This window comes from Chlorocebus sabaeus, chromosome 20 (assembly GCF_047675955.1).
Source record: "Chlorocebus sabaeus isolate Y175 chromosome 20, mChlSab1.0.hap1, whole genome shotgun sequence".
NCBI classification, from domain to species: Eukaryota; Metazoa; Chordata; class Mammalia; order Primates; family Cercopithecidae; genus Chlorocebus; species Chlorocebus sabaeus.
The window spans coordinates 99452186-99574081 of NC_132923.1; the positions used below are offsets into that span (position 1 = coordinate 99452186).

General features: G+C 44.4%; 5 protein-coding genes across 9 annotated transcripts; 3 read left to right on the forward strand and 2 right to left on the reverse strand.

Moving 5' to 3' along the window:
- The first annotated feature begins 13653 nt into the window (after nucleotides 1-13653).
- Nucleotides 13654-43671, forward strand: GNL2 (G protein nucleolar 2). Its single transcript, XM_007979369.3, has 16 exons — nucleotides 13654-13848; nucleotides 15653-15737; nucleotides 16695-16789; nucleotides 18667-18806; nucleotides 21711-21895; nucleotides 25935-26001; nucleotides 26953-27111; nucleotides 27549-27662; nucleotides 33319-33447; nucleotides 34176-34280; nucleotides 35058-35216; nucleotides 35425-35538; nucleotides 41185-41636; nucleotides 42131-42213; nucleotides 42723-42814; nucleotides 43484-43671. The coding sequence occupies exons 1-16, from the start codon at nucleotides 13785-13787 to the stop codon at nucleotides 43634-43636; spliced, it is 2196 nt and encodes a 731-aa protein (XP_007977560.1). The 5' UTR covers nucleotides 13654-13784; the 3' UTR covers nucleotides 43637-43671.
- Nucleotides 43634-54429, reverse strand: DNALI1 (dynein axonemal light intermediate chain 1). The gene is made up of 6 exons (XM_007979368.3): nucleotides 54283-54429; nucleotides 53604-53749; nucleotides 51344-51513; nucleotides 49085-49263; nucleotides 48571-48735; nucleotides 43634-45461 (listed from the first exon to the last, which is right to left on the reverse strand). Exons 1-6 carry the CDS (start codon nucleotides 54427-54429, stop codon nucleotides 45426-45428), a joined length of 843 nt encoding a protein of 280 aa, XP_007977559.1. The 3' UTR covers nucleotides 43634-45425.
- Nucleotides 54430-54856: 427 nt separating this feature from the next.
- Nucleotides 54857-55175, reverse strand: LOC119626149 (small ribosomal subunit protein eS27-like). Its single transcript, XM_038004322.2, has one exon. The coding sequence runs from the start codon at nucleotides 55103-55105 to the stop codon at nucleotides 54857-54859; it is 249 nt and encodes an 82-aa protein (XP_037860250.1). The 5' UTR covers nucleotides 55106-55175.
- A 1864-nt stretch (nucleotides 55176-57039) lies between these two features.
- Nucleotides 57040-74375, forward strand: SNIP1 (Smad nuclear interacting protein 1). The gene is made up of 4 exons (XM_007979370.3): nucleotides 57040-57333; nucleotides 58591-58693; nucleotides 70472-71070; nucleotides 72911-74375. The coding sequence occupies exons 1-4, from the start codon at nucleotides 57110-57112 to the stop codon at nucleotides 73173-73175; spliced, it is 1191 nt and encodes a 396-aa protein (XP_007977561.2). The 5' UTR covers nucleotides 57040-57109; the 3' UTR covers nucleotides 73176-74375.
- A 22054-nt stretch (nucleotides 74376-96429) lies between these two features.
- MEAF6 (MYST/Esa1 associated factor 6) lies at nucleotides 96430-117872 on the forward strand. Of its 5 annotated transcripts, XR_494395.3 has the most exons (9): nucleotides 96430-96571; nucleotides 97696-97811; nucleotides 101688-101775; nucleotides 101907-101952; nucleotides 109048-109240; nucleotides 113746-113775; nucleotides 113881-113938; nucleotides 114562-114595; nucleotides 116336-117872. XR_494395.3 is itself a non-coding variant. In XM_007979371.3 (8 exons), exons 1-8 carry the CDS (start codon nucleotides 96482-96484, stop codon nucleotides 116342-116344), a joined length of 606 nt encoding a protein of 201 aa, XP_007977562.1. In that variant the 5' UTR covers nucleotides 96431-96481; the 3' UTR covers nucleotides 116345-117872. The 5 variants fall into 5 exon arrangements, 3 of the variants coding, with proteins under 3 accessions (XP_007977562.1, XP_037853222.1, XP_007977563.1); XR_494396.3 differs by lacking the exon at nucleotides 113746-113775 and having other exon boundaries at nucleotides 96431-96571; XM_007979371.3 differs by lacking the exon at nucleotides 113881-113938 and having other exon boundaries at nucleotides 96431-96571.
- Nucleotides 117873-121896: the final 4024 nt, after the last annotated feature.

Here is a 121896-nt window from a genome sequence, read left to right on the forward strand (position 1 = left end):
CTGACTCAAACACCCAGACAGATGACAGTGCTGTATTCTGAGATGGGAAACCTGCGAGGAAGACCAGTTTGGGAGAAGAAGGAAGAATATAAATCTGGTTTCGACCACGTTGAGTTTGTAGTACCTCTGAGACATCCTGGTAAAGATGGTGAGCAGACATTGCTTAGACATAAACACAGGTTTAGTTGTACAGGCAGAGTTCAGGCTGGAATGTAAACTGGTGTACAGAAAGCCATCGAGGCTGTGGGTTTGGAAGAGGTCAACTGAAAAGACAGCACTGGGTGAAGAGAGGAGTCTGGACCCATCTCTAATATAAAGACCCTCTAAATATAAAGATCAGATCACAAAGGGTGAGTTAAAGAAGAAGCAGGCAAGAGGAAACCCAGGGGAATATCAGGCCCCAGAAGCTAGCAAGAAGGAGGGAGAGATCAAGCAAAAGAGGACTGGAAAGTGACCATCGGACTCAGCAACATGTGTGCCAACAGAAGCTTAGCAACAGTGTTTGGGGAGGGTGATGGAAGCAGACAATTCCTTAGCTGTGAAAAAGAGGAAGAGAAATACGACAGGAGCTAGAAAGAAATATGAGTCAAGAGAGACCCTTTTTCTTTAGACGGGAAAGACTTGATGGTGTTTAAAACCTTCTAGGAGGGTTGCACTTAAAGAGAAAGCAGTTGAGTACACAGGCAAGAGAAGGGGAAATCAGTAGTGGAAGGTCCCATTGGGAGGGATTGCTCTGCAGGAGCAGGGAGAGAGTGATGCAGGCGTGGGAAGGCTGGGAGGTGAGGAAAGTGGGGGATTTCATGTCTGTGCACCTGCAGGTCTTGTCCCTTCTACACCTGTGATCTTCACTGCCAGTCACAGACTGCCCACAGCCAACCCCAGCCCCTCTTCCCTCACTCTTTACCTTGTCTCCTCTCCTTGACCCTGGCTGTGTCTTTGCAAGTCTCTCTGTGTCATCCATCTTCCATCTCTGTGTTCTCTCTGTCTTTGCCCCTCTTTGCGTCTCTAACTCTGTCTTCTCAGTCCCTCTTTTTGTCACCCTGACCTTCTTTGTTCCCACTTCAGCCTCTGACTTTATTTTTGTGCACCATTGATTCTCTTTGTCCTTCTCTTTCTCACTTCGGGGCATCAATCCTCAGTCCCAGTATGTCTTGGCTGTCTTTGGCTCTGATGTGTCCCTGACCCTTAGGCTCTTGCTACCCAAAGTGTGGCCATGGACCAGCGACCTTGGCCTAAATAATCTGAATCTGCCTTGTAGGAAGATCCCTTAGGAAATTTGTGCAGATATTTAACAATTTGAGAAGCATTGTCGTAAGCTTTCTCTTACACCAACATCAAAGCAGAAATTCAGAATCTTAGCAACATCAAAGAATGAGCTGAATCCTCCTGTATCTCCTGCCATCAACTCTGTGATGCTCTGAGCCATCCCGCTTCTCTACATCACATCTTTGAGCCACCTAAAGCTGCTCTTGAAGTCCTAGGCAGCTAAGACAAGGTACATAGTATGCGTTTCAGGAAGTCCTGAATCCACTGATGTACACCCCACACTTGAGCTTCTACATCTGCAGAATTACTGGCAAGATCATCTGATACTGATACACTGGGTGCTTTCAGATGCGATCCCAGTACTTTCCAAAAAAACAATTAGCCCCACCTAGACCTACTCATATCTGTCTCACCCTGTCCTGTTTTGAGCTGGAGAGGGGTGTGTGTTTCAAAACCTGCTCACAACCCGAGAAGCAGCCCACCTGAGGCAGAGACCATAAGGGCTGAGAGCACCCCAGAGTTGGTCCAGACATCACATCCTGTGCTTTTTAGGATGAGTGAGTGCTGGAGAGAGGGAATCTATGTCAAGATGTAGAGCTGCCTAACCCTATTTCCAGGTTTAGGCAACAACAGCACATGATTGTATGTGGTTGTTACGTGCCCACATTGTTATTTGGAAAATGTTAGCTTTTTCCTCTACAGGGCCACAGATTTGCCCAGACTAACACATTTCTGGCCACTGTATGCAGTTCCAGCTCTGGTATGTTTCAGATCAAATCTCCAGAGTGTAGATTTGTTTTCCATTTCAATATTTTGGGTGATGGGGTTGTGTTTTCTGGATTTGTTTACTTAAGTGGGGATTTTTTTTTCTTTCTGGTTTGTTTGGTTTGGTGTAGGAGGACTGAGAGGGAATTTAGGAAAAGGGTCAGCTTCTTGGGCTCTGTTACAAGTCCCTGATGCAGGGCCAGCAACCCAGGTGCTGGCTTTTTGCGTCTCACTCCTCCAGCTGTGGTCCAGACAACATTTAAATGGGCAACAGGTGGAAACTCAAGTGAACAGTGATAACGTAGGAGGAAAACAATCAGAGAACAGGTTTCATTTTTAAGGACTAAATGGATTCATTGCAAAAGGGCTGGAATACTGTCTAGTACTGCCAGTAAAAGTGAGCCAGAACAAAAGCCTAGTTATAGGGGAGTAGAGAAGATCTGAAGATTCGGTGCCTCAGGGGTTGCTGAGACATGAGCATACCAGGGTTGGGTGCACCTGCTTTGGTGTGGCACACCTCCTGGCTCTCCCAAGAGAAAGCCACCACACGGGGAACAATAAACAGGTTTTGGCTGGAGGCTTGGTTGAAGCTCCTTTAGCATCAAGAATGTGAGGCCGGGCGTGGTGGCTCATGCCTCTAATCCCAGCACTTTGGGAGGCTGAGGCAGGAGGACAGCTTGAGGCCAGGAGTTCAAGACCAGTCTGGGCAACATCCTGAGATCTTGTCCCTACAAAAAAGAGAGAGAGAGAGACCTGCACTAAATAGACCCTTGGGTGAGCTAGCATGGATGGGGACAGAGGGAGAGTTAGTAAATCTGGGCCCCTTCCTTTCTCCATCACCGCTAGCCTACCAGGTTCTTGGTGACAAGAGACCCAGGCCAGTGGCTAGAGAAGGTGGCTTGGGTTCTGCCCCAGAGCCTTCCAGAACTTAAGTAGGAAATTGCGAAACAGGGCTACATTTTGAAAGAGAAAGTATGTGAAAAATGGTTCCTCCCTCGCTCGTTCGCTCTCCCGGAGCTTGGTGCAGGGAGGTGGGTGAGATGGATTCCTGGCTGGACTCAGTCTGGCGTGGGAAAGAGGCAGAGCTGAGTCCTTAGGGGCCCCTCAGGCCAGGTCTCTGCAGCTGTCAGCCTTTGGTTATTGATCCTTGTTATTGGGATGCACTTTTTCCATCTGTCGAGCATCGGCCTGGTCCATGGAGAAGGCCAGCTCCTTCTTCTGGCTGAGTTTTGTCTCCTAAAAGGCCGGCTTCTGAGGGCTTCCTCTGCAACCCAATATGTACCATGGACTGCTGATTAAATACTTGGAATGTCTTCAGGGTGAGCCAGGCCTGTCCATAAAATGGGAGGCATTTTGGCAGTTCCAAGGCCCCTGGCACCCAGTCTTGGCCCCGGCCTGGCTGTCTTCTTCAAGGAGCTGCGGTGGGCCTCCCGCCAGAATGCTTCCCTGGGAAACATCGAAGTGAGTTAAAGTCAACAATGAGTTCATCTCCAAAAGGAATAAACTGGCAGCCTTCAGGGCAGGAGAACAGAAGCAGGGGGTGGGGGAGGGACAGGGACTGGGGGACAGAGGAGGGGGATAGGTGATGCTGTAACAGCCAGGTCAGATCCAAGCCTGTCAAATGAGCTGGCAGCGCAAGGAACAAAGAGAGGTGCTTTCCCGGGCCAGTCCTGGAAGGCTCGCTTGGCAAAGGTGTGACGATGAGGGTGTCACAATCCCAGGGACCATGGAAAGTATTCTCCTAAGGATTTGGAGCTGGAGCAGGACACTGAGATGGAAAGAGGCTGTGGCGATTGGGTGGGTGGGGCAGTGAGCTGTGGCCCTGCTGACCCAAGCCTGCCCAGGGGGGATGTGAGGATGGCCATTCAGGCAGTTGAACTCCACTGTCTCATCTTGGAGGACTTGAAGAGGGAGGACTCGATGCTGAGGCCAAGTGACTAGCAGGCTCACCAAGACAGAACCCAACATTTTAATCTAATCATTGTTCCCATCAGATTTATCTCTGAGGGCTTTACATGTGGATGATGGTTCCTGATTTGAGCCAGAGTCTCGCTGCTACACTCTTCGCTGCCTGGGGCACGAGGAAACCACACCCTAAAGGGTATTGGACTGCCCTTGCCACACTTGGGCCTCAGGATCCAATGGCGTGGCAAGCTCAAAGTGAGCACTGCCCTGGGATGGGCCTGAAGCTGGAGCCACCTCTTTGTGGGCCCCAGAGTAGAATCCCAGCCTACCCAGCTGCTTCCAGGCCTGGGCTCAGCGTGGAGGAGGGCAGCAGTACCTCCCTACTTTGGACAGAAAAGTCTGATAAAAAGCTGCCTGTTCCAGGTTGAGATACACATAACCCATCTGGCTCAGACTTCGGATATGCCCCAGGGGCTCACGGACTCTGGCAACAATTGCCTTGAGTATATACTTGGCCTTTCTCCCAAGGGCAGGACCATTGCCGATAGACTGTGCTTGATTTCTCTCATGCCCGCACATTCATTCTCACAAGGTATTTTATTGTACGAGGTATTTGCCTACCACGCATAGTTACAATTCTTTTCCCACCACCAAACCAACAAAACGTCCACAGACATTGCATCTCAATTTCTCACAAACACATTTTCATCGCATTCCCATGGTTTACCCTTCTGTTTCCCTCTTTTTTTTTTCTCCCACTTTTTTCAAACCTGTTTCACCCTTCTGATCCTCCTGATCCCTCTCCATGCTGGCTGACTGGCTTCTCTGCTCTCCCAGATGGCCTGTAGCACCCCATCCACTACTCTCCTTTGTCTTCCTTTTTTTGCTTTCCTTTGGCTGTGTGGCCACAGGTTCTTCACAGCCATGGCTTGCCCAGTCCATATTTCTCCTGTATATTTGACCAATTGCATTTGTCTTTTGGTATCACAGGCTAGATGTTTGTCGAGTGAAGGAATGGACCAATCCCTCTTGGATGGGAATGTTCTTATATTATCCCTGGAGATGATAGTTTTTGATGGTGCTTACTCCTTTTTCCTTCTAGAAGGAAAAATGAGGCCAGCATCAAAGCTCAGTGGGGCACCAGGGCAAAGCAAAGCAATTTTGATCTTTCTGTCATTTGGCCACAACTCTTGATGGCAACCCAGATTTCCAGGCCCATCTCCTGCCACTCCCATCCCCTGCCCCATCTACTCTTCAACTCAGAATTACTCACTGGTGCCCAATAAAAATACACTTTCAAGTTCCCATACCTTTGTCTATGCTGTTCCCTCCCCCCAAAATGTGCTTCTCCCTGCTTTCATCTGCAGACCTTCTACTCATATTTCTTACCTAGATGGAATCACCCTTCCTCTGTGAAGGAGGCCCCGCCCCAGTAGCTGCTCCTCCTATATGTTTTTACGGACTATTTCACCTTTATGACATCCTTGTCTGCATCCCACGGCCTAAGATCAGCTCCTGAAAGCAGAGACTGTGCGATGTATTATTGCATTCCTATTCTTTCCCAAGTCTCTTGAGGCTGTGGGTATAGTTGGAAATACTCTCATAGCGCTTACACTATGTGCATACATGTAGCGCTTACAGTACTACACATTGACACAGCGCTTACACTATTCTAAGCCTTTTACTCGCATTGCTTCATTTAATCCTCAACACAGCCCTGTGAGGTAGATACCATTATTAGGCCCATTTTACAGATGAGGAAACTGAGACACAAAGAGGTGAAAGGATGTGACCAAGGACACACAGCTAATAAATAGTGAGGTCAGAACTGGACCCCAGGTAGTCTGGCTCAGCTACCACTTAGCTATGTGAAAACTTGCATTTTCCATGTGCTTTTCCGTACCTTGATACCATGATATGCAGCCTGGTGAGTGTCTCATTTATTGGCAGGAGGGGATTCTGAGGGTTGGATCATATATGCTTATAAATAACACTATAGGGCCTGCAAGCACATCCATCCGCCCCTGCCTCTCGAGCCCCTCATCAGCATGCATTGCTTACAAAGCTATTCAGACTACCTGCCAGTATGTGCCCCTGTGCCATGCTGCAGGGGCTGCCTCCAACACGCCTGAAGCTGCTCGCACTTGGTGTAGCCCCTAAAGAGCATGGTGCACCAGAACCATGCTGGGCAAGTGGACCATCTCCTCTACTTTCTGTTGTGCTTTGCTTCAGCGTCACCAAAGTTGCTTTCCCAAAGACCGTGGACAAAGGAGCACTTTGGATTCCTGCCTGAAGTTCCCTTCAGGCAGAAAAAAAAAATCCTGGGGCTCACCTAGGAGACTGACAGATCAGTGCTGCTCCCCTGAGACTTGCTTTTGTCCTCTAACACCGACTCTCTCCCCATGAATTTTAAACCTCTGCAGAGAGCCCCCTGCTGGTCCATGAAAGTATGAGCTACATCAGGTGTGGAGTGGACCCCTCGTTTGAATGCCCAGGGCAGAAAAAATGAAATATACCTCTACAGTGGGATGGGCAATGTTCACTCTCAGAGAGCAATGGCAAATAGATAGTCAGTGAATGGCCAATTCCCTGTCTCTTCAATGATCAGAGCACACACCAGTGCCCTAGCACAGGGGGTTGTAGGCAAGTGTTTTCTGTAAAAGGCCAGGTAGTAAATAATTTAGGCTTCACAGGCCTTTTGTGGTCTGTCATGTCTACTCATCTCTGCCTTTGTAGTGCAAAAGCAGCCATAGACCATATGTAAACAAATGGTGTGGCTGTGAACCAATAAAACTTTATGAACCCAGAAGTTTGAATTTCATATAATTTTCACATGTTACAAAATATTATTCTTATTTTGAATTTGTTCAGCCATTTAAAAACATAAAGACCATTCTTAGCTTGTGGGCCACATAAAAACAGCAACTGGTGGGATTTGGCCTGTGGGCTGTAATTTGCCTACCCCTGCACTCAGAGATAAGCTACTTGGTTTGGTTCATGCCTTTTCTTGACGTAGGAGAGTGGGGAGTATACAGCAAAACCTGAGTCCCCAGGTCCTGGGCACAGTGACTGGGCATCTTGGGGATTTGCCCAGCTCTAGCTAGAAGCAAAACTGACAACTTTAAAGTCTCTCACATAGACTTTTAAAGCATCTAGAAGTGGCTGGCCGCAGTGATTCATGCCTGTAATCCCAGCACTTTGGGAAGCCGAGGTGGATGGATCATTTGAGGTCAGGAGTTTGAGACCAGCCTGGCCAACATGGCGAAACCCTGTCACTACTGAAAATATAAAACTCGTCTGGGCATGGTGAGCCAAGATTGTACCACTGTGCTCCAGCCTGGATGACAGAGTGAGACTCCATCTCAAAACAAACAAACAAATAAAACCATCTAGAAGATTCCTCCAACCTGGGTTGCACAGTGAGTAGGAAGGATTGCTTTTCCCAAAGATAAGGAAGTGGTAGACTTATCTTTTTCTAATTGGAGTTCTAAAAAAGGAAACACAGCTAAAGGTTTTGACCAGTTCTTCCTCTGCTGCTTGAGAAGATATTCACTCTGACTTTCTTCCATACCTTTGCCTGAATCTCTATTTTAGAAATAAGATTTTGTTCCTAGTCTAGACTAAACCAGACAGAAGAGCAAGAGGGATGGAGGAGGTCAATGAAAATCTCAGTGTCTTGCTGGGCAGAGGATGCCCTTAGGGCAAGACTGACCATCTGACAGACAGAGCTCCACTGATCTGTTGGTTTAGAAGGGAAGTTAACTTTTCAGATTCTTTAACGTGACATTATTCCACTGGAAACAAACCAAGGGACCTGGATAAAATTTTTAAAAAGTGTTTTCTTAAAGAAAAAGGAGGGAGGTGGGCAGGAGACAAGGGGGTAAAGAATTATACAAAGATTTGGTCTAATGGCTTCAAAATCAAAAGGATACCTGGACAGATAGATATCAAGTGTAATAGGAAACACACTGATCCTGGGGAGATGACTTAATATAGGCCCTCCAACCTCCTCAGAGCTTAAACAATTATAGACAATTTGGAATTATATTTTAAATTCCCACATCAGTGTGTGTTCTGGATCCACTTCTCAGGACAGAGCCAGCAGTCTTGAGTTATCTAAGCCAGGCTGAAAATCAGAGGCCATTAATAGTATCTCATAAAAGGGCTTCTCAGATTTTCTTGAGCAGAATATGCCGAAGACCACAAGGGATTTGGTGATAGGAAGGAGTGAAATGCTTCTAGTTATTTTTCCAAAGCTTAATCTGGGGATCTTTTTGAAGAACTCCTACCCAGCAGTGAGATGCATGCCAAGACTAATACAGACTGTTTTTCCCACTTAGAAGTGGTGACCATAAAGATAAGTTTCTCGGGGTTCCCAGAGGTGAGTCACCTAGCCATTTTTACAGCTAGCAAGCCCACCAGTTTGCTATATCCTTGTCCAAGAATTTCCCAGGTATCCTAGACTGAAAACTGAGGGTAACTTGGCCTATGAAGCTCCAAGTTAATACACTTTACTTTTCTTTTTTATTATTATTATTTATTTATTTGTGGCAGGGTCTCACTGTGTCGCCCAGGCTGGTGCGCACTGGTGTAAATCTTGGCTCACTGCAACCTCTGCCTCTCGGGCTCAAGCAATTCTTGTGCCTCAGCCTCCCTAGTAGCTGGGATTACAGGCGTGCGCCAACACGCCCAGTTAATTTTTGTATTTTTAGTAGAGACAGGGTTTCACCATGTTGGCTAGACCGATCTCGACCTCCTGACCTCAGATGATCTGCCTTCCTTGGCCTCCCAAAGAGCTGAGATTACAGGCATGAGCCACCACACCCGGCCGAACTTTACTTTTCTTATACTTGAATTTGCTTGTAAAACTGTTGAGGTTGTATAACCAAGGACTCACTTTTTTGTTTTCTATCAAGGAAACAAAACAACAAAACCCTGTAGATATATATTCTGAGGCTTTCTCTGTTCTTCCAGAGTCCCAGAACCTAGCACTCGGGGACTAGGACTGTTTCATATTGGGCAGCGGTCATTCCGGGGGCCCAACTCTTGGCCTCAGCAGGCAGGGGTCAATGCATCATGGACTTGCCAGAGGAGAGACACAAGAGGCCTGAAAAGAGCAGCTTCTGCTAGCAGTTCAATTAGGAAGTATAACCCAACAAGCTGACACTAATTAAGAGCTAATGGCCTTACAATGGAGCGTTGCCAAAGGGTAACCCTCCGGCTGCAGCATAAATATCGAGGCATTTGGGGCAGAGCCAAGACATATATTTTCAGAGTACATTAGACACTGCAGCAGCCTTCCTCACCCTGGCTCCGCTAAGAACAAGATGATTTAAGATAGGTAGGAAAGAAGCTGAATCTTCCAGGGCTGCCTTCTGGTCAACTGGCCAGAGAGCCTCCGAGTGACTCTTGGGAAAGACTTCACTTTTGTATATACAAGAATCACTTGAGGAGCTTGCCAAAATGCAGATTCTCTTGGCCCCACCCCCAAGATGGTCTGATTTTGGAAGCTCTGGGATAAAACCCAGGAATCTGCATTTTTATTTTATTTTATTTTATTTTATTTTTGAGACAGGATCTCACTCTGTCGCCCAGGCTAGAGTGCAGTGGCGCAATCTCACTGCAGCCGCCACTTCCCAGGCTCAAACGATTCTCCACCCTCAGCCTCCCAAGTACCTGGGACTACAGGTTGGAGCCACCACGCCTGGCTAATTTTTGCATGTTTTGTAGAAACAAGGTTTTGCCATGTCACCCAGGCTGGTCTCAAACTCCTGAGCTCAAGCGATCCACCTGCCTCTGCTTCCCAAAGTGCTGGGATTCCAGGCATGAGCCACCACGCCCAGCATTTTTAAACAAACCCCCCAAGTGATTCTGATGCTTGTGGTTCTCAGACCACACTTTGAAAAATGCTGCTTTAGAAGCTGCTGCTATTTGCCCATTAGACCCCAATGACAAACTTTTTACAGAATGAAGATTAAAGTGAGGTCAGGGCCGGGCGCAGTGGCTCATGCCTATAATCCCAGCACTTTGGGAGACTGAGGCAAGGGGATCACCTGAGGTCAGGAGTTCAAGACCAGCCTGGTCAACATGGTGAAACCCCACCTCTATTAAAAATACAAAAATCAGCCGGGCGCGGTGGCTAAAGCCTGTAATCCCAGCACTTTGGGAGGCCAAGACGGGCGGATCACGAGGTCAGGAGATCGAGACCATCCTGGCTAACATGGTGAAACCCCGTCTCTACTAAAAAATACAAAAAACTAGCCTGGCGAGGTGGCGGGCGTCTGTGGTCCCATCTACTCCGGCTGAGGCAGGAGAATGGCGTAAACCCAGGAGGCGGAGCTTGCAGTGAGCTGAGATCCGGCCACTGCAGTCCAGCCTGGGCGACAGAGCGAGACTCCGCCTCAAAAAAAAAAATTAATTAATTAAAAAAATAAATAAATAAATACAAAAATTAGCTGGGTGTCCTGGCAGGTGCCTGCAATCCCAGCTACTCAGGAGGATGAGGCAGGAGAATTGCTTGAACCAAGGAGGCAGAGGTTGCAGCGAGCTGAGATCGCGCCATTGCACTCCAGCCTGGGTGACAGAGCAAGATCCTGTCTGAAGGAAAAAAAAAAAAAAAAAAAAAAGTAAGGTCAGGATTGTCTGCTTCCTGTGAAGACACCAGTCCAGAACATGGCATTTCCAGCCAGTCTCCATTAAGGTCTTCTCATTCACAGAAACCTGTGGTTACCAGGAGCAAGATTTGAGGGGATGAGTAGCTAATCCTGGATTTTGAGAAAAATAGAAAGCATCCCTGGCCAGTGCAGTGGCTCATGCCTGTAATCCCAGCACTTTGGGAGGCCAAGGCAGGCAGATCTCGAGGTCAGGAAATCGAGACCAGCCTGGCCAATATGATGAAACCCCGTCTCTACTAAAAATACAAAAATTAGCCAGGCGTGGTGGCACGTGCCTATAATTCCAGCTACTCGGGAGGCTGAGGCATGAGAATTGCTTGAACCCGGGAGGCAGAGTTTGCAGTGAGCTGAGATCACGCCACTGCACTCCAGCCTGGTGACAGAGCAAGACTCCATCTCAAAAAAAAAAAAAGCATCCCATCTGCATGATGTGTACCATGTCCGTGATGCTTCCATATACCGTAACTCATATGCTCTTATTGCAGTCTTTCAGGGTAGTTAAGTTATTGCATCTGTTTTAAAGCTGAGGAACTGTAGACCTGGAGGTGTAGCTTGCCTTTGCTGGTCAGCATGACATCAGAAAAGAGAGTGAAAAATAGTCACTGCATTACAATGCGGCAAGCAGGGCAGGCAAATCAAACCAGTAACTTAAGCTTGACCTACCTTCATCAGGCTTTTTATCTGCTGGTAGAATTGACGTTGGTTGTCAAGATCAGCAAATATTGTTGTAAAAGGATTGATGGGTCAGATTATAAAAATAGATGGAAAGTTTGTACGATAAATGCAAGCAGAGTATGAGAACAGGAGAGAAACAACCCACCATATCATCTGGGAAAATGAAACTCCTTGGCAAGACTTCACAACAGCCTGATTCAAAATTTCATAATGAAATTATGTCTCTGATCAAAGCCTGAATGAGCTCATAGGCTGATTTTTGCCATCCGTGTTTATTCTGGTTTGCACCAACTTGAGGCATCAGAAACACATTAACTGAATCTTCTCTCTGGGAGGAGGCTATTGTACCCTTGTTTTGGGGATCAGAGGGACAGTGTGGGGTGGAAGGGGGCATCTTCACTGAGCATGAAGTTTTTATCCAAATAGCTCTCAGAGCTTCCCTAACACACAAGTCAGGGTCAGGGCCTTCCCAGCAGAATTGCATTTAATCTCATGATACTTGCCCTTGGGGCAAGGAAAGCGAAGCTCGAGGGACAGAAGGTATTTCCAGCTCTTGCCTATGACATGGCCTGCTTTTGCTCTAAAAAGAATGTTTTGGGGTTTGTTTCAAACTCGGAGAAATAAAGACTCAATCATCCCCTGCTCAATTAGAATACCTCACTTCATAACAAGTTGTTCGTTTTTATGAAATGAGCTACACTGCATGTATCCACCCTTCCTCTTGCCTAACCATCTCTTTTCTGGCCTATCCAGAGGGTGCAAAGATGGCCACTTCCTGACAACTTGAGGTACCAAAAAAGAGACAGGGGCCAGGCACAGTGGCTCACACATGTAATCCCAGCACTTTGGGAGGCCGAGGCGAGTGGATCACCTGAGGTCAGGAGTTTGAGACCAGCAAAGCTCGAGGGACAGAAGGTATTTCTGTCCTGGCCAATGTGGCGAAACCCTGTGTCTACTGAAAATACAAAAATTAGCTGGGCGTGGTACCGTGTGCCTGTAATCCCAGCTACTTGGGAGGCTGAGGCAGGAGAATTGCTTGAACCCAGGAGGCGGAGGTTGCAGTGAGCCGAGATCGTGTCACTGCACTCCAGCCTGGGCGACAAGAGCAAGACTCTGTCTCAAAAAACAAAAACAAAAACAAAAAAATAAAAAAATTTTAAAAAGAGGGCTTCTTGGTTGAAACACTGGCATCTAGAAACTTTATTTTGGCTGGTAGAAACAGAAATCACTGGGTCTTAATGCCTTCCTTCACCCTCAAGGCAAGAGACATTCCCATCTACTCATTCTTTCATTTAATGAATATTTTTTGAGTCCTTTGTTTCAGGTGCTATTCAAGTCTTAAAGACACAGCAGTGAACAAATTTACAAGGTCCCTGCTTTCAAGAAGCTTACATTCTAGTTTGAGGGAAGCAGCCAATAAACTGGTAAAAAAAAAAAAAATTCAACTAGTGATAAATGCCATGAAATAAATAAAACAGAATACTGTAACAGAGTAACTGTGAAAGGGTGAAAGGTGGCTGATTTAGACAAATTAGACAGGAAAGAGTTCTCACAGTACGAAGGGTCACCAGATAAAATACAGAACGTACAGTTACATTTGGATTTCAGGCAAACGATGAATACTTTTTTAGTGTATGTATTTTCCAGGCACTATTGGAGGTGTACTAAAGAAATGTATTCCTTTTTTTCCGCTGAAATTCTAATTTAATTTGGTGTCCTGTATTTCTATTTGCTAATTCTTGCAGGCCTACCAATAGGTGATATTTGAGCTGAGGATTGAATGACCACCTATGCAAAGATTCTGGGAAATAGTGATTCAGGCAGAGAGAATATCTAGTGTAAATGTCAGAATAACCAGAGGGAGGGAGGTACACATGAGATCAGATAAATAGGCAGGGGCCAGATCACAGAATCCTGCAGGGATGGCAAAAGTTTGAATCAATCTCTGTCTCTCTCTGTTTCTCCCTTTCCCCTTCCCCTACCTGTCATTCTAAGAGTGATGATAAGCCGCTGGAATTGTAAGGAAGAGGATGACACCGTCTAATGGATATTTGGCTGCTGTGTGGTCGGCAACTTTTGGAAGGACTTCGAAGACAAATTCAGAAGACAAACTTAAGCTTGTGTCATTGGCCTGGGAAGAGGCTTCTTTATTTGGAGGTGGACCCAACTGGGAGCTCTGGGCCACGCGTTCAGGGTAACTAGGCGGTTGCTATGGAGGGGCAGCTTGGCGGTTGCTAGGGCTGGAGCGGGCTGGGGCTCCACTCAGGGCGACGCCTAGGTGGCTAGGGCGGGGGAGGAGCCAGGCCGGTAGTGGCGCGCGCCGCGCGTTCACAGGAAGTCGCTCTGGGGCAGGGAGGGGCGCGAGCGGAAGTGACGTAGGTCGTGCACACGTGGTCCGGCGTGGTTCACGCGGGTTACTTCGGCCGGGCCTGGGTAGTTCTAAATTTGTTTCCCCACGTAAGCCGGACCTCGCACTCCGGTCCCGGTCTCGTCGCCAAGATGGTGAAGCCCAAGTACAAAGGACGGAGCACCATCAACCCGTCCAAGGCCAGCACAAACCCGGGTACTGGCGGCAGGGCTGATCGAGGGTGGAGCTTGGAGGAAGTATAGGGAAGGGCTCCGAGGAGGACTGGAGGAGAAGGAGGGTTACTTGGGTGGCATTGCTTAGAATGACTATGAGCGGGGTGGCTGTTGGGGATGAAAAGGGAAAAAGGAAAGCAATATTTGTGGTGGTTTCTTCTCAGGGGGGCACTGAGGAGGGCTGACATTGCACGCCTGGCAGGCCAAAGTGTAGTCAACTGGTCTAAAGTCAGGGAAAGTGAACACTCAGGCTGGCAGCCTCGGGTCCTCTCCAGTTGAGAGATGCAGAGAAAGTCAGCTTGAAAATGGGTAATCGGGCCTTTTACACGTGATCATATTTGCCGGCCACCTTAACTTTGACTTTTAAAATGAGAAAGGGATTGTAGTTTTTGCCCTTGGAATTATTCTATCTGGTAAAGTGCTTAGAGAACCCTACAAAGAAGTCAGTATGATCATTGCAGTAAGGCTGTTTTGGAGATGTGTGTAAGTTTTGGCGAAGTTCCACCTGTAGGATTAACAAGACATCCTGTGGGAGAGTTCTTTCTATTCAAGTTTAATTAATAAAACTTTGTTTTAAAATATGGTTTAGAATTTTTGACAATTTTAATGCATGTTGAATGTTTACTCCGGATTGATAATAAATTATTCACTTTGCACAAACTGGAATCTCAGAATGTTAGACCCCAAAAGTCCCTTAGAGATTATGATTTTACAGGTGAAGAGACTGAATCAAAATGCAGGAAGTGGCTTGTCATAATTGCAACAGTTAGTGAGTAGTAGTAGAGCCGCCAGTCTCTACTGTTAGAGAGTAGGAGAGCCAATGGGCTGTGATTTCAGCTTGTCTTCTACTGCATCACTTCAGAATCAGACAGTTGATTTAAAGGGCTCCCAGTCGGGTGTGGGCTCACGCCTGTAATCCCAGCACTTTGAGAGGCCGAGGCGGGCGGATCACCTGAGGTCAGGAGTTCAAGATCAGCCTGACCAACATGGTGAAACCACCTCTCTACAAAAATAGAAAAATTAGCCGGGCATGATGGCGGATGCCTGTAATCCCAGCTACTCGGGAGGCTGAGGCAGGAGAATCGCATGAACCGGGGAGGCGGAAGTTGTAGTGGGCTGAGATCGCAACACTGCACTCCAACCTGGGTGAAAGAGCAAGACTCCGTTTCGGGAAGAATAAATAAATAAATAAATAAATAAATAAATGGCTCCCAAAATGAGAAAATGAGAAGCTAGGCTAGTATTACCCTGCTCGTTTGTTCTTCTCTTTCTCTTTGAGATGTAAGGCAAGAATTGCTGTGTTGATTAAACAAAAATCAAACATTAAGAAACTGGAACACATATATATCAAAATTATAGTCTCCATGGTGCCTTGCATGGAAGAGACACTCCATAGCCATTTAGTAACGGTTTGACCTTGGGCAAGGTGTCTGACCACTGTGCCTCAGTTTCTCACTCTGCAGCATGGGGATAATATATCTATAGGATTTTTGTATGGATTAAATGAGATGATGCCTATAATGTGGATAGCCATCATAAGTGCTCAAAAATATTAGCTATTCTTCTCTCAAATACAATCCTATCGAGGATCAAAGGTTGGGTCAGCTTTGTCATACCATATAGCTTCAAGTAATAATTATTGGAACAACATGGAGAAAGTAGAGATTTTTGTGGTTGGTGGTTTCTTACCTAATTTGGGTGAACTACTTGTTGCATTTTAAGCAATGACTTGTTGGTTATCCTGGTTGGTTATCAAATAGTGCACTGTGTACTTCTGCCTTTTGTAGATCGAGTGCAGGGAGCAGGAGGCCAAAACATGAGGGACCGGGCCACCATCCGGCGCCTGAATATGTATAGGCAAAAGGAGCGCAGGTGAGCATTGGGTGCTGTCATCCTTTCTCTTTTCCTTCATGTCCTTGACCGCTAGCTGAGACTGATTAAGCCTTTGCTGTTCTCACCCCCACTTCCTCCAAATAAGAGTTATATATTCTCGAATATAATTGTATATGAATGTCGTTAGGATAAATGGTTAATTTTTGGTTAAGGGCATGAGTAGCTGGTAGTGAAATAGTGATGGTTTCACAGTACTTAAAAGTAGAGGTCTTGTTTCTCACAGCCCTGACCTTCACAAATGGCGCATTAAATCTCAGCGTTAAATACGGCCAGATATAACAAAACCTACAGGACTATAGTTAGGAAAGCCACCAGAAAATGTGTTTTTTAATGCCAAAATGTGGATCAAAACCATTGTGGCACTTGGACACTCATCACAACTCCGAGTTCTGCTGAGGTAGCCTCTACCACAGGGATTTGCTGAGTGTGGCATTCCGCCAGCTGGTCTTAGTTTGTTTGGTAATTAGATTCTCCGTCTCCGTCTGTTCTAGAAGATGTGACTAAAATACAGATGTCAATTAACTTATTATGCGTTAGTCATCTACTTTGCAGTTTGTTTTAGAATTTGGAATCCCAGCGTAAATCACCCTCTACTTGAACAATTCATCTAAACCAGCCTTCGAATAGTTACCCAAAAAACTCAAGTATGTGTTTTTTTTTTTTTTTAAGTAAACAGTAAACAGATTTTTTGAAACATCACCGTTAGTTGTTATTTATCTAGCAGAAATCATTACGTGCTCTGTTGCAAGAGGTTAAATGGCTTTTGGGCAATCTGTTTCAAATGTAGAAGTACTTTGTGTTTACTGGAATTGGTACTTCATGATCATTTAAAACCAAAGTAAGAAGTCCTTTTGGTGGAAAATATATTCTGTAAATCAAACTTTGCTGTTGCCATTCTTCTGTTGTCAACCAATATCTGTTCTTTCCTCAATTTAGGAACAGTCGTGGTAAAATAATTAAACCCCTGCAATATCAGTCAACGGTGGCTTCTGGCACAGTAGCAAGAGTAGAGCCAAATATTAAATGGTTTGGTGAGTACTGTCCCCTGCTACTTTGCTCTGCAAAATGTATGCTGAGTGGAAACGGCTAGGATGTTTAAATATCTAAACGACAGGAGTTTTTGGTGAGTGGAACTGTCAAGGATTATCTGAGAAAGGGATAAGAAAAAGTACTGGGAAAAGTAGTGGTGGTAGATTTAATAAATAACTTCTTTTTGAAGAGCGCTCACCATTAGTAACTGTAATTGAACCCTCTTAAGTAGATAAGACCATCCTTAATGACTAGCATTCACAGACCTTAGAATGCTCATCTTGATCTTTTATGCTTACCTGGAGAGATACTGTTTGAGAGGTGGCCTTGTAGGTGTTTGTGCATATATCCTGCAGGGTAAGTGTATTAGCCCAGAGTTCCTCTGAAACACTTCTTAATGGAGTTTTTATTTGAACTTGGGTGACAAAGGGTCTCACTGTTGAACCTTCCAACAGTGATAGAGTATCTTCAGTCACAGGGTGATCACAGCTTCTTCCTTGGGAAACTCCCTGTTCCATTTCAGTCTGGGCTTTTAACTTTGCCCTTAGCCACTGGTAATGTATGGGCACTTTAGATGATCAGACCCCAGTGTTTGCTTAGTGTTTGACCTCTGTCCTTGGGGGCAGATGGCAGCTACCTTTGAGTCTCTTATACTTTTGGTAGGATACTTCCTAGGAGCTGCAACACAGAAAGATGTCAAAGAAAACTCTGCAGAGAAGCATTTATCATGGCTGCCGCGTACTGTGACTCCAGATTAGACTGCCTGGTTTAAATTCTAGTTCTGTCATTTATGTGCAAGTTATTAAGTCCGTCTGTTCATCAGTTTTCTTATCCCTAACATGAGAATAAGATGAAACCTATCTCACAGGACTGTCGTGGTAATCAAATGAGTAAATACAAGCAAGGCACAGTGGCTCGCCTGTAATCCCAGCATTTTGGGAGGCCAAGGCTGGTGATTCACTTGAGGTCAGGAGTTTGAGACCAGCCTGGCCAACACGGTGAAACCCCCATCTCTACTGAATATACAAAAATTAGCCAGGCATTGTGGTGGGCACCTGTAATCCCAGCTACTTGGGAGGCTGAGGCAGGAGAATCCCTTGAGCCTGGGAGGCAGAGGTTGCAGTGAGCTGAAATTGTGCCGCTGCCCTCCAGCCTGGGTGACGGAGTAAGACTTCGTCTCAAAAAAAAAAAAAGTAAATACATATAAAGTGCTTAGAATAGTACCTAGCAAATAGTGAGTATAATATAAGCATTACTTGCTACCATCATTACCACCTTGCTGTTTTGCATTCAATCTGCAGCATGCTGTCTAATTGAATGCTTTTCAGGATCTCCCTCACAAGGTGTTTTCCAGGTGGTGGTGCAGGGCTCTGTCTTGTTCCCTTGCATGGATTCATTGGTTAATGAATCATTAACCAATTGATTAACCAATTGAGGTCCCTTTGGATCCTCATAACCCTAAAAGTGGTAACTATGACTCAGGTTTCAGTGTTTCAAGATTCTCTGTCTATACTGACTGATCAGCTGTGATTGGCTCCAAGTTTCTCTGCCAGATCTAGCAGGAAGTAGGACGTTTGTCAGATCTCAATTCCATTCCACGCTGTTTATTTCTCAGTTTCATTTAGTCAGGAAACGGCTTGGAAAACTATTGAAACCCTTTGTGGGTCTGGGTTGGTGGAATAGTTCATAGTGTGCATGTGCAGGAGAAGCAGTTTTTTGGTTTTTTTTCCTCTTTTAAGTTTGGAAACAGCTCCAAGGGATGGATGGATCAGGTACTTGGGTGAGTGAGGGTAATTTAAAATCTTGCCTTTCACCGTGTCAGTGGAAGATGGATGTGCAAATATGTATTAAGTGGCAACATTCTTTATTTGTAAAACAGGAAACACACGTGTGATTAAGCAGTCATCATTACAAAAATTTCAAGAGGAAATGGATACAGTTATGAAGGATCCATACAAAGTTGTCATGAAGCAAAGCAAGTTACCAATGTCTCTTCTCCATGATCGAATCCGGCCTCATGTAAGATGTAGGATATCCCTGGCGATGGAATTTCCTGGGCAGACTCCTTGCAGCTCCCTCTCTAACATATTTGTCTTCTGTTTTTCTTAGAAAATAGCAATTTCAATGTAGCAATGATGAACTTCCTAAGACCTCTGTTTTCATCTTTTCACGTTTAGTATGAAGTATGGTAGTGTAGTGGATCAAAGCACAGGTTTTAGAGTTGAGACCTGAATTTTAATCCTTGCTCTATCCGTTCCTGTACCCTTAGTTGGGTTTCTCTATGAACTTTAACTTCTTTGCTTTGAAAGTATAAATAAGCTGGGCGCAGTGGCTCACGCCTGTAATCCCAACACTTGGGAGCCCAAGGCAGGCGGATCACTTGAGGTGAGGAGTTTGAGACCAGCCTGACCAACAAGAGGAAACCCCATCTCTACTAAAAATACAAAATTAGCCGGGCGTGGTGGTGCATGCCTGTAATCTCAGCTACTCGGGAGGCTGAGGCAGGAGAATTGCTTGAACCCGGGAGGCGGAGATTGCAGTAAACCAAGATCGTGCCATTGCACTCCAGCCTGGGCAACAGGAGCAAAACTGTCTAAAAAGAAAAAGAAAGTATAGATAACCCACCTCCTTGGGTTATTGGCTACAGATGAAACGTCTGTAAAGCACTTGGTCCGTAGTAAGCACATAGCACACCACCTAATAAGATCTAAATTGATAACAGATATTAGTAATATTATTTATTATTATTTATTTTGGTAGGCAAACTTGTTTTAAGTGGTAATTCCATCAAACATTGGGACAGTGTAGAATTAGGATTGAGTTGGTAGAACTTTGGTGTTGGGTACGTTCGCTTTTGTAAGATCCTTGAGATTTCTTCTCAGCTGAAGGAAGGGGTGCTGGTCTCATTGGTTGTCAATTGCTGAAGTTTGAAGTACAGTAAGGATTCAATCTGGGTTGAATGGAATGAGTTTCACACAGAACAAAGAAAGAGTCTGATGTTTGTCTGCTCATTTTTACTTGCATTGAATAATAATTCCCAGAAATGTAACCATTACATAAGCTTCAGTTCCGATATGGGGAGGGGAGAAAAACATTGACATGCGTACGTGGGTTAAATAGTTCAAAGAAAAGTGTTTACTTGCAGAACAAAATAAAAACTAAGGCCTGGTTATTGCCTCAGGTTTTGTCAGTTATGTTTTGTTTTATGATGGACTAGAAGAATGGCACCTATTAGTGGAATGACTGTTTTCTTTCAGGGGAACACATGAGTGTAATTCATGAACCACAGACAAGTTGCTCATTTCCCTTGTTCTCTTTGTCTGTTTTCCCTAAAGCCATCTTTTAAGCAACTATTGAATCTTGTTTATGAGAAGAACAGAGAGGCTCTATCATGGATTTATTGCTTTGTTGCCTGTTCTTGTTGTCAGCGCTTCTAAAATTCAGTGTTTAAATATCTGGTATGTAGAATGAAGGGTCTACAGTTGCACCAGTCAGCTTCTTTGTTGATGCGGAAAGCTACTTAGAGTAATTGATGCATTTTCTGCTTTGGTCTTGAAAAACCTTACCTATTTTATTTTAGTATGATATCTATTATAAAATCTAATTCTGAGAATATTTTGCACAGTAGAGTTAGATCAGATATGCATATTCATCTATGTGTTTTAGAACTACTGTATTTCTGTAGCAATACAGTAAGAGTACTGTAACTTTGCATATGTACTTTATTATATACTGTATATTACTGTATTATACTTATTAATGTGTAGATTTATAGGCAAAGCCTTGTGTGCTGTAACTTACAGGTTAAGAGATTTTGAAGATAATTTTGGTCACACTTGATTTTACCCAGTGACATTAGAACCTGTTTCTCATGTAAAATTGAGCTGCTTCTGTTTGGGGATGCTCCCGAGTGGAACATAGTGACTAAAACTAAACTGAGTTGTGGGTTAGAGCATCTGAGAAAATGAAAATAGTTTAAGGATCTTTAGAAGTTGGAAGAGGGGATCTGTTAAAGTTCAGAAGCCATGGGGGCTGCTCCATCATCCTCACAGCTTTTGGTAGTGGTGCTTACAGAGGAGCTTGTGCTAGGGGGAAAAGGGTGATTTTCTTCTTTTTTCTTTTTTGTTACTGTCTGCCGGCTGTTAACATTCTGTTATGTGATAGATCCTAACTCAAACTTTGACTTTTATCTTGCTTCAGAAATTCTTATGCCTGTAACTCCTTTACAGGCACATCAAGTTCTAGTTAGTATCAGGTTCCTTTTATCACATCTAAACTATTATTTTGGACTTTTGCTAGATGTTTTTCATTTGAAGACTTGCCATGTGCATTTAATAAAAACGTTACCTAAATTAGGGAAAATGTTATCTGAAACTAAAATGCATCTTACAAAACAAACAATTCCTTTTAGCCATGAAAGAAATTAACTTCCAAGAAAAAGTTGGCATTTACAGTTGGTTTAAAAAAACCTCACAAATTTGAGTATGATTGTCCTTGATAAAATCTATGAATTTGGCGAATTTTATGCACTTGTTTGAAAGCTAAAAAAAATGGTGGAAAAGATTAGTTAATTTTCATCGCTGTAGCCTTAATTACATTTGACTAAAGTTTATGATAAATGAAATAAAGCAGAGTTTTTGGCAAGTTTTTGCACAACTATTCATATTTACTTTGATTATTTGTATTACTTTTGTATCTCTCCAAGGAAGCTTACAGAACTTCAGAATAAGGGAACCAGTGTTTGTGCCATTTCAACAAGTATTTCTGATTTGAAACCAGACTGAAACCATGTTTTTATAGATTTGGGTATGGGTTGAACCTTGGAAAAATAAAATCAGAAAGTCTTTCCTAGGTGGGTGTTTAGCTTTTCGCTTTTCCTCAGTGCTTTTCTTAGTTTTACCTGTTATTCTTGTTTCTCTTCAGAAATCGAAGGTCCACATTCTTGAAACTGAAAGTTTTGAAACTACATTTGGCCCTAAGTCACAGAGGAAGCGACCAAACTTATTTGCAAGTGATATGCAGTCTCTTATTGAAAATGCTGAGATGTCCACTGAGAGCTATGACCAGGGCAAGGATCGTGATTTGGTAACTGAAGACACGGGTGTGAGGTAGTTTTTTTGTTTTTTTGTTTGTTTGTTTTTTGAGACAGAGTCTCGCTCTATTGCCCAGGCTGGGGTGCAATGGCACAATCTCGGCTCACTGCAAGCTCCACCTCCCTGGTTCATGCCATTCCCCTGCCTCAGCCTCCCGAGTAGCTGGGACTGAAGGTGCCCACCACCACGCCTGGCCAATTTTTTATATTTTTAGTAGAGACAGGGTTTCACCGTGTTAGCCAGGATGGTCTCAATCTTCTGACCTTGTGATCCGCCCACCTCAGCCCCCAAAGTGCTGGGATTATAGCATAAGCCACTGCGCCTGGCCTTTTTTTTTTTTTTGGTGGACAGAGTCTCACTCTGTTGCCCAGGCTGGAATGCAGTGGCACGATCTCGGCCCACTGCAACCTCTGCCTCCCAGGTTCAAGCAATTCTCCTGCCTCAGCCTCCTGCCTCAGCCTGCCTCCATGCCCGGCTAATTTTTTGTATTTTAGTAGAGACAAGGTTTCACCGTGTTGCCCAGGCTGGTCTTGAACTTGTGAGCTCAGTCAGTCCACCCACCTCGGCCTCCTAAAGTGCTAGGATTACAGGTGTGAGCCACCGCGCCTGGCCGAGGTACAGTTTTGAAGTTCATGCAAGTCTCATCATTTGCTCTTCTGCAACAAAACATTTTCTTTCAAGTTATTTTGCCTGTGTGAAGCTCAGTGCTTTAATTCATATATGGAGCTGTCTTCTTCCCTCAGGCTAGAGACATTGGTGAAATTGGGGCTAGACTGAAGATGTCTAAGGCGGCTTGATAAAGGTCTCTCTTCATTCCCAAAATAAATAAGATTTTCTTCATTTATAATTGTAATACACCGGTCATAGACAAATTAGGAAATATAGTTAAGTTGGAAAATGCAACACAAAGAACATAACTGATAACCCCATTGCAGATATTAAGCATTGTTAATGCCTACGTGAATATCGGGGCTTCCTTAACTGGAAGACTCTGAGTTCATGGATGGCCTTTAAGGTTTCTTTGACTCTTTGAAGAAAATGTGGAAAATTTGTGAGCATACATAAAGGCGGTGGAGTTTTGTCTTTTTTGTTTGTTTGTTTTGGGGAGGAGAAGAGGAAGTGTCTATAACTTTCATCATATTCTTGTAGGGATCCATACTCAAAAGAAGAATCAATCACTAGCTGGCTGCAGTGGCTTACCTGTAATACTAGTTTTCTGGGAGGCCAAGGCAGGAAGATCACTTGAGCACAGGAGTTTGAGACCAGCCTAGGCAACATAGCGAGACCTTGTCTCTAGAAAAAATAAAAACTTGGCTGGGCATAGTGATGTACCTGTAGTCCCAGCTACCCAGAAGGCTGAGGTGGGAGGATCACTGGAGCCCAGGAGTTTGAGGCTGCAGTAAGCTGTGATTGTTAGAAATACGTTTCTATGTGAGTACATAATCAACAATAATATAATATTTATTGTCAGAGTGGTATTTTGTTTGTTATGGCCAGTATCATTGTTGGACATTTATACTGTGTATAGTTTTTCCTTATGGTGAACAACACAAGGATGAAGCATCAATGTGAACACATCTCTTTCATCGTTAATTATTCCCCAAAGATAAATTCTTACGGAACAAATCATAGTATCAAAAGGTATGCATGTTTTTTGATAGGCAGCTGCCACATTGCTCTTGAGAAAGGTTTAATTTCATTTCCCTTGGGTGGTGCCAGAAAGTTCTCATTCTCCGTCTATCTCATGTCTCTTAAATGAAGTGGAGGTTTTGCTGTCTTAGTGGAGAGGCATTGTCCTTTGACTGCATCAGTGTTATTACCTCATTGCTATTGTCAGCCCATCTTCAAGCATTGGGCCACCTAGAGATAAAATGTCAAGCCATTTGAGGCCAAGCAAAAAGAGGCAGTGAGTTCATCTATTTATTCTTATAATTATTTGAACTTTTGTTGGCTTTATATTCTGCCGATTTGAATTTTTCCTCCTGCAAAAGGTATAGTAGGTAATGGAGTAAAGATAAAACTATTTTTGTTTACCTTGGATAAATGTCCTTGAGACTAGTAAATGAACAGATTCTAAACCTTATCAGAAAAATACTGCTTTATATGGGAGCTATGGAGTATAGGTTGTGATTCAGCTCCTGCCAATTCCATTTTAAAATTCTTTTAATTCTTCTTCTTTTTTTTTTTTTTTTTTTTTTTTGAGGCAGAGTCTCGCTCTGTGCCCAGGCTGGAGTGCAGTGGTGCGATCTCGGCTCACTGCAAGGTCTGCCTCCCAGGTTCACGCCATTCTCCTGCCTCGGCCTCCCAAATAGCTGGGACTACGGGTGCCCACCACTACGCCCGGCTAATTTTTTGTATTTTTAGCAGAGACAGGTTTCACTGTGTTAGCCTGGATGGTCTCGATCTCCTGACCTCGTGATCTGCCCGCCTCAGCTTCCCAAAGTACTGGGATTACAGGTGTTAGCCACCACACTCGGCCTCCCATTTTATAATTCTCTGTGACGTACTGCTTAATTCAGTCATGCTTTTTTTTTAGTTTAATGTTTTATTGTGGTAAAATATATGTAACAAAAAATGTGGCCAGGCGCAGTGGCTCACACCTGTAATGCTAGCACTTTGGAGGCTGAGGCGGGCGGATCACCTGAGGTCAGGAGTTCGAGATCAGCCTGACCAACATGGTGAAACCCTGTCTCTACTAAAAATACAAAAAAATTAGCCGGATGTGGTGACAGGTGCCTGTAATCCCAGCTACTCGGGAGGCTGAGGCTGGAGAATCGCTTGAACCCGGGAGGCGGAGGTTGCAGTGAGCCAAGATCGCACCACTGCATTCCAGCCTGTGCGACAGAGCAAGACTCCGTTTCAAAAAAAAAAAAAAAAAAAAATTATTCTTCTAACCCCCTTTTTTTTTTTTTTTGAAACGGAGTCTTGCTCTGTCGCACAGGCTGGAATGCAGTGGTGCGATCTTGGCTCACTGCAACCTCCGCCTCCCGGGTTCAAGCGATTCTCCAGCCTCAGCCTCCCGAGTAGCTGGGATTACAGGCACCTGTCACCACATCCGGCTAATTTTTTTGTATTTTTAGTAGAGACAGGGTTTCACCATGTTGGTCAGGCTGGTGATCCTGCCCTTGTGATCCACCGCCTCAGCCTCCCAAAGTGCTGGGATTACAGGTGTGTGAGCCACCGTGCCCAGCTCTTCTAACCATCTTTAAGTGTACAGTTTAGAGGCATTAAGTTCATTTACATTGTTGTGCAATTATCGCAGCTATCCGTCTCCAGAACTTTTTCATCATCCCAAACTGAAACCCTGTACCCATTTAACACTAACGCTCCATTTCCCCTCTGCCCCCAGCCCTTGGTAACAACATTCTACTTTCTGTCTCTCGTGAATTTCACTGGTTTAGGTGCCTAATATAAGTGGAATCATTCAGTATTTGTCCTTTTGTGTCTGGCTTATTTCACTTAGTATAATGTCTTCAAGGTTCATTCATGTCGTTGCATGTGTCAGAATTTTCTTCTTCTTTTTTTTTTTGTAATTAATTAATTAATTTTTTGAGACAGGGTCTTGCTGTGTCACCCAGGCTGGAGCAGTAGCCTGCTCACGGCTCACTGCAGCCTCAATCTCCTGGGCTCAAGGAGTTCTCCCACCCTAGTCTCCCCAGTAGCTGGGACTACAAGCATGCAACACTATGCCCAGCTAATTTTTGTATTTTTTGTGGAGCTGGGGTTTTGCCCTGTTGCCCAGGCTGGTCTCGAACTCCTGGGCTCCCCTGCTTGGCCTGCCAAAGTGCTGGAATTACAGGTGTGAGCCACTGAACCAGCTAGAATTTCCTCCTTTTTAAAGTTGAATGCTATTTTGTTGTATATATGTGCCACATTGTGTTTATCCATTTATTTGTTGACAGACATTTGGGCACACTTTTAAAATTCAGTTTGTTTCTGGTCCATCTCCAACTGGGTTTGATACTGTTTCTTTTGGTACTTTGACTTTACCCTAAAGCATTCTTTTAGTCTTAATGGTGCTTCAGTTGCTCATTTGGGGTGCTTTCTTATTTAGAAATGAAGCTCAAGAAGAGATCTATAAAAAGGGACAGTCCAAAAGAATATGGGGTGAGCTCTACAAGGTAAGACTCCTAAATTCCCTCCCATTGAGTGGTTCCTTTGGCTTTCATGATTTTGTAGAAGAAAACTAATTTTGATATATTGAACCTCTGTTGCCCAGAGTACAGGCACCACTGCCTGTTCCATCCTCTTCCTTCTACAAAGAAACTTGGAAGACATACTAGCAGTGATCTAGGGAACTGCATTGTTTAAAGTACTTGTATAAGAGTAACAGCTATCTTTTATTATACACTCATATAGTTATTACCTGTCAGTATTTTTTAAGATTTCCACCAAAGTGATATTCCTGTTTAGATTTATCATGCCTACTTAAAGTCACATGCAACATTTTAAGTTATTTAGTCCACCCCTCTCCTTTTATAGATGAGGACTCTTGTCTAGAAAGGTTTAATGCTGTACCTAGCTCAACTAGCTTGTTAGTGAAGGAGGCTTTGTGTATCTTGATTTCTGATCCAGTGCTCTTTAACTGGCAGAGGTTTATGTCCATGCACTAATAATAACAACCTTCAGAAGAAAAATTTTCAAGCATAATCATGTAATTAAATAGTAACATAATAGAAAACTAGTACCGTGAAGGCAAGCTAAACTTTTCAGTTTTTTGTGAAATACACAAAACCTATAATATTACAAACTTAAAGATTATATTACAAACTTAAAGAAGTCTAAGAAGTAATCCATAGTAGTTCAGTAATCCATAGTAGTTAGGAAATAAGTTGAGTTTCATCTAAGCTAGTTTTCCTGTTTTAAATTCAACAGGTGTCAAAAACCACAGGATGAAAAACCTTTTGAATTCTGATCGCTGGGCCTTGAGATTAACTACAACCAACTCTGCCCATAGACTGTTTTGAAGTTGTCTCTAAATGTTATTATTTTATTTTCCCCAGACTCCCTTAAATGTCATCCCTCTTTTATTTGTACTGTAGCAAACCATTTTTGCCTCTCTGAATTTTCAGGTGATAGATTCATCAGATGTTGTAGTTCAAGTTCTTGATGCTAGAGATCCAATGGGCACTCGTTCCCCTCACATTGAAACTTACTTGAAGAAGGAAAAACCTTGGAAACACCTCATTTTTGTACTTAACAAATGTGACCTTGTTCCAACTTGGGCAACAGTAAGTACAACTACTCAACCAGAATAGACTATTAAGACATCTGTCAATAAGTCAGTTGTGGGTTTTTAGGCTAAAGTGTTGCACTGCTGAGATTGTAGTAATGGGAGTGCTCTCGTTGGAAATACAAAAGTGTGCTCATTGATGGTGGGCGGAGGCACCAGGAGACAGCTGCTGAGGCCGCTGCCTGCTTCACATTATGCTCCATTAATTGCATTTAGTAACAATGAAGACATCTTTTGGAATACTGTTTTGTATTTATAAGACAAGACAAAGCATTAACCATTATACTTGGAAAAACCATTTCAAAGAATTGTGGCTAACATTTTCCTTAGACAACATTATATTTGAAACAGTTCTGTAATTCAAGCTCTGATTCTTCCAGATAATGTAAATAAATGAACTGCAGTTTACCAACATGTTTTCATCTCTCCCTCTAGAAACGGTGGGTTGCTGTCCTCTCCCAGGATTATCCGACACTTGCTTTCCATGCAAGCCTTACTAACCCATTTGGCAAGGGAGCATTCATTCAGCTTCTGCGGCAGTTTGGAAAGGTATTGAGCCCTGATCTGTTTCTCCTGGAGTTGTGTAGCTGTGAGTTGGTGTAAGAATCTGTCTTGCCACGGCATAGCAGAAAGTTACCAATTTCTTAACTGGACATGGTTGCGCAGGTCTGTAGTCCTAGCTACTCAGGACACTGAGGCAGGAAGATCGCTGGAGCCCAGGAGATCAAGGCCACAGTGAGCTATGATGGCAACACTGCACTCTAGCCTGGGTGACAGCAAAACCCTGCCTCTACAAAAAAAAAGATGTGGCCAGGCGTGGTGGCTCACACCTGTAATCCCAGCACTTTGGGAGGCCGAGGCAGGCAGATCACAAGGTCAAGAGTTTGAGACCAGCCTGGCCAATATTGTGAAACCCTGTCTCTACTAAAAATATAAAAATTAGTCAGGCGTGATGGCACATGCCTGTAATCCCAGCTACTCGGGAGGCTGAGGCAGGAGAATCGCTTGAACCTGGGAGGTGGAGGTTGCAGTGAGCTGAGATGGCGCCACTGCACTCTAGCTTGGGTGACAGAGCGAGACTCCATCTCAAAGAAAAAAAAAAAAGAAGATGTAAAACTTCCAGAGTTATAAAAACCCACAGAGCGTCAGGATTATAGAGATTCTGAAGTGTTTTCTTGCTCAGCCTTTGCCACCATCCGTGACCGGTGTTGCTTCCATTTCTGCCACAGCCCTGGCAGCCGGCGTTTCACGCTCTGCTGGGTTTTCCAGGCCTGCTGTGCCTCCTCTGCCCATGGAGCCCATTCAGCTTCTATCTCCTCTGGTTGGAGAGGGCCCTGCCAAAATTCAAGCTTCAGATCCCTGGTCAGATGTCAGCTCCTGAGGGAAGCCCTGGAACCAGACTACCCTATCAAATGTTCTTAAAGCTTCATGCTCCGTACCTGTCATTTTGAATTTGTATATTTAAGTTAATTCTACCTGGCTTCTAACAAAAGACACATGTCTGCTGTCCCACCCTTCCCCACTGTATAGAACCAAATGCTTCCAATAGTTAGCTGTTCTGTTATTTTCCTCCATATTTTTAGTACATGCTTAGGATTTTTTGTTGATCTGTGCCCACTCCCCCACCCCCAGTTTAAGATGCTTATTAATTTCCTACTATGGAAAATGAGGATTTGCTTTCTTATAGCCATCCTCCCTCTGTATGTACTTCCCCCTGTATTGTTAGATGCCAGTGTTGGGTTACAGTATTATTCATTCAGTGTTGGTTGGTTGGTGGTGGTAGTGGTGGTTGTTTTAATTTGGAAAGGAGAGCTTTATTTCTCATAAAGGGTTGCAGCCTGCAGGGTGGCCACTCTAACAGGCTGGGAAGAGTAGCCTTGGCCATTCAACCTTTACACTGTCATGACTGTAACATGTTAGTCACAGCTGATCCACATGGTGTGCTATGAGTATAATTCCTTTCTGATCGAAGCTTTTATTTTCACTGGTGTTACTTTGCTGTGTTCTATTTGCATCTGTCACTATCATGTTACCAAATTCTCTGATACAGTAGGAACTCTCAGTGCTTCCAGGCAGCACAGGTAGTTCCCTTGGGTGGCCAGCACTCCGTCCTTTGCAGGGCTGGCCACTCTCCAGGCTGCTGCAGCGTCGTCTTTCTGGGATTTCCTTTCACTGTCATCCAGAGAATTCCCATGGCTGTTTTCCTGTATGGGAACTCTTGTTCATAGGACCTCTTTTCTTCTTTTCTGGTTTACTCCTTCCTTTCGATGGGACATATCTTCCAAAAGTTTCCTTAGAAGGAATACTTGGAAAGAACATTTTTTGAGATACGCCTTGCATTCTGAGAATATCTTTATTAACGTCTTTATTCTACGCTTTATGCTGTTTTTCCTCAGAATACGGAAGTTACCACTACACTGTCTTCTGACTTCTGAGGAATCTGAGGCCATTCTGACCCCTCATACTTTGTGTGGCTGTGATGTCTCTTTTTGAGACAGGGTCTTGCTTTGTCACCCAGGCTAGAGTGTGGCGCACCCTCAAACTCCTAGGCCCAAGCGATCCTCCTGCCTCGTTTTGGCCTTCTGAAGTGCTGGGATTACAGGTGTATGCCACCACGTCCAGCCGGTCTTTTCTTATTCTAAAATTTAAAATTTCTCTTGTTCTAAAATTTCACAGTGATGTGTCTTGAAGTGGGGCTTTTATTGCTTAGTGAGCTCGGCGTTTGATGAGACTTTAGTCTGATATTGTCTTACATTATTTCTTTGAAATTTTCTTTCCTCCCTCAGTTGTCTGTATTCTTGTTCAGAAATTTGCTTTTACCTCCTGGTTTAATGTTTGAATTATATTTTCTTTTTTTGTTGTTGAGATGGAGTCTCACTCTGTCACCAGGCTGGAGTGCAGTGGCATGATCTTGGCTCACTACAACCTCCGCCTCCCGGGTTCAAGCGATTCTCCTGCCTCAGGCTCCCGAGTAGCTGGGACTACAGGCACACGCCGCGACGCCCAGCTAATTTTCGTATTTTTAGTAGAGATGGGGTTTCACCATGTTGGCCAGGATGGTCTTGATCTCTTGACCTCGTGATCCGCCTGCCTAAACCTCCCAAAGTACTGGGATTACAGGCGTGAGCCACCACACCCTGCCTATATTTTCTTTCTTTTGGTACATATATGACATTTTCCTCTATTTTCTGGGTACTTTCCTTGTTTTCTTGAGACAGAGTTTTGCTCTTGTTGCCCAGGCTAGAGTGCAATGGCATGATCTCGGCTCACTGCAACCTCCACCTCCCAGGTTCAAGCAATTATCCTGCCTCAGCCTCCTGAGTAGCTGGGGTTACAGGCATGCGCCACCACACTTGGCTAATTTTGTATCTTTAGTAGAGATGGGGTTTCTCCATGTTGGTCAAGTTGGTCTCAAACTCCTGACCTCGGGTGATCTGCCAGCCTTGACCTCCCAAATTGCTGGAATTACAGGTGTGAGCCACTGCATCCAGCCACTTTCCTTGTTTTGATCATCCAGCTGCCCTATCACAAAATTTATTTTGCCAATCACTTTTGATTTGTAATTTCTGAGAGCTCGTGTTGAAATCTGATTTGCTCTACCTCCTTTTACATCTTACTTCACAGTCACAGTGTCTTCTTTCTCTCCAAGAACATTAACGATGTTTTGAAATTTTCCTGTCTACATTGATTCTGTTACTTCCAAATTTTTGTTTTTTGGCTTTTCTGCTAGAGTCACACTTAAAAATTTTTTCTTTTACTTTAAAAATTTTTTTGAGACAGGGTCTTATTCTATCTTAACCCAGGCTGAAGTGCAGTAGTGCAATCATGGCTCACTGCAGCCTTGACCCCCAAGTAAAGTCACACTTAAATGTTTATTCTTCTCTATTTATATTTAAGAGTAAGGCATTAGGCCAGGTAGAGTGGCTCATGCCTGTAATCCCAGCACTTTGGGAGGATGAGGCAGGCAGATCACTTGAGCTCAGGAGTTCTAGACTAGCATGGGCAATATGGCAAAACTCCATCTCTACAAAAAAAATAGAAAAAAATTAGCAAGGCATAGTGGTGCACACTTATGGTTCCAGCTACCCAGGAGGCTGAGGCAGGAGGATTGCATGAGCCCAGGAAGCTGAGGCCGCAGAGAGCTGTGATTGTGTCAGTGCACTTCAGCCTGGTGACAAGGAAAGACTGTTTCAAAAAAAAAAAAAAAATTAAGGCATTAAAAAACTGATAGGTTCTTTTTTTTCTCCATGGAGTAGCCTTGTTGACTGATAGACTTCATTGTAGGGTGATTTAACAGGGACTCAAATTTTATTTATTTATTTATTTTTATTTTTATTTTTATTTTTTTTTAGATGGAGTCTTGCTCTGTTGCCCTGGCTGGAGTGCAGTGGCCCGATTTTGGCTCACTGCAACCTCTGCCTCCTGGGTTCAAGCAGTTCTCCTGCTTCAGCCTCCCAAGTAGCTGGGACTACAGGCAAGCACCACCAGACCCGGCTAATTTTTGTATTTTGAGTAGGGTTGGGGTTTCACTATGTTGGCCAGGCTGGTCTAGAACTCCTGACCTCAAGTGATCTGCCCACCTCAGCCTCCCAAAGTTCTGGGATTACAGGCGTGAGCCACTGTGCCTGGCCGGGACCCAAATTTTTTGTTGGGAGGACATCCTATAGATACCAGTGTCTGTTGGTCTTTTTTTTCTTGGGCTTATGAGTTTCCCCAGAAGAGAATCTTTCAATCTCTAGCTCTGGGGGTATAGAATCCTGGCTGCTAGAGTTCTGGAAACTCAAAGGGAATAGTAGACTGGGCATCTCACTATTTAATACTTAACATTTTCAATTAATCATTCTGGGAATACTGTTGTTATCTTTAAATCCAGGATCCCTTTCAAGTCTGAAGATTACAGATACTTTCAAACATGTGACATTTCAAAAAATCCAAAAGCCTATTTCATAGGCCCTGGATTTCTTTGAGAGTAAAGAAGTTGTGTGCCCACGCTGAATGAGGGAAGGGATGGAGAAGTGTGGCTGCTTTGGCAGACTATCTGCTGGTCCTTGTTTTCAGCCCTATCTTAAGAGGGATACACCACCAATTCCCAGGGCTCTCTATGATTCATTGTCATTATTATTGCTGGATCTTTAGTTTTTCTGTCTTTACAACCACTTAGCTTTTTGTTTTGTAGTGGACCAAGTTTGATACTACTTTTAAGCATCTGGTATTTTGTTTAACATCATTTTAGTTTTCGTTGTCTCATCTCCATCCTATTCTCTGGTTCAGTATGTTTGGTTCTGTTGGTTTAAAAGTGTTAATGTCCACTGCTGTCTTTCTAGTGGAGTTGGTGAGGGAACGGGGTTAGCATGTATGTTCAATTCACCATCTTTAATCAGAAGCCTCCATTCGTTTGTAGGCCCTCTTCTTGATAGCAAGAAGACTTCTTGAGACTTTCGCCCAGTAGTCTAACTTTCAAGGTTGCTTTTTTTTCTTTTGTTATTTATTATTGGCAGTGGAAATGCAGATGTATTATGCAAGGAAAAGGAGGGGTGAGTTGTGGCATTGTCCATCAGATTCTTTTTCCCGAAGATATTTTATCAGTAAATGGCATTGTCCTAAATCAGTGACTAGCAAGCTATTTTTCTTCTTCTTTTTTTTTTTTTTTTTTTTTTTTTTCTGAGACTGGAGGCTTACTCTGTCACCCAGGCTATAGTGCAGTGCATGATCTTGGCTCCCTGCAACTTCGGCCTCCCAGGTTCAAACGATTCTCCTGTCTCAGCCTCCCAAGTAGCTGGGATTATAGGTATGCACCGCCATGCCTGGCTAATTTTTGTATTTTTAGTAGAAATGGGATTTCATCACATTGGCCAGGCTGGTCTTGAACCCCTGACCTCAGGTGATCCGCCCTCGGCCTCCCAAACTGCTGGGATTACAGGCGTGAGCCACTGCCTTCTTTTGTTTCTTGACCTACATACTTTTAACCTTAACACATATAAGGATAATTTCACATGCATGACTGAGGAAATGACTCACCTCTGATTTATTAATAAGCTGATGTATCCAGCTCACTCAGATTATGTAGGTGGTGTGTATCTAGGCTTCAGATCAAGTTGTATCAACAGCTTTGCACTGTATTGATATTAACAAAGTAATACATCCTGCTTGTCCAAAGGGATACATACGACTGCATGTGTGTGCTGTGTGTTCTCTCTTTGAACAGTTGCACACTGACAAGAAACAGATCAGCGTTGGGTTCATTGGCTATCCAAATGTTGGCAAGAGTTCTGTGATAAATACATTGCGTTCTAAGAAAGTTTGCAACGTGGCTCCCATTGCAGGTGAAACGAAGGTATGTTTGGCGCAGGGTGACCGTACCTCTGCATATTTTATTTTCATAGAGGGTGATTGGTTAGGACTTGTTGATTTCTCACTGCTTCTCTCGAGTGCAGACCACCATTAGGAGTTTAGCTCTCCATATAATAGTTTGGAACGTATCGGAGTTGTTTCTGCCCACTTTGGTAAGACTGAGGGTACTTTATATGCCACTGTGTGGCTTTGGCGTGTGTTGGTTAATGTGATTCATATTTAAATCTGTTTTAAATGGTCACTCCAGCTTTTTATTTTGATAAACAAAACTAACCCAAGAATATTTGATGCCTGGGTTAAGAAGCCTCAACCTTAAGGTAGGTTCTGAAAGTTGGGGGTCATATCCTACAACACAGAGTGGGGAACAGCATGGTTTTGCTTAAAGGCAATGAGATCAAGCAGTACTAAGCTCTCAAGAGTACTTTTAAAACTCAGGGAAAGGTTCACTGGGTATAATTGCACAATACTAGATGGAAATCCTGTCTCTGCGTTATTTTTAGACTCTTAGCTGCTGGAAACTATAGTTTACACTTAGTGGAAGTATCTTATGCACGGCACAGATGAGACAGTTAGTAGCTTAATTACTTAGCAGGTTGCTTTCCTTTGACTCACCCCTTCCTTCTTCCAGCATCATACATGAGCATCAGGGGTTTGTGAAATTAGACTCTTAGTGTTGGATACAGGACAACTCTGACTTTTTTCTGACTTCAGGTCTGGCAGTATATTACTTTGATGCGTCGGATATTCCTGATTGACTGTCCAGGTGTGGTTTACCCCTCTGAGGACTCCGAGACAGACATTGTGCTGAAAGGAGTTGTGAGTATTTGGCCCCGATAGGCTGTTTGTGTTTGCGGGGGAGTGTTCTGTAGGGAACCCTGGATACCTTTCCTTTTCACTCATTAAGAAGGCAGTTTGGGGTCAGCCTGTCTGATCAAACTTTAGGAACATGATGCTGAACAGGGCAGCCTCTCAGCATAAGCTGTTTGAGGAGTTAGTGGAACCATGGGCATATCTGGTCAATATCATGCCACAAAAGAGTTTGTAGTTTACACACAGGATCCAAAGGGAAGCAGGGCCTGTTTATGCTTAGCAATAATTCATCTTCGTGGGTTTATGGGTTGAGTCATTTTGGAACCCAGTCATTTCCTCACTTGTTTCTGAATACGACCGAAAACTGTAAATGGTTCCACTTAACCTTGACCATGCTTCTGGCTATACATACTGTGCACATTCCTCCTCTCCTTTCTTAAACTATTCCATCCTTTATTGTGTCCTGGAATGGGCAGGCTTTTAACCATGTCTGCAAGTGAGTAACATGAAGCATTCCAAGTTTAAACTGTTTGTGGCAGCCACACAGTTAGTTTGTGGTGAGTGGGGATTAAAGCTGAGTTCTGGGCTCTGTGGCTATGGTCAGCTTTCAGCAGTGCTCCTTGCAGCCGACCATGTCTAGCCACCTCAGAGACAGGCTCCTGCCAGTCTCCACTAGCTTTGTGATGTTGAAATCTATTTTCAAATAGTGCTGCAAAGGACAGTGGGAACTTCACTGCTTCCACAGCAAAGTTTGTAAGTGGGAGATTTCCTATTAACATTTAGGTTCAAGTGGAAAAAATTAAGAGTCCTGAAGACCACATTGGTGCTGTACTTGAACGAGCAAAGCCAGAATATATCAGCAAAACATACAAGATTGATTCTTGGGAGAATGCTGAGGACTTTCTTGAGAAGCTTGCTTTCCGGACTGGGAAGTTACTAAAGGTGAGCCAGCGTTTGTGAGAATTTAGACTGATACCTGTTGCAGGCATATATGTATATAATATGGGCCTTTTGTTGGTATGCATGTATGAGCAGTGTGAAACTTGTCACTTAAGTGATGATGAACCCCTGGGACAACTGAAATACCCTCAAAGTGGTAGGTGGTTTTGGTCCTTTGAATTTAATTGGGAATCTCTTCGTGACCTTTCAGGGTGGAGAGCCCGACTTGCAGACTGTGGGTAAGATGGTCCTCAATGACTGGCAGAGGGGCCGGATTCCTTTCTTTGTCAAGCCACCCAATGCAGAGCCACCTGTGGCCCCCCAGGTAAGAGCAGGGTGGGCCCACCTCTGGGGAGCATGGGTCCTGACCTGGATGTGGTATAGCTTGTGATTGCCTCTCTTCATAGAGCATGTTTTCATTCAGGGGCAGTGTCTCTCGTTTTATTATTTTTTTAAATATATAAAAATATTTTTGGGGTCAGGCATGGTGACTCACACCTGTAATCCCAGCACTTTGGGAGGCCGAGGTGGGTGGATCACAAGGTCAGGAGTTCCAACCTGACCAATATGGTGAAACCCTGTCCCTACTAAAAATACAAAAATTAACCCAGCATGGTGGCACGCGCTTATAGTCCCAGGTACTTGGGAGGCTGAAGCAGGAGAGTTGCTTGAACCTGGGAGGCAGAAGTTGCTGTGAGCCGAGATCGTGCCACTGGACTCTAGCCTGGGCCGCAGAGGGAGACTCCATCTCAAAAAAATAAAAAAAACTTTTTTTTGAGGGTGAAGCACTGTTTGGGAGCCACTGCTGGACCACGGCGATCACTCCATCCTCTCTCATTCTAGAGTGCCAGTGCCAGTGCCATGGCCTTGCTAGGGGGTGCATTTGGAGACTAATAAATAGACATGAGAGAAGACCAAGCTTAGATACTAGTCTTCGGGGCCTTGGAAAAAGAGGGCTCATTAAATAATAAGTGATCTTCTGGTACCTGTATCTTTTCTTATGCTTAAAAAACAGAATCATTGCTAAGATTCATTTGTTTAACAAACAGTTATTAGCATCGACTATGTGCCAGGCACAGGTAATATAGGAATGAAAAACAGCCCTGGCCCTCAAAAAGCCTGTGATCCAGTGAGAAAGGAGGGTGGTACTATTGATAGTTGGAGAAAGAAGTCTGATGGCTGGGGCCAGAAGCTCTCCTACTATCCCCATTTCCCTCACCCTGGCAGTGGACTGCCAGAAGCTTCAACATTAACATTTTGCCTTTCTAGTTCTAGGACCTTTTTCAGAACCCAGCCAAGTCTCTTGAAATGGTGGCTTCAAATTTTGCATCTATGCTTGCTAGGGTTGTTGGGTCCGTACAGTTCTGGTTTCCTCTTACCTGACTCCATTCCAAGTTGCAGTGCAGCTAGGTATTTTCAGTTGAATGTATTCTGCAGCATTTGAAAGTTAGCCTGAGCCGGGTGCAGTGGCTCATGCCTGTAATCCCAGCACTTTGGGAGGTTGAGGCGGGTAGATCACTAGGTCAGGAGTTCGAGACCATCCTAGCTTTACACGGTGAAACCCTGTCTCTACTAAAAATACAAACAATTAGCTGAGGGTGGTGGCGGGCGCCTGTAGTCCCAGCTACTCGGGAAGCTGAGGCAGGAGAATGGCGTGAACCCGGGAGGCGGAGCTTGCAGTGAGACGAGATCACACCACTGCATTCCAGCCTGGGTGACAGAGCGAGACTCTGTCTCAAAAAAAAAAAAAAAAAGTTAGCCTGAAACTGAGCTTAATTGACTTTCTTCCTTCTCCCTGCCCAAACCATCAGACAACCAAGCAAAAGTTTCTCTTCCTCTTCATGTGTATTGCATCATTCATTCATTCATTCATTCACAGATACATTCACTCAGCAATCCCATATTGACTGTCTCCTATTGGCCACGGACTCTTCTGGGTACTGGTGGTGCTGTGGTGAGAAACTGACAGGCTGCTGCTGTCCTGCACATACATTCCAGCAAGGGAGTGTGTGGTTTCTTCTGACACCAAATACATAGTTTTTTTCCATACCAGTTCTGCAGTTCCAGAAACCAGCTGAGTGTCCCAACAATTCAGTTCAGTCATGACACTAACTCCCAGAGTTAGCACAGACCCCACAAGTTAAGGACTAGGTCCCCTGCTTCAGATGGCAGCTGTGGGCTATCCACATTTATGCCCAGCTAACTACAAATTCCGGGGTTCTGGAGTTCGATAATTTGCCAGAAGGACTCCCAGAACCCAGGAAAGTGCTGTGTTTACAATTAACAGTGTATTATAAAGGGTGAAACTCAGTCACAGCCAATGGAAGAGGTGCACAGGGTAAGGCATGGGGAAGAGGCACAGAACTTCCATGCCCTCCCCGCACATTGATGTGTTCAGCAACCCAGACCTTTCCAAACCCCATCATGTAGGGGTTTTTATGGAGGTTTCATTACATAGACATGACTGATTAAATCTGTGGCAGTTGGTGATAGGCTTAATTTCCAGTCTCCCTTCTCACCTCTGAGCGGCTGAAAGCACCAATCATGTGGTCAACTGCTTGGTCTTTCTGGTGACCAGCGCATCCCCCATCCTGAAGCTATCTAGGGGTCCATCACATTAGCATCAACTCGGGTGTGGTGGAAAGGGGCTTGTAACCAATAACAAAAGATACCCATCACTTGGGAAATTCCAAGGGTCTTAGGAACTCTGTACCAGGAAGTATGGTATTTATATCACAGGGAGACAGTAAGCAGATAAATATATAATGTCAGGAAATATTGTGTGCTGTGAGGAAAACTAAACCAGGCTAAGGGGTTTGGGGGAGATGAGGAGTACTTTGTGTGGGGTGGCCAGGGAAGGCCTCTGAGGCAGTGGCACTTCAGCAGAGCCCTTAATATGAGACAGGAGCGATGCTAGTGTCTAGGGAGAATGTTCCAGGCAAGGGGAACAGCACATCCAGAGCAGCTGGGGCAGGAGTGTGCTCTGTGTGTCCTGATGCTGAAAGGAGGTCACTGTGGCTGGAATGTCATGGGCCAGGGGAGGGTGTCATGGTGGAAAGCCATTGGAGAGTTTTGAGTTGGCAGCTGGATTCTAGGGTCATTCTGGATGTCTGTATCACTACTCTCTTGGGACCCTGTGTGGAAACACTGGCATTGTCTTCAGCCCTTCCTCCATATCTAGTCAGTAAATGTAGATAAGTAGTTCAGATAATTCTTAAGAACTAGTGTAACCGTAATAGATTTGTTGCCCAGTGCACACAGCAAGTCAATACGCTGAGACACCACCAGGTTGCATCAGAGAAAGAAGTTTAATCGTAGGGTCACCAAAGGAGGAGATGGGAAGAATCCTGAAATCCATCTCCAAGAAGAGTTTGGGGTTCGGGTTTTTAAAGGGTTCTCCAGTAGGCTGGAGTGAGGATCATTGGTTGGATGAAGAGTGCAGGGTAAAGTCGCGGGACAGGGAGATGAAGAAGCTGTGTTCTCATGCAGATCCCGTTTCTCTGGGGATCTTCAAACTGGTTGCTGGAGGTAGGGATCTGAAAAAACATTGTAAGCAATCCTTAAACAAAAACTTGATGATTCTAATGTCAGAGATCTTGCCTGTAGGAACAATGGAGATGCACATCAGTTCTTACATAGTCTTATGACCCAAATGTCAGAAATCCTATCTGTAGGGACAGTGGGGATGCAAATGGTCAGTACCTAGTGTTCAGGGACTTTTAGCAACAAGGATATGGGCCAAATTGCCCCCTAATTAGTGCTTAATTATAATTTCTGTCCAGAACTTGGCAGGTACTTCTTGTCAGCCCGTCGGAGGCAGTTTCACTATCATGTGCCTTACTCTGTGATTCTGTTTTTCTCTTTTTGGTTGAGGGCAGAAACCCCTTCAGAAACTGAAAGCCAAAAATTGCCCTTCTTAAAAAATATATATGTAAATTTTGTGTGTGGTTTCCTGAATTTTATAGTTCTGTACTTATTTAGTGATTTGCCTGGCCACTTTTGACTTGAGAACATCACTTTAAGTTCTGAGTTTTTGTTGCAAGGATAAAGTGATATTATACATGTGAAATACCAGTAGAAAGCTTGGCACATTTTTGTCTTTGCAGTTACCTAAAGCAGGCCAGTCATTTCAGGGTCCCCAGACTTAGTGCTCTTATGAACTCTCTTCACTCACAGAACTCCCCCTCCTTACCTTATACTCTTGCTTCAAGATGCCTCCTCTTTTAGTCTGTTTTGTGATGCTGTAACAGAATACTGCAGACTGGGTAATTGAACAGAAATTGTTTCGGCTCATGGTTCTGGAGGCTGGGAAGTCCAGTATCAAGGCACCAGCGTCTGACAAGGGTCATCCCATTGTGGAAAGTGGGAGGACAAGAGCAAGCAAGAGAGAGTCAAACTTGCTTTTTTAACAAACTCACTCCTTTTTTTTTTTTTTTTTTTGAGACGGAGCCTTTCTCTGTTGCCCAGGCTGGAGTACAGTGGCACGATCTCGGCTCACTGCAGCCTCTGCCTCCTGGGTTCAAATGATTCTCCTGCCTCAGCCTCTTGAGTAGCTGAGATTACAGGCATATGCCACCATGCCCAGCTAATTTTTGTATTTTTAGTAGAGGTGGGGTTTCACCATGTTGGCCAAGCTGGTCTTGAACTCCTGACCTTGTGATCCACCCACCTTGGCCTCCCAAAGTGCTGGGATTGTAGGCGTGAGCCACCACATCCGGCCAACAGACTCACTCTTAAAATAACTAACCCACTCCCAAGATCACATTAGTCCATTCATGGAGATGGAGCCCTCATGATCTAATTACCTCTTATTAGGCCTCACCTCCCAACACTTGCTGCATTGGGGATTAAGTTTCTGTATCAGTCCATTTTCATACTGCTATGAAGAAATACCTGTGACAGGTTCATTTATAAAGAAAAAGAGGTTTAATGGACTCACAGTTCCACATGGCTGGGGAGGCTTCACAATCATGGCAGAAGGTGAAGGAGGAACAAAGGCATGTCTTACATGGCATCAGGCAAGAGTGCGTGTGCAGGGAAAATGCCCTTTATAAAACCGTTGGATCTCATGAGACTTACTCATCACAAGAGCGGCATGGGAAAGACCCACCCCCATAATTCAGTTACCTCCCACCGGGTCGTTCCTACAACACGTGGGGATTATGGGAGCTACAAATCAAGATGAGATTTGGACACAGCCAAACCATACCAGTTTCCAGTGTATGAATTTTGGGGGATACATTTAAATCAGAGGACCTCCTCAAATGCCTCTCTGAGTACTGTTCTAATCTTTCACATCCAGCCTGGCCTTCATTTTTATGTAGTTGTGTGTGCTGATTTTGCATGTGCTTGTATCAGCAATTCCCTTTGGAAGGTCTAGGGAGCCTTGCTTGTCTATGGTAAATCATTGGTTGGTTTTAATGATTTAAATAGTCTTAGTTGGCTCATCCTATGGAACTACACATATATTCCTTTGATCCTAGTACTGGTCTCTGGGCTTAATGTACATTGGTTTAAAAATAGATTAATGAAATGACTCAAATTTGGGTGTTTTCAATACCGTCCCTTAGTCCTGAGAAGAGGACTGTTTAAGAGCAAGGTGTGAGTTCAGAAATTCCATTTTTCGGCCAGGCGCGGTGGCTCACGCCTGTAATCCCAGCACTTTGGGAGGCCGAGGCGGGCGGATCACAAGGTCAGGAGATCGAGACCACGGTGAAACCCCGTCTCTACTAAAAATACAAAAAAATAGCCGGGCGAGGTGGCGGGCACCTGTAGTCCAGCTACTCAGGAGGCTGAGGCAGGAGAATGGCGTGAACCCGGGAGGCGGAGCTTGCAGTGAGCCGAGATCCCGGCCACTGCACTCCAGCCTGGGCGACAGAGCGAGACTCCGTCTCAAAAAAAAAAAAAAAAAAGAAATTCCATTTTTCATTTTCTGATTCTATTTCTCTCCCCGATTTCCAACCTTTAATAGCTTCCACCCTCCCCATCTTTGGAAGTTGTCCCAGAAGCAGCCCGAAAGAATCCAGGAGAGGAAGTCACAGAAACTGCAGGTGAGGGATCAGAATCCGTCATTAAGGATGAAACAGAAGAGAACAGTCACTGTGATACTAACACAGAGATGCAGCAGATTCTCACACGGGTTCGGCAGAACTTTGGTAAAATCAACGTGGTGCCTCAGTTTTCTGGGGATGACCTGGTTCCTGTGGAGGTGTCAGATCTTGAGGAAGAGCTTGAGAGCTTTTCTGATGAAGAGGAGGAGGAACAGGAGCAACAAAGAGATGATGTAGAAGAGTCTTCCTCGGAGCCTGAGGAGGAACATGTGGGAAACGACACCAAAGCCGTTATTAAAGCCCTGGATGAGAAGATTGCCAAATATCAAAAGTTTCTAGACAAAGCCAAAGCCAAAAAGTTTTCAGCAGTCAGGTAATGTTTTCATCTTCTCACAAATTGCAGATTATTCGTTCCTTTCCCAAAAATTTGCCATGAGTACCGGAGCCATATTTTTACCTGGGGTTATTGCCATTTGTTTGTTTGATTAGGTTTTTTGTTTGTTTGTTTTTTGAGACGGGGTCTCACTTTGTTGCCTAGACTGGCCTCACTCTCCTGGTCTCAAGCAGTCCTCTCATCTTAGCCTCCTAAGTAGCTGGTACTACACGTGTGCACCACCACATTTGGCTGTTATTGCCACTTTTAAAAAGTGAGCTGTAAATTTTGTAAAATTCAGCTGCCTGCAGTATGAGAAGCTTTAGAAACACCCAGGGAGGTACAAATATGTTGGATGTTGACTTCTTCCACTGGTGATAACTACATGGATAGGAGTGGGGTTTCTTGAGTCTGTGAGTTTGTCGCAGGTCTCCAGGTCAGCATATGATTTGGGGGAGTGAGAGGAGGAATGTTACTTTGCTTTTCTGTTTCAGAATATCCAAGGGACTGAGTGAAAAGATATTTGCAAAACCTGAAGAACAAAGAAAAATGCTGGAAGAACATGTAGATGATACAGGTGAAGATAAATTATTTCAATCATTTAGATATAATTTGCATCTTTAGAGTTTTGAGAAACCTAAGTTCAGTCTCCAAATTATCTCAGTCATCCACATAAATGTTTGTCGTATCTGGCAGATTACTTTAAATTTACATACTGTTATGCAAATTGAATTATCCACTTTTCATTCTGCACATTTTTTAGGATTAAATTGGCAATTCAGGAAACTTCCTGGAAAGGGTTCGTTATTAACCTTAGAATCCAAGGGTGGGTCCACAGACGAAGAAGGGGGTGTGTTTCCTGCATTTATCCTTTCCTCCATTTGACCATCAGCTTCCACACTGAGAGTGTGGCTCAGGGCATCCTGACCTGGCGGCCTCCCCTTGGCCTGCTTTACTCACCACTCTGCTCACCTGCTCTGTCCACACTGGGTGACCTCCTTCTCATACATCAAGCTTGTTCCCACCATTGGGTTTATAGACAAATTTTCAGTAGAAAATTCCTGTTTGTGTATCGTTTGTATCCAGCACCTTCCAAAAAGGGAAAGAAGCGGAAGGCACAAAGGGAAGAGGAACAGGAACATTCAAATAAAGCTCCCAGGGCGCTTACATCAAAAGAAGTAAGTGTTATAGGTCTTAAGTGTGGCCCAAGTAGAGTAAATAGAACCCCAGTTGTCAAGACCCACTGAAACAAATGGTCTAGAGCTGAATGCCAAGAACCCCAGTCCTCGTTGACCTAGTTGAGGTCAGATAAATAGGGTCAGGGCTGGCCTGGTGGATGAAGGTCCTTGAGTCCATGTCATATGCTTTAGGAGTTTCTAATCAACATCTCCACACTGGTGGACTATCCTCTAGAGGAGTCAGTTTCTAGTCCCAAGGGAAATGACCCGATGAGCAGATCTGTTCTGGGCAGATCACTGACCTCTGTGAAGTACAGCTTTGGAGCTGAGCTGTTCAGAGCTGGAGTGGGCCTTCTGGGGAGGGGAGTGGTTAGCAGCGCTCAGTCTTGCTGCAGGGGACTTGTCAGGAGTGATGCAGAACAGATTCTCGCATTGGATAAGGGTTGGATCACATGTGGATTTGTAACTTGGAGATTCGTAAGTCACAATGGAAGAGTAACCTTAGGTCTAAGGGGGAGCCCTCCCTCATTAGCACTGCTGCCAGTAGCTGTGGAAGCAGCACGGGAAATAGAACACAGAGATGAGAAGCAGTGACTCCTGTTTTGTGAATGACTTTCAGGGTTTTTTTTTTTTTTTTTTTTCTTCATCTTTTCTTGCCATTTTTTACAGCGGAGGCGAGCAGTACGGCAGCAACGGCCGAAAAAAGTTGGTGTGCGCTACTATGAAACACACAACGTGAAAAATAGGAACAGGAACAAAAAGAAGACCAATGACTCAGAGGGACAGAAACACAAACGCAAAAAATTCAGACAAAAGCAGTAATGTTTAAAAGGTTTTTATTAAATTATACAAAAACATGCAATTAGAAATTGTGTTTTCTTCCTGCCCCATTGGCATTTCTAAGGCCATAATGCATTTGTTCTGAGGTTTGACAGTTGAAGCCCTTCACCAGTGCTAGGGAAATAAAGCCTCCTCACCCTTAAGGATTTCAGTGATAAGAGTCTGAAAGTGTAGCACTTCAGGCAGACTGTGGATGAACTAAGAGATTCATCCACAGTCACCCTGTCATATAAATGTCTGACAGAAATAGGGGACGAGGTCTACAAAATGGAAAGGGTGATATTTCTTTTTTATTGGTAATGAGTGATTTGGAATAGAAGCATACTGAACTGCAAATTTCAAGGACGTTAGTGTACATGGCCTGGGCTTTGAGATACAAGAAGGCTGGGTGCGGAAGAAATAGGAGAAGGCTACAGTAATTTCTGCCTCAATGAGTCTGTGAAGTGGACCCACTCACGACACATACATTCCTGTCTTAGAGTCCTGGAACTAGCAGATCCCATGGAAAGAGTTCTTTCCCATGGAAATGACAACACAGGCAGGTCATTTGAGTGGAGGCTTAAAATTCCTCAGGATACTGATCAGGGTAAAAGCTGCCCCTTAGATTCCAGATGAGAATGTGTATGGTGTGTTCAGCTTGGGGAACACAGCTTTTCTGGGGGAACGACAGTGCTTCCATTGTGAGCCTTGAAAGTCACTGGACCCAAGACAGATGGCAGATGGAAGCTCTGCTAAGGAGAGTCCCTTCTCACACCTCTTTCCGGGGAAGCTGAGCATGTTAGTGCCTTTTAGGTAATGTCACTTGTGCAGCCTAACTGAAGGATGGAAGTTCTCCAGCTTACCACCCTAGCCCATCCTGCCTTGCCCCGAACTGAAGATTTATGTCACTCATTCAGTCTTCTGGGTCTACAAAACGAGGAGAGTGGAAGAGAAATACTAAAATGCAGTTGTCTAGCAGCCATACTCCAATCATTAGTCATTAGACCTGCATTTGGTTACCTCTTCAGTTGTTAATTAACATCACTACTTAGGGGAGTGCAGAGTCAGGGCTTGATTTTCTGCAGGATAAGGGGAACAGATCGGTGCTGGGGGAAGAGCTGAGTTGCAGACAACTCACAAAGGCCACTGTGACTAGTATTCCTTTCTGGCACAACATTTACTTTCTCCAAAGCCATAGGTTTGACCCTGCCATCGTTTCCTAACGTAGGCAGTCTGAAACCAAGGAGGAAGGGGTCCAGTTGACTGGCAAGTGTGGATAATACATTAGAAAACCAAAGCTCCAAAATGAGTTAGAAATGCATTCGAGCAGGGATAAGAAGACATTAAATAAGGAAGGCCAGAGGCCCAAAAAGCCCAAGTTAGTTAAGGTAGAAGGTGAATTGTGAACTAAAAGTTTGAGGAGCAGAGAAGCAGATTCATTTGGCCAGAAGTAAGTATTGGTATAGAGTGATGACGAGATAGCAGTTACTTTCTTAGAATTTGAGCTGGCAGATCCCAAGGCTGACTAGTAAGCCACACACTTAGATTAACAGGGCCACACCATCTTCCATTGCCCAGCCAGGAGCCTAGCTGGCAGACCTTAGGTGTTTCATGACACTGGAGGAATAGTGTGACTTCTAACAAATACCTAGGTGGTGGTTAGGGGAGGGTATAGCTTGTTCACTCAGGAAACGCTTTTTATTACAAAGGGCTTATGATGATTTTATTGGCTGCTAGAAGAACATAGTAAATAATCCCAAGTGTCTTGTTGGAAATTATCATGTGGAAATTATCACTTCTTTGGTGCAATAATGCCTTCCAGTTGGGCCTGAAAAACAAAAACAAACTCCATTAATACTTGAACCTTGCAGCCTGATACAAATAGCTAAGAGGTGATAAAAGTCTCTGGGAAGAATAATCCAAATGCTGTCACTCCAAGTGTTCTTTTTCCCCTTGATCCCCAAATCCATATTTTCTAGATTAGCTAATTTCTGGCTTGGCATACAAGCCAGAGTCTTAGTACATGAGGAGATGCCAGACCTGTCTGGTTTCCACACAATAATGGCTCTGGGTATGATATAAAGCATTGACAAGGATATTGAATGCATTGTTGTAAGGGCTTTTCATGGCTCAGATTTCAGGCCAGAATATGTCTGCTAAGTTAAATATTTGGCTCTCTGGCTGGGCACGGTGGCTCATGCCTGTAATCCCAGCACTTTGGGTGGCTGAGGCGGGCGGATCACAAAGTCAGGAGATTGAGACCATCCTGGCTAACACGGTGAAACCCCATCTCTACTAAAAATAAAAAACTTAGCCGGGCGTGGTGGCCGGCGTCTGTAGTCCCAGCTACTCCAGAGGCTGAGGCAGAAGAATAGCATGAATCCGGGAGGAGGGGCTTGCAGTGAGCGGAGATCACACCACTGCACTCCAGCCTGGGTGACAGAGTGAGACTCCATCTCAAAAAAAAAAAAAAAAATTGGCTCTCTTGTTTAAGATCCTGGGAGTTCTGCTGGGACCAGAGGTTTGGGAAACAGCAAATTTTCAGCCACTGAAACAACTTGACATCCAATTAGAGAAATGTTGCCAGTGAATACAGAGCTGTCCCTTTTTTTGAGGGGGTGCAGGTGGGGACTGGAGTTTTGCTCTTGTCACCCAGGCTAGAGCGTGATGGCATGATCTCGGTTCACTACAACCTCTGCCTCCCGGGTTCAAGTGATTCTCCTGCCTCAGCCTCCTGAGTAGCTGGGATTATAGGCGCACATCACCACATCCAGCTACTTTTTGTATTTTTAGTAGGAATGGGGTTTCACCATGTTGGCCAGGCTGGTCTCAAACTCCTGACCTCAGGTGATCCACCCACCTCGGCCTCCTGAAGTGCTGGGATTACACATGTGAGCCACTGCACCCCACCAGAGCTGTCCCTCTTTGCATAAAGCTTAAGACACTTGGGAGTTATTTACTATGTTCCTCTGGCACCCAAAATAATAATACTGGACAGATCTGTAGGTAGGTCTAGCCTGGGGACAGTAAAGCTGCTTTATTTGCAATTGCAGTTTTGAGCCAATAAAAACAGCTCACTTCCTGTGTTACACGCCTGTAATTCCAGCACTCTGGGAGGCCAAGGTGGGCGGATCACGTGAGATCAGGAGTTCATGACCAGCCTGGCCAACATGGTGAAACCCTATCTCTCTTCAAAATACAGAAATTTGCTGGGCGTCCTGGCACATGTCTGTAATCCCAACTACTTGGGAGGCTGAGGTAGGAGAATGCTTGAACATGGGAGGTGGAGGTTGCAGTGAGCCGAGATTGCACTCCAGCCTGGGCAACGAGAGCGAAGCTATGTCTCAAAAAAAAAAAAAAAAAAAGGCTGGACGCGGTGGCTCATACCTGTAATCCCAGCACTTTGGGAGGCTGAGGCAGGTGGATCACCTGAGGTCAGGTGTTCAAGACCAGCCTGGCCAACATGGTGAAACCTCCATCTCTACCAAAAATACAAAAAATTAGCCGGGCATGGTGGTGGGCGCCTGTAATCCCAGCTACTCGGGAGGCTGAGGCAGGAGAATTGCTTCAACCTGGGAGGCAGAGGTTGCAATGAGTCGAGATCATGCCATTGCACTCCAGCCTGGGCAACAAGAGCAAAACTCTGTCTCAAAAAAAAAAAAATTTAAAATGCCCACTTCTAAAGAATCTTTCACCTTGGAGATTGCAAGGTTGCTTTTAAATGTTAGAAATATGCTAAGGTATTTGGTTTGCTCTTGTTGCTAATCCAGGAAGAACTGGGGAACTCAGGCTTGTGAAAAAGGAATACGGCAGTTAAGGAAAGCAGCCTCAGAGGCTGCTAAGGAAACAGATTCATCTATGGCTGTGAAAGTTTCTTGCTTTTCTTTTTGTTTAACTTTTCAGCAACAAGAAAAGTTCCAGTAGCGGTTGATAGAAAGCCTTCTTTATTGCAAATGGCCAGTCCTGCTGGTGTGTAGACTTAACAAGCCTGCCAATGTCAAGACTGTAAGGTTTCTATCTGAGTCTAGGGAGGAGAGGGAGATCCATCCAGGGTCCTTTGGCCAGGGCCGTGGGAGAAAGCCACTAAATGTCAGTAGGCCATCTCTCCAGAACAGTGATGCTCAAACTTTTGCAAACATTAGAATCACCTGAGACCTTGTTAAAGCACATTGCTGAACCCCAACCTCAAATTTTCTGATTCGGTAGATCTGGGGTGGGTCCAATAATTTGTCTTGCTTAGTTTGCCAGGTGAGGACGATGCTGGTCTGGGGCCTACCTTTTGAGAACCTTTGGACCAAACAGCGGGGAGGTGCAGTGCCTGTAGCATGGCCTCCTGCGCAGCTGTGTCCAGCAGACCCCTCCCTCCCATGACCTCAGCCGGATAAAAGACCACTGCTGGCACTGGGCTTTGAGGAAGAGCACCTATGCCTGGGTTCCCCGACCACATTCCTGGGGAAGGTTTCTGATTTGAAACGGTTCTTCCTCTCAAAGGGCCCTGCTGCCCACTGGTTCTGACTTCTTCCCTGGTTATGCCCTGAAACAGTGCCTCAGAGGAGACAGCCATGGGACAGCACTACCACGCAAGTCAGCTGGAGCCCCGCTCTCCCCCAGGAAGGCTCCAACATACCAGCTTCCAGGGGAATGGAGTTTCACTTTTTGCCATATCCACCTCTTCCTTGAGGATGGGCAACTTTTTTCCAGGGAGAAGAATCCTCCACTAGAGAGCCAGGCTGAGGCGCCTCAGAGATTTGGAGTTGAGAGTAGAGACCCCCTCTGGAGCCCTCCCCTTCTCCCACCACCAAAGTCAGCTTCCTTTATTCTTTGGCAGTGCATGTGGACAAACAGTTAAAAGCCATGGAAAAGGAACCGAATGCCTGGCCTGTGGGGCTGGGTCTCGGGGCGGTGGGCACCTCCACCCCAGCCTGTGCGTTGATTACCTTCAGCTGCTGATTCGTCCGCTTTAGGAACTGAATCTCCTCATTGTGCTTCTTCTCCTCCACCTGCCGCCTCTCGCTCTCCCGCTTCTCGGTGGCTTCACATTTTGCCTTCTGCTCGTTTACTTGCCTCTCCAGGTCTCTCTTTTCCGTCTCCAATTCTGCAATCTGAGGAGAGAATGACCAGTCATCTTGGGATGTTGCCAGGTGAATGGAATGGTGTGAGCCTGGGTGGAAGGGACATGGGACATAAGACATTGCCAGGGTATATACTGCCACCCAGTGGGAGGTCAGTGCCTGGCATGGAGCGTCCACAGCGGAGACAACTCTGCCAAGACCACCAGGCTGGCCATCATACTCAATCAGGGGTCCCTCACTGAGGTGATGCAGGTCCAAGTGTCGTGACTGTCAGGAGAGCACCTTAGGAGGCCAGAATGTAGTGCTGGAATGACAAGCACATGGCCCTGCGGTTTACAGAAGAGACAGGGGGCCAAGGGTCACGGTAAACCCCACTCACTTTCCTCTCCATGTCTGACTTCCCCTGCTCAGCCTGCAGTGCCTTCCTCATGCCAAACGCCACGCTGCTCTCGTACAGGGTCTGGTAGGCAGCGATGGTCATGCGGATCTCGTCCCGGACTCGCAGCAGCAGCAGCCCCCTCTCCGCACAGTTGATGGTGACCTCCCGGATCAACTCATCTTCCAATGCACACACACCATGAGATCAGACAGGGCGTGGGGAGGGGGCTTGCACTGTGTCTACTGCAAACACCCTTCCTCTTGGGAAGGACATTAGGGTGTTCTCGCTTGGAGACAAAGTACAAAGCCTCAGAGAAGGGCCTCAGGGAGGCTGCCTTCAGTGGCCCAAAGAGCCTTGCCATGCAGTGACTCCTCTGAACTTGGCACTTGTGAGTAGCACAGAGTCAGCAAACCTGGGTTGTCCAGGGCAAAGGAAACAAGAGGCTCTGGTCTGTTTACAGCACTGGGTCCCCTCCCTTCTAGCCTTTGGTAAAAACTGGTTACTATTCGAAAAAACCTGACTTTTTCTGTTTAAAGATGGCAGCTGTTTTAAAGCAGCTGGGACATCCTGTGTGCCCCCTTGGCTGCACTGGTTTGAGGCTGGAAACGGCAACGTCTAGAGCTTGCCCACCTATCTCCCCATAAATGCTGACCTGGAGGGCAACGCGTAACAACACAAGGATAGGGAAGCCTGCTAAACCCTGCAGCTGCCTGAGGGTTTGAAGGTGGTTTGGAGATCGGCATCCATAAGAGCCAGTGAGACTGGGCCGGGGGACAGCCATTTGACACCAGCACTCAAGGAGGTGCATCTTAAATCTCTTGTGTCTGTCGGTTAACAACAAATCACAATATTTTTCTGGACCAAGGGCCAAATATTCATGGATGGATGGATGTAAATACTGAACATTAATCTTTCTGACTAAAAAATTAGCACATGCTTATTATAGAAATCTTTGGAAAAACAGATGGAAGTTCTCGTTTTACTCCAAACATCTGCTAAGGGGTGAGGAACTCAAGTTGCCAAGAATACAGTGGCTGGCAGCTGGAGGACTTGTAGAAGAGGTGGGGCTGGTGTAGGGAAAAGAAAGAGAGATCAGACTGTTACTGTGTCTATGTAGAAAAGAAAAACATAAGAAACTCCATTTGACCTGTACGCTGAACAATTGCTTTGCCCTGAGATGCTGTTGATCTGTAACTTTGCCCCAACCTTGAGCTCACAGAAACATGTGTTGTATGGAATCAAGGTTTAAGGGATGTAGGGCTGTGTAGGATATGCCTTGTTAATGAAATGTTTACAGGCAGTATGCTTGGTAAAAGTCATCGCCATTCTCCATTCTCGATAAATCAGGGGCACAATGCACTGCGGAAAGCTGTGCAGGGAGTTCCAGGGCAGGGACCTCTGCCCTGGAAAGCCGGATGTTGTCCAAGGTTTCTCCCCAAGTGATAGCCTGAAATACGGCCTCATGGGATAGTAAAGACCTGACTGTCCCTCAACCCCATACCTGTGAAGGGTCTGTGCTGAGGAGGATTAGTAAAAGAGGAAGGCCTCTTGCCGTTGAGATAAGACAAAAGCCTCTGTCTCCTGCCTGCCCCTGGGAACTGAATGTCTCGGTATAAAACCCGATTGTACATTTGTTCTATTCTGAGATAGGAGAAAAATCGCCCTGTGGTAGGAGGCGAGACATGTTGGCCGCAATACTGATGTTACTCTTTACTCCATTGAGATGTTTGGGTGGAGAGAAGCAAAAATCTCACCTACGTGCACATCCAGGCATAGTACCTTCCCTTGAACTTATTTGTAACACAGATTCCTTTGCTCACATGTTTTCTTGCTGGCCTTCTCCCCACTATCACCCTGCTCTCCTGCCGCATTCCTCTTGCTGAGATAGCAAACATAGTAATCAATAAATACTGAGGAAACTCAGAGACCGGTGCCGGTGCGGGTCCTCCGTATGCTGAGCACTGGTCCCCTGGGCCCACTTTTCTTTCTCTATACTTTGTCTCAGTGTCTTATTTCTTTTCTCAGTCTCTTGTCCTGCCTGACGAGACATACCCACAAGTGTAGAGGGGCTGACCCCCTTCAACTGGGGAGGGGAAGAGGGCAGTTAGCTGTTGTGGGTGGGTCAGGCAGGGGGAGAAAAGGGGATTCCAGTATGAGATGGGCTCCAGCTCTAGGGTGCTCAGGCTTGGAGCTGTGCTGAAGGTGAAGGGAAGGGAGCAGTAGGGTATGTAGTGTCCACCCCTCACCTGGCTCACTCACCAAAACACTGTGAGTAGAGTTCCCTGCGGACAGGGCAGATGCCTGTTTCCCTGGCCTGCCGCTGCTGCAGCTTTAAGTCTAACTGCTCCTGGAGGTGCACCACGTCCATCCTGGTGCTAGGGGTGCTGGACACCTGCTGGATCCATAGCTGCGTGTCTTCCACCCACTCCCTGTGGCAGACACAGCGAGACTGAGCAAAACCCATTGACTCGAGGGTCCCCAGCACATGAGCAGAGAGGGCCCTTTGAGCCCTCTGCCTGAGCAGCAGTGAGGGGCAGCTTTGCCACCAACCCAGAATCCTCCATCCCTTGGGATGTGAGGTTCCAAAGCCACACCCGCTATGCTGCCTCCATAGGGACCTTGGGAATGGGTAGGTAGTGGACAATTTCCACCACGGCAATGGGCCTCTGTGAAATAATTCCCCACCATTTCAGATCTTACCCTCCTAACATGTTGAAGACCGATTTATGGTTGTTGCTTGATCTGAACAGTAGGAACTACCCACCAACTTATGGGGTGGGAAACACAGGACATCATGAACCTTGTGTGAGTGAGAAAGAGGCAGATGTGTGTATCAGGGGTGGGGAGGTTCGTGAAGGTGTGTGCCTGTGTAGGCCCCCACAATGAACCTTGTGGCAGAGATGGCCAGGTTGTGGAATCACATGGAGTTTGAAGGCAAAACTGCCATGGGAGAGAGGATTTCTGCATCATTGGTGGGAGGGAATCAACTGAAAAGTTACCCCCATCCTTTGACCTCCACCTCAGAGGAGATGACAGTCTCTCTTTCACTGTTTTTCCTTTTCCTCATAGCCTTACAAACTGTGCTGTCAACTTATTACATAAAAATAGATGAAAACGCATGTTGCTGCAGAAGAAAAAAGCAAGAAGAGGAGATCATGTTGGGCAGGGGTGCTCTGCTATAGCCAATTCTCAAGGAGAGCCTCCTGGAAGAAATGACATCTGAGAAAGACTTGAGTGAAGAAATGAAAGGAACTAGGAGAATATCAAGGGAAGAACATCTTTGGCAGTGAAAACGCCAGCTGTCAGGGCCCTGTGATGGGAGAGTGAATGAGGCATTTCAGAAATAGCAAGTGAGGGCCGAGCGCGGTGGCTCACGCCTGTAATCCCAGCACTTTGGGAGGCCGAGGTGGTCAGATCACGAGGTCAGGAGATCAAGACCATCCTGGCTAACACGGTCAAACCCCGTCGCTACTAAAAATACAAAAAACTAGCCGGGCGTGGTGGCGGGCATCTGTAGTCCCAACTACTCGAGAGGCTGAGGCAGGAGAATGGCGTGAACCCAGGAGGCGGAGCTTGCAGTGAGCCGAGATTGCGCCATTGCACTCCAGCCTGGGCAACAGAGTGAGACTCCGATTCAAAAGAAAAAAAAAAGAAATAGCAAGTGAGGCCCCTGTGGATTCAGCACAGTGAACAGTGAACAAGAATCAGAGTAACAGGAGATAAGGTCAGGGATATATCATAGGCTAGATCATGCCACATCTTCCAGGCCATTGTAAGGACTTTTGATTTTGGTCTGAGATGGGAAGCCATGAAAGAGTTTTGGGCAGAGACTGGCATGATCTGACTTATGACTTAGGGGCTGTATGGAGGATAGATTTTAGGAGCAGAGTGGAAGCAGTGTTTTCAGACAGGAGACTATTGCAGCAGTGCGAGTGGCCACCAGTGACAAGAAGCAAGATGATGGAAGCAGAGGTGGTGAAAAGTGGTTGGATTTGGGAAAGAATTTGAAGGTGGAGCCAAAAGAATGTGACGAAGAATAGGACACATGCTGTAAGAGTGACCAAAAGGAATGAAAGGTGGTTTGAGTCCCTAGTAAAAAGTTCTCAGAAGACGGGGGATGAGCAGACTGGGGGAGGAAGAAATTGCGATTTAGTTTGAATATGTTGAGTTTGAGATGTTTATTAGATATCTTCATGAAGATAATGAGGAAGTAGAAGACTCTATGGGCCTGGAGTTTAGTGGAGAGGACAGGGCTGGAAATACACATTTGGGAGCCATCGGCACATAGGTGGTATCTAAAGCCATGAGATTGGGTGACAGCATGCAGGAAACAAGGGTAGATTGAGAAGAGGTCTCCCACCAACCTGCCAGGATCCAGCCATATGTAAGTTCTAGGAGCTCTGTGATACTGGGAGAAAACCCCAGCCAGGAACAGAGGCAGAGTGCCTCCTCCCACACTCCCAAAATCCACCATGCCAAAGCCTAGGCCTTCTCCCAGCCACTGCTCCTACTTTCTTACCTTGGGGGTAGTATGGCATTCAAGATTTCTTCTGCCTGCTTTGTAGGATCTGGGACACAGGGAGCTGAGGGGAGCTTGGTCTTGGGTAGCTGTGGGGCTGAACCTGAAGGTCCAGGCTGCTGGGGGCTGACTTTCAGTAGCCGAGCCTGAGATGAAGGCACAGGTGAGGGCAGGAAATGGTTCAGGAGCTCAGCTCCACATATCCCCAACCTGTAGATTGCTCCAGGTCTTCTGCACAGTCCTCCCCTCTTCCTAGCCTACTTTGGGTCGGTCTTCTCAGCAGAAATTATGTCACAGAGCTGAAGGAGGCCATGAAGTCTGGTCCCAATTCAATGCTTGAACAAGTGTTTCTGGCACATGTGCTCAGGCATGTGCTTTCACACCTCTGGTGATGGGGAAATCACTACCTCATCTATTCTTGGACCCGGGTACCATGAAGAAGAGTGAGCCCCATCCATCTCCCTGTGACCTCCTTTCCCATCCTAAATCTGCCCTCTGGGGTCACACCCAACATCTGGGCTTCCTATACAATCCTCTTACCCTCCTTCTCCGACTTCCCAATTCCCTTTACTCCCAGTCGCTGCAATCCCCGTCCCTTGAGATTGCTGACCCTCAGTGCGGGAACCTGTCTTTCCCCATCGGAGTTTCGAGGCTTTGTCCCCTGAGCCCCCGTACTTACCTTGGGGCTCCGTTTCTCCGTGTTCCGGCTCACCAGTACAGGGGTGTCGTACTTGAGCAAAGAATCTGCGGGGGGAATCATGGCTGCAGCGAGAGTAGCAGCCCAGCAGCTGCCCCGTCCAGTGTGGGCCTTGTTTGCCGTCACCATGGAAACCGCCCCTCACTCCCGCCCCCGTGCTTCTTGGCCTGGGCGGAGCTTCGAAGTGGGGCGGGGCCAACAACCGGCGAGATTCATTCTGTGCCTCCTGGGCGGAAACCTCTTGTTCCTGGCTTCTTAGGCCTTCTGCTCACCGGTTGGTCTCTGTAGTCTTGAAAGCAAGGAAAACGGCGATTCGAGTCCCTGCGCTGCGTCTAGCTCGCGATTTGAATGAAGTAGGCAGATCACCTTTGCCGTACCCCAATTTTGTCACCTGAAAAACAGGAGTCATCTCCTGACTCCTCATGAAGGATTAAGGGACAATTCCCAAAGGAAGTCATCTGGAGTTCCTAGGTTTTTTGAAGGGTTTTTTTGTTGTTGTTGTTCCCAAAATGTGTTTATTGAGATTGTTTCCCATTCATCTTGATTCAGGGTGCTTTTAGTGCTGCTTCCTCCTGAAGGAACATCCTTCTGTATGCCTTACTTTTCCTCCCGTAGGCTGGCAGAGGACAGTGGAGCAGCCAACACACAAAACTGCCGTTTGTGCATGGCTAAAGACTGGTGATTTTATAGCATCCTGGGCATTCACATCCATGAAGTAGGAATTGGGGCTCCGTACCAGGCGTTTCTTCTTGTGTTTCCTCTTCTCTTCTGGGGAGGGATGAAGGAGATCCTTTGCAAGAGGCATGTTCTCGTGGGTAAGTCGTTACCGCCAGAAAGGGTTTGTTTTGTTTTTTTAAATTGAGACGGAGTCTCGCTCTGTTGCCCAGGCTGAAGTGCAGTGGAGTGATCTTGGCGCACTGCAACCTCCACCTCCCAGGTTCAAACGATTCTCCTGCTTCAGCCTCCCGAGTAGCTGGGATTACAGGTGCCTGCCACCACATCTGGCTAATTTTTGTATTTTTAGTAGAGATGGGGTTTCACCACGTTGGCCTGGCTGGTCTCGAACTCCTGACCTCGTGATCCGCCTGCCTCGGTCTCCCAAAGTGATGGGATTACAGGCGTGAGCCACCGTGCCTGGCCTGAAGTATTTTTCTAATTAAATGGAGAAATGACAATGTAGGAGCCAATGGGAAACTTCCCCTTTGCCCCCTGAAGAGTCGCCCAAAAATCAATTCACAAAAGGCAGATTAATTGGAGAAAAGGCATACGAATGTATTTAAAGTGTATACACGGGGAGAATCACAGCGTGATTACCCACCCCAAAAAGGGTTCAGAAGCTTATATACCCTCCTGGTAAAACAGACTTATGAGGGTGGGAGGAGGAATTCTGTTCAGGGATTACTAGGCAGAATGAATTAATAAGGGAACAGAGATACAATTGTAAATAGTTTTTTGTTGTTTTTTTGTTTTGGTTTGGTTTTTTGAAGACAGGGTCTCACTCTGTAGCCCTGGGTGGAGTGCAGTGGTGCCATCACGGCTCACTGCAGCCTCCATCTCCTGGACTCAAGCCATCCTCCTGTCTCTGCTGGGACCACAGGCACGAGCCACCAGCCCCTGCCAAATTTAATTTTTGTAGAGACAGAGTCTTGCTATGTTGGGCAGGTTGGTCTGGAACTCCTGGCTTGAAGCGATTTTCCTGCCTTGGCCTCCCAAAGGGCCGGAATTACAGGCTGCAGCCTCCGTGCTCGGCTGTAAATAGCTACTTTTGACAGTATAAGGGTCTCTGGTCAGGTGTGATTACATTCTTGGGAGGAGAAGAAAGAAACAATGATTCCTTTTGGTAGTCTGTATCTCAGGCAGATAAAGACCTGCACTTTGGGAGAGACGGTGAGCACTGGGAAGGAACATTGAGGCTTCTTCAGTTCAGCATGTCAGTGAGCCATATTTTGGGGTTTCGATTTCTGAGCCCCAACAGCATTGCAGAAAGTTCAGGAAATAGAAGAGGAAAAGCTAATGATTTGCCCACGGGTTATCATCTCTGATTGCATTTCCATTTCTTCCTCCCTTCTATTTCCAAATGTAAATGTAATTATGGTTTGCGCACAATTTTGTATCCTGCTTTGTCGTTAACAAGTCAGGGTTTTTAAAGTTTGTAAATGGTTTACTAATGGCCACATAACACCCATTAATTTGGCTAACTTCCCTACTGCTGGGTATTTACATTGTTTCCACGTTTTGTAATTACTAATAATGTGGCAACAAACAGTCTTGAGAGGTTTGCTTTTTCCCAGCTTGTTGTTGTTGTTTGTTTGTTTTTGAGACATCTCGCTCTGTCGCCCAGGCTGGAGTGCAGTGGTGCGATCCGTGCTCACTGCAACCTGCGCCTCCCGGGTTCAAGCGATTATCTTGCCTCATTCTCCCGAGTAGCTGGGATTACAGGCGCGCGCCACCACACCTGGCTAATTTTTGTATTTTTAGTAGAGACGAGGTTTTGCCATGTTGGCCAGGCTGTTCTCGAACTCTTGACCTCAGGTGATCCGCCAGCCTCGGCCTCCCAAAGTTCTGGGACTACAGGCGAGAGTCACCACGCCCAGCCAGAAGTTTGTTTTTGAAACTTGAAACTCCCGCCACCCAAGCCGGTCACTGTGGCCACGCCCACTAGGGAGTAGTCACGTGTTTAATCTCTGCCGCGAGGATTTCTGGGAGGTTGGGCACCCCGGAAGCGGAAGTCCAGGAGTCAAACTCGTCATTTCCTTCAGCTAGAGGAGCTCAACGGATCTGTTTTCTTTCGCTCAGACAAAATCACAGAATGAAGGCGGTGAAGAGCGAACGGGAACGAGGGAGCCGGCGAAGACACCGGGACGGGGACATGGTGCTGCCGGCGGGGGTGGTGGTGAAGCAGGAGCGTCTCAGCCCAGAAGTCGCACCTCCCGCCCACCGCCGTCCGGACCACTCCGGCGGTAGCCCGTCTCCGCCGGCCAGCGAGCCGGGCCGCCCGGGCCACCGCGGGAACCGAGCCCGAGGAGTTAGCCGGTAAGTGGGGGAGCAGCCCAGGATGGACGTTGGGTTGGGCTCATTCAGAAAGGCGGGCAGGGCTGGCGTCCGAAACAGGTTTTGAATGCTGGGCGCAGCAGCCCGGACTGAATCCTGAGGGACTGTTGAGAGTGATCCAGTCGTGCTTGTGTTATGCTTGCTCGGACACTTGCCTTATAGCTCGGTGTTCAACGCCTAATGACAAACCGGCAGGATCCCACTGCTTCATTCTTGTGTCCCCAGCACTTCGAAGAGTGTAGCCCAACAGATAGCACTGATAATCTGTTAAATTGGAATGAGATTTTCCCCATCCCGCCCACAAATGGAGTGTGGGCCTTGTCTTTCCAGTTACCTGCCAGAAAGGTTTTCACATCGTGGTCTAGGCGAGCTACCTAACAGAAACTGGAAAAATAAAAGTAAAAAAAGTTACTTCTTGCTAGACTCATTTATTTATGCATTCATTCACCATAGTTTTACTGAGTGCCTATTTTAAGTGTGAAAGACTGCCCTAGGTATTGGGGCTGCAAGGGTGATTCAGTTAGATGATCTTCACCAGTGCCAAATTGGCCATGCTCTAACCCTGAGACAGATGATTAAAAAAAAAAAAAAGTTTCAATAACAAGTATTATTGATAGATTATAACAGTAATGTGATAGAGATTGGAGAGAAGAGGGAGGAGGCCTCTCTAAAGAGGTGCTATTTGAGTCCAGACCTGAGTGATAGGAATGATTCAACCTCTTAAAGATCCAGGCAGAGGAAACAACATCTGCAAAGAACTTGAAGTAGAATGAATTATGATTGAAATGGGAAAAAGCCAGTGTCGGTGGAGTATAGTGGTCAAGAAGGTGGGTGGTAGGAATGAGATGGCATAGGGAGGAAGTAGAACCACAGGATGAAGGGATTGTTCCTGATGGTAGGGGTGTTGGTAGTGAGGGATAAAGAATCAAGGGTGACTTCCGGATGGTGATGCCAGTTAGCAAGATGGCAAGGAGTAGGAGAGGAAAGGTTTTTGAAGGGTTGGAAATTAAGAGTTTTGTTACCTAAGTGAGAAGGTTCAGTAGACAGTTGTCTATGTGAGTATGGAATGCAAGGGAGACGTTAGAGCTAGGAAAGTGAACCTCGTGACTCCTTTAATGTGACTGGCAGATACCTTCACAAAAGCAGTGTTTGTGTTAGTAGGTAAGCCTGATACTGGAAGCTAATTTTTATGGGGGAAGGGAAATTGCGATAAAATTCTGTGTACCATGCTCTGTATAGGTCCCCACCCAAAAAGAAAAACAAGTCCTCAGGGAGAAGAAGCAAGTCTCCTCGGAGTAAGAGAAACCGAAGTCCTCACTACTCAACAGTCAAAGTGAAGCAGGTAAGTGGATTGGGGTGTTTTGATGTTGGGTCCAAATTGAGAGCCTTTTCCTATCACAGCTAAAGAGGGCTGTGTGTGTGTGTATTGTGTGTGTGCGCGTGTGTGCACACACACTCACCTACATCTCTACCTGTACCTCCAATGGGCTTTTCTGAAAACTGGGTGTATTTCTTTTTTCTGCTTGTTTGCTTAAACTTTTTATTTTGAGATTATTATTGGTTCACATATGGTTGTCAGAAATAATTCAGGGAGATATACTCTTCCTGGTTTCTCCCAGTGGTAGCATCTATTCATAATAGAACTGTGGTACAATATCATCATCAGAATATTGACATCGATATAGTCAAGATAACATTTCCTTCACCACAAGGAATACCTCATGTTGTCCTTTTGTAGCCACACACACTTATCTCCCACTTTTATCCTTCCTTAACTTCTGTCAACTTCTAATCTGTTCTTCATTTCTATAATTCTGTCATTTCAAGAATGTTATGTAAGTGGAATCATACAGTATGTAACCTTTAGGATTGTCTTTTCTCACTCAGCAGAATCCTTTGGAGATTGATTCAGGTTGCAGCTCTCAGTAGTTTGTTCCGTTTCATTGCTGAGTGGTATCCATATGGCATGGATTTAGCCACTTACTCATTAAAGAACATCCGGGTTGTTTCCATTTTTTTGGCTATTACACATAAAGCTGCTATATACACATTTGTGTACAGGTTTTTATGTGAACATAAGAGTTCATTTCTCTGGAGTGCAATTGCTGGATTGTACAGTAGTTGCAGGTTTAATTCTTTTTAAGAAATTGCCAGACTGTTTTCCAGAGTGGCTGTATTAGTTTCCTAGGGCCACCATAATGAAATACCATAGAGTAGGTGGCTTAAACAACAGAAATTCATAAACAACAGAAATTCATTTTCCTGTAGTTCTGGGGCTAAAAGTCAAAAATTAGGGTGTTAGCAGGTTTGGATTCTCCTGAAAAAAATCCTCTTTCCTTGGCTTGCAGATGGCTACCTCTTTGCTGTATCCTTAAATGATCTTTTTTCTGTCCTGGTGTCTTTTCTCAGCCATATTGGATTAGGGCCCTACCCTCGTTTTTTAACTTAATCAGCCCTTTAAAGACCTTATCTCCAAAAACAGTTATTAATACATTCTGAGGTACTTGGGTTTGGTACTTTAACTTGCTAATTTTGGAGAGTACAGTTTAGTTCGTAACAGTGGCTGTACCATTTTATATTCCCACCAGCAATGTATGAATGATCCAGTTTCCCTGTATCTTTATCAGCATTTCAAGTTATCACTTTATTTTAACCATTCTGATAGGTGTGTAGTTGTATTTCATTGTGATTTTAATTTGCATTTTCCTTTTTTTTTTTTTTTTTTTTTTTTCTGAGACGGAGTCTCCCTCTGTCACCAAGGCTGGCTTTGTGTGTGTGTGTGTGTGTGACCTGGACTGGAGTACAATGGCGTGATCTTGGCTCACTGAAATCTTCCCTTCCCGGGTTCAAGTGATTCTCCTGCCTCAGCCTCCCGAGTAGCTGGGATTACAGGTGCCCACCACCACGTCCAGCTAATTTTTTGTATTTTTAGTACAGATGGGGTTTCACTATGTTGGCCAGGCTGGTCTCGAACTTCTGACCTCGTGATCTGCCCGCCTCAGCCTCCCGAAGTGCTGGGATTACAAGCGTGAGCCACCACACCCGGCCTTGGATGTCTTTTCATGTGCTTATTTGCCATCTGTATGTATCTTCTCAGGTGCAGTGTCTCATGTCTTTTGCCTGTTTTCTTTTTTTTCTTTTTTTTCTTTTGTTTTTTTGAGATGGAGTTTCACTCTTGTTGTCCAGGCTGGAGTGCAATGGCGTGATCTCAGCTCATTTCAGCCTCAGCCTCCCAGGTTCAAGGGATTCTCCTGCCTCAGCCTCCCAAGTAGCTGGGATTACAGGCTCCTGCCACCATGCCTGGCTAATTTTTGTATTTTTAGTAGAGATGGGGTTTCGTCATGTTGACCAGGCTGGTCTTGAACTCTTGACCTCAGGTAATCCACTCACCTCAGCCTCGCAAAGTGCTGGATTACAGCACTTTGCTGTAATCCCAGTATGAGCCACTGCGCCCAGCTATCTTTTGCCTGTTATCTAATAGTATTATTTGCTTTTTTACTGTTTAGTTTTTAAGAATTCTTTTTATATTGTAGATACTAGTCCTTTTGGGGTATGTGGTTTACAAGTATTTTTTTCCCAGTCTGTAGCTTGTCTTCATTTTCTTAACAGGGTTTATCTCAGAACAAAAGTTTTTTTTAATTTCAAAGAAGTCCAGCTTACCTGTTTTTCCTTTTATGGATTGTGCTTTTGATGTCATGGCTAAGAACTTTTTGCCTAGCCCTAGATCTCTGAATTTTCTTCTAAATTTTTTTTCTTAAAAGTCCACGATCTGTTTTCAGTTTCTTTTTAGGGTTTTGTTTTTGTTTTTGTTTTGCCTATGAATGTCCACAAACATCAACACCATTTGTTGAAAAAACCATCTTTCCTCCACTGAATTACTTTTGCTCTTTTGTCAAAAATCAGTTGGGCATATTTGTATAGGTCTATTTCTGGGATGTCTGTTCGGTTCCATTTGTCAGTGTCTGTCATTCTTCCAATACCACACAATCTTGATTACTATAGCTATATAATAAGTCTTGAAATTGTATGGACTGATTTCTCCTGTTTTATTCTTCTTTGTAAAAATTGGTTTAGCTATTCAACTTCTTTTGTCATCCATAAAAGCTTTAGAACAATCTTATCTCTATTTTTAAAAAGTCTGGGCAGGTCACAGTGGCTCATGCCTGTAATCCTAATACTTTGGGAGGCTGAGGTGGGCAGATGACTTGAGCTCAGGAGCTCCAGACCAGCCTGGGCAACATGGTGAAACCCATCTTTACAAAAAATGCAAAAATTAGCTGGGCGTGGTGGCGTAGTCCCAGCTACTCAGGAGTCTGAGGTGGGAGGATTACTTGAGCCTAGGAGGTTGAGGCTGCAGTGAACAGTGATCATACCACCACACTCCAGCCTGGGCGACATAGTGAGATCCAAAAGAAAAGTCTTGCTAGGATTTTGATAGGATTTGTGTTAAACTGGTGTTTGGGGGCAATAATTGACTTTTTACTATGTTAAATCTTCTAATCCATGAACATTGTGTGTTTCCCCTTTTATATAGATCATCTTTGATATCTTTTATCAGTCGTAGTTTTCAGCATATAAATCCTATATATATTTCTTTGTGGAATGATTATAAAGGGTATTTTAAATGGGTGTCCACATGTTCATTGCTACTATATAGAAATATAGTTCATTTTTGTGTGTTTATCTTAATCCTATATCCTTGCTGAACTAATTTATTCTAGGTTTTTTTTGTTTTAGATTACTTGGGATTTTCTACATAGACAATCATATCTACAAATAGGGACAGTTTTATTTCTTCCTTTACAATCTGTGTGCATTTTATTTCCTTTTGTTGTTTGCATTAGTCCGTTTTCGTGCTGTTGATAAAGACATACCCGAGACTGGGCAATTTACAAAAGAAAGGTTTAATGGACTTACAGTTCCACATGGCTGGAGAGGCCTCACAACCATGGCAGGAAGCAAGGAGGAGCAAATCACACAGAGATGGGGGCAGGCAAAGAGAGATAAAATAAAAGAGTAATGAGAGCAGACACTCTTGCCTTATTCTCAGTTTTGAGGGATGATAATTCAGTCATCTTTTCTTTTTTTTTTTGAGATGGAGTCTTGTTCTGTTGCCCAGGCTTCAGTGGCACAATCTCTGCTCACTGCAGCCTCTGCCTCCTGGGTTCGAGGATTCTCCTGCCTTGGCCTCCCAAGTAGCTGGGATTAGAGTCTGGGCCAGTCACAGTGGCTCACGCCTGTAATCCCAGCACTTTGGGAGGCCAAGGCGAGTGGATCATCCGAGGTCAGGAGACCAGCCTGGCCAACATGGTGAAACCTCATCTCTATTAAAAATACAAAAATTAGCCAGGTGTGGTGGTGGGCGCCTGTAGTCTCAGCTACTTGGGAGGCTGAGGCAGGAGAATCGCTTGAACCTGGGAGGTGGAGATTACAGTGAGCCAAGATTGCACCACTGCACTCCAGCCTGGGTGACAGAGCAAGACTCTGTTTTAAAAACAAATTTTGAAAGACAAATAAAAAACAGTATAGCAACTATTTATATAGCATTTACATTGTATTAGGTATTATAAATAACCTAGCAATGATTAAAAGTATACAGGAGGATGGCCGGGCACGGTGGCTCACGCCTGTAATCCCAGCACTTTGGGAGGCCAGGGTGGGCGGATCACAAGGTCAGGAGATCGAGACCATCCTGGCTAACACGGTGAAACCCCGTCTCTACTAAAAATACAAAAAATTAGCCGGGTGTGATGGCAGGCGCTTGTGGTCCCAGCTACTCAGAAGGCTAAGGCAGTATAATGGCGTGAACCTGGCAGGCGGAGCTTGCAGTGAGCCGAGATGGCGCCACTGCACTCCAGCCTGGGCAACAGAGCAAGACTCCGTCTCAAAAAACATATATATATGTATACACACACACACACACGCAGGAGGATATTCACCGATTTTTATATAAGGAACTTCAGCATCCTGAGATATCTTTTTCGGTTTTGTTTTGTTTTTTGATATCTTTTTTATCCACTGGGGATCCTGGAACCAATCTCCTGAGGATACTGAATGATTACTTTATTCTTTTCTCGACCTCTGAACCACCATTTTTGTGGGTTGGGTTTTTTTTTTTTTTTTTTTTTGGTGAAGTGTCACTCTGTTGCCCAGGCTGGAGTACAGTAGTGTGCTCTCGGCTCACTGCAACCTCTGCCTCCTGGGTTTGAGTGATTCTCGTGCCTCAGCCTCCCCAGTAGCTAGGATTACAGGCACATGCTACCATGCCTGGCTAATTTTTATATTTTTAGTAGAGACAGGGTTTCACCATGTGGGTCAGGCTGGTCTCAAACTCCTGACCTCAAGTGATCCGCCCGCCTCAGCCTCCCAAAGTGCTGGGATTACAGATGTGAACCACCGTGTCCAACTGAACCACCATTTTCGAAACAAATGTATTCATTACATGCTCATTGTAATAATACAGAGGTATGTAAAATATGAAATGAGAGTATGGTTTACTTCTCTCATCCCCAAAATTGCACCACCTCCTCAACCAAAAAACTCCACCTCACTGGCCAGAGGTAATCACTATGATATAGACTCTCTGTCCATTATCACATGGCCTTCTCCCATGAATCTCTCTGTCTCTTTTCTTCCAAGGTCACCAGTCACATGGGATTAATGACCTACATTACTCCAGTATGACCTTAATTTATTACATCTGCAGTGACCCTCTTTCTAAATGAGAGGGGAGATAAACATTTGAGAGTCATCTGCATATAGATGTATGTAAAGTATTAGGATTAGATGAAATTACTAAGGAAATGACTGTAGATAGAAGAACAGCCAACAAAGGACTGAATCCAGGGGTGATCCAGTGTGAAGAAATTGCAGTGACATCAGCAAAGGAGACTGGAAAGAAAGAGAAGCAAGAGAATCTGGTAACTTGAAGCCAGTAGAAGGAAATGTGTTGAGGATACAGTGATTAACTCTGTTAGATGCTGCTGATAGTTAAGTGAAATGAAGACTGAGAATTGGCCACTGGATTTAGCAATGTGGAGGTCATTGGTGATCTTGACCAGCCATTTTACTGGAATAATAAGGGTGAGACCTGATTGGAGGGGTTCAAGGGAAGACAGAGGAGAGGAATTGGGAACTGAATTTTTTAAAAAAACTATTTTCTTTTCTCTTCTCTTTTCTTTTCTTTTCTTTCCTTTTCTTTTCTTTTCTTTTCTTTTTTTCTTTGAGACAGAGTCTCACTCCATCACCCAGGCTGGAGTGCAGTGGTACAATCTCGGCTCCCTGCAGCCTCCACCTCTGGGGTTCAAGTGATTCTTCTGCTCCAGCCTCCCAAGTAGCTGGGACTACAGGCACATGCCACCACATCCAGCTCATTTTTGTATTTTTAGTAGAGACGGGATTTCACCATGTTGGCCAGGCTGGTCTTGAACCCCTGACCTCAAGCGATCCACCCACCTCAGCCTCCCAAAGTGCTAGAATTACAGACATAAGCCACCACACCCGGCCATTTTGACTTCTTACAGTGACTCTTAATCAGGGATAAAGGACATGATAAGATTAGTCCTGGTGAACTCAAGGCAGATAGCAGTGGCAAGCTTGTAAATGTTTTGGAGTAGGAAGGGTGGTTGTCTGAGGCTCTCTCTTGATGCATGTCTTTGCTAGGCTAGGAAGTCTAGAAAAACTTGAGTCCCACTCTGAGCAAGCAAGCCCTCACTTGAGCCCTGTGTATGGCAGGGAGCAGGGGAGGAGGTCTTAGTCCCAGTGCTTCCACTTTTAGGGTATTGTGGATAATGCTGCAATGAACATGGGTGCTCAAGTATCTATTTGAGACCCTGCTTTCATTTGTTTGGGATATATAAACAGAAGTGGGATTGCTGGATCATATGGCAATTCTGTTTTTTAATTTTTTGTGGAACTGCTGTACCGTTTTCCACACTAACTGTACCATTTTACATTTTCCCACCAGCAGTGTACAAGGGTTTTGATTTTTCCACATCTTTGCCAATACTTGTTATTTTCAGTTTTTTTATGGTAGCCATCCTAATGGTTGTGAAGTCACCAAGAAAAATTTTTACTTTTTAATTTTATTTTTGTTATTATTTTTAGAGATGGCGGGGGGGGATCTCACTATGTTGCCCAGGCTGGTCTCGAACTCCTGGACTCAAGTAATCCACCTGCCTTGGCCTTCCAAAGTGCTGGGATTATAGGTGTGAGGCACTGTGTCCTACCTGCCTAATCATTTTTTTTTATTATTATGTATTTTTAAAATTAGGGGCCATGCTAATTTTTGTATCATTCTCATTTTCTGCCTAATCATTTTGGAAGTCTCTTGCTGCTCTCTCTTTTAAAATTTTTAACCTTAATTATCTGCAAACATTTTTGTATGTTACCTAGTCCATAGCAAGAAGTTTTTTTTATTTTTTTGGTGGGAGATACCAGATTTCTTTATTTGAAGGAATGGTACAAATCAAATAACTTAAGTGGGTGTTTTGGTACAATTTATAGAAAAGGCAAAGGAGACCCCAACATGCATGCACTGCCTTGGTGACCAGGAAGTCACCCCATGGCTATGGGGAAATTAGCCTAAGGCTTAGCTTTCATTGTCCCTGTCTCCCGGGGTGTACTTGTCAAAGAGATATTCTGCCAAGCCAGATTTGGGTGCCCCCATCTTGTGCAAGTTGGTCACGTGGTCACCCAATTCTTTGATGGATTTTACCTGCTCATTCAGGTAATGTGTCTCAGTGAAGTCACACAAATGGGGGTCATTTTGTTGGTGGCCAGTTTGTGCAGTTCCAGTAGTGACTGATTCCTATGTTTTTCCAAATGTAATGCACACCCCATTGCATTCAGCCCGCTCTCCCAGTCATCATGGTCTGGTTTCTTGATATCCTGAAGGAAGATTTGGCCATCTCTTTGGCTCTACATCTTCATCAGTTTCTCGGCATGTTCCATCTGCTCATGAGACTGGTGAAGAAAGTACTTGGCAAAATTCTTCAAAGCCATATCATCGTGGTCAAAGTAGTAAGACATGACAGCGTAGATGTAGGAGGCGTAGAACTCCAGGTTGATCTGGCGGTTGATGGTGGTAGTTCTGGCTCACTTGTGAGGGGGACGCGATCGTGGTGGCAGTGGCTGCGCGGCAGTGACTGCATGGCGCTGGACTGGCGACGGGGCCTTGGGACCGTCAGAGGGCCCAGTGAGGAGGTGACAGAGGGCTAGCTATGGGTGGCCAGCCGGGGTGGGGGACAAGAGCCAGGTTCCGTCCAAGCACTGTTGAACCAGGAAACCCCAGTGACTCTCCGCAAAGAATGTCTCATTTTTTCTTTTTAAAATAAAAAAAAATAATAAAATTTTGTACATGAATGAAGTCCTTGGGGATCTACATCTATAAGACTTGTTTCTTTTTTTTTTTGAGATGGAGTCTCTGTCATCCAGGCTGGAGTCCATGGCACAGTCTCGGCTCACTGCAACCTCTGCCCTCCGAGTTCAAGCGATTCTCCTGCCTCAGCCTCCCAAGTAGCTGGGATTACAGGCGCCTGCCACCGCGCCCGGTTAATTTTTTGTATTTTTAGTAGAGACGGGATTTCACCATCTTGGCCAGGCTGGTCTTGAACTCCTGACCTCATGATCCACCCGCCTCGGCCTCCCCAAAATGCTGGGATTACAGGCGTGAGCCACTTTGCCCGGCCTCTTGTTTCTTTTTTTTTTTTTTTTTTTTTTTTTTTTTTGAGATGGAGTCTTGCTTTGTCGTTCAGGCTACGATGCAGTGGTGCCATCTCTGCTCACTGCAACCTTCACTTCCTGGGTTCAAGCGATTCTCCTGCCTCAGCCTCCCAAGTAGCTGGGATTACAGGCATGCACTACCACACCTGGCTAATTTTTGTATTTTTAGTAGAGACGGGGTTTCACAATGTTGGCCAGGCTGGGCTCGAACTCCTGACTGACCTCAAGTGATCTGCCCCCCTTGCTCTCCCGAAGTGCTGGGATTACAGGCGTGAGCCACCATGCCCACCCTGTAAGACTTGTTTCTGCTGCCTCTCATGCTCAGTGGCTTGTTTCCATTTCCTTGTGTGTGTCTAGTATTCTTTAGTATTTGAGCCCATGCTTAGAGCTCAAATCTGTTTTTTTTTCTTACCCCCCTTTGGAGATTTTTTTCTCATTGGAGATTTTGCCTTGCTTATTGACAGTCCAACAATACATTAAAAATTTAATAAGTATCTAGTTAAATTATTGTGGGAACATCTCTCCAAGTATTTCATCTGCCAAGTCTATATATAGAAATATCTGGTCTTATTGTGAAACTTGCCCCTTCTCTTTTTTCCCCTCCCATTTAACAATATATTAGATATCTTTCAATGTCATGGTCTCATTCTTTTTCATGGCTGTGAAGTATTCCTTTGTATGAATAGATAATAATTTAACCATTCTACCATTGCAGGACATTAAGTTGTTTCCAGTTTTTTTATTATGAAATTACACTAAACACATTCATATGTATGTGTTTGTGCGTTTCTGCTAGTATTTCTGTAGGATTGATTTCTATAAGTGGCATTAGTGGTTGATGAGATTTTGATTAAATACTGTCAAATTGACCTAAATAGGCTATGCTAGTTTATACCTGTACCAGCAGTGACTGAAAATACCTATTTTCCTGTGCCTTCCTTTTTGACTCTAGATATTATTGATCTTTTTAATTTTACTAATTCAAGGAGAGAAAATTCATGTTTCTTTTAGAATTTGATGCTTTGGTTATTAGGTTAAGCATATATATCTTCATGCATTTATTGGACATGTATTTCTTTTTTTTTTTTTTTTTTTTGAGACAGGGTCTCTGTAGCCCAGGCTGGACTGCAGTAGTATGATCATAGCTCACTTCAGCCTCGACCTCCTGGGCTCAAGTGATCCTCCCACCTCAAATTCTAGAATAGCTGTAATTTTAGATTACAGGTGCATGCTGTCATGCCTGGCTGATTTTTGTATTTTTTGTAGAAATGGGGTTTTGCCGTGTTGCCCAGGCTGGTCTCAAACTCCTGAGCTTAAGCAATTCTCCTGCCGTGGCTTCCCAAAGTGCTGGAATTACAGGCGTCACCCACTGTGCTCGGCCCTTGGACATTTATTTCTTCTGAAAATTGTTCATTTTTCTTTCCTTTTTTATTTTCGAGACAGAGTCTTGCTCTGTCATCCAGGCTGGAGTACAGTGGTGGAATCTCAGCTCACTGCAACCTCTGCCTCCCAGGCTCAAGCAATCCTCCCACCTTAGCCTTCTGAGGAACTGGAACTACAGGCATGCACCACTGTGCCCAGCTGATTTTTGTATTTTTAGTAGAGACGGGGTTTCACCCTGTGGCCCAGGCTAGTCTCAAACTCCTGGGCTCAAGCGATCCATTGCCTTGGCCTCCCAAAGTGCTGGGATTACAAGTGTGAGCCACTGGCACCTGGCCATTGGTCAGTTTCTCTATTGAATTGTTTCTTATTGATACAGTAATATGCAGTAGTCCCCCCTTATCTGTGGTTTCACTTTCTACATCTGAAAATATTAAATGGAAAATTCCAGAAAAAAACAACTCATAAAGTTTAAATTGGTCACTATCCTGAGTCATTTGGTGTAAACTTGTGCTGTCCCACCAGGAACATGAATCCTTCCTTTGTCTGGTGTATCTGTGCTGTATGCGCTACCTGCCTGTCTGTCACTTAGTTGTCATCCTGGTTATCAGATAACTGTTGCAGTTTGCAGTGCTTGGATTCAAGTACCTTTATTTTATTTAGTAGTGGCCCCAAAGTGCAATAGTAGTGATTTTGGCAATTAGGAAGGCTAAAGAGAAGCTGTAAAGTGCTTCCTAAATGAAAAGATGAAAGTTCTCAACTTAAAAAAAACTTTTCAAATCCTATATTGAAGTTGCTAAGATCGATAGTAAGAATGAATCTTCTATTGTGAAATTGTGGGGAAGGAAAAAGAAATTCATGCTAGTTTTGCTGTTGTATCTCATACTGTAAAAGTTACAGCCACAGTTCATAAGTGCTTAGTTAAGATGGAAAAGGCATTAAATTTATGGGTGGAAGATGTGAACAGAAATGTGTTACGTTTGATGGCAGTCAGGTTCAGTACTATCCGTGGTTTCAGCCATCCACCATACTTAGAATGTATCCCCCAGGACTACTGTCTGGTTTGTGTTGCAGACATTTTCTACCAGGCTGATTTTTTTTCTTCTTTTCTTTCTTTTTTTTGAGAAGGAGTTTCACTCTTGTTGCCCCGGCTGGAGTGCAATGGCGCGATCTCGGCTTACTGCAACCTCTGCCTCCCAGGTTCAAGCGATTCTCCTGCCTCAGCCTCCTGAGTAGCTGGGATTACAGGCATGTGCCACCACACCCGGCTAATTTTGTATTTTTAGAAGAGACAGAGTTTCACCATGTTGGTCAGGTTGATCTGGAACTCCTGACCTCAGGTGATCCGCCTGTCTCGGCCTCCCAAAGTGCTGGGATTATAGGCATGAGCCACCGTGCCTGGCCTAGGCTGATTTTCAATGCTGTCTTTTTCAAGAAATCATGGTATGTTTCTCCATTTCTTCGGATATTTAAAAAGCCTCTATTTTAATGAATTTTTACAGATTTCTTCTTATATGTCTTTCATGTTTCTTAAGTTTATTCCTAGGTATTGAATTTTTTTTTTAGCTGTGGAAGTAGGATTTAAAAACTGTTATATTTTCATTTTTGGCATGAGAGAAAGCTAGCTTCTTTATTTACATATCTTGTACCTGACTAAACTCTTAGTTCTATTTTCTGTATATTCTTCCCTGTAAGTTTGCCCATAGTTACCTTTGTTGTGAAAAGGAGGAAATTATTTTTCTTTCTCCTTTCTGGACTAAATAGTCTCTTGTTTTTAGGGCTCTGGACCTGGGCTTGTGCTATTAGGGCTATAGTTGAATAGCAGCATGGGATATCATTTTTGTGGCCTTGCAAGGGAACACAGACATAATCTTATTTCTGTGGGAGATGTTGTTCTAAATGCCAAAGTCCAAATTACAAAAGACCTTTTGAATGTACCTCATTCAAAAAGAACCAGATTTGGGCTGCCTTTAGATTGTGCACTGTGTTAAAATTACAGAATCTGTTTGAATTTCAGGAGCGTGAGGATCATCCCCGGAGAGGACGGGAGGATCGGCAGCACCGGGAACCATCAGAACAGGAACACAGGAGAGCTAGGAAAAGTGACCGGGACAGACACCGGGGCCATTCCCACCAAAGGAGAACGTCTAACGAGAGACCTGGGAGTGGGCAGGGTCAGGGACGGGATCGAGACACTCAGAACCTGCAGGCTCAGGAAGAAGAGCGGGAGTTTTATAATGCCAGGCGACGGGAGCATCGCCAGAGGAATGACATTGGTGGTGGCGGTAGTGAGTCTCAGGAGTTGGTTCCTCGGCCTGGTGGCAACAACAAAGAAAAAGAGGTGCCTGCTAAAGAAAAACCAAGCTTTGAACTTTCCGGGGCACTTCTTGAGGACACCAACACTTTCCGGGGTGTAGTCATTAAATATAGTGAGCCCCCAGAAGCACGTATCCCGAAAAAACGGTGGCGTCTCTACCCATTTAAAAATGATGAGGTGCTTCCAGTCATGTACATACATCGACAGAGTGCGTATCTACTGGGTCGACACCGCCGCATTGCAGACATTCCTATCGATCACCCATCTTGTTCAAAGCAGCATGCAGTCTTTCAATATCGGTAAGTAACATGGAGGAAGAAACTGTAGTGTGAGCAGAAACAATTGCTCAGTTAGTCAGGATTACTAAGATTTTTGTTCATATATATACAGAAGAATCCCATACCCCTCATATCTAAAGAGTATTGTTAATCTAACTTCCCTTTAAATAATTGCTTACATATTTATAAGAACATTATACTTTTAATCTATTTTTTGTTTTTTTGTGACAAGGTCTCACTCTGTCACCCAGTCTAGAGTGCAGTGGAGCAAACACAGCTCACTCCAGCAACCTCCTGGGCTCAAATGATTGTCTCCCACATTGGCCTCCCGAGTAACTGGGACCACAGGCGTGTGCGTCTGTGCTCTACTAATTTTGAAACTGGTTCTTGATAGCTTGCATGGGACATCTGTGATGATTCTCACAACAATCCTGTGAGAAGGATAGGACCGGTTTTTGGTTTTTTGTTTCTGTGAGACGGAGTCTCCTGTTCCCAGGCTGGAGTGCAGTGGCGCGATCTCAGCTCACTGCAACCTCTGCCTCCCGCGTTCAAGCGATTCGCCTGCCTCAGCCTACCGAGCAGCTGGGAATACAGGCGCACGCTGCCACACCCAGCGAATTTTTGTATTTTTAGTAGAGACAGGGTTTCATTGTATTGGTCAGTCTGGTCTCGAACTCCTGACCTCGTGATCCACCCGCCTCAGCCTTCCAAATTGCTGAGATTATAGGTGTGAGCCACTGCGCCTGGCCCGTTTTTTGTTGTTGTTGTTGTTTTGTTTTGTTTTAACATGGTCTCCTGACTTTGAATGGACAAGTATTTATATCCCCATTTGACAGATGAGAAAACTGAAGCCTAGCAAAACCAAGTGACTTGCCTAACAAATGATCACTATAGTACAGTGGTCCCCAGCCTTTTTGGCACCAAGGACCGGTTTCATGGAAGACAGTTTTTCCATGGAACCAGGGGCATGGTTTCAGGATTCAAGTGCATTACATTTATTGTGCACTTTATTTTCTAATATTATCTCATTGTAATATATAATGTAATAATTATACAACTCACCATAATCTAGAATCAGTGGAAGCCCTGAGCTTGTTTTCCTGCAACTCGATGGTCTCATCTGGGGGTGATGGGAGACAGCGACAGATCAGGCATTAGATTCTCCTAAGGAGCATGCAACCTAGATCCCACCTGTGCACAGTTCACAATAGGGTTCACGCTCCTATGAGACTAATGGCACCGCTGATCTGACAGGAGGCAGAGCTCAGGCAATAATAATAGGAGTGATGGGGAGCAGCTGAAAATACAGATGAAGTTTGGCTTGCTTGCCTATCTGCCCACTGCTCACCTCTTGCTGTGCGGCCTGATTCCTAACAGGCAGACTAGTACCAGTCCATGGTCCAGGAGCTGGGGACTCCTGCCATAGTAGAACTCTGGCTCAAATATAGCTCCCTTGACTCTGAAGTCCAGGTCCACTGTTTTTTCCCATTTGGACAGGAACTGAAATATATTGAAATATAGGTTAAAGAAACATTGATTATAAACAACAGAAAAAAATGTATTTTCTTAACCACAGCAAGAGACATTGGATTCTGCATTTCCACCTTTTGATCTTCCATGGATTCTCCCCACCCTCCAGCAACCCATTCTCACCTTTTCTACTAAATATATTTAAACTTCCAATTTCCCTTCCCACGGCCATGCTTTCCCCTTGATTTCTTTGATTCCCTAGAATTTTAACTTGAATTATGCTCAAGTCAGGTTATTTACGTCATCTAGGCTGTCTTAGCAAAGAGCTTCAGAGAGGCTGGATGATCTGAGGCAGAAGTTTGCTCATAGGTTTCTCCTTTTTCTCTGCTAGGCTTGTGGAATATACCCGTGCTGATGGCACGGTTGGCCGAAGAGTGAAGCCCTACATCATTGACCTTGGCTCAGGCAATGGAACCTTCTTAAACAACAAACGTATTGAGCCACAGAGATACTATGAACTAAAAGAAAAGGATGTACTTAAATTTGGATTCAGTAGCAGAGAATATGTCTTGCTCCATGAGTCGTCGGACACTTCGGAAATAGACAGGAAAGACGATGAGGATGAGGAGGAGGAGGAAGAAGTGTCTGACAGCTAACAAACTAAGAACCCAAACTATTGAGACACGTTTTCCTTGTTGGAAGGCTTTGATTGACTCAGAGAGCACTATGGTGGTGGGTCCGACACTATCATGCTCTCTGTAATGCCTCTTACTGCCTTAAGTCTTTCCCCTGTTGCTGACCAGATTGTGTTACCATTTGAATACACTGACTAATGTTTGTTAAACTTTTTCTGTGGCACCTTGGCCACATGCCTGCAGGCATTTGTTTTCAGAACAGTCTCACCAATTACAACACACCGTGTTTTAGTAGAAGCATTGTGGTTTTAGTTGGTGCTTTCAGAACTGCTGCCTAGGAAACTATAAACCCTTGGTTCAGGGTAAATCATGGCTTGTTCTCTTTGTACAGTTAACTTTATTTATATAGGTATTAAGCTTTGTGGACCAGGTGTTTTTCTTTTGGGGTGAACCCCTGAGCAGAGAATCTTACTAGGCTTTGGTTATCACCAAAACAACCTCCAGTATATACCAAAGCTTTGACCTGGTTGAGCTCTTGAGCTTAGAAGTTGATTTTGCACTTAGTCTTTTGGGGGTGGGAATGTACTGCAGTCAGTAAACGTTATTGACTGTTTAACTTAAACAGATGCTTTATGGCACCTGCTCAAGCCCGTGACTGTACAGAAGGATCCTGGTTGCTACCAGTGGGTGCTGATTCAGCATCACAAGTGACTGAAATTGGCCGTGGATCTGTTCTTTCTGAAAGAATTCCTGATTTCTCCATGGAGCATGTACACAACAGTTTTGATCATATTAACTGTACTTCAGTTTTGCATTTTTATTCAAATGTTATCTCCTTTTTTTTTCTTTGAGAAATAAACTGTCACTGATGTGGCAGGTTCTTTAATAACGTGTATATGTCTAAAGCAGGTTGTGTTGTTTACATTGTTTCTACACATTTCATCCTTTAAAAATTGTTCAGAGAGGCTGTATTTACCTTCCCAAGGTTGGAAAGCAGGGGAATTTCCCAGTTTCCTAGTTTTCCACCAGAGGAATATGTGTAAGTAGCAAAGTATTCGCTGCTTACATATAGTGTATATGTATGTATATATGTAAATTGTGTGTTAAAGAGCTGATACTGATTTTCATATGACAATGTTAGGCAAAGGCCTCCCTGCATTTCTAGAGCAGGTGTTCATTTATATGTATTTTTGGGATAAAAAAATAAAATTTGTAAATATAGCCCCATTTCAAAGAGTAATGCTTTCCTAGCTTAGAGGACCTTGTGTTCATAGGTCTGTTTGCTGCTAATGGAGCCTTCTGTCAGTACTTTTGAGATAAAAATAGGTAGCTGTTTTAGAGTGTTGTGGGGAAGGTTATATTGTTGGCCTCCAAGTCAGTAGAATAGCAGACGGTGACACAGAGGTGGGTTGTGGGGAAAGGTGGTGAAGCAGCTCAATCAGTGTTACTACTAATTGTTCCTCTTGGGTTGAGACTTAGGATGCTATTAAATTTGATTGTTTTCATACCCATGTGTGCTCAGGGCTAAAGGTTGGCTAGTGGGAGGGGCAGCTGACTAATGTTCATTCAGAAGAAGTTAAAAGATCCTTTGAAAAGCGAACACTTAATAAGGTCATTAGATGAAACGTAAGTTGGGCCGGGTACAGCACGGTGGCTAATGCCTGTAATCCCAACACTTTGGAAGGCTGAGGTGGGCGGAGTTCAAGACCAGCCTGGCCAACATGGTGAAACCCCATCTCTACTAAAAACACAAAAATTAGCTGGGCATGGTGGCACATGCCTGTAATCCCAGCTACTCGGGAGGCTGAGGCAGGAGAATCGCTTGAACCCGGGAGGCGGAGGTTGCATTGAGCCAAGATCATGCCACTGCACTCCAGCCTGGGTGACAGCGAGACTCTGGCTCAGAAAAAAAAAAAAAGGTAAGCTGAAGGATGTGTTCTATTGGCCACTACAACTCCAATTTTTTCATTTTGGTATGTGCCGTAGATCATATATATGTGCTTATCTGAAGTAGGTTTGTTTGGATGAACTTTTCTCTTGATCCAGACTGACCATTTTCTCTTGAGGATTTAAGCACTAATCTGGTATCTTACTGTAGGGCCTCCTTGTTCAGTTTGTGCTGCAGTAGCATTGCTTTGTGATGGCCTTGAGTTTTGCTACAAACTTCATCCTGGTGGGCACTGTGATAGATGACCACCTTGCCTACATTTTTCAGTAAGAAGACTTAATTATTTAGTCAGTTTTTGTCAGTGGAGGAATGACATCCTGGATTGAGAAATTCTTTATGCCACATATCTGAGAAAGTGTTTTTTTGGTTTTGTGCTTTTTTTTTTTGTTCGGATGGCGTCTCACTCTGCCACCCAGACTGGAGTGCAGTGGCATGATCTTGGCTCACTGCAACCTCCACCTCCCAGTTTCAAACGATTGTCCTGCCTCAGCCTCCCAAGTAGCTGAGACTATAGGCACCGGTCACCAAGCCCGGCTAATTTATATATATATAATTTTTATTTTTATTTTTTTTATTTTTAAGTAGAGATGGGGTTTCACCATATTGGCCAGGCTGCTCTCGAGCTCCTGACCTTGTGATCCGCTCTTCTCGGCCTTCCAAAGTGCTGGAATTACAGGTGTGAGCCACCAGGCCCGGCCTGAGAAGGTGGTTTTTTTTTTTTTTTGGTCTCGTTTTCCCTTACCCCTTTCTTTGAAGAAAGGGTGTCAAAAGACATTACCTGCCTCTAAAGCCAGATACCACCAGCAGACTTCTTAAAGTGGATATAATCCTAAAGCTTTCTTCTTCAATTAAAATTCATTCTGTTTAGAAGTTCACGTTCATCTTAGCTATTTGGAACTTCTTCATTCTCTATCTTTTCCCCACAGTGACTGGGCTTGTCTGCAAATCATTGTGTCAAAATCAAACTATTTTCAAAACAGCCCTTTGCTTCTGAGCCCCTCCCCTAAGTCCTCTGTGGAGGTCCACAGTTCTGCAGAGGTATGGGACAGAATCTTCAGATTTTACCCCTTGAGTCTCTTCCTAATCATATCCTGGTTCCCTCATTCTAACATTGACAAAGGATGACTCATTAAGTGCAACTGGTGATGTAACTTTCAAATACTTTTATTGTGTATGTCAGGTTGATTATCATTTGAAACAGTGCACAGATGGTTGTATTTTTTTTTTTTTTTTAACATCCTTCCCGTTGTGGAAGTTGTGGATCTGAGGAACAAAATGATGTCATGTTAATCGGAATCTAAATGTGACACAAACAACATGCCAACAATACCTGCTTGTGAAATAATGTTCTGAGCCCACAGCGTTCCTGGGTGTGTGAGTTTATATCAAGTGAAAAGGCTGCTTAATTGACATTAAAGTTTTGAAATGTAAAGCTTCATTTGGTCTCTTGGGTAAAATTTCCAGCGTATTTATAAAATAGGAAACAATTCTAAAAACAGTTGATTTGTTCACATTTACTCTAAAGTGAATTAATCCAGTCAGCAATAGTTGCATAAGTTTATGCAGTTGGTTTACAGCTAAGTTAGAAAGGGAGCGATAGCTGGGTGTGGTGGTATGTGCCTGTAGTCCCAGCTACTTGGGAGGCTGAGGCAGAAGGATCACTTGAACCCAGGAGTTTGAGACCAGTCTGGGTAATAATAGTGACACCTTATCTTTAAAAAACAAGTAAAACAGAGAAATAATTTGGAGATGGGCTGCACCTTGTGGAAGAGATGACAGTTGAGGTATACCTTAGAAAATAGGTTGATTTGGAATCAGTAGTAAAGGAGGACATCCTGCCAGACTGAGCAGTCCAGGGACTAGCAGGACTGCAATGGACTGTGGATAAGACCCTATAAATTAAGTTGTTTACCTCAAGGCCCATGGCACGTCAGTGGTAAACCTGGGATGAGAAATCACCTCAGTCCTGGCTCAGTGATCTTCCTGCTGGACTGTTCCTGCCAGCAGAGCTTAGCAGAGAGATTTAAGGAAGGAAAAGACAACTGATTAATTAGGCTGCCCGATTCATAACTAGGGGGTTCAAGGAAATCACAGGAGGCGGGACTTTCTGCAGTAGAGAGTGGCTTAGGCAAATCCTCACCTCACCAAGTCACAGCTAGAGCTACTTGGAAATGATCATCTTGGTTCATAAAAATAGAAAAATACTCAGTAATTGGATGCCAAAGAACATGTAAACTGAGACTTCAATAATAAAACTGGCCAATATTGAGCACTTTCTATGTACCAGGCACAGTCCTCAGCAATTTTTTTTTTTTTTTTTTTTTGAGACAGAGTCTCGCTCTGTCGCCCAGGCTGGAGTGCAGAGGCACAGTCTCGGCTCATAGCAAGCTCCGCCTCCTCGGTTCACGCCGTTCTCCTGCCTCAGCTTCCCAAGTAGCTGGGACTACAGGCGCCCGCCACCACACCCAGTTAGTTTTTTGTATTTTTAGTAGAGATGGGGTTTCACCGTGTTAGCCAGGATGGTGTCGATCTCCTGACCTCATGATCTGCCCGCCTCAGCCTCCCAAAGTGCTGGGATTACAGGCGTAAGCCACCACGCCCGGCAGTCCTAGGCATTTTACATGTGTCCTACTTCATACGTGAACTCATTGAATCTTCACAACCCAACAAGGCAGTCTTCAACTGTTGTTCCATTTTGCAGATGAGAAAACTGAGGCACAGGGACATTATGGTCACAGTGGTAGGTATGACTGGAATTTAGACCTAGTCACTATGGTTCCAGATGCTACATTCTTTATTTTTTTCACGACCAGGCTGGAGTGCAGTGGTGCAATCCCCACTCACTGCAACCTCTGCCTCCCGGGTTCAAGTGATTCTCGTGCCTCAGCCTCCCGAGTGGCTGGGATTACAGGTATGCACCAACACACCCAGCTAATTTTTGTATTTTTAGAAGAGACAGGGTTTCACCATGTTGGCCAGGCTGGTCTCAAACTCCTGGCCTCAAGTGATCCATCCGCCTTGGCCTCCCAAAGTGCTGGGATTACAGGCGTGAGCCACTGCGTCTGGTGCAGGTGCCACATTGTTAACCACTGTGATGTGTTGGCGCTCAGTCTTGAGATGTCTAAGGACTGGCCCTCACAGAGCAGGAACAGCAACAGCCACTGACACGGTGCTAGATAGGAGATGCATAGGGATTGTGAAAGCACAGAGGAGTAGGGTTTAGCAAAGCCTTGGGAACCAGGGAAGAATGAGCCGTTAGCCAGAAGAGGCCAGCTGGGATGAGGAAAGAAAAGTATGTTTTTAGGCAGAGAGAAGACACTTAGAGATGCCTCAGGTGGTAAACTAATTATTCCAAATACTTTGGAAGAACTTGAAGTTCAGTACAGGAGTTGGAGTGAGTGACCCGCCTGGGTGATATGATGATACCACGCAGGTTTCTAATAATGATGGACTGAATTACATTTGATGAACCTTCCTGCTCAAAACAGCTAAAACTTCGAGATAAAACAAAAACAAAAGACTTCTTTTTTTTTTTTTCGCCTAGCCAGGCTGGAGTGCAGTGGCGTGATCTTCCCTCACTGCAGCCTCCACCTTCCAGGCTTAAGTGATTCTCCTGCCTCAGCCTCCTGAGTAGCTAGAATTACAGGCACCGGCTACCACGCCCAGCTAATTTTTGTATTTTTAGTAGAGGCGGGGTTTCACCATGTTGGCCAGGCTGGTCTTGAACTCCTGACCTCAGGTGATTGGCCTGCCTCGGCCTCCCAAAGTGCTGGGGTGAGTCACTATGCCCAGCCAAAACAAAAAGTTTCTTACGAGCATTCAAAAGTTGAAAAATTAGTAAAAAGTAATCAGGTCAAAAGTGAGGTAAACAAGAATCCAGCGAGAAATGGAGCATAAATTCCTGGAAACCACATTTGATCTAAAGGCAAGCCATATTTGATTCTAGCAAATCAGACCTTATTCTACGTTGAACGGGGCAGAAATCAAAACCCAAAGCCCAGGTACAGTGGGGAGTTTGGTAGATTTTTCCCACAAAAATAAATACATAATAAACTGGCATGCCAAAGAACTATACCTTGCAGAGTTAAAAGAGTGGATCAGAAATTGAATCTTCCCAGTCTTCCCAGGGATTTGCAGCCTGGGAGTTGAGGAAAAAACAAGCCTTGACCCTGTACTCTGAGTGTCTCCCAGGTTGTCTGGTAGAAATTGTCAACTTATATCTTGTTGCTTAGGCTGGAGTGCAATGGCATGATTTCGGCTCACTGCAACCTCCGCCACCCCTGTTCAAGTGATTCTCCTGCCTCAGCCTCCTGAGTAGCTGGGGTTACAAGTGTCCACCACCACGTCCAGCTAATTTTTTGTATTTTTAGTAGAGACAGGGTTTCACTCTGTTGGCCTGGCTGGTCTTGAACTCCTGACCTCAGGTGATCCACCTGTCTCGACCTCCCAAAGTGCTAAGATTACAGGTGTAAGCCACTGCATCCGGCTGAGAAAGACTTTCTATAAGAAATTTATTTGAGAATAGAGCAATGAAACAATACCATGCCATAGTAAAAACTATGTGGATATTCTGAGAGGTAAAGGAAGACACTGGAGTTTAAAGGAAAAAATGAGGAGGGTTACATAATTGTTTTGAAATAATTATCCTTGGCGGGGTGTGGTGGCTCATGCCTATAATCCTAGCACTTTGGGAGGCCGAGGCGGGTGGATCATGAGGTCAGGAGTTCGAGACCAGCCTGGCCAAGATGGTGAAACCCCATCTCTACTAAAAAAAAAACAAAAACAAAAACAAAAAATATTAGCCTGGCACAGTGGTGGGTACCTGTAATCCCAGCTACTTGGGAGGCTGAGGCAGGAGAATCACTTGAACCCAGGAGGCGGAGTCTGCAGTGAGCCGAGATCATGCCACTGCACTCTAGCCTGGGCTACAGAGCAAGACTCTGTCTCAAAAAAAAAAAAAAGAATTATCCTTGATTCCATCCTGGGATGCTAGTCCCAGGTTGGACAGGCAGTTGCGAGGCAAATGTCCTTGCAGAGGTATTTTCTGTGTAAGGTTGTAACGGTCTTTGTGTAAGGCTGTGGATTTTCTTTTTCTTTTTTTTATTTATTTATTTTTTTTGAGATGGAGTTTTGCTCTTGTTGCCTAGGCTGGAGTGCAATGGCATGATCTTGGCTCACTGCAACCTCCACCTCCCAGGTTCAAGTGATTCTCCTGCCTCAACCTTCCAAGTAGCTGGGATCACAGTCGCAGGCCACCACACCTGACTAATTTTTTGTATGTTTAGTAGAGATAGGGTTTCACCATGTTGACCAGGCTGGTCTTGAACTCCTGACCTCAGGTGATCCACCTGCCTTGGCCTCCCAAAGTGCCGAGATTACAGGTGTGAGCCACCGCATTAGCAACTCCATTTTGATTCTGACGTCTTTCACATTTCCGCCTTTTGATCAAGATCTTTTTCTGAAAGCATCACTTGTCAATCATCCTGTAGTTAGGATTTGATGTCTCCCGATGCTGGAATGGACCTGTCCAGGTCGCTGGTCTCGTCCCACATTCGGAGGAGTGATTAGTGACTGTCAGTCAGGTCGGAATACTTACAGCCACATTTGAGCAAGGGAGATTTGAAGGGAGTGGTGCTCAGGATAAATCTACCTGGAGTCCATTATTAAGCTGAACTTTCTGTGTTTGGTAGTCTTATCATCTCAAAGTGCTGGGCCAGGATTATTTTGTTAGAAGTTGTACTTCTGCAAAATTTAACAACAGATACAAAGTTTAAGAGGGAAAATACATAGTAAAATAAATAGTAATGTGACAATTCCAGTTTACGTAATAGTTTTGAGCCATGAATCTAGGCTTACAGAAAACCAATTCATTTATTATATTATATTTATTTATTTATTTATTTTGAGATGGAGTCTTGCTCTGTCACCCAGGCTGGAGTGCAGTGGTGCGATCTCAGCTCTCCACAACCTCTGCCTCCTGGGTTCAAGTGATTCTCCTGCCTCAGCCTCCCGAGTAGCTGGGATTACAGGCGCCCGCCACCATGCCTGGCTAATTTTTGTATTTTTAGTAGAGATGAGATTTCACCATGTTGCTAGGCTGGTCTCGAACTCCTGACCTCGTGATCCACCCGCCTTGGCCTCCCAAAGTGCTGGGATTACAAGTGTGAGCCACCACACCCAGCCGATTTATTATGTTTTTGAGACAGGATCTCTCTCTGTCACCCAGGCTGGAGTGCAGTGGCACAACACCACTCACTGCAGCCTCGATCTCCTGAGCTCATGTCATCTGTACACCTCGGCCTCCCAAGTAGCTGGGACTACAGGCACACACCACTTTGCCTGGCTAATTTTTAAAATTTTTGTAGAGATGGGGTCTCCCTGTGTTGACAGGGCTGGTCTCGAACTCCTAGGCTCAAGTGATCTCCTGCCTCAGCCTCCCAAAGTGCTGGGATTACAACTGGGCCACCACCCCCTTCCTTTTTTTTTTGGTTTTTAGACAGAGTCTTGCTTTGTCACCCAGGCTAGAGTGCAGTGTTGCGATCTCGGCTCATTGCAGCCTCGACCTGTTGGGCTCAAACAATCTTCCCACCTCAGCTGCAACTGTCAGCCTGTTTTTTGTTCTTTTGTTTTTTTTTTTTTTCTGGAGAGACAAGGTCTCACTATGTTGCCCAGGCTGGCCTTCTGAACTTCTAAGCTCAAGTGATCCTCCTGCCTCAGTCTCCCAAAGTGCTGGGATTACAGGCATCAACCACTGTGCCTTACCTTAAACAATTTGTTTTAGAGATTGGGTCTCACTGTGTTGCCCATGCTAGAGTACAGTGGCACTATCATAGTTCACTGCAGCCTCAAACTCCTGGGCTCAAGTGGTCCTCCTGCCTCAACCTCCTGTGTAGCTGCGACTACAAGCACACTACAATCCCTGGCAATTTTTTTTTTTTTTTTTTTTTGAGATGGGGTCTGACTCTGTGGCCCAGGCTAGAGTGCAGTGGCGCGATCTTGGCTCACTGCAAGCTCCGCCTCCCAGGTTCACGCCATTCTCCTGCCTCAGCCTCCGGAGTAGCTGGGACTACAGTCGCCCGCCACCACGCCTGGCTAATTTTTTGTATTTTTAGTAGAGACAGGGTTTCACCATGTTAGCCAGGATGGTCTCGATCTCCTGACCTCGTGATTCGCCCACCTCGGCCCCCCAAAGTGCTAGGATTACAGATGTGAGCCACCACACCCAGCCTTGTAATTAATTTTTTGTTTTGCTTGAATCTTGTTAATCAATTTCATGAACCCATCAATTTCTTTATTAGTGCTCTGGAAATTTGTGTTTAGTTCATTTTTTTTTGTTTTCGTTTTTGTTTTTCGTTTTTCTTTTCTTTTTTTTAGATGGAATCTTGCTCTGTTGCTCAGGCTGGAGTGCAGTGACGCGATCTCGGCTTACTGCAACCTCTGCCTCCCGGGTTCAAGCGATTCTCCTGCCTCAGCCTCCTGGGATTACAGGTGCGTTCCAACACGCCTGGCTCATTTTTTTGTATTTTTAACAGAGATGGAGTTTTACCATGTTGGTCAGGCTGGTCTCGAACTCCTAACCTTTTGATCCGCTCACCTCGGCCTCCCAAAATGCTGGGATTACAGGCGCGAGCCACCGCGCCCGGCCGAGTTCACTGATCTTAAAGTTATCAGAACTCTGTGTTTGAGAGTACTTGTAGGCTGGATGTGGTGACTCATGCCTGTAATCTCACCTTTGGGATGCTGAGGTGAGAGGATCAGTTGAGGCCAGGAGTTCAAAACAAGCCTGGGCAACAAAGTGAGACTCCATCTCTACAAAAAAAATTAAAAATTAGCCGGGCATGGTGGCCCTTGTCTGTGGTCCCAGCTATTTGGGAAGCTGAGGCAGGAGGATTGCCTGAACCCAGGAGGTCAAAGCTGCATTGAGTCATGATAATGTCACTGCACTCCGGCCTGGGTGACAAAGCAAGAGCCTGTCTCAAAAGGAAAAAAAAAAAAAAAGAGGCCATGTGCTATGGCTCCTTTGGCTCAGGCCTGTAATCTCAGCACTTTGGGAGGCCGAGGTGAGCGGATCACCTGAGGTCAGGAGTTTGAGACCAACCTGGCCAATGTAGTGAAACCCCGTCTCTACTAAAAATACAAAAATTAGCTGGTTATGGTGGTGGGTGCCTGTAATTTCAGCTACTTGGGAGGCTGAGGCAGGAGAATCGCTTGAACCTGGGAGGTGTAGGTTGCAGTGAGCTGAGATCATGCCACTGCACTCCAGCCTAGGCAACAAGAGCAAAACTCCGTCTCAAAGACAAAAACAAAGGCTGGGCGCGGTGGTTCACGCATGTAATCCCAGCAGTTTGGGAGGCCTAGGCAGGCAGATCACCTAAGGTTGGGAGTTCGAGACTAGCCTGACCAACATGGAGAAACCCTGTCTCTACTAAAAATACAAAATTAGCCGGGTGGGATGGCTCACGCCTGTAATCAGGCAGGAGAATCACTTGAACCCAGGAGGCAGAGCTTGTGGTAAACCAAGATTACGCCATTGCACTCCAGCCTGGGCAACAAGAGCGAAACTCCATCTCAAAAAAAAGAAGAAAAAAGAAAGACTTGTGAGAGTCTCTTCCATGAAAAGCAATCTTGGTCTTGGTCTATAGTTGATTACAAATGCTTTTGGAGAAGAATTCAAAACAACAGCTGTGAATAACAACAACTTAGAGTACCCTTGGTTAAAATCTGATGAAAGTTCCCAGTTGGCAGGAAAATGCAGTTATGTTTTTTACAAGCAGCATTTAAGATAACAGCCAGAACCATGAATGACAGCATCACATGAGGATTATCAGACTTTTATAAATGTTATACAATCTCTTTTTTTTTTTTTTTTTTTTGAGACAGAGTCTTGCTCTGTCGCCCAGGCTGGAGTGCAGTGGCCGGATCTCAGCTCACTGCAAGCTCCACCTCCCGGGTTTACGCCATTCTCCTGCCTCAGCTTCCCCAGTAGCTGGGACTTCAGGCGCCTGCCACCGCGCCCGGCTAGTTTTTTGTATTTTTTAGTAGAGACGGGGTTTCACCGGGTTAGCCAGGATGGTCTTGATCTCCTGACCTCGTGATCCGCCCGTCTCGGCCTCCCAAAGTGCTGGGATTACAGGCATGAGCCACCGCGCCCAGCCCAATGTTATATAATCTTTAGAACACTCACATTAATAACATACCCATACAAATATAACTTTAGATAAAGTTTAACATGACAAAATTATAACTGATGACATTAGATTTATATGAATTTACATAATTTTGAAACACTGATATCAATAACATACTTATAAATTTAACTTAAAGAAGATCCAGGTTGCTCTGCCTATGTAGTAGCCATTCTTTTATTCCAAAAAAAAAAAAAAAAAGATTCAGCATCACTTATTTGACAATTCCTCCCAAATAAATCTAATCATTTATTATCCATACAAGTTGAGAGTTACATTCTTTGAGGTTCTCCAGGGGCCCAGCTGGAAAAATCCCAAAGTTAATCCGACATCAAAAAAACTTAATCTAAGATTTTGATCCTAAAAAAACCTGCCAAAGATGTCAAAAGGTTAAAAATACTTAATCAAAACAGAATCACAGGTCACTGTAAAATAATACTCATTTAACCATAGTGAAAATCAAAATATTTCAAAAGCAATACAGAAGTTACATGGATTAAAAAAAACCTTAACCCTTTTAAAGCTCAGTTTTCCAAAGTAATCAAAAACCTAATAAAGACAATGCAGGGGCTGGGTGCAGTGGCTCACACCTGTAATCCCAGCACTTTTGGAGGCCAAGGTGGGTGGATCACTTGAGGTCAGGAGTTTGAGACCAGCCTGGCCAACATGGCAAAAACCTGTCTCTACTTAAAAAAAAAAAAAAAAAAAAAAAAATTATCCCACCTGCTCGGGAAGCTGCGGCAGGAGAATTGCTCGAACCCTGAGGCGGAGGTCGCAGTAAGCCAAGATTGTACCACTGAACTCCAGTCTGGGTGACAGAACGAGACTCCATCTCAAAAAAAGAAAAAAGGCAATGCAGGAATTATCTTGATAAAATGTAACGTCATTTTTTTTTTTTTTTAGGCCAGTTACCAGAAAGGTAAAGAAAAACTTCCTGTAGTGGAAATGCTTTTCCAGATGTCCATATGGGAAGCCCATTTAGATACCGTGAAAGTCAAACCTGATGGAAAAGGCACTTGAATTTAATTAGACACAGAAAGAATGAGTCCAGTGTTTTAAGTGTACATTATTTTATTAGAGGAATGTATATGAGAGGAAGGTAAGCTAGAAAAGTAATACTGTAAGCAGGAGAGTACAGGGCTCTTAGTAACAGCATGGGACATTTCCTGGTTACATGGAACAATTCAGACACATCAAGAAAAGCCAATAGTACACAATCCAGTTAAACCGTAAGAAAAGCCTGCTTTTCTAGACCTTCAAGAGAAACATTTCAACATCAGACCATAACAGCAGACTTAGGAGAAAAAAAAGTTACAGGCATTGACAGGTTGAAGGGGACTGTTAGCACCTCAGCCACGCGTAAAGCTATACATTTGCAAGTTGAGAAAAACAGAAGGCAGTGACATATGACCTGAAAAGCACATGCAGTATGGTACAGCAAACGTTGAGGTTCTGAAATTTAAATCTGAGAAGTCTCAAAAGGCAAAATTTTACCTAAGACAGCTGGGTGTGGTGGCTCACACCTGTAGTCCTAGCTACTTAGGAGACTGACGTGGAAGGATTTGCTTGAGCCCAGGAGTTCAAGGCTGCAGTGAGCTATGATTGTGCCACTGCGTTTCGGTCTGGGCAACAGAACAAGACCAATCTCTAAATAAATAAATAAATAAAGTACATACATATATGTATAAAGAAATAAAATTATCAATCAGAATGAAAAAGACAGCATTTTCTTTTTTTTTTTTGGTTCTTTTTATCAGTAGACACAGGATCTTGCTGTGTCACCCAGGCTGGTCATAAGCAAAGACAGCATTTTCAATCTGAAACTAGGGAAATTAATTTTTAAATTTATTTAATTAATTATTAAAAAAAATTTTTTTTGAGATGGAGTTTCGGTCTTGTCACCCAGGCTGGAGTATAGCTGTGTGATCTCAGCTCACGGCAACCTCTACCTCCCACGTTCAAGCGATTCTCCTGCCTCAGCCACCCAAGTAACTGGGAATTCAGGCGCCCACCACCACGCCTGGCTAATTTTTTTTGTATTTTTAGTAGAGACAGGGTTTCATCATGTTGGCCAGGCTGGTCTCCAACTCCTGACCTCAAGAGATCCACCTGCCTCGGCCTCTTGAAGTGTTGGAATCACAGGCATGAGCCACTGCCCCCAGCCTATTTATTTATTTTTTTGAGACAGAGTCTTGCCCTGTCACCCAGGCTGGAGTGCAGTGGCATGATCTTGGCTCACTGCAATCCCTGCCTCCCAGGTTCAAGCACCTCCTGTCTCAGCCTCCCAAGTAGCTGGGAATCCAGGTGCCCACCACCACGCCTGGCCAATTTTTGTATTGTTAATAGAGAGGGGGTTTCACCCATATTGGTGAGGCTGGTCTTGAATTCCTGACCTTAGGTGATCCACATGCCTCAGTCTCCCAAAGTGCTGGGATTACAGGTATGAGCCACTGCGCCCGGCCTAAATATTTTTTTGAGATAGGGTCTTGCTCTGTCACCCAGGCTGGAGTGCAGTGGTGCAACCACGGTTCATGGCAACCTCCACCTCCCAGGCTCAAGTGATCCTCCTACCTGAGCCTCCCAAGTTGCTGGTACTACAGGCGTGTACCACCACACTCAGCTAATTTCTTCATGTTTCATAAAGACAGGGTCTTCCTGTGTTCCCAGGGCTGGTCTTGAACTACTGGGCTCAAGTGATACTCCCGAAGTGCTGGGATTGCAGGTGTGAGCCACCACAGCTGGCCTGGGAAATTAATTAGACGTAAGGAAGAAATAGAAACTCTGTAGTTTAGGAGATGGCTGTTGTAGAACCAGATTTCAGAGTTAAAAATCAAATGTTCTTGCTATTTTACCAAGAGTAAATTAAATCAGTACTTTAAGAAAATCTTGTTGTTTCAACATAGGGGACCAAAATTTTTTTTTAGTTTTGTATTAATATATTTTTGATATGAAAGCTTGATCTGGGCTGGGTGCAGTGGCTCACACCTGTAATCCCAACAGTTTGGGAGGCTGAGGCGGGTGGATTACTTGAGGTCAGGAGTTCAAGACTAGCTTGGCCAACATGGCGAAACCCCGTCTCTACTAAAAGTACAAAAATTAGCCAGGCATAGTGGTGGGTGCCTGGATTCCCAGCTACTTGGGGAGGCTGAGGCAGGAGAATCACTTGAACACGGGAGGTGGAGGTTGCAGTGAGCCAAGATAGTGCCATTGCACTCTAGACTGGGTGACAGAGCAAGACTCCACCTCAAAAAAAAAAAAAAGAAAGCTCAATCTTTTTTTTTTTTTTCCCCCTAGGCTGGTATTGGACTCGTGGCCTCAAGTCATGTTCCCACCTTAGCCTCTAAAGTAGCTGAAATTATACCCTAAGACTGGTTGAATTGTATAGAAAAGAAAAAAAAAAAAAATAAGTACCCTTGAATTAGTAACAAATCTATCCTTTGTTGGTCTGGTTTGTTTGAGTAGTTGGGCATGGTGGTGCGCACCTATAGTTTCAGCTACTAGGGAGGCTGAGGCAGGAGAATCACTCGAACCCAGGAGGCAGAGGTTGCAGTGAGCTGAGATCACGCCACTGCACTCCAGCCTGGTGACAGAGCAAGACTCCATCTCAAAAAAAAAAAAAAAAAAAAAAAAAAAAAAAAGTAGGCAGAAAAAAATAGAAAAAACTTAGAAGATTCTCTATGTTAACTCTATAGTTGTAGGTTTTTCAAATAATGACCATCTGAGCTCTGAATTTTCCTTCCTGTAATTGCCCATTCATTTAAAAATGTGCGTAAGAACAAGCCATAATATATAGCCAGCTGGAGTCCCTGAAAACCTAGCTTGCTTTAATATTTTAGAATCTCATTTCATTTCTTATTAATCTCTGGAGAGCAAAGAAAATCCTGTAAATCCTGTCAGGCATTATCAGAAGTTTAGACCAGTGTTTCACATGGTGGCAACTGCCCCAGTGGCTTTTTCTTTCTTTTCTTTTCTTTTTTTTTTTGGCACAAGGTCTCAGTTGCCTAGGATGGATTGTAGGGGTGTAATTATAGCTCACTGCAATCTCTAACTTCTGGGTCAAGCAATCCTCCTGCCTCAGCCTCCTAAGTAGCTAGGATTACAGGTGTGTGGCACCATTCCCAGCTAATTTTTTAAAAATTTTGGCCGGGTGCAGCGGCTCATGCCTGTAATCCCAGCATTTTGGGAGGCTGAGGTAGGTGGATTACTTGAGTTCAGGAGTTCAAGACTAGCCTGGTCAATATGGTGAAACCCTGTCTCTACAAAATACAAAAATTAGCCAGGCGTGGTGGTGTGTGCTTATAATCTCATCTGCTTTGGAGCTGAGGCAGGAGAATTGCTTGAACCCGGGAGGCAGAGGTTGCAGTGAGCTGAGGTCGTGCGACTGCACTCCAGCCTGGGCAACAAAGTGAGACTCCATCTCAAAAAAAATTTTTTTTTTTTAATGGGAGATGGGATCTTGCTTTTTTGCCCAGGTTGGTCTTGAGCTTCTGGCCTCAAGCTATCCTCTTGTCTTAGCCTCCAAAAATGCTGGGATTACAGGCATCAGCTGCTATGCCTGGCCCAAAGTGACTTTTTGCTTTATTTTATTTATTTATTTGAGACTGAGTTTCACTCTTATTGTACAGGCTGGAGTACAATGGCACGATCTTGGCGCACTGCAACCTTCACCTCCCAGGTTCAAGTGATTCTCTTGCCTCAGCCTCGTGAGTAGCTGGGATTACAGGTGTGCGCCACCAGGCCCGGCTAATTTTTGTATTTGGTAGAGACAGGGTTTTAGCATAGTGATCAGGCTGGTCTCGAACTCCTGACCTCAAGTGATCCACTTGCCTTGGCCTCCCAAAGTGCTGGGATTACAGGAGTGAGCCACTGCACTCAGCCTATTTTTTTTTTTTAAGAAAGTGAAAAAATAAAAGAATGGCTACTCCATAGGCAGGACATCCCCTTTTAATTAGCCATCCTGTAACCACCATCCAGAATGTTTATTTTTGCCACCAGAGGATTTTCAGAAGCAAGCAAAGGACAAGAGTCAAAATCAAATCAAAAGAAACCAAGATAAGTGTATTCACAAAAATTTTAACCTAGGCTAGAAGATCAAACAAAATATCAGATTAGGTGCACAAACCAGAAAAGATATGCCTCACAGACAGAAGGTAAATTTCTGTAGAAACCAAGATTAATCAATTCAGAAGGACACTTGTCTTTATATCAGAAAGGACTTACCAGAAAAGACAAAAATGTCTTTTATCATCCCAGGAGGAACCTATGGTCCAAAACAGATCCTAAACCATGTCAAAAGTCTGTACCACAGGAAAGAGACTCAGCCTGAGAGAAGACTCACCAGGGTAGAAAAGGTGAGCTATTGAAGCAGAGATCTCAAAGAGTTCAAATGTGTACTGCATACCAGTTCCAAAGATTGCTGATTCCTTCCTGTAGTGATACTGTTCAGATCTCACTTTCGACACCATATATGTCAACTTAAATAAAAAACAGAGACACGCTTTCTAAAGGAAAAGATGTTTATTTGTGAATAGAGCATTGAAATGGGAATATGCATGCTACAAGTGACCGATGTCTGTATTTAGGGAGGTAATGAAAGACAAACCTTTTTTTTGTTTTGCTTTGTTTTGTTCTGTTTTTTTGAGGTTAAGAGTGAGGTTTTCTTTTCTTTTTTCTTTTTTTTTTTTTTAATGATGGAGTCTCGCTCTGTCTCCCAGGCTGGAGTCTAGAGGCATGATCGGCTCACTGCAACCTCCACCTTCTGGGTTCAAGCGATTCCCCTGCTTCAGCCTCCCAAGTAGCTGGGACTACAGGCGCACGCCACTATGCTCAGCTAATTTTTGTATTTTTAGTAGAGGTGGTGTTTCACCACGTTGGCCAGGCTGGTCTCAAACTCCTGACCTCAGGTGATTCACCCGCCTCAGCCTCCCAAAGTGTTGGGATAACAGGCGTGAGCCACCGAGCCTGGCTTTTTTTTTTTTTTTTTTTTTTGACAGAGTCTTGCTCTGTCGCCCGGGGCTGGAGTGCAGTGGCACGATCTTGGCTCACTGCAACCTCTGCCTCCCAGGTTCCAAGGATTCTTCTCCCTCAGGCTCCTGAGTAGCTGGGATTACAGGCGCGCACCCCGACGCCAGGATAAGTTTTGTTTTTTTTAGTGGAGACGGGGGTCTCACCATGTCGGCCAATCTGATCTCGAACTCCTGACCTCATGATCTGCCCACCTCAGCCTCCTAAAGTGCTGGGATTACAGGCATGAACCACTGTGCCTGGCCAACAGCGGAGGTTTAATAGGTGAAAGAAAGAGAAAAGCTCTCTCCTGCAGAGAGGGGTCCCAAACAGGTCTTCCTGGCAAACTTTTTAAAGGAAAAAATAATAATTACATAATGGTTTTGAAACAGTTATCCTGGTTACAAACATCAATAACAAAGGTGATGCCAGTCTGGGGTCAGACAGGAAGTTAGTTGCTGGGCAGATTTTGTTGCAGAAATATTTTTCTGTGTGGAAGACTACAATGTCCATTGTGCTACACTGTAGTTTTCGTAGAGTATTTTTTATTATCAGGCATACAAGTGTGAAAACCCTCTCTTCATAGTCATCCCTGGCTCTACTCATCAGGGTTTTCTTAACATTTGTGACTCCATTTTGATTCTGACAACTTTCACAAAATTAATACAATCACTTTCTTGAGGAATATATATCTATATCTATATCTATATATATATGTACTTTTTTTTTTTTTAAATCCTTTCTGGCCAGGCATGGTGGCTCACGTCTGTAATCCCAGCACTTTGGGAGGCCAAGGTGGGCGGATCACCTGCATTCGGGAGTTTGAGACAAGCCTGACCAACATGGAGAAACCCCGTCTCTGCTAAAAATACAAAATTAGCCGGGCGTGGTGGCGCATATTCCTGTAATCCCAGCTACTTGGGAGGCTGAGGCAGGAGAATCACTTGAACCCAGGAGGTGGAGTTTGCAGTGAGCCGAGATCAAGCCATTTCACTCCAGCCTGGGCAACAAGAGTAAAACTCTGTTTCAAAAAAAAAAAAAAAAAAATCCTTACTAATTCTTTCTACATTTTTCCTCTGAAGATACAGTTACATTTTTTAAGCATGTAAGAAAACAAGTCACCATAGGTAAGAAGCAGCAGAAATCACACAGACTTCAGATACACACTGACTTCAGATTCTTGAATTATAAGACAGTATAAAATGTTCATGATTACTATTTTTCTAATTTAAAAGAAGTTTAGAGGTGAGGTTTTGCTATGTTGCCCAGGCTAGATTTGAACCCCTGGGCTCAAGTAATCCTCCTCCCTGCAGCCTCCTGGGTAACTAGGATTACAGGTGTGCACCACCGGCACCTAGCCATGTTACTATTTTCAAAGAAATAAATGAACTTGAAAATATCCACAGGTTGGCCGGGCGCGGTGGCTCAAGCCTGTAATCCCAGCACTTTGGGAGGCCGAGACGGGCGGATCACGAGGTCAGGAGATCAAGACCATCCTGGCTAACACGGTGAAACCCCGTCTCTACTAAAAAAATACAAAAAAAAAAAAACACAAAAAACTAGCTGGGTGAGGTGGCAGGCGCTTGTAGTCCCAGCTACTCGGGAGGCTGAGGCAGGAGAATGGCGTGAATCTGGGAGGCGGAGCTTGCAGTGAGCTGAGATCCGGCCACTGCACTCCAGCCTGGGCAACACAGCGAGACTCCGTCTCAAAAAAAAAAAAAAAGAAAATATCCACAGGTAACAGTTATGGGAATAAGTGAAATGGGAGTTATTTAGAAGACCAAGTAGAAGTTTCAGAAATGAAAAGTATAATAACTGTAAACCCATCAATCAGTGACTTTAATAGCAGATTAGTGCAGCTTCAGGGAGAATTAGTGAACTAATAGAACTAATGGATAAGAATAAATTATCTATCCATATATATATTTTTTTTTGAGACGGAGTTTCTCTCTTATTGCCCAGAGTGCAATGGCACGATCTCGGCTCACTGCACCCTCCGCCTCCGGGGTTCAAGCAATTCTTCTGCCTCAGCCTCCTGAGTAGCTGGGACTACAGGCGTGCACCACCATGCCTGGCTAATTTTTGTATTTTTAGTAGAGATGGGATTTCTCCATGTTGGCCAGGCTGGTCTTGAACTCCTGACCTCAGGTGATCCACCCGCCTCGGCCTCCCAAAGTGCTGGTAATACAGACATGAGCTACCGCACTTGGCCTCATTTTCTTTTTTTTGAAACGGAGTTTTGCTCTTTTTGCCCAAGCTGAAGTACAATGGTGTGATCTTGGCTCACTGCAACCTCTGACTCCCAGGTTCAAGTGATTCTCCTGCCTTAGCTTCCCATGTAGCTGGGATTACAAGCATATGCGCCACCACGCCCGGCTAATTTTGTATTTTTAGCAGAGACGGGGTTTCTCCATGTTGGCCAAGCTGGTCTAGAACTCCCGACCTCAGGTGATCCACCCGCCTCGGCCTCCCAAAGTGCTGGTAATACAGACATGAGCTACCGCACTTGGCCTCATTTTCTTTTTTTTGAAACGGAGTTTCGCTCTTTTTGCCCAAGCTGAAGTGCAATGGTGTGATCTTGGCTCACTGCAACCTCTGACTCCCAGGTTCAATTGATTCTCCTGCCTTAGCTTCCCATGTAGCTGGGATTACAGGCACGCGCCACCACGCCCGGCTAATTTTTGTATTTTTAGTAGAGACAGAGTTTCACCATGTTGCCCAGGCTGGTCTTGAACTCCTGACATCAGGTGATCTGTTCGCCTCGGCCTCCCAAAGCATTGTGATTACAGGCACTACAGGCGTGAACCACCGCCTGGCCTTTTTTTTCCTCTGTCGCCCAGGCTGAAGTGCAGTGGTGCAATCTCAGCTCACTGCAACCTCCACCTCCTGGGTTCAAGCGATTCTCCTGCCTCAGCCTCCCAAGTAGCTGGGATTACAGGCGCCCACCACCCTGCCCTGCTAATTTTTGTATTTTTAATAGAGACAGGGTTTCACCATGTTGACTGGCCTGATCTCAAACGCCTGACCTCAGGCAATCCACTTGCCTCAGCCTCCCAAAGTGCTGGGATTACAGGTGTGGACCACCATGCCTGGCCTATGCACATTAATTTAACTTAGATGAATGGACCAATTCCTTGAAAACTATAAACTACCTTGTTACGGCTTGGATGTTTTGTTTCCTCCAAATCTCATGCTGAAAGTGGTCCCCAGTGTTGGAGGTGGGGCCTGGTGGGAGGGATTTAGGTTATGGGGGTGGATTCCTCATGAGGGGCTTAGTGCTTTCCCCACAGTAACGAGTTCCTACAAGATCTGGTTGTTAAAAAGCGCCTGGAACTTCCTCTTCTCTCTCTTGCTCCCTCTCTTGCCATGTGACACACTGGTTCCCCTTCACTCTTGGCCATGGTTGTAAATTTCCTGAGGCCCTCACCTAGAAGCATGCACAACTATGAGCCAAATATGTCTCTTTATAACACAGTCTCAGGTATTCCTTTATAGCAATGCAGAACAAACTAATACAGGAAATTGGGATGGGAGGAGTGGGGGATTGCTATAAAGATACCTGAAGATGTGGAAGCGGCTTTGGAACTGGGTAACAGAGAGGGTTTGGAAGAGTCTGAAGGGCTCAGAAGAAGTCAGGGATACAAAGAAAAGTTTGGAACTTTGGATGGTGGGTACTGGTCACAGTGAGCTGAGATTATGCCATTGCACTCTGTGACAAGCGCGAAATTCTGTCTCAAAAAAAAGAAAAAAATATTGTAAAGAAATGCATAGATAGTTTGGCAGTTCTTTTTTAATATGAAGCTGGATTTAGTGTGAAGCCAAATTTCACATCCATGCTTGCATTGCTTCACACTACGTTTACTGTTTTGCATGGATAGTGCTGGCACTGGAGTACTTATTGGTCATGTGCCTAGAGTGAATTTCTTGATTTTGCAGGATCTTTGGTGATATTGGTGGATTTAAGGATATTGAATTGTGTATTAGGAATAAAATATTCATTATGTCAAGTTTTGGGGGGCTCTGGGTAACACTGTAGCCTCCAGGGTAGATTGAGTAGGAAAAATTTAGGGTTGGTTTCCTGTTTTGTTTTTGTTTCTAATTTTCATTCATTTGCTGTTTATTCTCCTCTGGGCCTTGCTTGTATATGCATCTATCTGTCTGTCTGTCTATCTATCTATCTATCTATCTATCTATCTATCTATCTATCTATCTTTTCTTGGCCTTTTGGCTAAGATCAAGTGTGTATTCATATATATAAAGCCATGATTTTTTTTTTTAATTTTAGTTTCTATTGGAAGGCTTTTATTTGGTTTTGTGAATAGTTACTTTGCTTCCCATGCGTTTCTAGCAGGTCATCATTTGTTCAGGCCCCCAGGAATTAATGGAGCACACCAGCTTGTCTCGCTGTGTCCCCCAGGCTGGAATGCAGTGGCGCAATCTCCGCTCACTGCAAGCTCCGCCTCCCGGGTTCACACCATTCTCCTTCCTCAGCCTCCTGAGTAGCTGGGACTACAGGCGCCTGCCACCACGCCCGGCTGTTTTTTTTTTTTTTTTTTTTTTTTTTTTTTTTTTTTTTTTTTTTTTTTTAGTAGAGACAGGGTTTCACCGTGTTAGCCAGGATGGTCTTGATCTCCTGACCTTGTGATCTGCCCATCTCGGCCTCCCAAAGTACTGGGATTGCAGGTGTGAGCCACCACGCCCGGCATGCATTCCTCTTAAAACAGGCAACAAGTCAAGGATGTTTAATGTTATCATTTTTATTTAACAGACTACTGGAAGTCTGCACAATAAGGAAGAAAAAAAAAAGAAGCCAGCTTAGAAAGAAAAAAAAAAAACGCCCCATTTGCAGAGGAAATTATTATCTATGTAAAAAATTCCAAGGAATCTATACAAAACCCCCCTAAAATTAGTAAGGAAGTTCAGCAAGATGGCAGGTTACAAGATCCGCACACGAAACCAGTTATTCAGAATGCAGCACAGAGGGACAAAAAGATGGAAAATATAGACGGTAGGTTAAAAATAAAGGTTTCTTATGTTCGAGTTACAGAAAGAGAGAGAATATAAGACAGGCATCTGAAGAAAAATGACTGCGATTTCCCAAAACTGATGGAAGATACCAACCCACAGATTATAGAAATCCAAAGACTTCCAAGCAAGAAACAAAACAAAAAGAAAAAATATCCCACTTAGACTTATGATAGCGAAATTGCAGAACAGTGAAAGATGGAGAGCTGAGGAGGGAGAAATCAACAGGGGCCAAGTGAAAACAACGTCTACACCTTGGACTTAACGATAAAAGCGAATTCGTATTTGCAGAGTCACTGGCACCTGCCAAACCCCTTACACACATTAGCTGATTTACTCCTCACAGCAACTGTATTAAGCAGATTCTATCACTGCTTTCATTTTACAGATGAGGGAGTTGAGATTTGGTTATTTACCCAAAGGGGCACACTTTATCGATGTAGCGATAGGATTTTGAACAAGGTAGTTCTCGCTCCAGTTTTGTGCCCTTAACCACTAAACATACTTGTTTCTCCAAAGGGCAATGGGAAAATGGGAAGCCACTGAAAGGCTTTAAACAGGGGAGTGATAACATTTGTTTCTGGAAGATTCCGGCACCACTGTGGATAGTGGATTAAATGGGGCTAAAGGTGGAAATAAAGAAGCTGTTGGAATAATGTAGCCCCAAACAGGGAGGGCCTGAATGAACTAAGAAGGTGGCAAAAGGCGCAGGCACAAGCAAATGGATTCGCGAGCTCTTCCGGAGTCGAATACACAGGGCTTGACCTGGTATCGCGTTTTACTCCGGGTGCAGAGTGAGGAAAACCGGGTTTCTGACGCAGGCAATTCGGTGGATAGTGAAAGTCATTCACTGAAGTGGACTGAGGCGGGACGCACAGGAGACTCGGAGGCCTGAGGACGAGCTAGGCTTTGGACACGGTAGATTTGTGGCGTCTGTAAAGCCGGCGGCCAGCCGAGGGGCAGGAAACGGCCTAAAGGGCAGAGCAGAAGCCGCGTTTTTGGAGCTCTTTGAGAAGGATCTTCCAGAGTCCCAGCCGCAGAGCAGCTCTGCGCGGCGTTGCACGCGTCTCCGGAAGCCGCGCGCGCAGGCGCAGTGCGGGGGGCGCCCCCTGGCGGCGCAGGGACCGCCCCCAACCTCGCGCCGCCGCCGCCCGCCTCAGCCCAACATGGCGATGCACAACAAGGCGGCGCCGCCGCAGATCCCGGACACCCGGCGGGAGCTGGCGGAGCTCGTGAAGCGGAAGCAGGAGCTGGCGGTGAGGGGCTAGGACCGGGGTTGCCCGGCATGGGGCTCCGCGCCCGCCCCGCCTCCAGGCCCCAAGCCCGGCCGCGCCAGGCCGTTCGTTACTCCGGGGGCGCGGCGCGGCGGGCTGGGTGCTCGGCGGCCTGAGGCCGGGTGCGCATTCTGCGGCCCGCCGGCGGTTCAGCTTCCCGGCTGTGCGAATCCGGAGCCGGGAGGGAGCTGGGAGCGCGGGAGGGGGAGGGGCAGCGGCAGCCGCAGGAGGGGGCGTGGAGGGAGGACGGTGCCGGGGCTCGGGACTCGGGGAGAGGGCGCTAGGAAGGGCGAGCGTCCATGAGCCGCGGGGGTGGGCGAGGCGGGCGAGTCCGTGATCTTTGCGGGGTGGGGGTGGGGAAGGAGGCTAGTGTGGGAGGGGGACCGAGTCACCCTGTCTGGACTTTGGAGGATGGTGGGGAGCGTGTTCTTTTTGGTACCAGTAGTAGGTCCGTTGAATGGAGGCTTTTGATAGACAGGGTTGTGATGTGTTTGGGAATATCTAGAAGGTGACAGGCGAGGGAGAAGAACACATTCTGGAGAATTCGGAATTGTGACAGGCACCCAAGGCCCAGTGCACCCTGGTGGCTAAGCTCCTCCTGCCCCCGTGTCTGGGCTTGGGCACCCCGGAGGCCCCTCTCACCTGAAGCTGCCCTTCCAGGTTTCCATAGCAACTGGCAGCCCGGTGCCTGCAGCCTCTCTGAGCCTGCGGGGAGGGGAGCGAGTTGACGCTGAAAGGCTGCTCACCCTTCCCTCTCCTGGTAGCGATACCTTTTGTGCGTGGGAGTGGACATCGCACAAGTTCTGCGTTAGCCTGGGTTCTTGACTCCTGGTTTCCGTGAATCCTCTAAAGTATATGCAAAATTTCGCGCGTGTGTGTATTTTTCTGGGGACATGTTTTATACATTCAGAGGTCCATCACACCCAAAGGTCTAGACTGTCTTAGTCCTAAACGGCTGCTCCTCCCCATATCATCCATCTCTCCACAGGGTGATTTAGTGTGGACAAGCTTGCGTTTACAAATCTAATATCAGGATTTCATTTTGGTCAGACTTAAGTGTTTGCATTTAAAAGGCATTATTCATGTCCTTGTTTTTCATCTCTCAGGAAACACTGGCAAACTTGGAGCGACAGATCTATGCTTTTGAGGGAAGCTACCTGGAAGACACTCAGATGTATGGCAATATTATTCGTGGCTGGGATCGGTATCTGACCAACCAAAAGTGAGTGTCGAAAGCCTGTAGTGTTCCTATTGTGTTCCTATTGTGTGTGTTTGTAGGACTGTAGGCTCTTAGTAGCAAGTTTGCTAGAGGCAGTAGTAAAGTGGTGGTGTGGTCTGGACTTGAACTCTTGGACTCTGGCTCAGGCACTGCCTCACTGAATAATCTTAGACAAAGCTCACATCTGTAAAATAGCAAAAGTTGGGCCTATGGCACAGGGTTGTGTGAGGCTTAAATACAGCATATGACAATATCTTTACACAACATCACTCTATTAAATTTTTTACACATTTTAATCAGTCGTGAGTTCTACCCTCACAGTATTTTTCTTTTCTTTTTTTCTTTTTCCTCCTGAGTAGCTGGGATTACAGGCGCATGCCACCATGGCTGGCTAATTTTTTTATTTTTAGTAGAGACGAGGTTTCTCCATGTTGGCCCAGCTGGTCTTGAACTCCTGACCTCAGGTGATCTGCCTTGGACTCCCAAAGTGCTGGGATTATACGTGTGAGCCACCATGCCTGGCCACTTTTCTTTTTTCTAAGAGACAGGGTCTCATGCTGTTGTCCAGGCTGGAGTACAGTAGCACAATCTTAGCTCACTGCAGCCTCAAACTCCTGGGCTGAAATGATCCTCCCACCTCAGCCTCTCGATTAGCTGGGACTACAGGCACACAATACTGCACCTGACTAATTAAAAACATTTTTTTTGTAGAAGTGGGGTCTCACTTTGTTGCCCAGGCAGGCCTGGAACTCCTGGTTTCAAGCAGTCCTCCTGCCTCAGGTTCTCAAAGTGTTGGAATTAAAGGGGTGAGCCACCACGCCCAACTGACCCTCACAATTTTTGCCATACCTGTGTGCCAGCTGTACCACTGCTTGCTTAGTAATATTTTTAAAAAATTTCTAAACTTTTGGATTATCTTCAAGTTATAGAAAAATGGGAAGAATAGTATATGAACACTTGATACTGTCCTACCTATATGCAGATTGTTAATGTGTTGTGATATTTGCTTTCTCTTACTCTCTATAATATATATTAATATAAGCACACACCTATATTTACATTTCACGTTTTTAAATTGTGAAATAATTATAGATTCATAGGGAGTTGGAAGAATGGTCTCTTGTAGTCTTCATCTGGTTTTCCCCAATAGGTGTGTTTTATGTAACTCTAATACAGTATCAAAGCCAGGAAATTGACATTGGTACAATGTATATATATAGTTCTACCTCACTTTATCTTGTGTGTAGATTCATGTGACCACAATCAAGTTACTTCATGAACTATTCCATTACCACAAAGATCTTCCTCATGCCACTCCTTTGTAGTTATATCTCCCTGTCCCCCTACCTTTTTTTCCTACTTAACGGTTTGAAAGTTAAATGCAGATATACTGACACTTTGCACCTAAATGTGTCAATAATTACCTCCTGAGTATAAGGACATTTCTCCTACCTAACCAGTTATTATACCTAGAAAATCAGTACTACATTAATAGTATATAATACATAGTCTTTATTAAAATTTCCTCAGTTGTCCCCAAAAATTCTTTGCTGATTTGTTTTGATCCAGGATTCAGTAAGCATTCATGCATTGCATTTGGCTGTTATGTCTTAAGATTGAAGAGAGTCACCCTTTTCGTGGTGGTTGTGGTGATATTCATGACATTGCCTTATAGAATATCGCAGTTTCCTGAGATTTTTTGAGGGCAAAACTCATGACTAATTAAAAGGATCCTGAAAGATCCTTTAAACATTTTTGCAAAAATGTTACATAGGCAATTGGTGTATCTTTTGTTATCTATCTCTTTGTTTATCAGGAGGCACATAATGTCACGTTGTCTTATTATTTGGTGCTGTTAAGTTTGACCATATGATTTATCTGCTATAAAAGTTCGTTTTTTCCAGTTGTGATTAACAAGTAATTTTGGATGTTATTCTTTGAGACATTATGAAAATACTGCTCCCTCTAAATTTGTATTCAGTTGTTTAGTGTACACTGTTGAGTCTTATCTGAATCCATTAGTACACTGGAAGTTGTAAAATGGTGATTCTCTAATTTTATTATTCCCTTTATTACTGGCATTCTGAGAAAGAGTCTTCCTTTTTTGACTTCTCTTTCTTTCATTCTCCCACATTTGTCCCAGCTGTGGTCAGAGGGAGCCTCTTCAAGCTGGCTTGTTTGTCGTTTCGACGTGACCCTATTATTTTTGGTGCACTCCATTGCTTTCTGGCCTAAAAGATGTCCCATACTTACCTTGTGCATTTTTTGTCCCAGACCTAGTATCAGCCATTCCTCTAAGGAACCCTGGTTCTTTCTTTAAATTTGAGAATTAAGTTTATTTAAGAGACACTTCATATCACTAATCTGTTCTCGACTTTTTAAATAATAAGTGTTAAAATAAATACATATTGGCCGGGCACAGTGGCTCACGCCTGTAATCGCAGCACTTTGGGAGGCCGAGGCGGGTGGATCACCTGAGGTTGGGAGTTCAAGACCAGCCTGACCAACGTGGAGAAACTCTGTCTCTACTAAAAATACCAAATTAGCCAGGTGTGGTGGTGCATGCCTGTAATCCCAGCTACTCGGGAGGCTGAGGCAGGAGAATCGCTTGAACCCGGGAGGTGGAGGTTGCAGTGAGCCGAGCTTGCATCATTACAGTTCAGCCTGGGCAACAAGAGCGAAACTCCGTCTCAAAAAAATATATAAATAAATAAATAAGGTAAAATAGATACATATTAAAATGAAAATGTGGCCAGGCACAGTGGCTCACACCTGTAATCCCAGCACTTTGGAAGAGTAAGGTGAGTGTATCACTTGAGATGTGGAGTTTGAGACCAGCCTGGCCAACATAGTGAAACCCTGTCTCTACTAAAAATACAAAAATTAGGCATGGTGGGGTGCACTTGTAGTCCCAGCTACTTCAGAGGCTGAGGCAGGAGAATCACTTGAACCCAGAAGGTGGAGATTGCGGTGACTCAGGATCGCGCCACTGCACTCCAGTCTGGGAGACAGAGTGAGACTCTCTCAAAAAAAAAAAAAAAAAAGCCTAGGTGCGGTGGCTTACGCCTGTAATCCCAGCACTTTGGTAGGCTGAGGTGGGCAGATCATGAGGTCAGGAGTTCAAGACCAGCCTGGCCAACTTGGTGAAATCCCATCTCTACTAAAGATACAAAAGAAAAAATTAGCTGGGTGTGGTGGTGTGTGCCTGTATTCCCAGACTACTCTGGAGGCTGAGGCAGGAGAATTGCTTGAACCTGGGAGGCGGAGGTTGTGGTGAGCCGAGATTGCCCATTGTACTGCAGCCTGGGTGACAGAGTGAGACTCCGTTTCGGGAAAAAAAGAAAAAAAGTAGACTGGGCTTGGTGATTCATACCTGTAATCCCAGCATTTTAGGAGGCTGATGTGGGTGAATCACCTGAGGTCAGGAGTTCGAGACCAGCCTGGCCAATGTGGCAAAACCCTGTCTCTACTGAAAATACAAAAACTTCCCGGGCATGGTGGCGGGCACCTGTAATCCTGGCTACTTGGGAGGCTGAGGCAGGAGAATCGCTTCAACCCGGGAGACAGAGGTTGCAGTGAGCTGGGATTCTGCCATTGCATTCCAGTGTGGGTAACAGAGCAAGACTCCGTCTCAATAAATACATAAATAAATTAATTAATTATCTTAAAAAACATGTGAAGCAGCTAAATCTCATGTCCCACAGTGGGCCGTGTACCATATATTGGAAAACATTGCTTTCTATGTTCAGCATAAAGGTCGTTTGGACCAGTCTAAGTGATATGGAGGCTTTCTGTAGTGAACATGAGTCCTGGGGCATCCCCAGCTTGAGCCATAGACATAGCTTGGTGCTCATGATGAGTTTCTTCTGTGTGTTTTAGAAACTCCAATAGCAAAAATGATCGAAGGAACCGGAAGTTTAAGGAAGCTGAGCGGCTCTTCAGTAAATCCTCAGTTACCTCAGCAGCTGTAAGTAGTGGTGGTGGGGGAATCTTTCTTTGGCCTGTTGTTGGGGAATGTGTTTTCTCTTTCCCTTCCTCTGGGAGTGCTCTTCTGAGGTCTGTGGTCACTTTTCTAGTAACTGGTGGCTTTTCTTTTAGGCAGTAAGTGCATTGGCAGGAGTTCAAGACCAGCTCATTGAAAAGAGTAAGTTTATGTTTTTATGTTTCTCATCAGTTTATTTTTAAGCTACCATCGCCCTTATATTTAATTCATCCAATTATGTATCTGAGAACTGCATTTCTTATGCTCTTCCCTCTTCCCCCTAGAAGTTTAAAAACTTTTAGGGTATCCTTAATCATGTTTTTCTCCACTCCCCCACCCAGACAAGGTCTCACTGTATAGCCCAAGCTGGAGTACAGTGGCATGATCATAGTTCACTGCAACCTCAAACTCCTAGGCTCAAGCAATCCTCCTGCCTCAGCCTCCCAAGTAGCTAGGACCACAGGCATCCGCCACCACACCTGGCTAATTTTTAAATTTTTTGAAGAGATAGGGTCTCACTATGTTGCCCAGGCTAGTCTATAATTCCTGGCATCAAATCATCCTCCCACTTCAGCCTCCCAAAATGGAGTATAGGCATGAGCCACCATGTGTGAGCAATCATATTTTTTCCTTTTGAGGAAGAAGCTACTCTTCTTGCCTCTTCTGTTGCATGAAGATTGGCTTTAGCATCTCAAAGGGACAAAGATATATTTTCATTCCTGATAAATCTTATAAATTCTTAGGGAATTAAAACAATAACTTTTATGGAAAATTTCAAATATGTCTTATAAATCTCCATGTACCCAATTTAATAATTCTTAGAAAATGTTCATCTTGGCCTGGTGCAGTGGCTTACACCTGTAATCCCAGCACTTTGGAATGGAGAGGTGGGAGGATTGCTTCAGCCCACAAGTTCAAGACCAGCCTAGTCAACAAAGCAAGACTCTTGTCTCTACAAAAAATTGAAAAATTAGCCAGGCTTGGTGGCATGTGCCTGTAGTCCCAGCTATTAGAGAGGATGAGGTAAGAGGATTGCTTTAGCCCAGGAAGTTGAGGCTGCAGTGAGCCATGATCATGTCACTGTTCTAGCCTGGGTGACAAAGTGAGACCATGTCAAAAAATAAATTAATTAATTAAATAAATGCTCATCCCATCTTAAATATAAAATGGAAAATAGTGCTGTTTACTTTGTAAACGAATTATATCTTATTTTTTATACATAAACCATACAGTCTAATTTCCAGTGATGGGTTATAGATTTGTGCATTTATCTTTCTGAGTCAGACTCAGTGTAACTGTACTGGTTGTTCTGTCTGTATTTCATCACCTTGAAATACAACCCGTTCTTGGTATTACTGTGTACTTCTTTCAGAAGGTATATCTCGTTGTTGGATCTAGTTCTTTTTGCATTGGTGCAATGATATGAGGAAAAGGGATTTTAGTAGTTTGGGAATTAGAAGTATTTAATTATTATCTCTATGTACAGATTTCTAAATTTGTTGCTATGCCCTTAACCTCTTTCCTGGCTTTACTCCTGCATTTCCTTTTTTTTTTTGAAACAGAGTCTCGCTCTGTTGCCCAGGCTGGAGTGCAGTGGCACGAGTGGCATGATCTTGACTCACTGCAACCTCCGCTTCCTGGGGACCTCCCAAAGTGCTGGGATTACAGGTGTGAGCCACTCTGCCTGGCCTGAATCCTGCATTTCCTTCTAGACATTTCCACTCATACTCACTCAAACATTTGATCTAAAACAGAATTGTTCTGTTTCCTTCAAAATTGTGTCTTCACAGATTTTTTGTGATGATACTCTGTAGACGTCTTTGACTTCTTTCTGCCAGCCTCATCAATTATACCAAGTGCTTTTGATTTTTCTTTTACTATGACTCTCCACTAAATCTTACTTCTTTTTAATTAATGCTACTCTAGAATGTAGAGCTATATTACATTTTTTGTAGAGGAACAGAACTGGTTAAGGGACACCCTGGACCTCACTCCTGAGTTGAGATGGAATGATATTTTAGTTTTCTTTTTTTTTGGAGACGGAGTTTTGCTCTTGTCACCCGCACTGGAGTGCAATGGTATGATCGTGGCTCACTGCCACCTCCACCTCCCAGGTTCAAGCAATTTTCCTGCCTCAGCCTCCCGAATAGCTGGGATTACAGGTGTACATCACCATGCCCATCTAATTTTTGTATTATTAGTAGAGATGTGGTCTCACCATGTTGACCAGGCTGATCTTGAACTCCTGACCTCAGGTGATCCACCTGCCTTGGCCTCCCAAAGTGCTGGGATTACAGGCGTGAGCCACCAGGCCCAGCCCTGACTTAGTTTTCACAAGAGCCTGTAATCCTGCCCTGGCTTAGCTGATCATTCAGTATATGGCTGTTTACCTGTCTGCCTGCAAGAATAGCTGCACCCAGGTACTTGTCAGGAAAAGACTCAAAAGTTACTGCTTTCAGAAGCTTGACTAAGACAAACACTTATGTACTAAAGATTTTTGGCTGAGCACAGTGGCTGGCTTATACCTTTGGGAAGCCGGTAGTCCCAGCTACTCAGGAGGCTGAGGTGGGAGGATTGCTTGAACCCAGGAGTTTGAGCCTGTAGTGAGCCATGACACTCCAGTCTGAGTGACAGAGCAAGACCTTGTCAAAACAAAACAAAAACCTAAAAAAGCTAGCGAGGTGGCTCACACTTACAATCCCAGCACTTTGGGAGGCCGAGGTGAGAGGATCTCTTGAGCTCAGGAGTTCAAGATCAAACTGGGGAACATAGTGAGACTCTATCTCTACCAAAAACAAAACAAAACAAAATTAGCTGGATGTGGTGTCACACACCTGTAGTTTCAATGACTCAGGAAGCTGAGGGAGAAGGATCACTTGAATCCAGGAGGTCAAGGCTGCAGTGACTGTGCCACTGCACTGTACTCTAGCCTGGGTGACAGTAAGAACCTATCTCAAAAAAATAAAAATTAAAAAAGTCCAATTTATGTATTTTTCTTTTGTTACATTTGTTTTTGTGGTCATATCTGAGAAACCATTGCCTAACCCAGTGGCATCTAAATTTTTTTTTTTTTTTTTGAGATGGAGTCTTGCTTTATTGCCCAGCCTGGAGTACAGTGACGTGATCTCAGCTCACCACAACCTCCACCTCCTGGGTTCAAGTGATTCTCTTGCCTCAGCCTCTCGAATAGCTGGGATGACAGGCGTGTGCCACCATCCCCAGCTAATTTTTGTTCTCTCCTATTTTTAGTAGAGGAGAGGTTTCACTATGTTGGCCAGGCTGGTCTTGAACTCCTGACCTCGTGATCCTCCTGCTTCGGCCTCCCAAAGTGCTAGGATTACAGGCGTGAGCCACTGCGCCCGTCCTGGCATCTGAGATTTTTAGTTTTAGCTCTTACATTTGTGTCTGTGATCCATTTTGAGTTAATTTTTTTGTATGGTGTGAGTTGGGGGTACAACTTCATTCTTTTGCATGTGAATATCTGGTTGTTCCAGCACCATTTGTTGAAAAGACTTTTCTTTCTTCATTGAATCGTCTTGTCATCCTTGTTGAAAATCAGTTGACTGTAAATATAAGGGTTCATCCTGGGACTCGGAATTCTAGTCCCTTGATTTATATGTTTATGCCAGTACCACACAGTGTTGATTACTGCAGCTTTGTGTAGCATGTTGTTTTTTTAGTGTGAAATCAGTTTTCTTGAACATCAGAAGGGCAGGATTGGTCAGTATGCTTTTTGTATAATAGCTTCATAGCTCTAGGCAGGGATGTCCAATCTTTTGGTTTCTCTGGGCCACATTGGAAGAATTGTCTAGGGCCACACATAAAATATACTAACATTTACTATAGCTGATGAGCTAAAAACAAAAAATCACAAAAAAATCTCATAATATTTTAAGAAAGTTTACAAATTTGTGTTGGGCCACATTCAAAGCTGTCCTGGGCTGCATATGGCCCATGGTCTTTGGTGGGACAAGCTTGCTCTAGAGTTTCCTTTTCTGTTGTTTTCCTAAAATGCGTTCAAAAATAGGGTTTCATGATTTCTGAGATTTGACTATTTCTCTCTTCTGCTTTTCTGGAACTGTTTCCTTTACTTCTTGTACCCATATGCTACTCAATTTAAAATCTCTTCCTAGCAGATTATAATGTAAAGACCATAGGAAGAAGAAAACTGGGCCAGATGTGGTGGCTCACACCTATAATCCCAGAACTTTGGGAGCCTGAGGCAGGCGGATCACCTGAAGTCAGGAGTTTGAGACCAGCCTGGCCAACATTGCAAAACCCCATCTTTGCTAAAAAGACAAAAGTGAGCCGGGCATGGTGGTGGGTTCCTATAATCACAGCTACTCAGAAGGCTGAGGCAGGGGAACCATTTGAACTGGGAAGGTGGAGATGGCAGTGAGCTGAGATCGCGCCAGTGCACTCCAGCCTGGGTGCAACACAGCAAGACTCTGTCTCAAAAAAAAGAAAACTGGTCCCTTGGTTCTGCTACCACATGACCTTTTTTGGCAAGTTTTAGAAATTGATAATGTGTGTGTGTGTGTGTATGTGTGTGTATATATATATACATTTTTTTTTGTTTTTTGTTTTTTGAGACGGAGTCTTGCTTTTGCTGCCCATGCTGGAGTGCAATGGCGCCATCTTGGCTCACTACAACCTCCACCTCCCGGGTTCAAGTGATTCTCCTGTCTCAGCCTCCCGAGTAGCTGGGATTATAGGTGCCCACCACCACGCCCGGCTAATTTTTTGTATTTTTAGTAGAGGTGGGGTTTCACCATGTTGGCCAGGCTGGTCTTGAACTCCTGACCTCAGGTGATCCAGCTGCCTCGGTCTTCCAGAGTGCTGGGATTACAGACATGAGCCACCGTGCTTGGCCAGGTAATGTATATATTTAGGATCCTTCAACAGTTGAGTAAAGTGAAAGTCTTCCCTCACTCATCCTCACCTATTAAGAGTTTAAAGAAATTCCTTTCAGGAAAAACAAGTATATATATAAATGAAATACAAATATAACTGTATTAGTCTGTTTTCACACTGCTCTAAAGAAATAGCTGAGACTGGGTAATTTATAAAGGAAAGATGTTTAATTGACCCACAGTTCTACATGGCTGGGGAGGCCTCAGGAAACTTACCATCATGGTGGAAGGTGAAGGGGAAGCAAGCACCTTCTTCACGAGGCGGTAGGAGACAGAACGCGCATGAAGGAGGAGCTTCTAAACGTTTTTAAAACCATCAGTTCTTGTGAGAACTCCCTCACTATCACAGGAATAGCACGGGGAAAACCAACCCATGATCCAGTCACCTCCCACCAAGTCTCTCCCTCAACATGTGGGGATTACAATTTGAGATGAGATTTAGGTGGGGACACAAAGCCAGACCATACCAATAACTATATAGATACATATTTTTTGAGATGGAGTCTTGCTCTGTCGCCCAGAGCAACATTGCAGTGGTACAATCTTGGCTCATGCAGTCTCCACTTCCCGGGTTCAAGCAATTCTCTCTGCCTCAGCCTCCTGAATAGCTGGGACTACAGGTGCCTGCCACCACACCTGGTTAATTTTTGTGTTAGTAGAGATGGGGTTTTGCTATGCTGACTAGGCTGGTCTTGAACTCCTCACCTCAGGTGATCCAGCCACCTCGGCCTCCCAAAGTGCTGGGATTACAGGCATGAGCCACTGCATGCAGCATTTTTGTTTTTATTTTTTTTTAAGAGACAGAGTCTTGCTCTATTGCCCAGGCTAGAGTGCATTGCAGTGGTAAGATCACAGCTCACTGCAGGCTCAAACTCATGGGCACCTCAGCCTCCTGAGTAGCTGAGACTACAGATATGTGCTGCCATGTCTGGCTAATTTTTAATTTTTGTTTTTATAGAGATGAGGGTCTGGCTGTGTTGTCCAAACTGGTCTTGAACACTTGGCCTCAAGCCATCCTCCTGCTTCAGCCTCCCAGCGCACTGGGATTACAGGCATGAGATACTGTGCCTGATCTATAAATATATATATATTTATACAAGTTGTTATTGAGCTTGCTTTTATTTATTTAATATAATCTACAGTGATGTTTTAAAATTGAGAACATGTGTCAGCTGAATATTACTGCATTTTAAAAATATTCTTGGCAGAGTGCGTGGCTCATGCCTGTAATCTCAGCAGTTTGGGAGGTTGAAGCAGGAGGATTGCTTGAGCCCAGGAGTTCGAGACCAGCCTGGGCAACATAGTGAGACTCCATCTTAAAACAAATAAAATTATCCAAGTGTGGTGGCATTTGCCAGTAGTTCCAGCTACTGGGGAGGCTGAGATGGGAGGATAATTTGAACCCAGGAGTTTGAGGCTGCCATGAGCTGTGATCACACCAGTTCATACCAGTGCACTCTAGCCTGGGTGACAGAGTGAGACCTTGTCTCAAAATACAATAAAATAAAATAAAACTTACCAGGGCTGGGTGTAGTGGCTCATGCCTGTAATGTCAGCACTTTGGAAGGCAGATCTCTTGAGCCCAGGAGTGCAAGACCAGCCTGGGCAACATGGTGAAACCCCATCTCTGCAAAAAATAGAAAAATTAGCTGGGCTTATGCTTATGGGCACCTGCAGTCCCAGCTACGTGGGAGGCTGAGGTGTAAAGATCACCTGAGCCCAGGAAGTAAAGGCTGCTGTGAACGGAAATTCCACCACTGCACTCCAGCCTAGGTGACAGAGTGAGACCCCATCTCAAAAAAAAAAAAAAAAAAAAAAGACTTATCAGGTTCAAGTTCAACAGATCTTAAAGGTTAAACAAACAAAAAACAAAATGGAAAACTTAGAGTAATTCAGGAATGGGCTGTCTTCTGTCTCTTTGGCCTTTTTGTTTTTTATTTTTTTTTAAATAAAAAGACAGGATTCCTGTATGGTTTGGGGAAGAAACCAGGGCCAGCTACTTTTTCCAAGATCATCCCTCACTCCCCTGGAGTCCTATCTGATGCTTTATGTATAATTATTAATCCCATTAGTGTATTCTGTGGTTAAATAACCTTTATGCAGTGAAGTTATCCTGGCTGTATGTTCCTGTCTCCCAGCTGTCCTTAGAGCTGTTGTCTCTGGTTACATTGTTTCAGATTACATGCTTTTTCAGGACCTCTGGTAACTTTGATCCTTTGTGTGTATCTTCTCTGTCAATTAGAGGATGGGGAATGGTTTTTTCCTATTAGTGTTCATGTTGATGGACGGATTGCCTGAGGAGTACTGATGATGCATTTGGAAACTTGTGTTTTATTTCCTCCAGGGGAGCCAGGAAGTGGGACGGAAAGTGACACTTCTCCAGACTTCCACAATCAGGAAAACGAGCCCAGCCAGGAGGACCCTGAGGATCTGGATGGATCTGTGCAGGGAGTGAAACCTCAGAAGGCTGCTTCCTCTACTTCCTCAGGGAGTCACCACAGCAGCCATAAAAAGCGAAAGAATAAAAACCGGCACAGGTCAGTGGCAGGAATCCCACCCCCTGCAGCTCCCATGACCATTGCTGTGAAGGGAATTGCCTAGAATAAAAACTCTTTAGGATTGTTGCAGACCCTTTCTGTTGCTGATGGCAAGAAAGTCCTTAGGTCCAAGTGAATGGGCTAATTTGCTCAAAGGGAGGAATTGGTGGGCATTAGAGTAACGTTCAAGGAAGACTCCCGGGCGTCCTTCTCACTGTTTCTAGTGTAGAATAGTTTTATTCCATAAAAACCTTGTTTCATATGGTGAATATGGAATGATTTTAGACGAGAAAAAGAAATAAAAATGGAATCTGTGTAATAGTGTTTGAAAAATGCCACTAGTACTTTTTGGGAAGCTGTAAAGTGGGCTAAAGTCTTCTGCTGATAATCCTGATCTTTTGCCTACTCTTGTTTCTTTGTGGATGGAGAGAACTGATTTGACATGCCTTTTTTTCTCTTTAAATGCAAGTTGTTTTTTTTTTTTTTAATTGCTTGTGATTTTTCTGTTTCTGTATTTCTCAGCAATATGCTGACTTCAGATACTGGAGGAACAGTATAAAGCCTGTAAAATATGACAGTGTCTTCATAGGTAACGTGTAACGTTGGTGCACCGTGTTTCTTTTGTGGTACATAATGAGATAGGAATGACGTCAGTGGACAGAGAGGCCAGGTATCACCCAGAGAGGGTTTCAGCATTCACTCTGCCTGGGGTTTGTATGATAATGCTGGGGTTTGTTAACTCAGATAATTGGAAATTATGCAGCTTGACCTAAAGAGTATAATGTACAGTTTCTAGAGTAAGGAGTTTTGTTAGCCTCAAGCCTTCCAGGAGTAATGGAGACCCTATACATACCTGTTTCCATGCCTCCTAGAAGTTTCAAAGCCAGGGCAAGATTCCTCAGTCTAGAAACTGTACCTTTGTTCTACTTCTCCTGGAAGACTGCATGCTGAGCAGGTGAAAGGGGGCAATGCAGGGAATGGGTGGCATTCCCTGTCCTCCAGTTTGCTTCTGGATTTGCTTTACAAATCTGTAGTGTATTCCTTCATGCACCCAACGTATTAAACTTGTTAGTTTCATGGATATGACAGTGCCTGGGGATAACGTAGAATTAACTGTACCTGATTTGAACCTCCTTGGTTTGCATCAGCTGGTTCTTCAATTATTTTAAGAGTTTTTCTTGTTGATGGTAATGGTGTTTTCTAGACTGCAGAAATAGTATTTCCTTCAAATAATGACTGAGGACTGCTGCTTAACATTTTTCTGCAAACCAGAAGTCACCATCCTAATTGCATAACTGTAGTAAGAAATAGCAAACATTGCATATCTATTTCTTTATATATTTTTGAAAGGCTATAGGTTATTTGACCAGCTGTAATAAGACTGGTGCTAGCTTATCATGAATAAGAGAGAAATACATTCTTAAAATTTTTTTTTAATTGTCAAGTTAATTAAATGTCATGCTCTGTGTTGCTTTTATTAAATTTACTCCAGTGTCATTTATTGTTTTTATTTTTTTTGAGACGGAGTCTTGCTCTGTCACCCAGGCTAGAGTGCAGGGGCGTGATCTCAGCTCCCTGCAACCTCCGCTTCCTGGGTTCAAACGATTCTCCTGCCTCAGCCTCCTGAGTAGTTGGGAATACAGGTGTGCACCACTGTGCCCAGCTAATTTTTGTATTTTTAGTAGAGACACATTTCACTGTGTTGGCGAGAACTCCTGGCCTTGGGTGATCCACCTGCCTTGGCCTCCCAAAGTGCTAGGATTACAGGATGAGCCACTGTGCCTGGCCTAGTGTCATTTCAAAGTAGTGATTATTTTCTTATTTCATAGTGTCTAGAGTAGGGAGGAAACTCTTTGAAAGTTTCTGGGACTTTTTTCCATTACTGATTAATAGACTAGATAGCTGTTTATTTCAGGTAGTTCTTCCTTCATTTCCATTAATGACATTATTAGCTGATGACTGATAAAAAGGAGTTAAAGAGGTGCTGAACTTTGCTTTCTTCTTGGAGGTTTCTAGCACATTTCCATAGGAGTAATACTTCTTCCTATCCTAGGAGATACCTCCTTCCAGAAAAATAGTGGTAGTTGTAAAGATCTTTGATATTAGTTACTGCTTCACAAATAGTGTTTTCTGTTTGGAAAGCAGAATCCTGCTTTTTATTGCTTTTTATTGCTGTCCTTTTGTCTTCCCTCTGATTTAATATCTGGCTGATCTCCCTTGGCCATAGGCACTCATCTGCCCCAAGAAAGGAGAGTGAAGCTGATTTGCTTCCTTTCTAGGGAAGCAAAATTCAGTGTGCCTGAATGGCACATGAGTGGTCAGTTAAGGCTCTCGGACTCCTGCCATCTTTAGTCAGGAATTGTGTCTGCTCCAAGTCCCTTGCCATGGCTGACTGATATCTCAGTAGGGCTGGCAGATTGGGGTGGAGACAGAGCATGGTGTCTATGTACATGTTAAGTTTGTACCCAGTATAGTACATGTTTCTCCTCCAGTGTGCCATACCCCATATAGTGAGATGAGTCAATAATAAATTATTTCAGCAGATGTTTCAGTACTTACTGTGTGCCAGACACTAGTTAGTGGTGAGCAAAACAAAGTGGAAATAAATATGGCACTTAAGCAAAAGGAAATAACTTTTGAATTTGCCCTCTTCAGGAATATGAAATTCTTTTTTTTCTTTTTTTTTTTTTTTTTGAGTTGGAGTCTCGCTCTGCCGCCCAGGCTGGAGTGCAGTGGCCGGATCTCAGCTCACTGCAAGCTCCGCCTCCCGGGTTCACGCCATTCTCCTGCCTCCACCTCCCGAGTAGCTGGGACTACAGGCGCCCGCCACCTCGCCCGGCTAGTTTTTTGTATTTTTTAGTAGAGACGGGGTTTCACCATGTTAACCAGGATGGTCTCGATCTCCTGACCTCGTGATCCGCCCGTCTCGGCCTCCCAAAGTGCTGGGATTACAGGCTTGAGCCACCGCGCCCGGCCCTCTTTTTTTTCTTGAAACAAGGTCTTGCTGTATTGCCCAGGCTGGAGTGTAAAGTGAAACTATTTTGTGAGAGATGTTGACATTAAGCTTTCTTCCAGCTTTACTCTTGTAAACATTGTCTAGGAGGAGAATGTAGCCATTTGCATATTGTTTTAGGACCTAAATGTAGCCATTTGCATATTGTTTTAGTCTGGAAGGTGTTGGAGCCAGCGTAGCAGCAGGTGTCGTGCTCCAGGTTAATGTTTGCTTTGGAGGCCTGCCAATACCATGGCCTGCTAGCGATGATGGCACAAAATGGTCTCCTCCTCTGTACGGCTCCCTCCAGATCCCTGAGACTCAGGTGCTTGTGGATGGCAGCTTTCCCTTGTTTTAACAGGGGTGCTGCAGGCCGGGTGCAGTGGCTCATGCCGGTAATCCCGGCACTTTGGGAGTCCGAGGCAGATGGATCACCTGAGGTCAGGAGTTCAAGACCAGCTTGGCCAACATGACGAAACCCTGTCTCTACTAAAAATACAACAATTAGCTGGACTTGATGGCAGGCGCCTGTAATCCCAGCTACTAGGGAGGCTGAGGCAGTAGAATCACTTGAACCCAGAAGGCGGAGGTTACAGTGAGCCAAGATTGCGCCCTTGCACTCCAGCCTGGGTGACAAGAGCAAAACTCGGTCTAAAAAAAAAGGGAGTGCTGCAGACTTTTGTGTTTCTCGATTGTAGCCCTGATGTAGATAGTTAATTGCCATCACCTACTTAGGTGGCAGAGCAATACTGTTCTTCATTTTCTGGAACAAGGTTTCACCACTCAAGTTTATTCATTCAACTTTGGGCTTGTAGGATGAACGCTGTAGAAAAGGAGCATGGTATTCCCTGAACATGTTTAGAACATAGAACTTGAGGGAGGCTGAGGCAGGAGAATGGCGTGAACCCGGGAGGCGGAGCTTGCAGTGAGCTGAGATTGCGTCACTGCACTCCAGCCTGGGTGACAGAGCAAGACTCCATCTCAAAAAACAATGACAACAATAACAAAAACAAACAAACAAACCATATAACTTGAGTAAAAAGTTGTAAAATGTTTTCCTTTTTCAAAGTTTAGACTGTGTTGTAGTTTTTTATTTTAGTGAAAGTATATTATGCTGAGTTGTTAGTACTGTCTTCAAAGTGCCTTTCGTTATATAACTAAACCTTTCTTTCTCTGTTTCTCTAATGCCCTAATTATATTTTTCAATACAATTAAATATTTTAAAAGTTCTAACTCCGAATTTGGCAGCTAATAAAAGGGCTCCAGGTGTCTGTAGTTTTCTAATGAAATAACTTTTTCTTTCATAGTCTAGTCTTCTGATATGAAATCCACTGAAGGAAGGGAATCTCCTGACCACAAAATCTTTGGTGCTTTGATGTTTGAAACTTTGTTGCTTAAGATTCTTAAAGCTGATTTTGTTTCTACAATTCTTGCTAGGGTGGCTAATCGACTAATTTGTTCAATTAGTATATTAATTTCTATTGCTTTCTTCCTTTCAAATGCTGCCCCTCAGCCCGTCTGGCATGTTTGATTATGACTTTGAGTAAGTTTGATTTGAATTAGTATTTGTGCTGTGTTGTTTAGTGTGTAGACACCAGTATGCCTTTTTGAGACCTTTCTAACCCATAGTTTATCTGTTTAATTGTAGGTATGTATATTAGGTTAGGCTGGGAAGTTTTTTTTAAAAACAGAAAAACGTGATGGAGGTAACATTTTATTTAATAACTTAAGCAAAATTAAGTAAACTTCACTTTTATGCATTTTAATTTCTTTTAAAATAGATAACCTTTAACTCATATTTAAATTGATTTTCTGGCTTTGCTTCATAAGGAGAATAATAGCTTAAGATCTTGATATTTTGCTTTGGAAAGATTTAAAAACTGAAATTCATTTAATTTATTTTGCGTTTCATGTCCAGAAATACAAACTCCTAGTCTCTTTCCTGTTGTTAATCACCATGTGTCTCAGTAATTTTCAGTGATATAGTTACAGAACTAACACATTAACATAGAGCATGCCCTCTTAATTCAACCTCTTTAACATGTAGTTCTGGAATTGTTTTAACATTATATGGCTTTTGTAGCTGCTGTATACATTTCTTTTTAGAGTCATCTAAGTTTGCCTTAGGGCAAAAATGTGTGCTCATAATTTTTAATACTTGCTTGATAATATCTGGGTAAACAACTAAATATGACATAGTCTAATGAAGAATGTGGATTTTTCTTAACCAAATAGTCTTTGTTATAGCTTATGCCCTATGCAGTAGCTGATTGTGGGACCCATTTCCTGTAAATTAAAATGGAAATATCTTTTATCTTTTCTGTCACAGGATTGATCTGAAGTTAAACAAAAAACCACGAGCTGTAAGTATCAGCCAGACCACTTCAGAGAGGCTGGCAATTTTGTAGATGATTAGGAAAATGTATTTGTCTTCAGAGATTGAGTGTTCCCAACCTGGAGTCATAACTCTTGATTTAAAGTCTGGGGTATCCATCTGGATATACTTCAACTTTTAGGTGTTACTTTTTTTTTTGAGAGACAGTTTCTTGCTCTGTCGCCTAGACTACAGTGCAGTATCATCACGATCAAAGCTCACTGTGGCCTTGACCTCCTGTGCTTGGCTTCCTGAGTAGCTGGGAGTACAGGTCCATGCCACCTCGCCTGGCTAATTTTTGTACTTTTTGTAGATACGGGGTTTTGCCATGATGCCCAGTCTGGAACTCCTGGACTTAAGCAATCCTCCTACCCCAGTCTTCCAAAGTGTTGGGATTACAGGTGTGAACCAGCATGCCTGGCCCGTGGTTTTGTATTTTAAGGAGAGAAAGAGGTCACATACTTTTCTTTTTTTTTTTTTTTTTTGAGACAGAGTCTCGCTCTGTCGCTCAGGCTGGAGTGCAGTGGTGCAATCTTGGCTCACTGCAATCTCTGTCTCCCAGGTTCAAGTGATTCTCCTGCTTCAGCCTCCTGAGTAGCTGGGATTACAGGTGTATGCCACCATGCCCAGCTAATTTTTGTATTTTAGTAGAGATGAGGTTTCACCATGTTGGCTATGCTGGTCTCGAACTCCTGACCTCGTGATCCGCCCACCTCAGCCTCCTGAAGTGCTGGGATTACAGGTGTGAGCCACCGCATCTGGCCGGTCACATACATTTTTGATGATGAAATTTCCCTTTAATTAAATAATAAATTGTTAATACTAGCTCTTTTTTTTTTTGGACTAGTGAGTTCAGATGCTCTAATAAGAGCAGAATTGATGTTTCAATCCCTTTATGGACTCAGAAGGCAGACCATTTTCAGATGTGAAGTATTGTACATTATATTTGGAATACAATCTTTTTTTTTAGTGTGTGTGTGTGTGTGTTTGTGTGTGAGTGTGACAGGGTCTGGCTCTGTCACCCAAGCCAGAGTGCAATGGTGCGATCTCGGCTCACTGCATCCTCTGCCTCCCAGGCTCAAGCCATCCTCCCACCTCAGACTCCCAGGTAGCTGGGACCACAGGCATGAGCCACCACACCTGGCTAATTTTTATATTTTTTGTAGAGATATGGTCTTAATTTGTTACCCAGGCTGGTCTCGAGCTCCTGACCTCAAGTGATCTGCCCGCCTGGGACTCCCTAAGTCGTGCTGGGATTACAGGCTTGAGCCACCACACCTGGCCTGAATTATAATCTTTTTTTTTTTTTTTTTTTTTTTTTTTGGAGACAGAGTTTCACTCTTGTTGCCCAGTCTGTAGTGCAATGGCATGATCTTTGCTCACTGCAACCGCCGCCTTCCAGATTCAAGCGATTCTCCTGCCTCAGCCTCCTGAGGCAGGAATTACAGGTGCCCACCAACACGTCCCGCCAATATTTTGTGTTTTTAGTAGAGATGGGGTTTCACGATGTTGGCCAGGCTGGTCTCGAACTCCTGACCTCGTGATCCGCCCACCTCGGCCTCCCAAAGTGCTGAGATGACAGGTGTGAACCACCACGCCCAGCCTAAAATAGAACCTTTAGCTATGGAGCAATCCCCTGGCAGAGTTGTTAATGCGATATTTTTTTCCCTTAGGGTCAAACAACTGTTCTGCTAAGAGTAAGTTGGGACTTTTGTTTTTCTCTCTTTAGGATTATTAGAAGACACGTTAGTGCAGAAGCTTCCAGGCTGTAGAGCCCTGCTTCTTCCCTTCTCTGACCTCACAAAGATAAACATCGTTCACCTGAGTTCGTGGCCATCCACCTCTGCTCTCCCAGACCCAGTGCCTGTGACTTTGAGTAGTTTGTTCTAAATGTGGTGACAAACAAGTCATTTCTGTAAGACATTGGATCTTACTTTATGTCATTTTTAGTAACAGAACTACAGGAAGATCAAGACAATGTTATAATCCCAGCAAGTTGCTAACTGTGCGTTTCTCCCTTCTTAGAATGAATGTCTCCCCCCAAACTGGCTGGCACCAGCTTCATCTGTGATACCCATCAAGAAATGTTCTCTGGTTTTGTTTTATGCTGAAAGTAGAACACAAGTCGCATTTCAGATGGAGGCTGTAAATATCTGGCATTTTCTTATATTGTTTTATGTGTTCTTGTTTTTCTCGTTGTTTTTATCTTATTTTCTTTGGGGTTTTTTTGTAATGCCTTGTACAGCTCATACCTTCCTGCTGACATATCTGATCATCTTTTTCATGCAGTTGCCGATATTCATAACTGAAAATAATCTGGTTTATCATAAGTGAAATGGGAAACTTGGCTCTGTTTTTTTGCAAGGAGAGGTAAAGAGTGTTTATTTAGTAATTACCTATCTTAAATCTTTCTGAGTTGGTAGCAGATTCGTGTTCAAGGAGCAGGAAAAATGGAAAAACATAAGTTTAAATCAATTCTTTTAAAATAGCTATTTTTATTCTTTTGTATAAATAAAATTTCACAGGCTTCAAATTCTCATGCTTTACTTTTAAACCCAAGATTGTTTTTTCACTTATTTATTCATATCATGCCTTATGGAAATTTCTTTTTCTGTATTTTCTGTCTTTGCTGGTATTCACCTGATTAAATATTGCTCTAAAAATCACCATGGCATATGGAAAGTCTCAAAATTATACCAAAAGTGATAACTTATGTCATTCTTAAGTGGAGTGAAAGGATAGCATCAGTGAGAGCCAGTGTTGCCCAGCAGGTCTTCCTTTCTTGGAGGGCTTGATGGGCTGAGGAATTTGCTAGTAATTGTTACCTGCCTCTAGTGCTGTGGTGAATTTGAGACAGGGTCTGGCTGCACATTGGAATCACCTGAGAAGCTTTAAAATACTCATGCCTGGATCCCACCCCCAGAGACTAGGGTACAGCCTAGTTATTGGGAATTTCTTTAAAAGAGTTCCTGGGATTCTGATGAGAAGCCAGGTTGAGAACCACTACATTAGAAGACTGAATGGTTTAATTTAAGTCCTATGTTATGAATTGGTCTAAGGGATAAGATTTGGGGTCTAACCTTTCCTTTGACTCTAGTTAGTCATAGTCCTTGACTTATGCCTATATCTTTGTAAGAAACAGTATGTTTCATTTGTGATAATATTGGTAGGACCGAATATGGATGGCATCTACTGTAAAACAAGTCTACCTTGTCAGATGTGCAAAAGCTTTCACTCTTGTTCTCAAATACACTTTTGTGTGTGTGTGTGTGTGTGTGTGTTTTTTTTTAAACTCTGGCTATTTAGATGTCTTTGGCTGTGTCTTTGGTAGCAGAACTCCAATGTCAGGATTTTTAAGGAAATAGTTTCTTATATTTAGATTAATCCTTAAAAAAAAAATCCTAGAAGCATTCTATATTTTTTGTCTGTTGGTCTCCTTTACTGGAAGGGAGGAGTGGGATGCCTGCAGTTTCCTTCCTTTTGAGGAAAGCACACAGCAGATCTTAAAATATTTTTGACTCTTACAGGTTGAGATTGCTAGAGATGGAATAGTACTGCTCTATTGCACCACTGCACTCCAGCAGCCTGGGCGACAGAGCGAGACTCTGTCTCAAAAAAAAAAAGAATAGTACTGCTCTTAAAAAGATTATTCACGTATTTATGAAGCTGCAGTGCGATGCCTACAGTTTCCTTCCCTCTGAGGAAAGCACACAGCAGACCTTAAAATATTTTTGACTCTCATAGTTTGACATTGTTAGAGATAGAATGGTACTGCTCTTAAAAATATTATTTATGTATTTTATTCATTCATTCATTTATTTATTGACAGGATCTCGCTCTGTTTCCCAGGCTGGAGTGCAGTGGCCTGATCAAAGTTCACTGCAGCCTCGAACTTCTGGGCTCAAGCCATCTTCCTGCTTCAGCCACCCTAGTACCTGGGACTAAAGGTGCATGCCACCATGCCCAGCTAATTTAAAACATTTTTATTTTGTAATGATGGGTTCTTGCTATGTTGCCCAGGCTGGTCTCAGACTTCTGGCCTTAAGCAGTCCTCCTGCCTTGGCCTCCCAAAGTGCTGGGATTATAGGCATCAAGTGATTCTCCTGCCTCAGCCTCCCCAGTAGCTGGGACTACAGGCATGCGCCACCATGCCCATCTAAGCTCTTTGTAGTTTTAGTAGAGATGGGGTTTTGCCATGATGGGCAGGCTGGTCTTGAATTCCTGACCTCAGGTAATCCACCCACCTCAGCCTCCCAAAGTGCTGGGATTACAGGCGTGAACCATGGCATCTGACAATATAGAGTATTCTTGACATCTTGACCTGTGCAGTAAATAAGGTAATTAAAATGAATGATAAATAGTCTAAGCTTGAAAGTTAAAGAGCCTAAGCTTGAAACACTCTGTGACTTAGTTTTTGCATTTATTCTGTCTTCTGTGCCCCGCCCCCCGAGCCTTACTCCAAATTAATGAGGCATTATTTTATTTATTTATTTTTTTGAGACGGAGTCTCGCTCTGTCATGCAGGCTAGAGTGCAGTGGCACGATTTTGGCTCACTGCAACCTCCGCTTCCCGGGTTCAAGCGATTCTTCCGCCTCAACCTCTCGAGTAGCAGGGACTACAGGCACGAGCTACCATGCCCAGCTAATTTTTGTATTTGTAATAGAGACGGGGTTTCACATATTGGCCAGGCTGGTCTCGAACTCCTGAGCTCGTAATCCACCTGCCTCGGCCTCCCAAAGTGCTGGGATTACAGGCATGAGCCACCGCACCCAGCCTAATGAGGCATTATTGCTTAAAAAATTCACATCAAGCTGGGTGTGGTGATATGCACCTTTAGTCCCAGCTGCTTGGGAGGCTGAGAGGCTGCAGGATTGCTTGAAGCCAGGAGTTCAAGGCTACAGTGCGCTATGATCATGCCTGTGAATGGCCACTTAACTTCAGCCTGAGTAGCATAGCAAGACACTGTCTCTAAAAACAACAGAAAATTGACATCTGAAACCCTGACTACAGGAGCACTATACTGGTTTATGTGAAGTGTGGGGAGAGAGCAGGATTGTGCTTCTTTGTACACATTTGCTTCTCCCAGGATAGTGTCATAGCGCCTAGGGAGGTGATGTGTGTGTCAGATACAGTGATAGTGAAAAGAAGGGATTGGAATTTTCATACCTGTGTCTGTCTAAATGAGCGTTATCATGTCTGAATTGTCTAAGTGATAAGCTTCATGATTTGAAACAGTTTTCACTTTGAAAAATTGCTTCTATGGATTAAAAGTTGTCACCACTCAAGTAGGCTGTGGTTGGAGTCGATGCTGATTCTCACTTAGGGCAGTGGCCTCCAAGGGGAAGAGGGTGCACAGGATGGCTGGGTTGGGGAGGGAAGAAAAGATTAGGCCTTTGGTTTATATTCACTTTCAGGCTCAGCCTTATTTAGTTTCTCACTTTGAATGTATTATATATATACATCAGTATTAGTTCATTAGTACATGTAGGTCATTAATTTATAAATAAAAGGTTGAACTACAAGAAACTGCTGATAATCGTTTTTGATCTGTTAAAGTGGCAGTTATCATAGTTTAACAGGGTATACATGTTGGGGATGTATATGCTTCGAGTTTTTACCGTTTGTGTACAGAAAATAAACTTTGGAGACCCCTAGCCCCCTCCTCAGCTCCCAACCCCCACCCCGATAACTTATAACTATATCCTAGGTGTGGGGATGGGAAGATTTTAAAGTATCTTATTAATTTGAATACATGTGTCTTAGTCTGTTTGAGCTGCTATAACAAAAATATAAACTAAATGGCTTATAAACAACAAACATTTCTTACAGTTCTGGAGACTAGGAAGTCCAAGATCAAGGCACCAGCAACAGCCAGTGTCTGGTGAAGGTGTGCTTTCTGGTTCACAGACGGTGCCTTCTAGCTGTGTCCTCACATGGTGGAAGGAGAACAAGCTCCTTCAAGCCTCTTTTTAAAAACATTTTTGAGACGTGGTCTCACTTTGTTGCCCAGGCTAGGGTCCAGGGGCGCAATCACAGCTCACTGCAGACTCAACTTCCCAGGCTCAAGTGACCCTCTCACCTCCGCCTCCCAGTTAGCTGGGATTACAGTCTGTGTCACCACACCTGGCTAGCTTTTTTTTTTTTTTTTTTAATGTTTTGTAGGCAGGGTCTTGGTATGTTGCCCAGGCTGGTTTTAAACTCCTGGGCTCAAATGACCCTCCTTGCCTTGGCCACCCAAAGTGCCGGGATTCTAGATGTGAGCCACCAGGCCTGGCCTCAGGGCTCTTTTATTTATTTTTATTTTTTTAGAGACAGGGTCTCACTTTGTTGCGCAGTCTGGTCTTAAACTCCTGGGCTCAAGTCATCCTTTTGCCTCAGCCTCCCAAAATGCAAGGATTACAGGAGTGAGCCACCACACCTGACTCCTCAGGCCTGTTTTATAAGGACACTGATCCCATTTTTGAGCATTCTGTCCTCATGATTTAAGCACCCCAAAGCCACTTCTCTTAATTCCATCACTTTGGGGGTTAGTATTTCAACCTATGAATTTTGGGGGGACATAAACATTCAGACTGTAGCAACATGCAAATAGCATGTGCCCAAATGGCACTGAAGTATATTCAGGGTAAAGGAAGTGTTCCTGTCCCTCAGCTGTCAGTTCCCCTTCCCAGAGGCAACCCCAGAGTTCCATTGTGTCCTTCCCGAAGACCTTTGTACATGTATGAGCAGTATGCACGCATGCATGCGTCTGTTCACAGAAATGGTAGCATGCTGTTCTCTCCTTGCTTTTTTCATCTAGCAATCTAGCACAGAAAACGTTCCACATGTACAACTGCCTCGTTATTTTTATTGGCTACTTTATATTCCATTGCGTGTGTATACCAAAGTTTACTTAATCAGTCCTCTGTTGATTGCATTAATATTGTTTCTCATCGTTTGCTGTTTCAGACAGTGTCAGAGTGAATAGCCCTAGATGCATCATTTTCCAAGTAAGAGTACCTGTAGGATAAATTTTCAGCAGTGAGGCCAGGCATGCTGGCTAATGCCTGTAATCCCAGCACTTTGGGAGGCCAAGGCAGGAGGATGGTGAGAGGCCATGGTGGGAGGATTGCTTGAGCCCAAGAGTTCAAGACTAGCCTGGGCCACAAAGTAAGACCCTGTTTCTACAAGAAATAAATTAGCCAGGTGCTGTGGTGTGGGAGGATTGCTTAAGCCCTGGAAGTCGAGGCAGCAATCAGCTGTGATCATGCCACTGCACTCCAGTCTGGATGACAGAGTGACTTTGTCTC

What these genes read in the sequence shown, in the direction of transcription:
- GNL2 (XM_007979369.3), top strand. Translation starts at nt 13,785, where the DNA reads ATGGTGAAGCCCAAGTACAAAGGACGGAGCACCATCAACCCGTCCAAG. An exon ending in TATGGGGTGAGCTCTACAAG is followed by an intron (nt 26,002 to 26,952) that starts GTAAGACTCCTA and finishes CTGAATTTTCAG; the next exon opens with GTGATAGATTCATCAGATGT. An exon ending in AAAAAGTTTTCAGCAGTCAG is followed by an intron (nt 41,637 to 42,130) that starts GTAATGTTTTCA and finishes TTTCTGTTTCAG; the next exon opens with AATATCCAAGGGACTGAGTG.
- DNALI1 (XM_007979368.3), bottom strand. Translation starts at nt 54,429, where the DNA reads ATGGTGACGGCAAACAAGGCCCACACTGGACGGGGCAGCTGCTGGGCT. An exon ending in AGTCAGACATGGAGAGGAAA is followed by an intron (nt 48,736 to 49,084) that starts GTGAGTGGGGTT and finishes TTCTCTCCTCAG; the next exon opens with ATTGCAGAATTGGAGACGGA. An exon ending in GGACGAATCAGCAGCTGAAG is followed by an intron (nt 45,462 to 48,570) that starts GTAATCAACGCA and finishes TTTGTTTTTCAG; the next exon opens with GCCCAACTGGAAGGCATTAT.
- LOC119626149 (XM_038004322.2), bottom strand. Translation starts at nt 55,105, where the DNA reads ATGCCTCTTGCAAAGGATCTCCTTCATCCCTCCCCAGAAGAGAAGAGG.
- SNIP1 (XM_007979370.3), top strand. Translation starts at nt 57,110, where the DNA reads ATGAAGGCGGTGAAGAGCGAACGGGAACGAGGGAGCCGGCGAAGACAC. An exon ending in CGAGCCCGAGGAGTTAGCCG is followed by an intron (nt 57,334 to 58,590) that starts GTAAGTGGGGGA and finishes TGCTCTGTATAG; the next exon opens with GTCCCCACCCAAAAAGAAAA. An exon ending in CATGCAGTCTTTCAATATCG is followed by an intron (nt 71,071 to 72,910) that starts GTAAGTAACATG and finishes TTTCTCTGCTAG; the next exon opens with GCTTGTGGAATATACCCGTG.
- MEAF6 (XM_007979371.3), top strand. Translation starts at nt 96,482, where the DNA reads ATGGCGATGCACAACAAGGCGGCGCCGCCGCAGATCCCGGACACCCGG. An exon ending in AGCGGAAGCAGGAGCTGGCG is followed by an intron (nt 96,572 to 97,695) that starts GTGAGGGGCTAG and finishes TTCATCTCTCAG; the next exon opens with GAAACACTGGCAAACTTGGA. An exon ending in AGACCAGCTCATTGAAAAGA is followed by an intron (nt 101,953 to 109,047) that starts GTAAGTTTATGT and finishes TATTTCCTCCAG; the next exon opens with GGGAGCCAGGAAGTGGGACG.